The 144179-nt window shown below is 38.1% G+C and overlaps 2 protein-coding genes and 3 pseudogenes across 2 annotated transcripts; 4 read left to right on the forward strand and 1 right to left on the reverse strand.

Annotated features, from left to right (window-relative positions):
- Positions 1-11275: 11275 nt before the first annotated feature.
- Positions 11276-82958, reverse strand: LOC111749881 (olfactory receptor 1J21-like). Its single transcript, XM_023545339.2, has 2 exons — positions 82332-82958; positions 11276-12215 (listed from the first exon to the last, which is right to left on the reverse strand). Exons 1-2 carry the CDS (start codon positions 82826-82828, stop codon positions 11276-11278), a joined length of 1437 nt encoding a protein of 478 aa, XP_023401107.2. The 5' UTR covers positions 82829-82958.
- Positions 57173-58305, forward strand: LOC111749826 (olfactory receptor 1J21-like; annotated as a pseudogene).
- Positions 65823-66773, forward strand: LOC111749882 (olfactory receptor 1J4-like). Its single transcript, XM_023545340.2, has one exon. The coding sequence runs from the start codon at positions 65823-65825 to the stop codon at positions 66771-66773; it is 951 nt and encodes a 316-aa protein (XP_023401108.2).
- Positions 82959-126140: 43182 nt separating the features above from the next.
- Positions 126141-126970, forward strand: LOC111749829 (olfactory receptor 1J21-like; annotated as a pseudogene).
- Positions 126971-134952: 7982 nt separating this feature from the next.
- Positions 134953-135832, forward strand: LOC111749827 (olfactory receptor 1J21-like; annotated as a pseudogene).
- The last annotated feature ends 8347 nt before the right edge of the window (positions 135833-144179 follow it).

Consider the following 144179-nt stretch of genomic DNA (forward strand, 5'->3'; position numbering starts at 1 on the left):
ATTTCCACATTCAAATGGATCATCTTTCTTTGGAATGGGCACAAATATGGATCTCTTCCAGTTGGTTGACCAGGTCTTTCAAATATCTTGGCATAGATGAGTGAGCACCTCCAGTGCTGCACCTGTTTGTTGAAATATCTCAACTGATGTTCTGTCAGTTCCTGGAGTCTTGTTTTTCATCAATGCCTTCAGTTCAGCTTGGCTCTCTTCCTTTAGTACCATTGGTTCTTGATCATATGCTACCTCTGGAATGACTGAATGTCGACCAATTATTTTTGGTACAGTGACTCTGTATAGTCCTTCCATCTTCTTTTAGTGCTTCCAGCATCATTTAATGTTTACCCCGTAGAATCCTTCAATATTACAGCTCCAGGCTTGAATTTTTTCTTCAGTTCTTTCAGCTTGAGAAATCCCAAAGGTGTTCTTCCATTTTGGTTTTCTCTCTCCAGGTCTTTGCACATTTCATTATAATACTTTGTCTTCTCGAGCTGCCCTTTGAAATCATCTATTCAGCTCTTTTACTTCATCATTTATTCTTTTCACTTTAGCTGCTCTACCTTCAAGAGCAGCTTTCAAAGTCTCTTCAGACATCCATTTTGGTCTTTTCTTTCTTCCCTGTCTTTTTAATGACCTCTTGCTTTCTTTGTGTATGATGTCCTTGATGTCATTCCACAACTCGTCTGGTCTTTGGTCATTAGTGTTCAATGCATCAAATCTGTTCTTGAGATGGTGTTTAAATTAAGGCTAGCGTTAATCCAAAAAAAAGCAAAATAATAAATGTTCAAAAGGTTGTGGAGAGACTGGAACACTTATACACTGCAGGTGGGAATGTAAAATGGTACAACCACTCTGGAAAATGATTTGTCGCTTCCTTAAAAAGCTAGAAATACAAGTACCATATGATCCAGGAATCCCACTACTTGGAATATGTCCTAGAGAAATAAGAGCCTTCACATCAATAGATATATGAACACCCATGTTCATTGCAGCACTGTTCACAATAGCAAAAAGATGGGAACAACCTAGGTGCCCATCAACAGATAAATGGATATACACAATTTGATGTATTCACACAAAGGAGTACTATAAAACGGTAAAGAATAATGATGAATCAGCAAAATGTCTCACAACATGGATGAATCTGAAAGGCATTATGCTGAGTGAAATTAGACAGTGGCAAAAGGACAAATATTATATGAGATCACTATTATAAGAACTCAATAAAAGGTTTAAACACAGAAGAAAACATTCTTTGATGGTTATGAGAGTGCCAGGGGAGGGAGAGGGGAATTCACTAACTAAACAAGAATTATCTTAGGTAAAGGAAAGGACAACACACAATACAGTAGAAGTCAGCACAACAGGACTAAACCAAAAGCTAAGAAGTTTCCTGAACATAACGAAACACTTTGCGGGACAGAGTAGCAGGGGCAGGGGTCTAGGGACCATGGTTTCAGGGCACATGTAGGTCAAATGGCATAACAAAGTTTATTAAGGAAATGTTCTGCATCCCACCTTGGTGAGTGGTGTCTGGGTCTTAAAAGCTTGTAAGCAGCCATCTAAGATGCATCCATAGGCCCCAACCCACCTGGAACGAAGGAGAATGAAGAACACCAAAGACACAAGGAAAATATTAGCCGAAGAGAAAAAGGGGCCACGTAAACCAGAGACTCCATCAGAAGAACTAGGCGGTGCCCAGCTACCACCAATGACCTCCTTTCAGGGAACACAACAGAGGGTCCCTGATGGAGCAGGAGAAAAGTGGTGTACAGATCTCACATTCACTTAAAAAGACTAGACTTAATGGTCTGATTGAGAGTAGAGGAATCTCAGAAGACGTGGCCCCCAGACTCTCTGCTAACCCAGAACTAAAACCATTCCTGAAGCCAACTCTTCAAACAAAGATTAGACTGGACTATAAAACATAAAATAATACTTGTGAAGAGTGTGGTTTTTTATTCAAGTAGGTATACAAGACTAAATGGGCAGCTCTGGAGGTGGGTCGAGAAGACAGAAAGGGATAGGAGCTTGTTTAATGGATACAGGAAACCAGGGGTGGAAAGAAGGAGTGTGTTGTCACATTATAGGGATTGCAACTACGGCCACATAACAATATGTGTATGAATCTTTGTATGAGAAACTAACTTGAGCTGTAAACTTTTACCTAAAGTATGATAAAAAAAAAAAAAGAAGACATTCAGAAGGCTAACAGACACATGAGAAAATGCTCCCTATCATTAGCCATTGTTGTTGTCATTAGGTGCCGTCAAGTCGGTTCCAACTCATAGCGACCCCATGCACAACAGAAGGATACACTGCTCAGTCCTGCCACATCCTCATAATAGTTGCTATGCTTGAGCCCATTGTTGCAGCCGCTGTGTCAATCCATCTCGTTGAGGGTCTTCCTCTTTCCTGCTTTACCAAGCATCATGTCCTCTCCAGGGATTGATCCCTCCTGATAACATGTCCAAAGTATGTGTGACAAAGTCTCACCATTCCTGCTTCTAAGGGGCACTCTGGTTGCACTTCTTCCAAGACAGATTTGTTCATTCTTCTGGCAGTCCACGGTATATTCGATATGCTTCTCGAACACATAATTTAAAGGCATCAATTGTTTTTTGGTTTTCCTTATTCTTGCCCAACTTTCACATGCATATGAGGCGATTGAAAACACCATGGGTTGGGTCAGGCACGCTTCAGTCCTCAAGGTGACATCTGTGCTTTTTAACACTTTAAAGAGATCTCTTGCACCTGATTTGCCCAATGAAATGTGTCTTTTGATTTCTTGACAGCTGCTTCCATGGGTGTTGACTGTGGATCCAAATTAAATGAAATACTTGACACCGTCAATCTTTTCTCTGTTTATCATGATGTGGCTTATTGGTTCAGTTGTGAGGATTTTTGTTTTCTTTATGTTGAAGTGTAATCCATACTGGTCTTTGATCTTCATTAGTAAGTGCTTCAAGTCCTCTTCACTTTCAGCAAGCAAGATTGTGTCATCTGCATAACACAGGTTGTTAATGAGTCTTCTTTCAATCCTGATGCCCAGTTCTTCTTCATATAGTCCAGCTTCTCAGATTATTTGCATGCAGGTTGAATAGGTATGGTGAAAAGATACAACTCTGATGCACGTCTTTCCTGATTTTAAATCATGCAGCACCCCCTTTTTCTGTCCGAACGACTGCCTTTTGATCCATGTACCAATTCCTCATGAGCACAATTGTTTCAGAATTTCCATTCTCTGCAATGTTATCCATAATTCGTTATGATCCACACAGCAAATGCCTTTGCATAGTCAATAAAACACAGGTAAACATCCTTCTGTTATTCTCTGCTTTCTGGCAGGATCCATCTGACAACAGCAATAATATACCTAGTTCCACATCCTCTTCTAAATCAGGCTTGAATTTCTGGCAGCTCCCCGTCAATATACTGCTGCAGCCTCTTTTGAATGATCTTCAGCAAAATTTTGGTTGCATGTGATATTAATGATATTGTTCAACAATTTCTGCATTCAGTTGCATCACCTATCTTGGGAATAGGCATAAACATGAATCCCTTCCAGTAGGTTGGACAGATAGCTGTCTTCCAAATTTCTTGGCATAGATGAGTGTGCACTTCCAGTGCTGCATTCATTTGTTGAAACTTCTCAATTGATATACTGTCAAACCTCGGAGTCTTGATTTTCGCCATTGCTTTTCAACGCAGCATGAACTTCTTCCTTCAGTTCCATAGGTTCCTGATCATATGTTACTTCCTGAAATGGTTGAACATAGACCAATGCTTTTTGGTATAGTAACTTTTGATGTTTCCTGCATCATTTCATATTTTCCCCATAGAATCTTTCAGTATTGCAACTCCAGACTTGAATTTTTTCTTCATTTCTTTCAGCTTGAGAAATTCTGAGTGCGTTCTTCTCTTTTGGTTTTCTCTCTGCAGGTCTTTGTACACGTCATCATAATACTTTACTTTGTCTCCCCGAGCTGTCCTTTGAAATTTGTTCAGCTGTTTTACTTCATCATTTTTTCCTTTTCCTTTAGCTACTCGATGTTTAAAAGCAAGTTTCAGAGTTTCTTATGACATCCCTTTAGGTCCTTTGTTTCTTTCCTGTCGTTTTAATGACCTCTTGCTTTCTTCATATATGATGTCCTTGATGTCATTCCACATCTTGTCTGGTCTTCAACGATTAACGTTCAATGCATCAAATCTATTTTTGAGATGGTCTATAAATTCAGGTGAGATACACTCAAGGTCATACTTTGGCTCTCTTTGGTTCTAATTTTCTTCAGTTTCAATTTGAGCTTGCATATGAGTAATTGATGATCTGATCTGCAGTCAGCCCCTGGCCTTGTTCTGACTGATGATATTGAGTTTTCCATCATCTCTTTCCACAGATGTAGTCGACTTGATTCCTGTGTATTCCATCTGGTGAGGCCCACGTGTATGGCTGCCATTTATGTCGGTGAAAAAAGGCATGTGCAATGAAGAAGTCATTGGTCTTGCAAAATTCTATCATTCAATCTCCGGCATCATTTCTATCACAAGGCCATATTTTCCAACTACCATCCTTCTTCTTTGTTTCCGACTTCGGCATTTCAATCACCAGTAATTATCAGTGCATTCTAATTGCATGTTTGATCAATTTCAGACTGCAGAAGTTGGTAAAAACCTTCAATTTCTTCATGTTTGCCCTTAGTGTTGGTGGATAAATTTGAATACTAGTATTAACTAGTATTCCTTGTATATGTATGGATATCATCCTATCACTGACAGCACTGTACTTCAGGATAGATCTTGAAAGGTTCTTTTTGACAATGAATGGAACGTTGTCCTTCTTCAAGTTGCCATTCCCGGCATAACAGACCATATGATTGTCCAGTTCAAACTGACCAATAGCAGTCCATTTCAGCTCACTAATGCCTAAGATATTGATCTTTATGTGTTCTATTTCATTTTTGATGATTTCCAATTTTCCTAGACTCATACTTTGTACATTCCATGTTCCTATTATTAACGGATGTTTGCAGCTGTTTCTTCTCATTTTGAGTCATGCCACATCAGCAAATGAAGGTTCCGAAAGCTTGACTCCATCCACATCATTACGGTTGACTCTACTTTGAGGATGCAGCTCTTCCCCAGTCATCTTTTTAGTGACTTCCAACCTGAGGGGCTCATCTTCTGGCACTATATCAGAGAATGTTCCACTGCTACTCATTAGGTTTTTACTGGCTAATTCTTTTTAGAAGTAGACTGCAGGGTCCTCTTCCTAGTATGTCTTAGTCTGGAAGATCAGCTGAAACCTGTCTGCCATGGGTGACCCGGCTGGTATTTGAATACTGGTGGCATTGCTTCCAGCATCACAGCAACACACAAGCCCCCACAGTACGACAAACTGACAGACATGTGGAGAATCACTAGCCATTAGAAAAATGCAAATCAAAACCACAATGAGATACCATCTCACCCGGACATAACATAAAATAATGAGTGTTGATGAGGCTGCAGGGAGATTGGAACCTTATGCACTCCAGTGGGAATGCAAAATGGTACAAGCATTTTGGAAAATGATAGAAAGAGAAATACCATACAATCCAATAATCCCACTGCTAAGAATATATCCTAGAGAAATAAGAGCCACCACACGAATAGACATATGTACACCCATGTTCACTGCAGCAGTAATTGCAGTAGCAAAAAGATGGAAACAAACTAAGTGCCCATTAAAAGATGAATGCTTAAACAAACTACGGTACATACATACATACAATGGAAATACTACTGAACAATAAAGAACAATGGTGGGCCTTCAAAACATCTCACAACATGACTGTATTTGAAGGACATTATGCTGAGTGAAATAAATCAATCACAAAATGACAAATACTGTATGAGACAACAATTTGAAAAACTCATGAAGAGGTTTGCACAGAGAAAAAAAATTTTTGTTGGTTACAAGGGAGGTAATGGATGGGGAGGGGAAAAACCCTAACTAGACAATAGAGAAGTGGTAACTTTTTGAAGCATAAGACAATACACAATATTGGGGAAGTCAGCGCAACTTGACCAAGGCAAAGTCATAGAAGCTTCATAGACACATCCAAATTCTCTGAGGGACCGAGTTCCTAAGCAAAGGACTAGGGACCGTGATCTCGTGGGGGTCTAGCTCTATTGGCATAACATAGTTTATAAAGAAAATGTTCTACATGGTCTGAATGAGACTAGAGGGACCCCGGAGGTTATGGTCCCCAGACTTTCTGTTGGTCCAAGACTGCAACCATTCCCAAAGCCAACTCTTCAGACAGGAATTGGACTGGACTATGGGATAGAAAATGATACAGGTGAGCTTCTTAGGTCAAGTGGACCATGAGACTATGTGGACAGCTTCTGTCTGGAGGGGAGGTGAGAAGTCAGAGGGGGACAGAAGCTGGCTGAGTGCACATAGGTAATACATGGTGGAGAGAAGGAGTGTGCTGTCTTATTGGGGTGAGAGCAACTAGGAGTACATAGCAAGGTGTGTACAAATTTTTGTATGAGAGACTGACTTGATTTGTAAACTTTCACTTAAAGCACAATAAAAAAATTAGAAGATTCTAGGATGCAGCATAGGGAAATGGGGGGTAAGGCAGAGAAGGGAGAGCAGACATTGAAGAGTATGCTATTGAGTAGGTTACTGCTGTGGGTAAAAACCCCCAAACATTTCTAGAAGTCAGGACAAAGCACTCCTTAAATTCTTTTACCAAAGGAAGAGGAAACTGAGGTATATATTCATAAACTCCTAACCACAATTTACTGAGGGATTTTTCCATGGGGAATTAACTTTCCACACTTCCAACCTGTTCCATGTGTTAAACCAAACACATGTCTCTAGAAAGAAATACCTCAGAAAGTTGTTGGTACTTAGAGTAAGAAGTCACTGGCATATTCAAAAACAGTGAGTACTCAGGGGTCTTGACAGGACTTGCCAGATTCTTCATGGTTCATCCCCTTGTCACTCACATTCTTTTTTCCCCCAAATAAGCTCAATCTGTTATGTAATTGACAGGATATTTGCCATCATTGTATGATCAAATCTTGTGTCTTCTTTTCTGCACAGTCTGATTTCCAAAAAAGAAAATGATGGTCTATTTCAATGTCACCTGAGCTTTCTGACTTCCATACACTGTCCTGAATTGTCAGGTGATTGACCTGAGATTATTATTTTTCTCTACTTCAGTATCTACTATCATTAGCAAATACCAACCAGCTCCGTGGCTCTTATAATTGCCAAGTGCCTGTATCTTTCAAAGTGGTGTATCAGTTTAACAAGGCTGTACTTCCCTTCACACTGATACATCAGCCCAATTTACATCAGGTGAGAATTTTAGTAATTATGATACTTCTGTATTCTACAGTTATCATCATTCTGTGTAACAGCAGCAACGTGTTCTTTGATCATCAAATTATCCTAAGCCAGAATCCTATAAGTGTCTTCATAAGACCACTTCTGTACTTGCTGTATGAGATAGAGGTCTTCCAGAGCAAGGACCTGAGAAAAATATTTGAATACAAGTAGTTTTTTAGGAAGGTAATATCATGAAGATTCAACAGGGGAGTGGGGATCTGAGTCATGGAAAGATATATAGTCAATACAGTGCATGGTAATAGTAAGTTACCACTGAGGGGAATTGGGGTTCAGACCTCTGAGAAATGGTCCTCTTAGAACATGCTTCAGAGTTGTCCCACCCAATGTGTAAGATAACTGGGGTTTGTTTCCACCAGCTCCCAACTATCTTTGACTAAGAGAGTCTTCTGAAACTATTAAATCGCTATCCCATCTGGTCTGACAGTGGAGTGAGTTTACCCCTGTTCTTAGAAGGAGTGAAATAGTTCTCAGGCAGAGAGTCATAGGTGTTCTCAGTAAAAAGTCAGCATGGACAAGGATTGTGAACGTCACAGGAAAAGGAGAAATGAAACCAACCCAAAACACGGTGGCTTAAAACAACAATCAGTTTATTTGGTCACAATTCTATGTGTCAGTCAAGCAGCAGTAGCTGGTCTGGATTGTCTGAGGCTGGATGTCTAGAAAGTCTTCCTAACAACTGCAGGACTCACTTGGTATGGCCAGGATGGTGGAAACACGTGGAGCCTCTCTGCCTGTGATCTTCTTTCTCTATTAGACTAGCATGTGTTTCCTCACAGGGCAATCTCTGGGTTCCCAAAGAGCAAGCCACCATGCACAGTTCTTTTCAAGACTCTTAACATGTTTGCAAACACCTCATGAACAAAACAAGTCTCAAAACGTACCTTAATTCAGTGCACGCTATGGTGAAAATGTTCTTCTATTGAGTATATTTCCCAGAGTTCCTTTCATGTCCTGATTCCTCAGACTATAGATGAAAGGATTTAGAATGGAAGTAACCAGAGTGTATAGTACACTCACTATGAGTCTTTGTCATTGAAGTTACTGGATAAGGGGAAAAACTACAATCCATTAATTGCCCCATAGTATAGAGACACCACGTAGAGTTGGAAGGCATACGTGGACAAGGCTTTGAAGATTCTCTTATTTGAGGGGACTCTCACTGCAGCCATAAGAGACTAGGATGCATATGAATGCAAGGGTAAATAGCTCATTGGTTGAGGTATCTGAGCTGGACAGCTTAAGTAAGACAGAGAGGTCACAGTAGAAGTGGGGGAAAGTGCCCTTCCAGAGACAGCTACTGTTCTGATCACTTTCACCATAGATTAGTTTTGCCCATTCTGGAATTTTATATAAATGTTAGCATCCAATTTCACACCAAATTTATAATTATTTGTTTTTTAGACATAGCTTTTACTGTTTATTTTCATTCCTTTTATGATACCTCAACTTCCCCCTATTTGGGTTTTTTAATTTTGATTCATCTCTGAACTGTCAGCACGTGTCTTCCACTTTTTCAAAAAAGAATGCATGGGTGGTCTGTTTTCTGAACACGTGTGTATGACTGAGTGATATTCTGTTGCCTCTCCACATGGACAATGACTTCGCATAGGATCCAGGACCTGGTTCCACTGTCTGCTATTCCTTAATGTATCAGAATCTGAGGTCACTTTGACTTTTGTTCCTCTAAAGGCAACCTCCTTCTTCTGCCTGGATGCTTTTGGATTGTTTGGCCTTCATTTTTGAAATTCAAATTTTGGCATTCTCCAAGACAAAGTGTAGATGTGTCTTAATAAGAAAATTTGGCAGCTCATTGTTCCCTGTAAGGTGTTATTGGGTAATAAGATGGAAATTTAAATTGTGTTGTACATCCAAGTGCTTGCTGCAACCTGAAATAGTCACCTTGGGAAATAGGACGCAGACACTTCTGGGACATTGCTTCTAGCAAATTTCTTTGGGAGCTCTTCATTGCTTTGAGAACTTGGCCTCAGTGATGGAAAACTTTTATCCCCTGAGACTGCATTTCTGTTTTTTAATTTTTGTTTTTTGGAAGCAGCCAAAGGAAATTTGGTGCTAAATTCTGGTGAAAGAGGCAAGGAGAGTAATGTACATTTTGGCTAGAAAAAATTGGGTCTATAATGTAATAACTCTAAAATTGCCCCAGAGAAAATTCTTAGAGAGAAATTTATAAAAACTTGTTGTATCTTCCATGCCTCTGTACATTTTTTTCTTTTCTTTCTTTTTTTAAATTATTTTACTTTAGATGAAGGTTTACAGAACAAACTAGCTTCTCATTAAACAATTAGTACACATATTGTTTTGTGACATCAGTTACCAACTTAACATGTCAACACTCTCCCTTCTAGACCTTGGGTTCCCTATTACCAACTCTCCCATCCTCCCTCTCCCCCACCTTTTAGTCCTTGCTCCCAGGCTGGTATGCTCCTTTACTCTTGTTTTATTTTATGGGCCTGTCTAGTCTTTGGCTGAAGGGTGAACCTCAGGAGAGACTTCATTACTGAGCTAATATGGTGTCCAGGGGCCATGCTCTTGGGGTTTCTCCAGTCTCTGTTAGGCCAGTAAGTCTGGTCTTTTTTGTGAGTTAGAATTTTGTTTTACATTTTCTTCAGCTCTGTCCAGAACCCTCTATTGTGATCTCTGTCAGAGCAGTCAGTGGTGTTAGCTGGGCACCATGTAGTTATGCTGGATTCAGTCTGGTGGAGGCTGTGGTAGTTGTGGTGCATTAGTCCTTTGGACTAATCTTTCCCTTGTGCGAAAGGCCTCTTTAAGGTGTTAAAAAGCAACGATGTCACTTTAAGGACTAAGATGTGCTTGAACCAAACCACGGTGTTTTCAATTGCCTCATATGTATGTGAAAACTGGACAATGAATAAAAGAGGGACTAATCCCTGGAGAAGGAAATCATGCTTGGTAAAGTAGAGGATCAGCAAAAAAGAGGAAGACCCTCAACGAGATGGATTAACACAGTGGCTGCAACAATGGCCTTAAGCATGACAACAATTGTGAGGATGGTGCACAACCTGGGAGTGTTTTTTTCTCCTGTACATAGGGTCATTAAGAGTTGGAACCAACTCAACTGCACCTAACAACAATAGTTTATTAGGAAGGTGATTCTAGGAAGAACCAATAAGAGATGCAAATCTGAGACATGGAAAAGTATGTAGTCAATACAGTGTATGATAATAGTATGGTAACACTGGGGGGAAATGTGGTTCAGGCCACTGAGAAAATGTCCTCCTAGAACATGCCTCAGAGAAGCCCCACCCAATAGTTCAGATAACTGGGATTTGTGCCCAGCAGCTCCCACCTGTATTTTGACTAAAAAATTCTTCTGAAGTCATTAAAATCTTATTACATCTGACCTTCCGGAGAAAAGACAAAGTTTGTCACTGTTCTCGAAAGAAGTGAGATAGTTCTGAGGCAGAGAGTCGTAAGGGTTCCCAGTAAAAATAATCACAATGGGCAAGGATTGTAGATGCCACAGGAATATGAGAAATGTATCAGTTAATTTTGTGGAAGAAAAAAAAAACATATTGGCTTAAAACAGCAATCACTTTATTTGCTCACAATTCTATGGGTCAGCTGAGCATCACTAGGCTGGGCTGACTTGTCTGTGGCTGGATGTTCTAGAAAGTCTACATATGGCCAGAAGTGTTGGAACAGCTTACTCTTCTCTTCCTGTAGTCTTTCATTCTCCATTAGACTAATGTGTGCTTCTTCACAGGAAGGTCTCAGGGTCTCAATAGCGAGAAACCGTAAGCCACCATGCATAGCATTTTCAAGTCTCTATTTTTATTTTTGCCAATAACTTATTGAACGAAACAAGTCATAACACCAGTCTAGATTCGGAGTACATTATGGTGAAAACTTTCCTTTACTGAGTATATTTCCCAGAGCTCTTTTCATGTCCTGATTTCTCAGACTGTAGATAAAGGGATTTAGCATGGGAGTGCCCAGGGTGTAAAATACACCCACAATGACATCCTTGCTATTAGAGTCACTGGATGAGGGGGAAACACACAATCCAATAATTGCTCCATAGTACAGAGACACTACAGAGAGGTGAGAGCCACAAGTGGACAAGGCTTTGCAGATCCCCTTGGTAGAGGTGACTCTCAGGATGGTGGCACCAATGTGACCATAAGAGACCAGGATGCATATGAACGGAAGGGTAATGACCACCACCCCTACAGTAAGAATAAATAGCTCATTGGTTGAGGTATCTGAGCTGGATAGCTTAAGTAAGGTAGGGAGGTCACAGAAGAAGTGAGGAAGAGTGTTGTCTCCACAGAAGGACAGATGGGCCAGGAGCAGGGTGTGCAATAGGGCATTGCCAAAGGACAACACCCAGGACACAATAACTAGCCAGAAACACAGGCTCTGACTCATGATGGTGGTATAGTGGAGGGGGTGACAAACAGCCATGTACCTATCATAGGCCATTGAGGTGAGAAGGAAACTATCAATATCAGCAAAGAATATGTAAAAGTACACCTGAGAAATGCACCCAGCATATGAAATGGATTGATTCTGCGTTTGCATGTTCATCAGCATCTTTGGTGCTATCACTGATGAGAAAGAGATGTCAGTGAGGGCCAAGTGGCTGAGGAAGAAGTACATGGGGGTGTGGAGGCGAGAGTCCAGCCTGATGAGCAGGATGATGAGTAGGTTCCCCAGCACTGTGGTGAGGTACATGCCCAGGAACAGGGCAAAGAACATGTCCTGCTGTTCCGGCCTGATGGGAAGCCCTAGAAGGAGGAATTCCGACAGGCTGCTCTGATTATCCCTCCTCATCCTGTTCTTCTCTTTTTCTGTCAATCAAAAAAGAGATGGCAATGTGAAAGAATATTACTATGATGGTCACATAATGAGAATGTATATTTGAACCACTCAGTGTAGGAATCTTGAATATCTCATGCTTTTTGCTCCACAAATGACAGTCAGTAAGTCTAACCACAGGCTATCATGAGTCCACCTAGAAATCAACAAAAGCTATTTTGGAGGAACCATGAAATATGAGAATGATTTATCAGGTCAGATCAGGTTCAAACTTGAGAATAAGAATCTAGGGAACAAGGTTAGGCAAGTAACCGGTTGTTAGAAATACTATTAAAAATAAAAAAATTAAAAAAGTTGCTGTTGAACTGATTCCCACTCATGGTGGCCCCATGTGTTGCAAAGTAGAACAACACTCCATAGGGTTTTCAAGGCTGTGGTCTTTCAGAAACACATCACCGCTCCTTTCTTCTGAGGCAGCGCAGGGTGGGTTCATACTACCAAACTTTCAATTAGTAACTGAACAAAGAGTACAAGAGAGAGACAATCTAATTAGTCTATCATCCTCTTTTAACCCCTATCTCCCTATTCTTCTCTCACACTCTTTGGTTAATGTTTTATTTCCATGGATGGTGTGGAATGAGACAATCCAGTGGGCTGCTCTGCATCTCCCAGAAATCCAGATTTGCACACATGGTGAGAAACATCATAAGGAACTACCCAAGACAAGGACCTTAAGGACAGGAATCTATGTCAATAACATAAAGGATCCAGCAACATATCTTATAGTGTAGTCATCAGTCCTCACTTATCAAAATTCTTTCTCACTCCTCAACATTTTCAGTCTACCATCACCCTTTCTATGGAAATTTTCATGGAACAGGGGAGAAAAAATACCTAAATTCTCTTCAAAGTTCCTACCTTATTTGCTCCCTCAATTCAAACCAGAGTTCTCTTGTTGAAGCCTTCAGAACACCAAGAAAGTCATTGGCTTTTCCAGTCCCATCCTAGAGTTGTCAAAGAAGAAGCCCTTTATGAGTGTTTGTCTAACCTACTTTACCAAATAACAACCTATCAATTTCCTATGATTGTACAGTAGCTATTCTACCAGTAACTCATATCCGATATTTTTCTTATAATATTTACAACACTTCCACTCTGCTAGTATGATCTATCATTCCTTTCTCTATCTGCTTCAGGTCCATTAGTCTTAGACCTGTACATATGAATGTTTACAAAATAATAAGAAATAAGAACATGTGTCCTAGAACTAAAAAAACAGAGCTCATGTATTATATAAAAACTACTAATTAATCTCAAAGTCATTCTATGGTAGCTGAGAGGTGCCTCACTGTACGAATCCTCAATCGTCTAAGAGGTTAAGTACAGATTCCATTATCTACAAATTCTGTTAACTTGACTGACATGATCTCTTGAATCCCTAGTTCTTCAGTCCTCTGTGTTAAAAATACCATTTGTAATTGGTTTCATTGAATTGTACAAGTGAAAAACATTGAATTGGCAAATTTTATGTTATCTAAATTTCTCAAGGAAAAAAATTATTAACTTGACGTTTTTACCTGAGAAAAATTACACATTCAGTTTTGGTAGTGAATAGCATGTTAATATCCAGTTTATACAAATAGATATGCAAATTAAATGTCTGATGGGCATTTATATTTTTTCCAATTTCCAAACATATTATGAATAATACCATTGTTCAGTATGAATTTACAATGGGAAAACAGAATAAAATCTGAGAAATGGAACTGCAAGGTATGTGCGTTTTCCACTTTAATATATATTTTCAGTAACAGGAAGCTAGGGTGCAGAAAACGCCTCTTCTAATGGGTTCTTTGAAATGAGTCATAAATAATAAGAAAGAGATTGCCATGTGAAGATTCTAGTTAGAATAAATATCAAGTGTAAGACTCTGACAGAAGAAAGAGCTTAGGGTATTTAAGGAACAGAAAAAATACAGGAACTTGGTTAGCTAAAGAAGGATATGAGGATGGAGAATTAAGTAGAAGTCAGGTTATTAAGGCCTTTTATGGCATGATGAAATTTTGAATTTACTGTCAGAGCAGTAAAACACCCATGAGAATCTTTAGTAAAGAAGTGATTAAAAAAAATGTAAATACTTTGTTCACTACTGGCTGAACATATTATAGTAAGGCAAGAAGGTCAGGAGGAATCTTAATAGGATACTATTGCTATAGTTCAGATACCAAATACTGGGTACTTACACCTGGATTGTGGCAGCAAAAAAGAAGACAATTGAAGAAATTTAGGATAAAATTTGGAGGAAAAACCAGCATGACTCCATGAAGGATGAAAGATAAATGAGAGAAAATATGTGTTTGCCCTATCCTCTAAATTTTGGATAGATTATCAGATCCAGATAAATTACTCTACATGAACTTAGTTTGAGGAAGCATAATTTATGCTAGGAATCAGTAGACACACTTGACACACCTACATACAATCATACCACTGATACAGTAAGAGGAACGTAAAGTCTACTGCAGCTCTGACATGGCTACTTATGTGAAAAGCACAGATTCCTTCAGCTACAAAGTATGGGATCGTTCTTCCTTTTCTCTTTAGAAGACCCAGACTTCTGTGAAGCAGGTACGGTCTCTAAGTCAAAGATGCACTGAAAGAGGAAGAAAGTTATCAGTTCACAACCAGACTCTTGTTCACACCTCCTGAGCATTGGCTGGGGTTCTACCTTACAAAACACAGAGAGGACCCAGTAGGGTAGGTCTCCCAACCTCAAGCTCCAAATTAGAGAGTAACAGCAAATAATTGCTTCATTTGCCCTTGGCTTCCTTTGGGGGAAGAACTGCTTGTTCAGGAAATAGGAGAGTTCACCCTGGAGGAATAATGGTAATAATCACAAAGCATCTACTAGAAATGTGGTGATTCATGGAACTCTTTGCCTTTTCAGTTTACATTGGAAACAACCCAACTGGAGGTTAAGTGTGTGAACAATAGATCTCTTGTTTCTGAACCTCACACTATTTCAAGAACACCAGTAACACTCTCTAACACCTTTGTTATCTAAACAAAAGAGCGAGCAAACTGATATTCCATCATCACAGTTGGACCCTGGAGAGTAGGACGGTTTCCAGGAATTTTTATCTCCTGCCCCTAGGCTGTAGAGTCGTCATTTTATTGCTGCAAGTTTGCCACAATACCATAGAGAACCCTTTGAAGAGAAGTTTTTTACTAAACCCTTCACAAAATTGATTCCAAGTTGATTCCATACATCTCTGGTTGCACTTCTTCAATGCCAGCTAGAAGATTAATATTATGGCTCATTATTCAATTGTTAATAAAGAAATTATTTTCTGAGGCAGGGCCAAGACGGTGGAGTAGTCAGATGTTTCTGGTGGTCCCTCTTACAACAAAGATCCGGAAAAAAAAAACAGTGAATAGATTATATATATGACAAGCTAGGAGCTATGAACATCAAAGACAAAGTTAAGAAATTGGACTGAGCAGCAGGGGGGAGGGAGACATGGTTCAGAAACAGCAAGGAGTTGCCAGACATGACTCAGTGGGAACCAGAACCCAGTAGGCCTAATACCCTGGTGCAACTGCGGCACGGCTGGCAGTAGCATTCAGGATGTGGTTTCCTCAGTGAGAGAGTATGAGGGGCACAGAGTCTACTCATGCCTCCGGAATCAGCAAAGAAAGCACTCTAGGCAAAAGATAAGTACTTGTGTCTAATTTACCTCATGGGAAAAAAGTACATTTTCGAAAGAACTCTCTCCCATTTATCTGGTCCCTCCTCCCTCTGCTGAAGCCCCTGAGCTGGCTTCAGTGGTGGCTGTTTCCCTGGGCCTGAGATAAGTCATGCTGTGTGCCCTGAGCCATTCTCCCGGCCTTCGAGAGAGAACAAAGTAAAAATGGGGAAAAAATAAGCTGCTGGCTCTCCTAAGCTGGGAACTCAGGGCAGAAGTGAATCTTTTGCCTGGGCACAAGCGCAACTGGTCCACGGACTTTGAACGTCTTTCTCTGTATGGATGTGTGTGGTTCCATTTCAGTAGCTTAGACCCTCATTGGCATAGTTTAACGGTGTATGTGCCTTAGATCTAACTTCAACAGTTTCAGCTGTGTTGTAGAGAGGCATATTTTTGATGTTTGACACCATCCTACCTGTTAAGCAGGGTTCTCACCTACCCACATCAGGGGCCTGAGGACTGGTGGCTCCACCCACAACACATGGCCACCCATGATGAGCATCAAAAAATAAATGATGCCTTCCAGTCCTTACGACCAAAAGCATTGGGTGCCCATGGACCACCTGAGCACTCTAGGGAACAGGGACACACTTCCCTCACAGACAGGGGACAGTTGTCAGCAACCATGCCTTGTTCAGGGCATGACCCCCTGCTGCAACAAGATACCTGTGCCTACACCAACTACCCCTGCTCCTCTAAGACTGTAGGTGATAGCCTGCATCACACACTGTGTGATAGACTACCTGGACACCTGAGCTGAATCCATACAGGAAAAGTGAATGGACTGCTACACTCGTATACCAGGTAACAGCTTTAGCCATCTGGTGACAGGAAGGTAGAGCTTCAAAGGTGCCAGTAATCAAAGTAGCTCACTTGAGTAGTCTATTTGGGCATATCAAAACAAAACAAAGCAAGACACTAGGATACAGTAGAAAAACATAAAATAAATTAATACAATAACTTATAGACGCCTAAGAGAAAACAGTCAATATCAAATCACATAAAGAAGCAGTCCATAATCACTTCAGCAAGCTCTCAAAACAAAGAATCAAGGAATCTTCCAGACAGAGAGACCTTCCTGGAATTACCAGAAGAAGAATACAAAAGATTAATATACAGAACTCTTCAAGGGATCAGGAAGGAGTTCAGGCATAATGCAGAACAAGCCAAGGAACACACAGATAAAGCAGTGGAGGAAATTAAGAAGGTTATTCAAAAGCATAATGACAAATTTAATAGGCTGCAAGAATCCATAGAGAGACAGCAAACAAAAATTCAGAAGATAAACAAAATTTCCAAATTAAACAACTCAATAGAAAGTCAGAGGAGCAGAATTGAGGAAATGGAAGTGAGAATTAGTGAGATTGAAGACAAAACACTCTGTACCAATATATTCTAAGAAAAACCAGATAAAAGAATTCTCAAAAAATGAAGAAACCCTAAGAATCATGTGGGACTCTACCAAGAAAAATAACCTATGAGTGATGGGAGAACAAGAACAGGGAGGCATAACAGAAAACACAGAGAGAATTGTTGATAATTTGTTGACAGACATCTTCCCTGATATCATGAAAGACAAAAAGATGTCTACCCAAAATGCTCATTGAACACCACAAAAGGGAGATACGAAAAGACACTCAGCAAGACATACTATAATCAAACTTGCCAAAACCAAAGATAAAGAGACAATTGTAAATGTGGCTAAGGATGAATGAAATGTGACCTGTAAAGGAGAGTCAATAAGAATAAGTCAGACTACTCAGCAGAAACTATGCAGACAAAAAGGCAATGGGATTACATATACAAAGCATTGAAGGAAAAAAAATTGCTGGCCGAGAGTCATATATTCAGCAAAACTGTCCTCAAATATGAAGGCAAAATTAGGACATTTCCAGACAAACAGAAACTTAGAGAATTTGCAAAAACCAAACTAAAACCACAAGAAATACTAAAGGGAGTCCTCAGGTTAGAAAATCAACTACATCAGATAAAAACTCAAGACTAGAACACAGGACAGATATCAATCCAGATAGGGAAATCACTAAAATAAATCAGATAAAAAATGCTCAAAACAGGGGGACAGCAATGTTGTTATGTAAAAGATGACAACATTAAATCAACAAAGAGGAACTAAAAAGTGTAGTCATGGATCTTTCATATGGAGAGGAAGTCAAGGCGATACAAAGAGATAAAAGTTTGGTTTGAACTTAGAAAAATAGGGGTAAATATTAAGGTAACCACAAAGGAGAATAACAATCCTACACATCAAAATTAAATACAAGAAAAACATAAAGAGTCACCAAAAACAAAATCAAAAACAATGAAAAAGAGGAAAAGGCAACATATAAGGAAAACCTACTCAGCACAAAAAATTAAAGGGAAAAAAGAAACTGTCAACAACACACAAAAAAAAGACATCAAAATGACTGCACTAAGCTCATATCTATCCATGATTATGCTGAATATAGAATGCACCGATAAAAAGACAGAGTGGCAGAATGGATAAGAAACATAATCCATCCATATGCTGCCTACATGAGACATGCCTTAGAATTAAAGACACAAACAAACTAAAACTCAAAGGATGGAAAAAATATATATCAAGGAAACAACAATCAAAAAAGAACAGGAGTGGCAGTATTAATTTCTGATAAAATAGACTTTAAAGTTAAAACCACCACAAAAGATAAGGAAGGACACTACATAATGATTAAAGGGACAACATACCAGGAGGATATAATAATAATAAATGTTAACACACTCAACAACAGGGCTTCAAGATACATAAAACAAACTCTAACAACATTGAAAAGTGAGAAACACAGCTCCACAATAATAGTAGGAGACTTCAACACACCGTTTTCAGTGAAGGAGAGAACATCCAGAAAGAAGCTCAATAAAGACACAGAAGATCTAAAGGCCACAATCAACCAACTTGACCTCATAAGACATATACATAACACTCCACCAACAGCAGCCAAGTATACTTTCTTTTCTAGTCCCCGTGGAACATTCTCCAGAATACAGCACATATTAGATCATAAAGCAAGCCTTAACAGAATCAAAAACAACAAAATATTACAAACATCTTCTCTGACCATAAAGCCATAAAAGTAGAAACCAATAACAGAAAAAACAGGCAAAAGAAATCAAACAGAAGAAACTGAACAACAAGCTTGTTCAAAAACCACAGGGTTATAGAAGAAATTAAGGATGGAATAAAGAAATTCATAGAATTCCATGAGAATGAAAACATTTTCTATCAGAACCTTTGGGACACAGCTAACGAAGTGCTCAGAGGTCAATTTATAGCAATAAATGCACACATCAAAAAAGAGAAAGGGCCCAAACTAAAGAAATATCCCTACAACTTCAACAAATAGAAAGAGAGCAACAAAAGGAACCCTCAGGCACCAGAAGAAAGCAAATAGTAAAAATTAGAGCAGAATTAAATGAAATAGAGGACAGAAAAACAACTGAAAGAGTTAAGACCAAATGCTGGTTCTTTGAAAAGGTCAAGAAAATCAATATAAAGGTTGGCCAAACTGACAAAAGAAAAACAGGAGATGAAGCAAATAACCCCAATAAGAAATGAGATGGGTGATATCACAACAGACCCAAATGAAATTAAAAGAATCATAACAGAATACTGTGAAAAACTGTACTTCAACAAATTTGAAAATTCAAAGGAAATGGACAAATTTCTAGAAATACATTAGCTACCTAAACAAACACAAACTGACGTAGAAAAACTAAATAAACCTATAACAAAAGAAGAGATTGAAGAGGTAATTAAAAAACACCCAACAAAAACAACAAAAACGCCCTGTCCTGATGGCTTCACCGGAGAACTCTACCAAAGTTCCAGAGAAGAGTCAACACCAGTACTACTAAAGATATTTCAGAGCATAGAAATGGATGGATTACTCCCGAACTCATTCCATTAAGCCAGCATATCCCTGATACCAAAACCATGTAGACACCAAAAAAAAAGAAAATTACTGACCACTATCCCTCATGAACATAGACACAAAAATCCTCAACAAAATTCTAGCCAATAGAATTCAACAACATGTTAAAAAAATAATTCAACATGCCCAAGTGGGATTCATAACAGGTATGCAGGGATGGCTCAACATTAGAAAAATAATCAATGTAATCCATCACATATATAAAACAAAAGAAGCACATGATCTTGTCAATTGATGCAGAATATGCATTTGACAAAGTCCAACACCCATTCACGATAAAGACTCTCAGTAAAATAGGAATAGAAGGGAAATTCCTCATTATAACAAAGGGCATTTATACAAAGCCAACAGCCAACATCATCCTAAATGGAGAGAGTCTGAAAGCATTCCTTTCGAGAACAGGAACCAGACAAGGATGTTAATACAAAAAAAAAAAAAATTTTTTTTTTTTTTTTATTCAACATTGTGCTGGAGGTCCTAGCCAGAGCAATTAGGCTAGAAAAAGAAATAAACAGCTTCCAAATTGGTAAGGAAGAAGTAAAAGTATCTATATTTGCAGATGATATGATCTTATACACAGAAAATCCCAAAGAATCCACAAGAAAACTACTGAAACTGATAGAGGGTTTCAGCAAAGTATGAGGATACAAGATAAACATAAAAAAAACTCAGTTGGATTCCTCTACACCAACAAAGAGAATGTTGAAGAGGAAATGACCAAATCTACACTGTTTACAATAGCGCCCCCAAGAAGATAAAATATTTTGGAATAAGTCTAACCAGAGACATAAAAACCTGTACAAAGAAAACTACAAGATGCTAGTGCAAGAAAACTAAAGAGAACTACATAAGTGGAAAAGCATACCTTGTTCATAGATAGGAAGACTCAATATTGTGAAAATGTCACCTCTACCCAAAGTGATCTACACATACAATGCAATCCCCATCCAAATTCCAACGACATTTTTTAACGAGGTGGAGAAACAAATCACCAACTTCATATGGAAAGGGAAGAGGCCCAAATAAGTAAAACATTGCTGAAGAAGAACAAAGTGGGATGCCTCACACTACCTGATTTTAGAGCCTATTATACCACCACGGTAGTCAAAACAGCCTGGTACTGGTACAACAATACATATGTAGACCAATGGAACAGAATTGAAAATTCATCCACCTGTGAGCAGCTGATATTTGACAAAGGCCCAAAGTCTGTTAAATGGGGGAAAAGACAGTCTCTTCAACAAATGGGGCTGGCATAATTGGATATCCATCTGAAAAAAAATGAAACAGGACCCATACCTCACACCATGCACAAAAACTAACTCAAAATGGATCAAAGACCTAAATATAAAATCTAAGCTGACAAAGATCAGGGAATAAAAATTAAAGACAATGCTAGGAGCCCTAATACATGGCATAAACAGAATACAAAACAAAACTGACAATGCACAGACACCGGAAGAGAAACTACATAACTGGGAGCTCCTAAAAATCAAGCACTTATGCTCATCGAAAGACTTCACCAAAAGAGTAAAAAGACAATCTACAGAGTAGGAAACAATTTTTGGCGATGACATACTTGATCAAGGTCTACTGTCTAAAATCTACAACAACAACAAAAAAAATCTACAGGATACTGCAAAACCTCAACAACAAAAAGAAAAATAACCCAATTAAAAAATGGGCAAAGCATATGAACAGGCACTTCACCAAAAAGACATTCCAGAGGCTACCAGATACATGAGGACATGCTCACGATCATTAGTCATTAGAGAAATGCAAATTAAAACTACAATGAGATACCATCTCACCTCAATAAAGCTAGCATTAATCCAGAAAACACAAAATAATGAAAGTTGCAGAGGTTGTGGAGAAACTGGAACACTTTTACACAGCTGGAGGAAATGTAAAATGGTACAACCAATTTGGAAATTGATTTGGTGCTTCCTTAAAAAGCTAGAAATAGAAGTACCGTACTATCCAGTAATCCCATTCCTTGGAATATATCCTAGAGATATAAAAGCCGTCACATGAATAGATAAATGTACACCCATGTTCATTGCAGCACTGTTCACAATAGCAAAAAGATGGAAACAACCTAGGTGCCCACCAACAGATGAATGTATAAACAAATTACGGCATGTTCACACAATGGAATACTACGCAACGATAAAGAACAACAATGAATTCTCAAAACATCTCACGACATGGCTGAATATGGAAGGCATTATGCTGAGTGAAATTAGTTGCAAAAGGACAAATATTGAGTGAGGCCACTATTATAAAAACTCAAGAAAAGGTTTAAATGCAGAAGAAATTCTTTGATGGTTATGAAGGTGGGGAGGGAGGGAGAGGGAGAGTCAATAACTGCATAGCAGACAAGAATTAGGTGAAGGGAAGGACAACACACAATACAGGGAAGTCAGCACAACTGGCAAGTGTTGTATTATCTATATTTTTACGACAATTAAAAAAAAAAACACAAAATCTATGGAACCTGACCTGATTTAGTGCCAAGCTGAGAATATTCACAAGGATAGTGATAGAGACTATTAACAGGCTCTTCAGCTAAAAACTACCTACCTTTAGGTGCTTGTTGCGGAGCTCAGGGACCTTCTGGCCTTCTAGTTTTCTGGCCTGGGAGCTGGTATGGCCTGAAGGAGAGGGTGTGAGGCTGCCCAGTCAGGATCACAGTGGTGGCCTGGCCTGGAATGGCCTGCCCTGGGCTGCCCTGTCTTAACTTGGGTTCCTCCTGGAAAATGGCCAGAAGCTTCTGGGTTGAGGACTGAACGAGCTACTGCACCACCTGAAAAGGCTATCACTCTATCACATGGGGTTTCCTGAGGCTAGAGCCTGAAGAAGTCTGGGTGCAGAAGGGGAACATCCTGCCACCTCAAGCATCTCCAGCTAAGTCAGTTGCTGGTGATTGCTCTCCCACCTCCCCCATTCCGTCTCCAAAACTGGACACATAAAACCTGCTGTAATCATTTCAAATCCTACTCATAGAGACCCTATAGGACAGTGTAGAATTGCCCCATAAGGTTTCCTAGGCTGTTCTTTTTATGGATGCAGATTGCCACATCTTTCTCCCATGGAGTGATTGGTGGGTTCAAACCTCCCACCTTTCAGTTAGCAGGTGAGTGCTTAACCACTGAGCCATCAGGGCTCCTTAGACTTCACCATAGCCTCCAGGAAAGGCCTAGGTGTAGCTAGGGTCCCAGCTTTGAGGAGACAGAGCTGGGTTCAGACCAGCTTCTCCCTCTTTCCAGTTATGTAACCTTGAACTAGTCTTTGTGCTTCTCAGTGCCTCCCCGTCTCTCAACCTGCACAATGGGGATCATTTTAGTATCTGCTTCCTAAGGACATCATCAGGTGTATGTGAGGTAATACCTATAAAACCCTGGGCTGGTGTCTAGTGTAGCTAATGCACAAATGTAGAGATGGAAGAATTACAAGAAGGGGTGGGAAGCAGCATGGAGTACATCTGAAAGCAGAGCTGGGACCTGGCAGGGTGATCTTGAGAAAGCCACTTTCCCTTTTGACTTAGTTTTTCAGTCTGCACCATGAAAAAAAAAAAAAAAGGGCGTTGAAATTAAACGAAAATCAGACACCATCACTCTTTGGCATAAATCCCTCCAATAACTTTATTTTCTCTATAGATCTTGCTCTTGTCTTTCATTTGTATTTGTTTTCATACTTTTGTTCATCTCCGCATTCAGCTTGTAAGATCCTGAGGGACAGGGGCCCATGCCGGTCATTTTAGTGCCTCACCAGGGGCCTAACACAACTCCTGGCACAGATGAGTGCTTGGAGCATAGCTGCTGAATGAATAAATAAGATGATCTTGGAGGCCCCTTCCCTTCCCTAGCTATCTCACAATGTGGCTATAAACAAAACACACACTTGTGTTTTGGGATCAAGTCAACAGATATCAGGGGCCATAGGTGAGCAAAGGATCAGTATTTACAAGCTCTTAAGTGATGCATATTAAGTGATGCATGAAGCCTCTTTTGCTCCCCTATTTCCCTCCTCAGGCCCTGTGCTGTCCAGTTCACTTACAACGCATCCTGTTGTGTGAGCTTTGGTAGTTTGCGTGTTTCAAGGAATTGAACCATTTCATCTAAGATACTGAATTTATTGGCATAAAGTTCTTAATAATATTTCTGTATTAGCCCATTCATGTGTGTGTCATATGTAATGGTGACACGTCTCTTATTCCGGATAGTTGCAATTTGTGTATTATCTTTTTACATTTAATCAGTCAGGAAGTATATCAATCATATTGATCTTCTCAAAGAAGCTTTTTACTTTAATTTGTTTTTCTTTCTTGTTATTCTGTTTTCTATTTCTTTGATTTCTCTTCTGGTCTCTATTTTTCCTGTTCTTCTGTTTACTGTGGATTTAATTTGCTCTACTTTGTCTTTTTTCCTAAGGTAGAATACGAAGTCATTGATTTGAGATCTTTCCACTTTAATAATACAGGCATTAAGTGCTGTAAAATTTCCCCCGAAATACTGTTTTAGTGCTGTCTCACAAATTTTAATGTTATGTTTTTTTCATTTTCACTCGTTCAAAATAATTTCTAATCTCCCTTTTAATTTCTTCTTTGATCCATGATCTATTTCAAGTTTTTTTTTTTTTTTTAACATTTTTTTTTCCAATTATTTAGGGGATTTTCCAGAGATCTTTCTGTTATGGTTACTAATTTAGTTCTAATGTGGTGAGAACAAGTTTGAATCGACTCGACAGCAACAGGTTTTTTTTGGTGGTAAGAATACATAATTTTATGACTGCAAGCTTTTTGCATCTTTTGAGACTTGATTTATGGTCCAGAAAATGGTCCTGAAGGGCAGGGCCCTCAATTTTTAAATATTAAAAAACTGTATTTAGTTTTTGTTAGTTGGAGTGTTCTATAAATAAATATTAATTAAATAGGCCGATAGTGTTGTTCAAGTCTTCTGTATATTTATTAATTTTCTGCCCACTTGTTATATCAATTGTTGAAAGAGGCTTCTGGAAAGCTTTACCTACTGTTGTGGAGTCCTGATAGTGCAGTAGTTAAGAGCTATAGCCGCTAACCAAAATGTTGGCAGTTTGAATCCAGAGCCACTCCATGGAAACCCTATGGGGCAGTTCTACTCTGCTCTATAGGGTCACTATAAGCTGGAATCGACTCCACAGCACTGGGTTTTTGGTTTGGGTAAATACTGAAAAACTGTATATTTAGTTTTTGTGAGGCAAAGTGTTCTATAAATGTCAATCAAGTAGGCTTATAGTGTTGTTCAAGTCTTCCACATCTTTACTGGTTTTCTGCCCACTTGTTTTATCAGTTGTTGAGAGAGGCTAACAGAAATCTTCACCTATTGTTGTAGATTCAGATGGCTAAAATTAAACCAACTGACCTTACCTAACAGCTAGAATGTGGAGCAATTAAGTATTTATGACATAAATATAAAAGTGTACAGCCCCTTTGAAAAAAAAATATTTTGATGGTTTATTTTAAACATATAGTTACCATAATCCAGTCAGCAGTTTCATGCTTAGATATTTATCAAAGAGAATTAAAAAAAATCTATCTACACAAATATTTTACATAAATATAGAACCTTTTAAATGCTACGGCTGCTAACCAAAGGGTCGGCAGTTCGAATCCACCAGGTGCTCCTTGGAAACTCTATGGGGCAGGTCTACTCTGTCCTATAGGGTCACTATGAGTCAGAATCGACTCGATGGCACTGTGTTTTGCTTTTATTTATAATAACCCCAAACTGGAAACCACCTAAATGTCCATCAGTAAGTGATCAAACAAGCAAATTGTGCTATAGTCATACAGTTGAACACTCTTGTTAGTTGTTGTCAAATTGGCTCCACCTTATGGTGGCCTTATGTATAACAGAACAAAACTTTGCCCACTCCTGTGCCATCTTTATGATTGTTCGTATGTTTGAGTCTATTTTTGTGGCTGTGTGTCAATCTGCCTTGCCTAGGTTTTTCCTCATTTTTTAGACCATCTCCTTTTCCAAACATGATATCTTTTCTAGTGGTTGGAAATGAACAATAGTCAGCAATAACAAGAACATATCTGCTTATATACATAACAAATGGATGAATTATAAAAATATTGGGCTAAGTAAAAGAAGTCAGTTACAAAAGAAAACATCTCATATGATTCCACTGATTTGACATTTCAGAACAGACTAAACTAATACCTATTGAGAGAAAGGAGATCAGTGGTTGTCTGGTGGCCATGGATTCATAGATGATTGATTGTTGAGGACTATGGAACTTTTTGTGATGATAGAAATATTTCAATTTTTTATTGTGGTTATGGTTTTACAGGTGCAAACTTTTGTCAAAATTCACCAAATTCTACACTTAAAATGGGTATCATGGTATGTATATTATACCTCAATAAAGTTGTTTTTTAAAAAATGTACACATATCTAAGCAATATATTTTTTAGTGTTCCAAGTATTATGATTAAAGCTATAAAAAGTTAATGTAATAATAAACCCTATTTCAGGATACTGGTTACCTTTGTGAGGGTGGCCCCAGAATAAGATAATGATGAGAATACATGTAGATGCAACTGATGATAATCTAATTTTTAAGTTGGTATTGCGTTCATAGGAATTAATTTTACCATGCTTCATAATTTTATGTATATACATTACATACTCATAATACAAAAAAAAGTGAAAAATTAATGTCCTTCCTAATGCAATAGAATTTATAGATGGGTCTTTCATGGAGATGTGAAGGAATTCTGCAATCCTTAGTGGCCAAATGATATTTTATGAGAGGTTTTCTCACCTGCCCTATGCAGAGTTGTGTGAGACATTCACATGAATCAATGACATTGGTAGAAGGAAATGGACTCTGGTCTCAAAGGAGTTTCCCCCAAGCAACCAATTTATTTCTGATGATGGTGGCAGACATAAATGGGGACACTGGCTCCAACTTTAGGGAAGATTCTCAGTTCTAGTGCCATTAGCAGAAACAACAGGTACATTTGTTCTCCATGGACTGCAGCAGCATGAGACAGACAGATGATTAGGAACAATAGTATCCAGGCAACATAAACCTCCTTTATTAATGAAACCTAGGCTTAGATTTATCTTCTCAAGGCCTGAACTGACCTGGGATGGTGCAAACCCCACAGCTTCCTGGATTCATCAAGGGAAGAGGGGAATGAAAAGAAGAAGAAAAAAGACCTCAAGAGTGAGAGGGGAGCAAGACTAATTTAGCATAAATTTGACTTTATTTTACCCTCAAACTGGCAAAGCAATGCACATTAATTATGTCTTTAATTACATTATTGATATTCCTGCATGCTTTATGATATATTTTCCAATATTATCTCATATGGACCATTTGCAATTCTAATTTCCATAAGTAAAAAAAATATTTTTTTTTTTTGGATTTTTTTCAAAAACCACTGTTGTCCCTTAAAGCCACAGATTAGGCATTATTCATCACAGAATTCAGAGTCTTTCAATAGTTTAATTAATAGATAATAAGTTGCCTGTAAAAGTTTCTTAAGTGAATGAATTATATCATTTGATGGCAGCTTATTGGAAGGAGATTTATATATTTTTTAAAAGATATAAATTAAAGAAAATATTTCGGTTTCATCCTGGTCTTAATGGGGAACCCATTCAAGTCTATCACTATTAAATGCTATGTTAGCTTTAGATTTTTCATAGGTGCCCTTTATCAACTTAAGTAAATTCCCTCTGTTCATAGTTTTCTGAAAATGTTTTATCAAGAATGGATGTTTGCAATAAAGAACAATGATTAATCCACAAAATATCTCACAACGTGGATGAATCTGGAGGGCATTATGTTGAGTGATATAAGTCAATCACAAAAAGACAAATAAGATCACTATTACAAAAAACCAAGAAAAGGTTTACACACAGAAAAAAAAATCTTTCATGATTATGAGGTAGGGGAGGGGTAGGGAGAGGAAATCACTAACTAGATATTAGTCAAGTGTTACCTTTGGTCAAGGGAAAGAAAACACACATTATAGGGGAAGTCAGCACATCTTGACCAAAGCAAAGCCACAGAAGCTTCATGGACACATCCAGACACATGAAGGACAGAGTTACTGGGGCTGAGGGCTGGAGACCATGGTCTCTGGGAACATCTAGGTAAATTGGCATAACATAGTTCATAAAGAAAATGTTCTACACCCTGCTTTGGTGAGTAGTGCCTGGGGTCTTAAAAGCTTGCAAGCAGCCAACTAAGTTATATCTATGGGTCCCATCCTGACAGAAGCAAAGAAAAATGAAGAAAACCAGACACGAGGAAAAACACCAGTACAAAGGAGTAACAGACCACCTGAACACAGCCTATACCAGCTGAGCCTAGAAGGACTAGTTGGTCCCTGGCTACCACCTCTAACCACTATGACAGGGATCACAATAAAGGGTCTCTGACACAGCAAGAGAAAAATGTAGAACAAAATTCAAATTCACAAAAAATAAAATAAAAGACCAGATTTACTGGTCTGACATAGACTGGAGGAATCCCCGAAGGTTTGGCTAATTCAGAACTGAAGCCGCTTCAGAAGTCCACCTTTCAGCCAAAGATTAGACAGGCCCCTCGACGGCACTGGGTTATATAAAACAAAAAATAACACTTGTGAGGAATGTGCTTTCTTAGTTCAGTCAGGTATAGGAGACCAAATAAGCAACACTTACCCAAAAGCCAAGAAGTGAAGGAAGGAAGGGACTGGAAAACTAGACGAATGGACATGGAGAATCTGAGGTGGAAAGGGAAAGTGGGAGTGTACTGACACATTGTGGGGCACAAAACACCTTGTCTACAAATTTTTGAATGAGAAACTAATTTGCAGTATAAACTTCCACTTAAGCATTTTTTTAAAGCATAATAAAATTAATTAAAAAAAGAATGCATGTTGGATTTTGTCAAAATTTTATTGCATATGCTGAGATGGTAATATGGATTTTATTCATTTGTCTATTAAAAGGGTGAATTACAACGATTGCTTTTCAACTGCCAAACCAACCTTGCATTGCTGAAATGAACCCTACTTTGGTCATGATGTGTTATTCTTTTTTGTTTGTTTGTTTTAGCAATATTTTGTTGTATTTTTCGTGAAAATGTACACAGCAATAAACGTTCCCATTCAACAATTTCTACACATATTGTTCAGAGACATTGGTTACATTCTCCGCATTGTGTCAACATTCTCATTATTTCCATTCTCATTGTTCTGTTCCCATTAACCTAGTCTCACTGTCCCCCAACCTTCTCACCTATGCTTTAGAGTAATCGTTGACCATTTGGTGTCATATAGATGAATTTTTAGCTGTGTTATCCATTTTATAGATAAACTTTTGTTAATATTTTTGCATCAATGTTTATAGGAGATATTAGATTCTGCTTTTATTTTCTTGTATTAACTTCTTATGGATTTGGTATTAGGGTAATGCTGGACGTTAGAATGGGTTGTGAAGTTCCCTTCTCTTCAATATTCTAGAAGAGTTTGTGGAGAATTGGTACTATTTCTCTCTTAAATGTGGTAGAATTCACAAGAGATCATCTGTATCTATAGTTTTCTTTATAAGGATAATTTAAACTACAAATTCAATTTATTTAACTGATATAGGGCTGTTAAGATTATCTATTTCTTCTTAAATGGACTTAGGTATTTTTTGTCATTCAATTAATTTGTTTCATTAAAGTTGTCAAACGTATTGATATTAGTTGTTCATAACATTCTCTGTTTTCCTTTGAATATCTGTAGAATCCATAATGATGTTATCTCCCATTCTTAATCTTTATAATATGTGTCCTCCCTTTTACTGTTTCCCAGTTTTCCTAGATAAAGTCTTATTGATTTTATTGTTCTTCTAAAAGAACCCGTTTTTGGTTTAATTAAAATTTTCTGTCACTTATGTTTTCTATTAATTTTGTCATTATCTTCACTGTTTCTTTCATGTGCTTACTCTGCATTAAATTTGCTCTTCTTTATCTGGTTTCTTATGGTGGATCCCAGGCCATTCTTCTTTCCTAACATAGATGTTTAGTGCTATATATTTCCCCTTTTGCACTCACTGCTAAAGCTACATTCTGCAAGTTTGATATGTTTTCCATTCATTTTCATTCCTAAAAAATGTTGTAATCTCATTTTTTATTTCTTCTTCAATCCATGGATTATTTCAAAATGTGCTATTTATTTTCCAAATATCTGGAGATTTTCCAGATATCTTTTTGTAATTGGTTTCTAATTTAATTACATCATGGTCAGAGAACACACTTTGTATGATTTAAAATCTTTTAAATGTATCAAGACTTGTTATATTACCCAAAATTCATTAATTTATCAGGGCTTTTAATGATCCCATGCTAACATGAGATACGAAAATTTGTTATCTATAAAATAAAAAAATTTACAAAATCAGTCTCATAATTGGTCTCCCTGCTTTCACACTTGCTTTCCTTCAACAAAAGATCCAGGATAAGTAAAATTATCTTCATTTGCAGATGACATGATTTTATACACAGAAAACCCTAAGGAATCCTCCAGAAAACTACTGAAACTAATAGAAGAGTTTGGCAGGGTCTCAGGTTATAAGATAAACATACAAAAATCACTTGGATTCCTCTACATCAACAAAAAGAACACCTAAGAGGAAATCACCAAATCAATACCATTCACAGCAGCCCCCAAGAAGATAAAATACTTAGGAATAAATCTTACCAAAGATGTGAAAGACCTATACAAAGAAAACTACAAAATATTACTACAAGAAACTAAAAAGGACCTACATAAGTGGAAAAACATACCTTGCTCATGGATGGGAAGACTCAACATAGTAAAAATGTCTATTCTACCAAAAGCCATCTATACATACAATACACTTGCGATCCAAATTCCAATGACATTTTTTAATGTGATGGAGAAACAAATCACCAACTTCATATGGAAGGGAAAGAAGTCCCGGAGTAGTAAAGCATTACCGAAAAAGAAGAAAGTGGGAGGCCTCACTCTACCTGATTTCAGAACATATTATACAGCCACAGTAGTCAAAGCAGCCTGGTACTGGTACAACAACAGGCACATAGACCAATGGAACACAATTGAGAACCCAGATATAAATCCATCCACATATGAGCAGCTGATATTTGACAAAGGCCCAGTGTCAGTTAACTGGGGAAAAGATAGTCTTTTAAACAAATGGTGCTGGCATAACTGGGTATCCATTTGCAAAAAAATGAAACAGGACCCATACCTCACACCATGCACAAAAACTAACTCCAAGTGGATCAAACACCTAAACATAAAGACTAAAACGATAAAGATCATGGAAGAAAAAATAGGGATAATGTTAGGAGCCCTAATACAAGGCATAAACAGAATAAAAAACATTACCAAAAATGATGAAGAGAAACCAGATAACTGGGAGCTCCTAAAAATCAAACACCTATGCTCATCTAAAGACTTCACCAAAAGAGTAAAAAGACCACCTACAGATTGGGAAAAAATTTTCAGCTATGACATCTCCGACCAGCGCCTGATCTCTAAAATCTATATGATTCCTTTAAAACTCAACCACAACAAGACAAACAACCCAATCAAAAAGTGGGCAAAGGATATGAACACACACTTCACTAAAGAAGATATTCAGGCATCTAACAGATACATGAGAAAATGCTCTCGATCATTAGCCATTAGAGAAATACAAATTAAAACTACGATGAGATTCCATCTCACTCCAACAAGGCTGGCATTAATCCAAAAAACACAAAATAATAAATGTTGGAGAGGCTATGGAGAGATTGGAACTCTTATACACTGCTGGTGGGAATGTAAAATGGTACAACCACTTTGGAAATCTATCTGGCGTTTTCTTAAAAAGTTAGAAGTTGAACTACCATACAACCCAGAAATCCCACTCCTCGGAATATACCCTAGAGAAATACGAGCCTTCACACAAACAGATATATGCACACCCATGTTTATTGCAGCACTGTTTACAATAGCAAAAAGATGGAAGCAACCAAGGTGTCCATCAATGGATGAATGGTTAAATAAATTATGGTATATTCACACAATGGAATACTACACATCGATAAAGAACAGTGAGGAATCTCTGAAACATTTCATAACATGGAGGAACCTGGAAGGCATTATGCTGAGTGAAATTAGTCACAGGCTAAAGGACAAATATTGTATAAGACCACTAGTATAAGATCTTGAGAAGTAGTATAAACAGAGAAGAACACATACTTTTGTGGTTACGAGGGGGGGAGGGAGGGAGGGTGGGAGAGGGTTATTTACTGATTAGTTAGTAGATAAGAACTACTTCAGGCGAAGGGAAAGACAATACTCAATACACAGAAGGTCAGCTCAACTGGACTGGACCAAAAGCAAAGAAGTTTCCGGGATAAACTGAATGCTTCAAAGGTCAGCGGAGCAAGGGCGGGGGTTTGGGGACTATGGCTTAAGGGGACTTCTAAGTCAATTGGCAAAATAATTCTATTATGAAAACATTCTGCATCCCACTTTGAAATGTGGCATCTGGGGTCTTAAATGCTAACGAGCGGCCATCTAAGATGCATCAATTGGTCTCAACCCACCTGGATCAAAGGAGAATGAAGAACACCAAGGTCATACGATAACTATGAGCCCAAGAGACAGAAAGGGCCACATGAACCAGAGACTTACATCATCCTGAGACCAGAAGAACTAGATGGTGCCCAGCCACATCCGATGACTGCCCTGACAGGGAGCACAACAGAGAACCCCTGAGGAAGCAGGAGATCAGTGGGATGCAGACTCCCAAATTCTCATTAAAAAAAACAGACTTAATGGTCTGACTGAGACTAGAAGAATCCCGGTAATCATGGTCCTCAAACCTTCTGTTGGCCCAGGACAGGAACCACTCCCGAAGACAACTCATCAGACATGGAAGGGACTGGACAGTGGGTAGGTGAGAGATGCTGATGAAGAGTGAGCTACTTGTGTCAGGTGGACACTTGAGACTGTTATGACATCTCCTGTCTGGAGGGGAGATAAGAGGGTAGAGAGGGTAAGAAACTGGCAAAACCATCACGAAAGGAGAGACTGGAAGGAGGGAGCAGGCTGACTCAGGGTGAGAGTAAGTGGGAGTATGGAGTAAGGTGTATATAAGCTTATATGTCACAGACTGACCTGATTTGTAAACTTTCACTTAAAGCACAATAAAAATTATTTAAAAAAAAAAAAGATCCAGGATAATACTTTTAGAATTTAGGTAATGTAACTCTTCTGCTGACAACTTTCTATTGTTTCCCAAATCACTCAGGGTTAACCAAAGACCTTATAATTGCCTATGACACCTTACACAAGCAGATCCCTTGCTACCTCTAAATTTTGTTGTTGCTGTTAGGTGCTGTGGAGTCAGTTCCAACTCATAGCGACCCTATGCACAACAGAACGAAATATTGCCCAGTCCTCTGCCATCCTTACGATCTTTCTTATGCTTGAGCTCATTGCTGCAGCCATTGTGTCGATCCACCTCGTTGAGGGTCTTCCTCTTTTCCGCTGACCCTGTACTCTGCCAGCATGATGTCCTTCTCCAGGCACTTATCCCTCCTGAAAACATGTCCAAAGTATGTAAGACGCAGTCTCGCCATCCTTGCTTCTAAGGAGCATTCTGATTGTACTTCTTCTAAGACAGATTTGTTCATTCTTTTGACAGTCCATGGTATATTCTTCACCAACACCACAATTCAAAGACGTCAACTCTTCTTCGGTCTTCCTTATTCATTGTCCAGCTTTCACATGCATATGATGCAATTGAAAATACCATGGCTTGGGTCAGGCACACCTTAGTCTTCAGGGTGACGTCTTTGCTCTTCAACACTTTGAAGAGGTCCTTTGCAGCAGATTTACCCAATGCAATGTGTCTTTTGATTTCTTGACTGCTGCTTCCATGGCTGTTGATTGTGGATCCAAGTAAAATGAAATCCTTGACAACTTCAATCTTTTCTCCATTTATCATGATGTTGCTCATTGGGCCAGTTGTGAGGATTTTTGTTTTCTTTCTGTTGAGGTGTAATCCATACTGCAGGCCTTGGTCTTTGATCTTCATTAGTAAGTGCTTCAAGTCCTCTTCACTTTCAGCAAGCAAGGTTGTGTCATCTGCATAACGCACGTTGTTAATGAGTCTTCCTCCAATCCTGATGCCCCATTCTTCTTCATATAGTCCAGCTTCTCAGATTATTTGTTCAGCATACAGATTAAATAGGTATGGTGAAAGAATACAACCCTGACACACACCTTTCCTGACTTGAAACCAATCAGTGTCCCCTTGTTCTGTCCAAACAACTGCCTCTTGATCTATTTAAAGGTTCCTCATGAGCACAATTAAATGTTCTGGAATTCCCATTCTTTGCAGTGTTATCCATACTTTGTTATGATCCACACAGTCAAATGCCTTTGCATAATCAATAACACACAGGTAAACATCCTTCTGGTATACTCTGCTTTCAGCCAGGATCCATCTGAAATCAGCAATGATATCCTTGGTTCCACGGCTTCTTCTGAAACCGGCCTGAATTTCTGGCAGTTCCCTGTTGATATACTTCTGCAGCCATTTTTGAATGATCTTCAGCAAAATTTTGCTTGCGTGTGATATTAACGATATTGTTCTATAATTTCCACATTCTCTTGGATCTCCTTTCTTGGGAATAGGCATAAATATGGATCTCTTCCAATCAGTTGGACAGGAAGGTGTCTTCCATCTTTCTTGGCATAGGCGAGTGAGCACCTCCAGCGCTGCATCTATTTGTTGAAACATCTCAATTGATATTCCATCAATTCCTGGAGCCTTGTTTTTCGCCAATGCCTTCAGAGCAGCTTGGACTTCTTGCTTCAGTACCATCGGTTCCTGATCATATGCCACCTCTTGAAATGGTTGAATATCAACATATTCTTTTTGGTATAATGACTCTGTGTATTCCTTCCATCTTCTTTTGATGCTTCCTGCATCATTTATTATTTTCCCCATAGAATCCTTCACTGTTGCAACTCGAGGCTTGAATTTTTTCTTCAGTTCTTTCAGCTTGAGAAACACTGAGGGTGTTCTTCCCTTTTGGTTTTCCATCTCCAGTGCTTTCCACATGGCATTATAATACTTTATTTTGTCTTCTCGAGCCGTCCTTTGAAATCTTCTGTTCAGTTCTTTTACTTCATCAACTCTTCCTTTTGCTTTAGCTGCTTGACGCTCAAAAGCAAGTTTCAGAGTCTTCTCTGACATCCACCTTGGTCTTTTCTTTCTTTCCTGTCTTTTCAGTGACCTCTTGCTTTCTTCATGGATGATGTCCTTGATGTCATTCCACAACTCGCCTGGTCTTTGGTCACTACTGTTCAATGCATCAAATCTATTCTTGAGATGGTCTCTAAATTCAGGTGGGATACACTCAGGTCATATTTTGGCTCTCGTGGACTTACTCTGATTTTCTTCAGTTTCAGCCTGAGCTTGCATATGAGCAATTGATGGTCTGTTCCACAGTCGGCCCCGGGCCTTGTTCTGACTGATGATATTGAGCTTTTCCATCTTCTCTTTCCACAGATGTAGTCAATTTGATTTCTGTGTGTTCCATCTGGTGAGGTCCATGTGTACAGTCGCCATTTATGTTGGTGAAAGAAGGTATTTGCAATGAACAAGTCGTTGGTCTTTGCAAAATTCTATCATTTGATCTCCGGCATTGTTTCTACCACCAAGGCCGTATTTTCCAACTACCAATCCTTTTTCTTTGTTTCCAACTTTCGCATTCCAATCACCAGTAATTATCAATGCATCTTGATTGCATGTTCAATCAATTTCAGACTGTAGCAGCTGATAAAAATCTTCTTTTTCTTCATCTTTGGCCCTAGTGGTTGGTACGTAAATTTGAATAATAGTCATATTAACTGGTCTTCCTTGTAGGCGTATGGATATTATCCTATCACTGACAGCATTAGGCAGACAAGCATTTGAACTGGGAACCACACACATTTTTACAATTTTGGGGAAAAAATAGAGAAACTAAAATATAGTCATTAATGTTCATTCGATCATTTTTATGACACTTTATTTTCTTAAAAAAAAAAAAAAAAAAACACTTTATGGGGTGAAGCCAACATGGCAAAACAGACAGAAGAACCATGCCATCCCCCCACAGCAAAGACCTGTAAAACTAGGTAAAACAGAGACAAACATCAATCCCAGGACCCTAAGTGTCAAATGAAGAGATAAATGAACCTAGCACTGAATGGAATAAGAAACTGATAAAAGAACAGAGAGTGAGGAGAACTACAGAGTGAATGTCCCCTATCAGCTAAAGTGGCACAGATTCACCATCTTGGACCCCTCAGCCACCAAGAAGGGCAGACAGGGAGTACTACTGGAACGCAGCTTCATGGAACTCCCACCTGGAGACAGAACACCTGGTAACCAGTAATACATGTTTTCCCACTCCACACCACTATCCCTCTGCTCAGCCCCCACTGCTTTTTAGTGGGTCATGGTCACTTGGCTGGGGAGATGCTGGCTCCTTGCCACTTGGATTCACTTCATTCACACCAGCTGGCTCCTTCAGTGCCATTTTTTTGAGGTTGCTGTTGATTTTTTGACTTCTTTTGGTTTCTTCTCTCTCTCTCTCAACTCCTTCCTTTCCTTTCTCTTGAACACCTGGCTCCATGTGCCATCTCTGTTCCTCCTTGACAGGCTATGCAGTACTGTTCAGCTGGGGAGCTACTTCCCTGGTCCACACTACCATGCCAGAGGGCTCCCTAGGGCATTTTTCTTCTCTTCTTTTTTTTGTTTTCCTTTCTTTCTCAGTTTCTTTCTCTCTACCTTACTTCCTTTCCTTTCTTCTGAATACTTGGCACTGTGTGCCATCTGCACTCCTTCTAGAAAGGCTGTGCAGTGCCACTTGGCTAGCAAGGCCCTTCCCCAGTCTGCACCACCATGCCACTGGGCTCCCTCACAGCACTTTTTCCCTCAGTTTCTTGGCTCTTTCTATTTTTCTTCCTTTCCTTCCAACCACCTGGCATCTTCCCCCTCCCCCTTGGTTTCTTGTCTCTCTACCTTCCTTCCTTTCCTTTCTCCTAGCTTCTCTTGTCTCTCTCGCCCTAGCTTCCTTTCCTTTCTCCTGCCCACCTAGCTGTGTGTGCTGTATATGTCCCTTCTAGATGGGCTGTGCCACACTGCCCAGCTAGAAAGCCACAAACACATGGCTTACCTGGGTCTGCACCAGTACAACTGCAGACTCACTCAGCACTTGTTTTTTTTTTTGGCTTCTGTTTCTCTCTTTCCCTTCTCTTCTTTCCCACACACACTTAGCTCCACACATCACATCCTCCACAATCCCACCTCCCTATCTGCATTGTGTGCTGAGCATCACACTCTAAAGTAGCATAGGCACAGTCTTCTAGAACCTGCCCTGCCAGCCCCAGCCCCAGTGTGTTCCACAAAAGACCCATCCCAGCCCCCCCCCATCCACTGGTCCTGCCCTGCTGCACCATACTGTAGTGACTCTCCTTGCCCTTTGGATAAGGTGGTGAGAAGTATCCTGCCCATAGACAAGCAAATAACTGAGACTACATGGCCTGCCAGCTCAGACCTAAAATAAAACAGAAAGGCAGAATGAAACAGGCAAGTCTACAATCAGTAAACAAAGAAAAAATTACTGAAAGTCCCAAAGACAACAGACAAAATCAAATTTTTTTTTTTAAAAAAAGGACAGGGTGGTTCCAGTAGGCATCCAAATAAAACACCGGATGACCTTCCAGTAGAAGAAAATGCACTGGAACTACCTGATAGGAAATTCATATCTCTAATATTCAGGGCTATCAAAGAGATGAAGGAAAAAGCAGGCAAAATAGAAAAAATCATGGAAAATAAAGACAAAACAATGGAAGAACAGGAAAATAATACAGGAATAAAAAGTCAAAGTAAACTCAAAACTAGAAATCATACAAAAACAGTAACTACAGATCCAAAAGATAGACAAGATTTCAGACGTGGACAGCATCATAGAAGGTTTGAGGAGCATGTTTAAACAATGAAAGACACAATTAATGGAATTGAAAACAAATCCTTGGATACCACTTTGCTTGAGGAAAAATCAGAGAATAGAAAGAGGGAAAAATTTAAAAAAACTCTGAGAATGATATGAAATACAATCAAAAGCAAAAATTTATAACTGATTGGAGTTCCTGAACAGGGAGAGAAAACGGAAAACACAGAGAGGATCATTGAAGAATTGCTGACAGAAAACTTCCCTAATACCATGAAAGATGAAAAGTTAACCATCCAGGAATCTCAATGAACCCCATATAGGATAGACTCCAAAAGAAAATCACCAAAGCATATCATAATCACACTTACTAAAACCAAAGACAAAGAATGAATCCTGAGAGGAGCTCAAGAATACCAAACATCACATACACAGGAGAAACAATAAGACTAAGATCTCATGCAGCAGAAACCATGCAGGCAAGAAGGCAATGGGATGACATAAATAAAACCTTGAAAGAAAAAAATTGCCAACCAAGAATAATATGTTGTGCAAAACTCTCATTCACATATGATGGTGAAATTAAGATATTGCCAGATAAACAGAAATTAAAGGAATGTGTAAAAACCAAACCAAACTTACAAGAATTATTAAAGGAAGTCCTTCAGTTAGAGAACCAGCAACATCACACAACATCCCGAATCTCAGATGCAAGACCACATCAGCCAAATATCAACCTGGCTAATGAACTCTCAAGGTTAAAACAAAACTAAAAGATTTACAACAGAGAACCAGAGAGGTCAATCTGTAAATGACAACAACGTCAGAACAATAAAAGAGGGAATAAATGGTGTAGGTATAAAACTTTCAAGCAAAGAAGAAGTCAAGGTGATACCCAGTCATAAAAGACTTGTTCAAAGTTAGGAAGATAAAGGTAAATTTTCAGGTACCACAAAGAAAGTTAACAAACCTAGACATCAAAATAAAGAAGAAAAACATAAAGTCTCAGTAAACACAAAATCTACAAAATGAAAGAAATGAAAAATAAAACCACAATCAAAAGGAATTCAGCACAAGACAGTAAGAGGAACAAAGAAAACGTCAGCAGCACAAAGAAAGCACTAAAAATGACAGAAATAAACTCACACATATCACTATTTACACGGAACATAAATAGCCTGAATGCACCCATAAAGAGACAGAGAGTGACAAAATGGATAAAAAAGCAGGACCCATCACTACGCTGTCTACAAGAGACACATCTAAGAAACAAAGACACAAATTTATTAAAAATCAAAAGATGGAAAAAATATACCAAGCAAACAGCTACCCAAAAAGAGCAGGACTGGCAATACTAATTTCAGATAAAATAGACTTTAAGACAAAATCCACCATAAACACAAAGAAGGGCATTATATAATAATTAAAAGGACAATCCATCATGAAGACATAACTATAACAAATATCTATGCACCCAATGACAGGGCTCCAAAATAAATAAACTCTAATAGCACTGAAAAGAGAAATTGACAATTCCACAATAACAGTAGAACATTTCAACACACCACTCTCAGTAAAGGACAGAGCATCTAGAAAGAAAACCAAGAAAGATATGGAAGAGCTAAAGGCCACAATCAGCCAACATGACCTCAAAGACATATATAGAACAATCCAACGAAGAGCTGAAAAGTACACATTCTTTTTCAACGCACGTGGAATTTTCTGCAGAATAGACCACATCATAGGCCACAAAGAAACCATCAACAGAATCCAAAACATTGAGATAATATAAAGTATCTTCTCTGATCAAAACACCATCAAAGTAGAAATTAACAGGAAGAGCAAGGGAAAAAAAATCAAATACATGGAAACTGAAAAACACTCTTTAAAAACTACCGTGTAATAGAAGAAATAAGAGATGGAATCAAAAAATTCCAAGAATCAAATGAGAATGAAAACACATCATAGCAAAACCTTTGGGACACAGCAAAGGCAGTCCTCAGAGGTGAATTTATAGCAATAGATGAACACCTCAAAAAAGAAGAAAGGGACAGAATAAAAAACTTAGCTTCACAACTTGAGAAAACAGAAAGACAACAGCAAAAGAGGCCCACAGCCACCAAAGGAAAGGAAACAATAAAGATCAGAGCAGAAATAAATGAAGTAGAGACTAGAAAAGCAATCGAAAGAATCAAAAAAAATTGGTTCTTTGAAAAGATCAACAAAATCAACAAGCCAATGGCCAAACAGAAAAAAAAAAAAGAACAGAAGAGAATGCAAATAACCCAAATAAGAAATGAAATGAGGGACATTACAACAGACCTGACTGAAATAAAAAGTATCATAACAGAGTACTATGAAAAACTATACTCCAACAAATTTGCAAATCAAGAAGTGGACAAATTTCTGGAAACACTCTGCCTACACTAACACAAACTAAAGTTGAAAATGTGAACAGAACCATAACAAGAGATTGAAAATGTAATTAAAAAAAAAAAAAAAAACTCCCAATGACAAAAAAAAAACCCTGGCCCAGATGGCTTCACTGGACAATTCTACCAAACATTCAGAGAAGAACTTATACTACTACTACTCAAACTATTTCAGAACACAGAAAAGGAAGAGATACTTCCAAATTCATTCTGTGAAGCCAGCATAACCCTGATACCAAAACCAGGCAGAGACACCTCAAAAAAAGAAAATTACAGACCCAAATCTCTCATGAATACAGAAGCAAAAGTTCTCAACAAAATTCTAGTCAATAGAATCCAGCATCACATTAAAAAATGAATATACCACAGCGAAGCAGGATTCATACCAGGTATGCAAGAATGGTTCAACATTAGGAAATCAATCCATGTAATTCATCACAAAAAAAAAAAAACCCAGTGCCATCGAGTCATACAATAATCACATGATCATCTCAATCGATGCAGAAAAGGCATTTGACAAAGTCCAACAACTGTTCGTGATAAAAACTCTCAATAAAATAGGTAAAAAAAAAAAAAAAAGTCCAACAACCGTTCATGATAAAAACTCTCAATAAAATAGGTATAGAAGGCAAATTCCTCAGTGTAATAAAGGGCATCTATACAAAACCAACAGCCAGTATTATTCTGAAAACATCCCCCTTGAGAACAGGAACAAGTCAAGGATGTCCTTTATCACCACTCCTTTTCAACATTGTGCTGAAGTATTAGCTAGAGCAATAAGGAGAGATAAAGAAATAAAGGACATCCAAACTGGTAATGAAGAAGTTAAACTGTCCCTGTTTGTGGGTGATATGATACTATACCTAGAAAACCCAAAAGACTCCACAAGAAAACTACTGAAACTAATAGAAGGATTCAACAGAGCAATATATAAGGTAAACATACCAAAATGAGTAGGATTCCTATACACCAATAAACAGAATGATGAAAAGGAAATCAGGAAAATAATACCATTTGTAATAACCCCTAAACAAATAAAATACTTAGGAATAAACCAATCAGGGATGTAAAAGACATATACACGGAAGACTACAAAACACTACTGCAAGAAACCACAAGAGAACTACATAACTGAAAAAAACGTACCATGCTCATGTATAGGTAGACTCATCATTGTAAAAATGTCAGTTCTACCCAAAACGATCTACAAATATAATGCGATCCTGACCCAAATACCAAAAGCATTCTTTAAAGAGATGGAAAAACTAATCATTAAATTTGTATGGAGGGGAAAGAGGCCCTGGATAAGTAAACCACTATTGAATAAAGTATGAGGATTTCACACTACCTGACCTCAGAACCTGCTATACAACTGCTGTAGGCAAAACAGACTGGTACTGGTATATCTACAGATACACTGACCAATGAAACAGAATTGAGGACTCATATGTAAATAAATGGTGCTGGCAAAACTGGATGTCCACTTACAAAAAAAAGAAACAGGACACGTACCTCATGCCATACACAAAAACTAATTCAAAATAGATCAAAGAACTAAATAGAAAACCAAAAACTATAAAGGTCATAGAAGAAAAAACAGAAGCAATGCTAGAGCCCCTAATACACAGCTTTAACAGTATACAAACCATAGCTAACAATATACAAACACCAGAAGATAGGCTAGATAATAGGGATCCTCTAAAAATTAAACACTTATGCTCATTAAAAGACTTCACCAAAAGAGTAAAAACACAACCTACAGACTGGGAAAAATTTTTGGCTGTGTCTAATCCAACAAAGGCCTAATCTCTAAAATCTACAGGAAAATCCAACACCTTTGCAACAAAAAGACAAATAATCCAATTAAAAAATGAGCAAAGGATATGAACAGACACTTGGCCAAAGAAGACATTGAAGTGGCTAACAGATAAAGTGAGGAAATGCTCGCGATCACTAGCCATTAGAGAAATGCAAATCAAAACCACAATGAGGAGGCAGGGCCAAGGTGAAGGAATAGCCAGATGCATCCAGCGAGCCCTCTTACGACAAAAACCAGAAAAGCAAGGGAAACGATTATGACAAGCTAGGAGCTCAGAGCATCAAAGGCAAAATTAGAAAACGGACTGAGCAGCAGGGAGAGGGAGAGACATTTCAGAAGTGGAGAGGAGTTGGTGGACCTGAATCACCAAGAACTCTCAGGCACCATTTCGGGGAGTGGCTGCTGGTGGGCTGGTAGTAGCATTCAGCCATGGTTCCCTCAGGAAGAACCAGCCAGCAGCACAGCTGACTCACACCTCCAGAACCAGAGAAAAATGGCACTCTTGGCAAAAGCTAAGTACTTGTGCATATTTATCACTCCCCCCACCCCCAAGCCGGCTTCAGAGGCTGTTGATTTCGCTGAGCCTGAGATACGCCCTGTTGAATGCCAGAGCCATTCTCCCGGCCTTGGAGAAGAATAAATACCCAATTGGGGGAAAAGATAATTTGCCAGTTCCACAACCTGGGAAGCTCAGGACAGAAGTGGCTCCTGTCCAGGCATAAATGGTCGATGGACCTTTAATACCTTTCCCCCGTTCATGGACCTGTGAGTGCCTATTTTAGGAGAATAGGCCCCTGTGTGGTGGAGAGGTGGGTGTTTGATGTTTGACACCATTTTGCTTGTTAAACAGGGTCCTTGCATACCCACATCAGAAGCCTAAGGACTGGTGGCTCCACTCAGGTTACCCAGGACAAGGGTCCAAGGATAACTGGTACCTCCCATTTTGTACAACTGAATGCACTGAGTACCTATGGTCCATCTGAAGAACCCACCCACCAGTATGCTCTAGGAAAGAGGAACACACTTTCCTCAGGACACTCGGGGGATGAATCTCAGCCCCGTGCCTTGTTCAGAGCTTGACCCCCTGCAACCAGATACCAGTACCTACACCAATCACTCCTGCCACTGTAAGATTGTAGGACAGAGCCTATACCACACACTTGATGACCAGCTACCTGGACACTTAAGCTGAATCCATACAAGAAAAGTGAATGGACTCTTAGACTGATATACACAATAACAGCTCTAGCCATCTGGGGACAGGACATCAGAGCTTCAAAGGCAAAAATAATCAAGCTAGCTCACTCAAGCAACCCATCTGGGCATATCAAAAAAAAACAAAGCAAGAAGCTAGAATGCAGTAAGCAAACAAAATAAACTGATACAATAACTTATAGATGGCATGGAAACAACAGTCAATAGCAAATCACATAAAGAAAGAGACCATGATCACTTCAAAAAGCTCTTGAAACAAAGAATCAAGGGATCTTCTAGATGAAAGTGCCTTCCTGGAATTACCAGATGCAAAATAAAAAAGATTAATATACAGAACTCTTCAAGACATCAGAAAGGAGATCAGACAATAAGCAGAACAAGCCAAAGAACACACAGATAAAGCAGTTGAAGAAATTAAAAAGGTTCTTCAAGAACATAATGGAAAATTTAATAAGCTGCAAGAATCCATAGAGACAACCAGAAATTCAGACGATTAACAATAAAATTACAGAATTAGACAACTCAGTAGAAAGTCAGAGGAGCAGAACTGAGCAAGTGGAAGGCAGAATTGGTGAGCATGCAGATAAAGCACTTGGCGCTAATATACTTGAAGAAAAATCAGATAAAAGAATTTTAAAAAATGAAGAAACCTTAAGAATCAAGTAGGACTCTATCAAGAGAAACAACCTATGAGTGATTGGAGTACCAGAACAGGGAGGGATAACAGAAAATACAGAGAGAATTGTTGAAAATTTGTTGACAGAAAACTTCCCTGATACTGTAAAAAATGAGAAGATATCTATCCAAGATGCTCATCGAGCTCCACATAAGGTAGATTTTAAAAGAAGGTCACCAAGACATATTATAATCAAACTTGCCAAAACCAAATATAAGAAGAGAATTTAAGAGTGGCTAGGGACAAAAAAAAAAAAAATTTTTTTTTTTTTTTTTAGGGACTAATGAAAAGTCAACTACAAAGGACAGCCAATAAGAATAAGCTTGGACTACTCAGCAGAAATCATGCTGGCAAGAAGGCAATGGGATGACTTATATAGAGCATTAAAGGAAAAAAACTGCCAACCAAGAATCATATATCCAACAAAACCGTCTCTCAAATATGAAGGTGAAATTAGAACACTTCCAGATGAACAGAAGTTTAGGGAATTCATAAAAACCAAATCAAAACTACAAGAAATACTAAAAGCAGTTCTTTGGTTAGAACATCAATAATATCAGGTATCTACCCAAGACTAAAACACTGGACAGAGCAATCAGATGTCAACCCAGAGAGGGAAATCACAAAAATAAATCAAGATTAAAAAAAACACACACACAAAAAAGGGAAACAGCGATGTTATTATGTAAAAGACAACATTAAAACAATTAAGAGGGACTAAGAAATGTAGTCATAGATCGTTCACATGGAGAGAAAGACAAGGCGATACAAAGAAATAAAAGTTAGGTTTCAACACAGAAAAATAGAGGTAAATATTAAGTAACCACAAAGGAGACTAACTATCCTACTCATCCAAAAATAAAATAAAATAAAACTCAGCAGAAACAAAATCAACGACAACGAAGAAGAGGAAAAGACAATATGTAAAGATAAACTAGTTGGCACAAAAAATTAAGTGGGAAAAAGAAACTGTCAACAAACACACAAAATAAGATATCAAAACGATAGCACTAAATTTATACCTATCCATAATTATACTGAATGTAAATGGACTAAGTGCACCAATAAAGAGACAGAGAGTGACAGAATGGATTAAAAAAAAAAGACCTGTCTATATGCTGCCTACAAGAGACATACCTTAGACTTAGAGACACAAACAGACTAAAACTCAGAGAATGGAAAAATATATATCAAGCAAACAACAATCAAAAGAGAGCAGGAGTGACCATATTAATTTCCCACAAAATAGACTTTAAAGTTAAATCCATCAGAAAGGATAAGGAAGGACACTATATAATAATTAAAGGGACAACATACCAGGAGGATATGACCATATTAAATATTTATGCACCCAATGACAGGGCTGCAAGATACATAAAACAAACTCTATCAGCATTGAAAAGTGATATAGACAGTTGCACAATTACAGTAGGAGACTTCAAAACACGGCTTTTGGTGAGGGACGGGACATCCAGAAAGAAGCTCAATAAAGACACAGAAGATCTAAATACCACAATCAACAAACTTGACCTTGTAGACATATACAGAACACTCCACCCCACAGCAGCCAAGTATATTTTCTTTTCTAGTGCACATGGAACATTCTCTAGAATAGACCACACATTAGGTCATAAAGCAAGCTTTGGCAGAATCTAAAACATTGGAATATTACAAAGCAGCTTCTCCGACCATAAGGCCATAAAAGCAGAAATCAATAACAGAACAAGCAGGGAAAAGAAATCGAATGCTTGGAAACTGAACAATACCCTGCTAAAAAAAAAAAGACTGGATTATACAAGACATTAAGAAGGGAATAAAGAAATTCCTAGGCTCCAATGAGAATGGAAACACTTCCTACCAGAACCTTTGGGACACAGCAAAAGCAGTGCTCAGAGGTCAACTGACATCAATAAATGCACACACACAAAAAGAAGAAAGGGCCAAAATCAAAGAATTACCTCTACCACTTGAGGAACCAGAAAGAGAGCAACAAAAGAAAAACTCAGGCACCTGAAGAAAGCAAATAATAAAAATTAGAGCAGAACTAAAAGAAACAGAAAACAGAAAAACAATTGAAAGAATTAACAAGACCAAAAGCTGGTTCTTTAAAAAAATTAACCAAATTGATAAACCGTTGACCAAACTGACAAAAGAAAAACGGGAGAGGAAGCAAATAACTTGAATAAGAAATGAGATGGTTGATATTACAACAGACCCAACGGAAATCAAAAGAACCATATCAGATTACTATGTAAAATTGTAGTCTAACAAATTTGAAAACTAGAAGAAATGGATGAATCACCAGAAACACACTACCTACCTGAACTAACACAAACAGAGGTAGAACAACTAAATAGACCCATAACAAAAAAAGAGATTGAAAATGTAATCAAAAAGGTCCCAACAAAAAAAAAAGCTGTGGCCCGGATGGCTTCACTGCAGAGTTCTACCCATCTTTCAGAAAAGAGTTAACACCACTACTACTAAAGGTATTTCAGAGCATGGAAAAGGACAGAATACTCTCAAACTTATTCTATGAAGCCAACATATCCCCGATACCAAACCCAGGTAAAGATGCCACAAAAAAAGAAAATTACACACCTATATCCCTCTTATCCCTCATGAACACAGATGTGAAAATCCTCAACAAAATTCTAGCCAATAGAATTCAACAACATATCAAAAAAATAACTCACCATGACCAAGTGGGATTCATACCAGGTATGCAGGGATGGTTCAACATTAGAAAACAATTAATGTAATCCATCATCTAAATAAAACAAAAGACAAGAATCACACGAACGGAAGCAGCAGTCAAGAAAGCAAAAGATGAATTACATTGGCAAATCTTAAAGTATTAAAAAGCAAAGACATCACCTTGAAGACTAAGGTGAACCTGACCCAAGCCATGGTGTTTTCAATTGTCCCATATGCGTGGGAAAGCTGGATAATGAATAAAGAAGACCAAAGAAGAATTGATGCCTTTGAATTATGGTGTTGGCAAAGAATATTGAATATACCATGGATTGCCAAAAGAACGAACAAACCTGTCTTGGCAGAAGTACAGCCAGAAGGCTCCTTAGAAGCAAGGATGGCGAGACTGTGTCTCACATTCTTTGGACATGTTATCAGGAAAGATCAGTCCCTGGAATGGACGTCATGTTTGGTAAAGTAGAGGCTCAGCTAAAAAGAGGAAGACACTCAATGAGATGGATTGGCACAGTGGCTACAACAATGGGCTCAAGCAAAACAACAATTGTGAAGATGGTGCAGGACCAGGCAGTGTTTCATTCTGTTGTACACAGGGGTCGCTATGAGTCGGAACCAACTCGATGGCACCTAAAAACAACAACAACGTTTAAGTATTTATGTTGGAATTTTTCAGCTCTATACTGATATTTTCCAAATCCTTCTTTAAGGTGTCCTCTCCTTTACCAATACGTGGAGGTTTAGGGAGCCAGTTTTCAAGCAGCGTATTGACATTAGCATGCTGTGCCTATTAATATGTAGCCAAAATTCAGAATGGAGTACATTTACTTCCATTGTTTCAATTCTTTTTTTTTTTTTTTACTTTACCCATGTTTCAGCAATATAAAGATTGATTATTGGATAAACTAATCAATTACTAATGTAATAAATTTTCCATTGATCTTTTGGTTTTCTTGAATAAATTGTTTGGGAAATAATAAATGGCAGCTAATTTTTTTTATTATTGTTTATGATTATTAAATCAGATAATCCAAGTCCAGGTTTCATCTATAGAGGAGGTCCATGTTGCCTGGGTGCTATTGTTCCTGATCTTCTGGCTGTCTGATGCTGGCCCAGTCCACGGAGACCAAACATACCTGCTCCTCCAGCTAGATGCACCAGAGCTGAGGATCTTCCCTAAAGTTGGAGGCAGTATCCCCATTAGTATCACTGCTGCCAAATCTTCCTCCATCAGTTGCCTAGGGAAACTCCTTTGAGACTGGAGCCCATTTCCTTCTACAAAAGTGATTCTCGTGCAGAATTCTGCATAGAGCAGGTGAGAAAGGATCTCAAAAAATGTCATTTGGTCACTAAGGATTGTAAAATTCCTTTACATCTCCATGAAAGACCCATCCATAAATCCTATTTCATTAGGAAAGATATTAGTTATTCAGATTTTTTGTGTGTTATGAATATGTAATATATATACATAAAATTATGAAGCATGGTAATAATTAATTTCTATGGACACAATACCAACTTAAAAATTAGAATATCAACAATTGCATCTACATATATTTTTGTCTTTATCCTAATCTGCTGTCACCAACACAGAGGTAACCACTATCCTGATTTTGTGTTTATAATTACTTTATTTTTTTATACTTTTAATTACATCTCTTAGAGGACCAATAAATATATTACTTAGATACATGTATATTTTCTAAAAATCAACTTTATTGAGATAAAATTTATCTGCAATAAAAGCTACACACTTTAAGTGTAGAACTTAGTGGATTTTGACAAATGTTTGCAGCTGTAAAACCACCACCACTGTTTAAAAAAAATTAGAATATTTCTATCATTCATCTCTTAATCCATGGCTAATAGACAACCACTGATCTCCTTTCTCTCATTATATATTAGTCTGTTTTGAAATTTCAAATAAATAGAATCGTACAAAATTTTTTCTTCAGTATCCAACTTTTTTACTCAGCCCAATATTTTTATGATTCATCTATTTGCTTGTGTATATAATGCAGATGTGTTCTTGTTATTACTGACTGTCATTCATTTCCAAATCAAGAGAAAACACATCATGTTTGGAAAAGAAGAGGTCAGCAAAAATGAGGAAAACCTTCAGTGAGATAGATTGACACATGGCCACAACAATGGTTTCAAACATACCAACAATCTTGAAGATGGCACAGGAATGGACAGTCTTCTGTTCTGTTACACAAAAGGTCACCATGATTTGGACCCGACTTAACAACAACTAAAAATGAGAAGTATTCGATTGCATGACTATATCACAATTTGCTTATTTGCTCACTTATTGATAGACATTTGGCTTTTTCTAGTTTGGGGCTATTACAAAGAAAATTCTCCATGTAGGCAAAATTTTTGTGTAGATAGATTTAATTAAAATTTTCTCTTAATAAATATGAAGGCATGGAATTATTAGATTATGGTAACTATATGTTTAACTTTAAAATAAACTGTCAAAATATTTTTTCCAAAGCAGTTTTACAATTTTATATTTATGTCACAAATATATGAGAGACCTAATTGCTCCACATTCTTGCCATTTGGTAATGTCAGTTGTTTTAATTTTAGCCATTTGAATCTACAATAACAGGTGACGCTTTCCTTAAACTTCTCTCATCAACTGGTGTAACAAGTGAGCAGAAAATCAATAAAGATATGGAAGACTTTAACAACACTATCAGCCTATTTAGTTGATATTTATAGAACGCTTCACCTAAAAAAAAAAAAAAATTTTTTTTTCACCTAACAAAAGCTACACACAATATATAATTTTTCAATATTTACCAAGATATGCCATTTTCTGGGCCATAAAACAAGTCTCAAAAGATTTAAAAAGCTTGCAGTGATGAAATGTATGTATTCGCACATCAGTGGAATATAATTAGTAACTAATAACAGAAAGATCTCTGGAAAATCTTTCAAATAATTGAAAATAACATTAAAAAAAAAACTTTAAAAAGACCATTGATCAAAGAAGGAATTAAAAGGGAATTCGAAATTATTTTGAACTGAGTGAAAACATAACACATCAAAATTTGTGGAATACCAGTAAAGCAGTATTTTGGGGGAAGTTTATAACACTTACTGCCTGCATTAGTAAAGAGGAAAGATCTTAAATCAGTGACTTCATATTCCACCTTAGGAAATAAGACAAAGTAGAACAAATTAAATCCAAAGTAAGCAGCAAAAATAAAGATTAGAGGAGAAATCAAAGAACTAGAAAACAGAAAAACAGAAAAGAAAAATAAAGAAAACCAAAAAGCTTCTTTGAGAAGATCAGTATAATTGATATTGGTTAGAAGTACAAAGAAAGAATATACAAATTACAAATATCAGGAATAAGAGACATACATATTAATGGACTAATAAAGAAATATAATTAATAACTGTATGCCAATAAATTCAACATCTTAGATGAAATGGAGCAATTCCTTGAAAGACACAAACTACAAAAAGCTCACACAAGAGAATGACTTGTAAGTGAACTGGACACCATCTCAATCCAAAACCAAAATACCCATTTCTATCTAGTCAATCCAACTCACCGAGACCCTATAAGACACAGTAAAACTGCTCCACAGGATTTCCAAGGAGGAGCTATAATTTGACAATATGTATGTATTTTTTCCTTTTTTTTTTTATTGTGCTTCACATGAAAGTTTACAGCTCAAGTTAATTTCTCATACAAAAATGTATACACATATAGTTATGTGATCCTAGTTGGAATCCCTATAACGCGACAGCACACTGCCTTTCCACCCTGGTTTCCCAGGTCCATCCAACCAGCTTCTACCCATTTCTGCCTTCTTATCCTGCCTCCAGTCAGGAGCTGCCCATTTAGTCTCCTGTGTCTACTTGAACTAAAAAGCACGCTCTTCACGAGTTTTATTTTACGCTTTGTAGTCCAGTCTAATCCATCTGAAGAGTTGGCTTCAGGAATGATTTTAGTCCTGAGTTAACAGGGAGTCTGAAACCCATGTCTTTGGGGATTCCTCTAGTCTCAGTTAGACCATTAAGTCTGGTCTTTTTACTTGAATTTGAGTTCTGCACCCCAGTTTTCTTCTGCTCCATCAAGGACTCTCTGTTGTGCTCCCTGAAAGGAGGTTATTGGCGGTAGCCAGGCACCATCTAGTTCTTCCAGTCTCAGGCTAATGAAGTCTCTGGTTTATGTGGCCCTTTTGTCTCTTGGGGTCATATTTTCCTTCTGTCTTTGGTGTTCTTCATTCCCCTTTGCTCCAGGTGGATTGGGACTAATTGACGCATCTTAGTTGGTTGCTTGCAACATTTTAAGACCCAGACGCCATTCACCAAAATGGAATGCAGAGCATTTTCTTAATAAACTTTGTTATGCCAATTGACCTAGATGTCCCCAGAAACCATTTGGTCCCCAGACCCCCGCCCCTGCTACTCTGTCCCTCGAAGTGTTGCGTTGTGTTCAGGAAACTTCTTACCTTTTGGTTTAGTCCAGTTGTGCTGACTTCCCCGATATCATGTGTTGTCCTTTCCTTCACCTAAGATAATTCTTACCCACTAGTGAATTTCCCTCCCCTCCCCTCCGCACTCTCATAAACATCAAAGAATGTTTTCTTCTGTGTTTAAACCTTTTCTTGAGTTCTTATAACAGTGGCCTCATGCAATATTTGTCCTTTCGCGACTAATTTCACTCAGCATAATGCCTTCCAGATTCATCCATGTTATGAGATGTTTCGCAGACTCGTCATTGTTCTTTGTCATTGCGTAGTATTCCATTGTGTGGATATACCATGATTTGTTCATCCATTCATCCACTGATGGGCACCTAGGTTGTTTCCATCTTTTTGCTACTGTGAACAGTACTGCAATGAACATGGGTGTGCATATATCTATTCATGTGACAGCTCTTATTTCTCTAGGATATACTCCAAGGATTGGGATTACTGGGTGGTATGGTACTTCTATTTCTTGCTTTTTAAGGAAGTGACAAATCTATTTCCAAAGTGGTTGTACCATTTTACATCCCCATTAGCAGTGTGTAAGTGTTTCAGTCTCTCCACAACCTCTCCAACATTTATTATTTTGTGTTTTTCAGATTAATGCTAGCCTTGTTGGGGTGAGATGGTATTTCATTGTAGTTTTGATTTGCATTTCTCTAATGACTAATGATCATGAGCATTACGACGGGTAATTGTTAGCTGCCCGAATGTCTTCTTTGGTGAAGTGACTGTTCGTATGCTTTGCCCGTTTTTCAGTCGGGTTATTTGTCTTTTTGTTGTTAAGGTTTTCCAGTATTTTGTAAATTTTAGAGATTAGACCTTGATCAGCCAAACATTTTTTCCCAGTCTGTAGGATCTCTTTTTACTCTTTTGGTAAAATCTGGATGAGTATAACTGTTTGATTTTTTAGGAGCTCCCAGCTATCTAGTTTCTCTTCCAGTGTTTGTGCATTGTTAGTTATGTTTTGTATTCTGTTTATGCAATGTATTAGGGCTCCTAGCATTGGCCCTATTTTTTCTTCCACGACCTTTACCATTTTAGATTTTACATTTAGGTCTTTAATCCATTTTGAGTTAGTTTTGTACATGGTGTGGGGTATGGGTCTTGTTTCATTTTTTTGAGGATGGATATCCAGTTATGCCAGCACCATTTGTTAAAGAGACTGTCCTTTCCCCCATTTAATGGACTTGGGGCCTTTGTCAAATATCAGCTGCTCATCCCCAGACCCACTGCTGTCGAGTCAATTCCGACTCATAGGTGGATGAATTTACATCTGGGTTCTCAATTCTGTTCCATTGGTCTGTGTATCTGTTGATGTACCAGTACCAGGCAACTTTGACTACCATGGCAGTGTAATAGTTCTAAACTCAGGTAGTGTGAGGCCTCCCACTTTGTTCTTCTTCTTCACTAATGCTTTACTTATCCAGGGCCTTTTCTGTTTCCAGATGAAGTTCGTAATTTGTTTCTCCATCTCGTTAAAAAATGCCATTGGAATTTGGATCGGGGTTACATTGTATCTGTAGGTCTCTTTGGGTACAATTGACATTTTCACAATGTTAAGTCTTCCTATCCATGAGCAAGGTATGTTTTTCCACTTATGTAGGTTTCTTTTGGTCTCGTACAGTAGTGTCTTGTACTTTTCCTTGTATAGGTCCTTTATATCTCTGACTAGATTTATTCCTAAGTATTTTATCTCCTTGTGGGCTATTGTAAATGGTATTGATTTGGTGATTTCCTCTTCCAAGTTCTCTTTGTTGGTGTAGAGGAATCCAACTGCTTTTTGTTTTATCCCATATCCAGATAATTTGCTGAACCCTTCTATTAGTCCCAATGTTTTTCTTGTGAATTCTTTAGGGTTTTCTGTATATAAGATCATATCATCTGCAAATAGGGATACTTTTACTTCTTCCTTACCAATTTGGATGCCTTTTTTTCTTTTTCTTGCCTTGTTGCTCTGGCTAAGGCATCCAGCCCAGTGTTGAATAAGAGTGGTGATAAAGAGCATCCTTGTCTAGTTCCTGTTCTCAAGGGGAATGCTTTCAAAAGTCTCTCGATTTAGCATAATATTGGCTGTTGGCTTTGTATAAATGCCCATTATTATGCTGAGAAATTTCCCATCTATTCCAATTTTGCTGAGAGTTTTTATCATGAATGTTGTAGGACTTTGTCAAATGCCTTTTCTGCAACAATTGATAAGATCATGTGTTTCTTATCTTCTGTTTTATTTATTGTAATGGATTACACTGATTGTTTTTCTAATGTTGGACCACCCCTGCACATTGGTATGAATCCCACTTGGTCATGGTGAATTATTTTTTTGATGTGTTGTTGAATTCTATTGGCTAAAATTTTGTTGAGGATTTTTGTGTCTATGTTCATGAGGGATATTAGTAATTTTCTTTTTTGTGGTGTCTTTACCTGTTTTTGGTAACAGGGTTATGCTGGTTTCACAGAATGAGTTTGGGAGTATTTCATCGTTTTCTATGATCTGGAATACCTTTACTAGTACTGGAGTTGACTTTTCCCTGCAAGTTTGGTAGAATTCCCTAGTGAAGCCGTCAGGGCCAGGGCTTTTTTTGTTGGGGTTGTTTTAATTACCTCTTCAATCTCTTATTTTGTTATAGGTTTATTTAGTTTTTCTACCTCAGTTTGTGTTTGTTTAGGTAGGTAGTGTGTTTCTAGAAATTTATCCATTTCCTCTAGGTTTTCGATTTTGTTGGAGTACAGCTTTTCATAGTATTCTCTTATGATTCTTTTAATTTCAGTTGGGTCTTTTGTGATATTACCCACCTAGTTTCTTATTCGGATTATTTACTTCCTTTCCTGTTTTTCTTTTGTTGGTTTGGCCAACAGTTTATCAATTCTGTTGATATTTTTCAAAGAACCAGCTGCTGGTTTTGTTAATTCCTTCAGTTGTTTTTCTATTCTCTATTTCATTTAATTTTGCTTTAATTTTTATTATTTCCTTTCTTTTGGTGCCCATGGGCTCCTTTTATTGCTCTTTTTCTATTTGTTCAAGCTGCACGGTCAATGTTTTGATTTTGGTCACTTCTTTTTTCTGGATGTGTGCATTTATTGCTATAAATTGACCCCTGAGCACTGCTTTAGCTGTGTCCCAAAGGTTCTGGTAGGATGTATTTTCACTCTCATTTGATTCTGTGAATTTCTTTATTCCATCCTTGATTTCTTCTATAACCCAGTAGTTTTAGAGCAAGGTGTTCAGTTTCCATGTGTTTTTTTTTTTTTCCTTGCTTTTTCTCTTAATGATACGTACCTTTATAGCTTTATTTTCGGAAAAGATGCTTTGTAATATTACAGTGCTTTGAATTCTTTTAAGGCTTGTTTTCTGGACTAATGTGTGGTCTATTCTGGAGAATGTTTCTTGTGCATTGGAAAAGAAAGCATACTTGGCTGCTGTTGGGTGGAGTGTTCTCTTTGTCTATGAAATCAGGTTGGTTGGTTGTGGCATTTAGATCTTCCCTGTCTTTATTGAGCTTTCTTCCAGATGTTCTGTCCTTCACTGAAAGTAGTGTGTTAAAGTCTCCTACTATTATTGTGGAGCTGTCTGTTTCTCTTTTCAGTGTTGTTAGAGTTTGTTTTACATATTTTGCAGCCCAGTCTGTGGGTATGTAAATATTTATTATGATTATGTCCTCATGGGGTATTGACCCTTTAATCATTATATAGTGTCCTTCCTTACCCCTCGTGATAGATTTTGCTTTAAAGTCTTTTTTGTCAGAAATTAATATTCCCACTCCTGCTCTTTTTTGATTGTTGTTTGATTTTTTTTTCTATCCTTTCAGTTTTAGTTTGTTTGTTTGTGTCTTTGAGTCTAAGGTGTGTCTCTTGTAGGCAGCATATAGACAGACCATTTTTGTAATCCATTCTGCCACTCTCTGTCTCTTTATTGGTGAGTTGTCTGTCCCTCCCTCTACTGCTCAGTCACACTCCTCAACTTTGTCTTTGATGTCCAGGGCTCCTAGGTTGTCATATATAATCAATCCACTTTTTTGGGGGGAGGGGTCTTTGTTGTAAGACGGACCACAGGAAGTGTGTGACTACTCTGCTGTCTTGGCCCCACCTCCTTGACAATATATATTAAAGCAGAAAATGCACATACCTTCCCATTCCATTTCTAGCAATTTATCCTACATTGTCCCATTGCAAATTAACATTGAACAATGCCATTATTTGCAATATGTTAGGAAATAGGAAAAAAATAGAAACAATATAAATGTCCATCAGACAACTAATTTGTGTATTTATTCCAATAAATGGGATATTAACATATTATTAATTATCAAAACTGAATGTGTAATTCTTCTAAGGTAAAAATATCAAGTTAATAATATTTTTTCTTTTTTTTCCCCACAATTCAGTGAAACCAATTACAGACAGGATTTTTAATGTAGAGGGCTGAAGGACTAGGGATTTTAGAGTTCATGTCAGTCAAGTTGAGAGAATTTATAGATAACAGAATCTTTACTTAACCCCATAAATGACTGATGACTCCTACGGTGAGGTACTTCTCAGCTATCAGAGAAAGACCTAGAGATTAATTGTAATTATATATTACATGGGTTCTGTTTTTCAATAGCTAGAGCCATCATGTTCTTATTTCTTATTATTTTGAAAAGGTTCATATATGCAGGTCTAAGACTAATGAACCCAAACCAGAAAGAGAAATGAATGATAGGTGGTACTAGCAGAAAGTGTTATAAATATTATAAGAAAAATATAAGGAATGAGTCATCAGTAAAAAGCTAGGGTAAGAACATGGGAAAATGGTAATCGTTATTTGGTAAAATAGATTAGACAAACACATATAAAGGGTTTTTTCTTTGACAATTCCAGAATGGGACTGGAAAAAGCTAATGACTTTCCTGATGTTCTGAAGACTTGAACAAGAGAAACTCTGGTTTGAATTATGGAGGAAATAAGGCAGGAATTTGGAAGAAAAAGTTGATTTTTTTCTTCGCCCTTCATTGAAAATTTTCGTAGAAGGTATGATGGTAGACTGAAAATATCGAGGAGTGAGAAAGAATTTTCTTTAAGTACTGATATCTATACTATAAGGTATACCACTGTATTCTTTATATTATTGACATAGATTACTATCCTTAAAGTCCATGCCTTAGCTAGTTACTTAGGATGTTTCTCACCATGTGTGCACATCTGGATTTCTGGGAGATGCAGAGCAGGCCACTGATTTGTCTAGCCCTATGTAATTCATAAGAATGAAACATTTAACCAAAAAGTGTGAGAGACGAATAGGAAGAGAGGAGTTAAAGAGAGAGTTTAAAGTAGTCTATATCCCATTACTAACTAAAAGGTTGGCACAGTGAACCCACCAAACAGTGTCTCAGAAGAAAGGACTGGCGGTCTGCTTCCAAGAGACACAGCCTTGAAAACTCTATGGAGTGTTGCTCTACACTGTAACACATGGGGTTACCTTGAGTTGGAATCAACTCAATGACAACTTTTTTCTTCTTTTTTTAATAGTCTAACAACTGGTTAGTTACCTACCCTTGCACCCTAGTTTCTTAATCTCAAGCTTGAAACTTGTGTCATCTGATAAATCATTCTGATGTTTCATGGTTCTTCCAAAAGAGCTTTTTTTAATTTCTACGGGGACCCATAATAGCCTATGGTCAGACTGTTGGCTGACTGTAATCAGTAGAAAAAAAGCATGAGACATTCAAGATTCGTATACTGAGTAGTTCAAATACATGTTTTTATTTTGTAATGATTTCTTATTCTTTCATATTGCAATCTCATTTTTCAATCTACGGCAAAAGAGAAGAAAAGGATGAAGAGGTACAATCAGAGCAGCTTCTGAGTTCTTTCTCCTGGGGATCTCCATCAGGCTGGAGGGGCTGGGCATGCATCTCACCACAGTGCTGGGGAACCTGTTCATCATCCTGCTCATAAGGCTGGATTCTTGCCTCCACACCCCCATGTACTTCTTCCTCACCACGGGACCTTCTCTGACATCTCTTTCTCAGCACCAAAGATGCTAATGAACTCACAAACACAGAGTGAATCCATCTCATATACTGGGTGCATTTTTCAGGTGTACTTTTCTTGGTGATATTGATAGTTTCCTTCTTACCTCAATGGCCTATGACAGGTACATGGCAGTTTGTCACCCCTTCCACTATACCACCATCATGAGTCAGAGCCTGTGTTGCCTACTAGTAATTGTGTCCTGAATCTTATCCTTTACAACTGTGCTATTGCACACCTTGCTTCTTGCTCATCTCTCTTTCTGTAGAGACAACACCGTTCCCCACTTCTGTGACCTCTCTGCCTTACTTAAGCTGTCCAGCTCAGACACCTCAACCAATGAGCCAATTATCCTCACTGAGAGGGTGGTGATTCTTACGCTTCCATTCATATGCATCCTGCTCTCTTATGCCACATTGCCACCACCAACCTGAAAGTCCCATCAACGAAGGGAATCTTCAAAGCCTTGTCCACCTGTGGCTCCCACCTCTAGGTAGCGTCTGTATACTAAGGGAGAATTATTGGATTGTACTTTTTGCCCTCATCCAGTAACTCCAATGACAAGGATGCCATTGTGGCTGTATTATACACTCTGGTTACTCCCATGCTAAATCCCTTCTTCTATAGTCTGAGGAATCAGGACATGAAAGGAGCTCTGGGAAATATACTCAATAGAAGGACATTTTCACCATAGAGTGCACTGAATTTAGGCAGGTGTTTTGATTGGATTTGTTCATAAAAATAAGATGTTAGAACACATGTAAAGAGTCTTGAAAAGAGCTGTGCATGGTGGCTTGTTCTTTGGGAGCCCAGAGAATACCATGTGAAGAAACAAATACTAGTCTAATACAGAATGAAAGATCACAGAAAGAGAGACTCTAACTGTCCCAACCATACTGGCCATACCAAGTGAGACCTACAGTTGTTAGGGAAAATTTCTGAAACATCCAGCCATAGACAATTCAGCCCAGGCTAGTACTGCTCAGCTGACTCATGGAATTGTGAGCAAATAAAGTGATTGGTGTTTTAAGCCTCTATGTTTTTGGTGTTTTTTTTTTTTTTTCCACAAAGTTAACTGATATATTTCTCATATTCCTGTGGCATTCACAACCCTTGTCCATGCTGATGACTTCTTACTGAGAACATTATGACTCTGCCTGAGAACTATTTCACTTCCTCTGAGAATAAGAGGATCCCTACCCCATCTGACCTGCTCACAGACAGGTCAGATGGGGTAGGAATTTAATGGCTCCAGAGAATCTCTTAGTCAAGTACAGGTAGGAGATGGTGGAAACAACTCCTGCCTATCTTACACATTGGGTGGGACAACTCTGAGGAATGCTTAAAGTGGGCCATTTCTCAGAGGCCTGACCCCACATCTTTCAGTGGTAATTAACTATTACCATACACCGTATTGACAACCTACCTTTCCATGTCTTAGATCACCACTCTTCTACTCGCTCTTTCTGGAACTACCTTCTTAATAAAGTACTTGTATTCAAATACTTTCCTCAGGGTCTTGCTCTGGTCTACCTCAACCTAAGACAGTAAGTACAGAAGTGGTCTTATGAAGACACTCAGGATACGGTCCTGGCTTAAGATCACTTGATGGTCAAAGGGCAACAGAGCACATCATTGGTGTTAGGTGGGTTGGTGGTAACTCTGGAGTACAGAAGTATCATAACCACTAAGATTCTCACCTGATGTAAATTGGGTTGAGTATTGTTGGGAACGGAAGCACTGCCTTATAAAATAGAGTTCTTTGAAAGATATGGGCATTTGGTAATTTTAAAATCCATGGGACTGGTTGGCCTTTGTTAATGACAATAGATACCAAAGTGGGGGAAAATAACAATCTCAGGTCAGTGACATAACAATTTAGGACAGTGTGTGAATGTCATAGAGCTCATGGGACATTTAAATAAACCCTCACTTTCTTTTATGGAGTTCAGACTGTGCAGAAAAGAAGACACAAGATTTGATCATATGAGGTTGGCAAATATCCTGTCCATGTCATAACAGATTAAGCTTAATTTGGGGGAAAAAAATGTGAGTGGCTAGGGGATGAACCACAGCAGAATATACCAATGACTTCTCACTATAAATACTAACAGCCTTCTGACTGAGGAATTTCCCTGTCTAGAGATATGTGTTTGGCTTAAGCATGGGGCTGGCTAGAAGTGCTGGGGAGTTAATACCCCTGGAAAAAGCCCTCAGTAAATGGTGAATGAGAGTTCAGGGATGTATCTCAGTTTCCCTTCCCTCTGGTAAAACAATTTAAGGAGTATTTTTTACTGATCCCCAGAGATGTTTGAGGAATTGGTCCCCAGATACCCACAACAGTAACCTACTCAATAGCATAGCCTTTAATGGCTGCACTCCCTTCTCTGTCTTACTCCCCAGTCTCCTAAGTTGCATCCTAGGATCCTCCAAAGGAAATTACTTGTGCTCACATCCTTTATCTCAGGATTTCAATCATGTGTGTGGATACCCTAGCTATTTGTGGGAAGGACTGGGAAATTCTTTGGATTCTGAACCACTGTTATGTGTCAAGACATGAGCTGCTTGCTAAGTCCTGTTGTCACAGAGACATTTGTTTAAATGGAAAGTGACCACTTAATGGGTATAAGATTTCCTTTTCAGGTGAGATCTGCAAATAGAGCAGTGATGGTTGCACAGCATTTTGAATGGACTAAAAGCCACTGGGAAAACCTGGTGCATAGTGGTTAAGTGCTATGGCTGCTAACCCAAATGTCGGCAGTACAAATTCACCAGGCCCTACTTGGAAACTCTATAGGCAGTTCTGCTCTGTCCTGTAAGGTCGCTATGAATTGAACTTGACTTGACGGCAGTGGGTTTAAATGCCACTGAGTTGTACACTTTAAAATATTTAATTTTATGTCATGTGAATATTACCACATTAAAAAAAGAAACCTGCTGAAGCAGATGACTATACCTTTCTGAATGACTAAGGAGAGATCATTTTATGTCTGCTGCTCCAGAGCTCCCCATTTTACTTCCAATTATCAGCTCCCTATTTTACTTCCAATAATATCCCACTTTAGCCAATAAACTATAAGATCACTTTATCTCAGAGACATAGGCTTCTCACTAATATACGAATTCCAAGGGGAGTGAATTCATCTGTCATTTATTTCCATATCCCAGTGGTGTTTCAGCTCTGTCCCATAGTTGAAAAAGTGGCTTTCCCAGAATAAGATCTTTTTGGTGCTTGCAGTCATGTCTGTTTGTTGCTAGACTGAGATAGTCTGAAGAATCAAGCAGAAAAATATCTGAGCAATGGACTGATGTTTTTCTGTAAATTCACTCATTCTCTAACACAAAGGTCACAATGAATTCCTTTTAATGTTAATCCGCATTTCTCCGAGCCTTGTATTTCCAATCATCTTCAACCACAGCAGAAAAAAAAAAAAAAAAAAGGAAAATTCAGAATGTTGTGTCCAAATTTCTCACCCTAGTTGGAGCAGCAGAGGCTGTACTTTGCCCATTATGCTGTTTAGATACTGCCTGGCTAGCTTGATCAGTTTTGCCAAGATTAAAAGACTTAAATCATATTGTCTTTTACTATAATCTTCTTACTCTCTAAAAGCCTATTACATGAGGGGAGGAAGATGTGAACTCACCAAAATGCTTTAGTGATTGTCTTTATCTGATATGAAGTATATATTTAAACCAATAGTGTGAGCTGGTTTAAGTATTAAGAAACATTTTCAAAGATAATATCACAAATTCATAAAAAATGGTAAATATGAAAAATTATGATGAATTATGAAATGAATACTTCTGAGGGCTCATGTGTGGCCAGCAATAGTGCTTTTTCCCAACAGTGAAAGTGGAAAACCTTAGAATTTGGGAGGCATGAGCTGAGCATTAAGAAATACTTCTCCTCAATAGTGGGGAGAAATTGACCCTAGACTAAGTGCAGCTCTGGTCCCACCTAACAGAGCTTAAAAGCAAGACCTGAAATGATTAATCTTTTTCCAAGTAACGTTACTGCATCTCAGAACAAAGCTAACACTATTTGTAGGAATAAAAAATATCCAGCAATCAGCATGTGAAAATCCACAATGTCTACCACCCAGTCAAATATTACCGGGGGTGGAAAAAGGCAAGAAAATAAAGCCCAGAATGAGGGCAAAAATCAGTCAATAGAGACTGATGCAGAAATGATGCAGATGATAATTTGAGCAGATAAGAGCATTAAAACAACTATTACGACTAATGAGTTAAAAGTAAAAGGTTGGAAAAAATATACTATCCTAAAACTAATTAAAAGCAAGCTCGAGAGGCTATATTAATATAAAAAAATAGATTCCAGAGCAAATAATATCCAGAATAAAGAGAGTCATTCTTAGTGATAAAGAGTTCAAGGCATTCAGAGGAGCTACTAATTCTAAACTTTTGTGTTCCTGATAACAATAGCTTCAAAATATGTAAAATAAAAACTGATATGGAGAAAAAGACAAATCTATAATTATAGCCTAATCATTCCACAAACCTCTTTCCATAATTTATATAATAGTGGACAGAAAATTAAAAAAAAAAAAGGGCAGAAGATTTGAACAACCTTATTTTTTGTATGGACCAACCAGAGAATATTTTGTTATATTATACATAAGGTTGCCATGAGCCGGAACTGATTGGATGGCAACTAACAACAATGACAACAAATGAACCAACTTAACCAATATTTGTAGAATATTCCTAATCGCCCCCCCAGAAAAAAAAAAAACGAGTATACAGTTTTTAATATTTCCCAAGACAGAATATATTTTGGGCCACAAAACAAGTCTCAGGAAATTTAAAAGTACTCCAGTCATACATACCATGTGTTCTGATCACAATGAAATTAAGTTAGAATCAATGACAGAAGGATTTCTGGAATATAAACAAATTAATTGAAAACTATATAAAAGAATTCAACCAGCTTATAGGTTAAAGAAGAAATTAGAAATTATTTTCAGTGATGTTGATGAATATCACTAACCTTTTATTGAGCAAAAGCAGCCAGATAAGGAAAGCAAAGATTGGTCAAAATGTAAGAGCCAAAACAACAAAACTACTTGAAGGAAATAAAAAAGAACATTTTTGTGATGTCGGAGAAGCAAAGATTTCTCAGTGAGAACACAGAAAATATGAGCTGTAAAAGAAAAATGACCAATTAGAATTCATCAAAATTAAAAACTATGTCTATCAAAGGACACTTTCAAGAAAATAAGTAGGCAAGCCACAGAAAACATTTCATGTATATAGATCTAACAAACAACTTATATCAAGAATATATGAAGACCTCTTATAACTCAATAATTAGAAGGTGAACGACTCAGTAACAAAAAAGTTGAACATTTTGCAAGAGAAGATAGAGTCAATAAGTACATGAATAAGTGCCCAGTACCTTTAATGAACATAGAAATAAAAATACAGCAAAACCAAAATGAGATACTATTGCAAACCTACCATAAAGGCAAAAATGAAAAAAAAAAAAAAAATTGACAACACCAAATATTGGTACAAAGGTGGAGTTCTTGAAATACATTGGGGTGCAGAGGTAAAAGACCTGGGTTACAACCTCCAGCTTGGTTTATTATACACTCTTTAATCTCATTTTCCCCAGTGTAAACTAAGAGGGCAAAAAGCTTTGCGAATCACTAAGCTCCTAGTAGATGCTTTGTAGCTATTATCATTATTCCCCAAGGGTGAACTCTGCTATTACCTGCTATAAACAAACAATTCTTCTCCAAATGGAAGTCAAGGAAAAATTTAATGGTTATTTGTCTCTAATTTGGAGTTTCAGAATATTTCCCACTGGGATCCTCTCCGTGGTTCATAAAGTTGGAACCCATGCCCATTGCTCTGGAGCTGTGAACAAGAGTGTCTGAATAGATCTACCTTGTTTGGTTAGGAACGGATCACTCTTCTCAATGTGTCTTTGAGACTGTTAGAGGCTCCATCTGTTTTACCTGATTCTGGGTCTTCTTGAGAAAAATGGAAGAACCATCCCATGTCTTATAGCTGAAGGTATCTGTGCTCATCACCTTAGAGTCCATGTTAGAGCAGGAGTAGAATTTAGATTCAGTCATTTGATTATCTGTGTTTGTGTGTGTTTACATGTGCAGGCATTCAGTGTGCTCATGATTGCTAACATGATTCTACTCTTCAAACAAGAATAAGACAGCTCTGTGCAGAATAATTTTTCTGGAACTGATCATTTTTCCAGATTTTTAGAGGATAGGGTAAACACATATCTCCTCTCATTTGCTCTTAATCCATCATTGAGTTCTGTTGGTTTTCTCTCCAAATTTTATCCCAATTCTCCTTAATTATCTCCATCCTACCTGCAATAATCCAGGTATACACAGTCATTAATTTGTATCTGGACTACTGCAGTAGCCTCCTATTAAGATCCCTGCTGACACTCAAGCATTACTATACTCTGTTCCCCACCTGGTAGCCAGTAAGATATTTAAAAATTTTAAATCACTAATTGATTAACCTTTTCATGGGTGTTGTGTTGCTCTGAGAATAGAATTGAAATTTTCTATTACGGCAGAACAGGCATTACATAATCTGCGTCCAAGATAATTCTTCTGCCTCATATCATTCCCTTGCTCACTATACTCCTGCATTTTCTCTGTTCTTTCCTCTTTCATGTTCTTACACTTACCTAGATTGCCCATTTCTAGAATCTTCACATGACATGCTCTTTCTTATTACCCCAGATTTCTTTTATGGAACCCATCACAATGGGCTTCCTCACCACCCTAGCTTCTTTTAATTTAACAATAACTGTTAAAATCATAAATACACATACCCTGCAATTACATTTCTAGAAATTATTGATATATTTGCCCACGTGCAAGATGATATAGGAGCCACGTTATTTACTGTGCTATTGCGAGAAATAACAAAACATTACAAACAACCTAAATGTCTATCAGGTAGCCAATTAACACTCTTATAATGATTACGGTTATGATTAACATAGTAATGTTCAGAAAAAGAATGTATAATTCTTCTCAGGTAACAATGTTTTCTTAACAGCATTTTATACTTAGCAGGCAGAACATAGGGGTTTTCCATACCATGTAGTAAAGTTGGAGAGCCAGTGGTTGACACAAATGGTTAAGAGCTTGGCTATTAACCAAAAGGTTGGAAGTTTGAATTCACCCACATGTGCCTCAAAAAAAAAGGCTTGGCACTCTGCTTCCAAAAGATCACAAGTCATTGAAACCTTTATGGAATGCAGTTCTACTCTGAAACACATGGGGTCACAATGAATCAGAATTAACTTGATGGCAACTGGTTTGGTTTTCTTGGTTTAGCCTAGTTGGGAGAATTTGTAGATACTGGAATCTTTGGTTAATACTGAATGTGAATGATGGGTCCTTTAATGAGGTACCTCTCAGCCCTCAAAGTGAAAGACCTTGAGAAAATTGAGTCCTTATATATTACATGTGTTCTATTTTGTAGTAGGCACAGGCATCGTATTTCTTTTTCTTATTCTTTTTTCAGTGTTCCTATGGATTGGACTAAGGCTAACTGATCTGAAGACTCGAGAGGAATGATATAGTATTCAGAGTATAAGCAGTATTCCAAATTAGAAAAATATCAGGTCTGTGTCACTGGCATAAAACTAGGTTAGGATCAGTTTAAAAGGAGAAGGTTCTATTTGGTAAACTAGCCTAGACAAACAATTACAAAGAGCTGCTTCTTGGACAGTTTCAGGGTGTGACTGGAAAAGCCAGTGTCTTTCATGGTGTTGTAAAAACTAGAACAAAAGTGATCTGGTTTGAATTGAGGAAATTTATCAAGCAGAGTTTGGAAGACAAACTAGCCTTCATTCTTCCCTTCCAAAAAACATTCCTTTAGAAAGAGTAATGGTACACCGAAAATGTTGAGAAGTGGGAAGGAATTTTGTTGAAGAAACTACTGATGGCTATGTTACAAGGTGTGTTAAGGTCTTTTGTTATTGACCTAGATTCTTTTCCTTAATGACATTGCTTTGGCTAGTTACTTACGATGTCTCTCACCAAATGTCCAAATCCTAATTTCTGTGAGATTCAGAGCAGCCCATTAGGTGTCTTATCTTGATCCAACTCACTGAAGTCAAACATTAGCCAAATACTGTGTGAGAGAAATAGGGAGGGTCAAGAGTGGCACCAAATCAATTGGAGAGCCTGTAATAGTCTTTCTATCAAGTGTTCACTGACCTATTTTTGCATCCTAAATTCTTAATCTCAGATTTCTGTTATAAACTGATGAACTTATCAAGTTTAAACATGGTCTGATCTGATAAATAATTCTGATGTTTCGTGGTCCCCACAAAAGAGTTGTGTTGTTTTCTAGATGGACACATTACCTGGGGAAAAGTGCATGACATAGTCAGATTAAGTTTGACATACTGATTAGTTCAAAAACATTTTCTCACTATGTGACATCAGAATGATTTCTTATCCTTTCACATTTCCGTGTGTCTTTTCACCTACAGAAAAAAGGAAGAACAGGATGAGGAGGGATAATCAGAGCAGTATGTCTGAATTTCTCCTCCTAGGACTTCCCATCTGGATGGAGCAGCACGACATGTTCTTCCCCCTGTTCCTGGGCATGTACCTCACCACAGTGCTGGGGAACCTGCTCATCATCCTGCTTATCAAGCTGGACTCTAGCCTCCACACCCCCATGTACTTCTTCCTCAGCCACTTGGCCTTCACTGACATCTCTTTCTCATCAGTCACAGCCCCAAAGATGCTGATGAACATGCAAACACAGAATCAATCCATCTCTTATGCTGGGTGCATTTCTCAGGTGTATTTTTTCATATTCTTTGCTGATATTGATAGTTTCCTTCTCACCTCAATGGCCTACGATAGGTACATGGCCATTTGTCACCCCCTTCACTATTCCATCATCATGAGGCAAAGCCTGTGTTTCCTGCTAGTAATTGTATCCTGGGTCTTATCCTTCGCCAATGCCCTAGTGCACACCCTACTCCTGGCCTATCTGTCCTTCTGTGGAGACAACACTCTTCCTCACTTCTTCTGTGACCTATCTACCTTGCTGAAGCTGTCCAGCTCAGACACCTCAACCAATGAGTTGGTTATTCTGACTGTAGGGGGAGTAGTCATTACCCTTCCGTTCATATGCATCCTGGTCTCTTATGGTCACATTGGTGCCACCATCTTGAGGGTCCCCTCGACCAAGGGGATTTGCAAAGCCTTGTCCACTTGTGGCTCTCACCTCTCTGTAGTGTCTCTGTACTATGGGGCAATTATTGGATTGTATGTTTCCCCCTCATCCAGTGACTCCAATAGCAAGGATGTCATTGTGGCTGTATTTTACACTCTGGTCACTCCCATGCTAAACCCTTTTATCTACAGTCTGAGAAACCGGGACATGAAAGGGGCTCTGGGAAATATACTCAGTAAAGTTTTCACCATAATGTACTCTGTAGACTAGTGTTGTGACTTGTTTTGTTCAATAAGATACTGGCAAAAATAGAGGCTTGAAAAGCCCTGTGCATGGTGGCTTGCTCTTTCTTCTACTGAGACCCAGAAACCGTCATGTGAAGAAATGTTTTAGTCTAATGGAGAAAGAAAAAACCCTGGAGGAGAGGAGTCTGCTGTCCCAACCATTCCAGACATATCTAGACTTTTCTAGCCACAGACAATTCAACCCAGTCTAGTGCTGTTCAGCTGACCCACAGAACTGTAAGCAAATAAAGTGATTGCTGTTTAAAGCCACTATGTTTTTTTCCCACAAAGTTAACTTACATATTCCTTATATTCCTGTGGCATCCACAATCCTTGTCCATTGTGATTACTTCTTACTGAGAACACTTATGACTCTCTGCCTGAGAACTACTTGCTTCTTCTGAGAACAGGGACAAACTTTGTCGGCTCTCAGGAAGGCCAGGTTGGATAAGATTTTAATGGCTCAAGAAGAGGCTCTTAGTCAGAGACAGGTGGGAGCTGGTGGACACAAATCCCAGTTATCTTACACATTGGCTGGGACAACTCTGAGGCATGTTCTAAGAGGACAATTTCTCACTGGTTTGAACCTCAATTTCCCTCAGTGGTAACTTACTATTACCATACACAGTGTTGACTACATACCTTTCCATGTCTCACAGCCCCACTCTCCTACTGGTTCGTCCTGGAATCACTTTCCTAATAAACTGTTGTTGTTGTTTTAGGTGCCGTTAAGTTCGTTCCAACTCTTAGTGACCCTATGTACAGCAGAAGAAAACACTGCCCATTTCTATGCCATCCACACAATTGTGGTTATGCTTGAGCCCATTGTTGCAGCCACTGTGTCAATCCATCTCTTTGAGGGTCTTCCTCTCTTTTGCTTTCTCTTTTACCAACCATGATGTCCTTCCCCAGGTTTGGTCCCTCCTGAAAACATGCCCAAAGTATGTGAGACAAAGTCTTGCCATCCTTACTTCTAAGGAACATTCTGGCTGTACTTCTTCCAAGACAGATTTGTTCCTTCTTCTGTCAGTTCATGGTATATTCAATATTCTCCACCAACACCATAATTCAAAGGCATCAGTTCTTCTTTGTTCTTCTTTATTCATTGCCCAGCTTTCACACACAGATTGTTGCCATTAATGTTGGTGAAAAAAGGTATTTGCAATGAAGAAGTCGTTGGTCTTGCAAAATTCGATCATGTGATCTCCAGCATCATTTCTATCACCAAGGCCATATTTTCCAATATCCCATCCTTCTTGTTTCTTTACAGCCTTTGCATTCTAATCACCAGTAGTTATCAGTGCATCTCGATTGCATGTTCTATCAATTTCAGACTGCAGTGGTTTGTAAAAATTTGCAATTTCTTCATCTTTGGCCTTAGTGGTTGGTGCATAAATTTGAATACTTGTATTAACTGGTGGTCCTTGTAGGCATATCTATATTATCCTGTCATTGGCAGCATTGTCCTTCAGCATAGATCTTGAAATGTTCTTTTTGATGATGAATGCAATGCCATTCCTCTTCAAGTTGTCATTCCTGGCATAGTAGACTATATGATTGATTCAAAATGACCAATACCAGTCCATTTCAGCTCATTAATTCCTAAGATATCAATCTTTATGTGTCCCATTTCATTTTTGACGATTTCCAATTTTCCTGAATTCATATTTTGTACATTTCAGGTTTGATTATTAATGGATGTTTGCAGCTGTTTTTTCTCATTTTGAGTCGTCAGCAAATGAAGGTCCTGAAAGCTTGATTTCATCCAAGTCATTACAGTCAGCTCCACTTTGAGGAGGCAGCCCTTCGCCAGTCATCTTTTGAGTGCCTTCCAACCTGAGGGGCTCATCTTCTGGCACTATATCAGGCAATGTTCCACTGCTATTCCTAAGATTCTTTTCAGAAGTAGACTCTTGGGTCCTTCTTCCTAATCTGTCTTAGTCTGGAAGCTCAGCTGAAACCTGTCTGCCATGGGTGACCCTGCTGGTATTTGAATACTGGTGGCATAGTTTCCAGCATCACAGAAATACACAATCCCCACAGGGCAACAAGCTGACAGAGGCATGGGTGTTAAAGACCATATATTCCCAAATGGGGGGGAAAAAATTAACAATCTCAGGTCCGTCACCTGGCAATTTAGGGTACATTGCGAAAGCTAGCAAGCCAGTGTGATATTTAAACCGACCCTCATTTTCTATTTTGGAGGGCAGATTGCAGAAAAGTAGGCACAAGATTTCATCATATGAAGTTGGCAAATATCCTGCCAATGTCATAACAAATCGAGCTTAGTTTCAGGAAAAAAAAGTATGTGAGTGACCAGGGGACGAACTTTAACAGAATCTTCAGGTCCTGCCAAGATTTCTGGATACTAACTGTTTCTGAGCTCTGAGTATGTCATTTACTTTAAGCACCAACAACCTTCTGACTGAAGAATTTCTCTGTCTAGGGAAAAGTATTTGGCTTGTGCATGGTGCTGCTTGGAAGTGCTAAGGATATAATATTCCTGAGAAAAACCATCAGTCAAGGAAGGACTGGATTTGATCGATATATACCACAGTTTCCTCTCCCTTTGGTAAAACAATTTAAGAAGCATTTTGTACTGACGCCCAGGTGTGTTTTGAGGATTCGTCCCCAGTTACACTGTGCTTGCTTCTAAGGAGCATTCTGGCTGTACTTCTTCCAAGAAAGATTTTTTTCCTTCTTCTGGCAGCCCACAGTATATTCAATATTCTTCAACAACACCATAATTCAAAAGCATCAATTCTTCTTTAGTCTTCCTTATTCCTCGTCCAGCCTTCACATGCATATGAGACGATTGAAAACACCATGGCTTGGTTCAGATGTACCTTAGTCCTTAAAGTGGACATTTTTGCTTTAATACTTTAAAGAAGTCTTTTGCAGCAGATTTGCCCAAGTCAACGAGGCTTTTGCTTTCTTGACTGCTGCTTTCCAGATATTGGTTGTGAATCCAAGTAAAATGAAATCCTTGGCAATTTCAGTCTTTTCTCTGATTATCATGATGTTGCTTATTAGCCCAATTGTGAGGATTTTTGTTTTCTTTATGTTGAGATGTAATCCATACTGAAGGATATGGTCTTTGATCTTCATCAGTAAGTGCTTCAAGTTCTCTTCACTTTCAGCAAGTAAGGTTGTGTTGTATGTATATCGCAGGCTGTTAATGAACCTTCTTTAAATCCTGACGCTGGCTTCTTCTTCATATAGTCCAGCTTCTTAGATATTTGCTCGGCATACAGATCGAATAATTATGGTAAAAGAACAACACAGCCCTGATGCACGTCTTTCTTGACTTTAGAACATGAAGTATCTTCTTGCTCTGCTTGAACAACTACCTCTTGCTCTAAGTACGGGTTCTTCATGAGCAAAATTAAGTGTTCTGAAATTCCACTTTTCACAATGTTATCCATAATTTGCTATGATCCACACAGACAAATGCCTTTGCACAGTCAATAAAACACAGATAAATTTCTTTCTGGTATTCTCTGCATTTAGCCAAGCTCCATCTGACATCAGCAGTTACATCCCTTGTTCCAAGCGCTATTCTACATCCAGCTTCAACTTCAAACAGCTCTCTGTCGATGTACTGCTGTAACCACTTTCGAATAATCTTCAGCAAAATTTTATTTGCATTTGATATTAATGATATCATTTGATAATTTCCGCATTCAAATGGATCATCTTTCTTTGGAATGGGCCCAAATATGGATCTCTTCCAGTTGGTTGACCAGGTACACGTCTTTCAAATATCTTGGCATAGATGAGTGAGCACCTCCAGTGCTGCACCTGTTTGTTGAAATATCTCAACTGATGTTCTGTCAATTCCCGGAGTCTTGTTTTTCATCAGTGCCTTCAGTTCAGCTTGGATCTCTTCCTTCAGTACCATTGGTTATTGATCATGTGCTACCTCTGGAATGACTGAATATCGACCAATTATTTTTAGTACAGTGACTCTGTATGTTCCTTCCATCTTCTTTTAGTGCTTCCAGCATCATTTAATGTTTGCCCCATAAAATCCTTCAATATTACAACTTCAGGCTTGAATTTTTTCTTCAGTTCTTTCAGCTTGAGAAATGCCAAAGGTGTTCTTCCATTTTGGTTTTCAATCTCCAGGTCTTTGCACATTTCATTGTAATACTTTACTGTCTTCTCGAGCTGCCCTTTGAAATCGTCTATTCTGCTCTTTTACTACATCATTTATTCTTTTCACTTTAGCTGCTCTACCTTCAAAAGAAGCTTTCAAAGTCTCATCAGACATCCATTTTGGTCTTTTCTTTCTTCCCTGTCTTTTTAATGACCTTTTGCTTTCTTTGTGTATGATGTCCTTGATGTCATTCCACAACTCGTCTGGTCTTTGGTCATTAGTGTTCAATGCATCAAATCTGTTCTTGAGACAGTCTTTAAATTAAGGCTAGCATCAATCCAAAAAACACAAAATAATAAATGTTCAAAAGGTTGTGGAGAGACTGGAACACTTATACACTGCAGGTGGGAATGTAAAATGGTACAACCACTCTGGAAAATGATTTGTCGCTTCCTTAAAAAGCTAGAAATACAAGTACCATATGATCCAGGAATCCCACTACTTGGAATATATCCTAGAGAAATAAGAACCTTCACATGAATAGATACATGAACACCCATGTTCATTGCAGCACTGTTCACAATAGCAAAAAAATGGAAACAACCTAGGTGCCCATCAACAGATGAATGGATATACACAATATGATGTATTCACACAAAGGAGTACTATAAAACGGTAAAGAATAATGATGGATCAGCAAAATGTCTCACAACATGGATGAATCTGCAAGGTATTATGCTGAGTGAAATTAGACAGTTGCAAAAAGGACAAATATTGTATGAGATCACTATTATAAGAACTCAATAAAAGGTTTAAACACAGAAGAAAACATTCTTTGATGGTTATGACAGTGCCGGGGGAAGGAAAGGGGAATTCACTAACTAGATACTAGACAAGAATTATCTTAGGTAAAGGGAAGGATTACACACAATACAGTGGAAGTCAGCACAACTGGACTAATCCAAAAGCTAAGAAGATTCCTGAACATAATGAAACACTCTGAGGGACAGAGAAGCAGGGACGGGGGTCTGGGTACCAAGGTTTCAGGGCACATGTAGGTCAACTGGCATAACAAAGTTTATTAAGGAAATGTTCTGCATCCCACTTTGGTGAGTGGCGTCTGGGGTCTTAAAAGGTTGTGAACAGCCATCTAAGGCATCATTAGGCCCCAACCCACCTGGAACAAAGAAGAATGAAGAACACCAAAGACACAAGGAAAATATTAGCCCAAGAGACAAAAGGGCCACATAATCCAGAGACTCCATCAGTCTGAGACCAGAAAACTAGATGGTGCCCAGCTACCACCAATGACCTCCTTTCAGGGAACACAACAGAGGGTCCCTGACGGAGCAGGAGAAAAGTGGGGTACAGATCTCACATTCACTTAAAAAAACTAGACTTAATGCTCTGAATGAGAGTAGAGGAACCTCAGAAGACATGGCCCCCAGACTCTCTCTTAACCCAGAACTAAAATCATTCCTAGAGCCAAGTCATCAGACAAAAATTAGACTGGACTAAAAACATAAAATAATACTTGTGAAGAGTGTGCTTATTTGTTCAAGTAGGTATACAAGACTAAATGGGCAGCTCCGTCCAGAGGTGGGATGAGAAGACAGAAAGGGATAGGAGCTGGTTTAATGGACACAGGAAACCAGAGGTGGAAAGAAGGAGTTTGCCATCACATTATAGGGATTGCAACTATGGCCACATAACAATATGTGTATAAATTTTTGTCTGAGAAACTAACTTCAGCTGTAAACTTTCACCTAAAGTACAATAAAAAAAGAAGACATTCAGAAGGCTAACAGACACATGAGAAAATGCTCCCTATCACTAACCATTGTTGTTTTCATTAGGTGCCGTCAAGTCGGTTCCAACTCATAGCGACCCCATGCACAACAGAAGGATACACTGCTCAGTCCTGCCTCATCCTCATAATCTTTGCTACTCTTGAGCCCATTGTTGCAGCCGCTGTGTCAATCCATCTCTTTGAGGGTCTTCCTCTTTTTTGCAGTCCCTCTACTTTACCAAGCATCATGTCGTCTCCGGGATTGATCCCTCCTGATGACATGTCCAAAGCACGTGCGACAAACTGTCGCCATTCTTGCTTCTAAGGGGCACCCTGGTTGCACTTCTTCCAAGATAGATTTGTTCCTTCTTCTGGCAGTCCACAGTATATTCAATATGCTCCTCCAACATATAATTTAAAGGCATCAATTGTTTTTTAGTTATCCTTATTCTTGCCCAGCTTTTGTATGCATATGAGGTGATTGAAAACACCATGGGTTGGGTCAGGCACACTTCAGTCCTCAAGGTGACATCTGTGCTTTTTAACACTTTAAAGAGATCTCTTGCACCTGATTTGCCCAATGAAATGTGTCTTTTCATTTCTTGACAGCTGCTTCCAAGAGTGTTGACTGCGGATCCAAATTAAATGAAATCCTTGACAACTTCAATCTTTTCTCTGTTTATCATGATGTGGCTTATTGGTTCAGTTGTGAGGATTTTCTTTTTCTTTATGTTGAGGTGTAATCCATACTGGTCTTTGATCTTCATTAGTAAGTGCTTCAAGTCCTCTTCACTTTCAGCAAGCAAGATTGTGTCATCTGCATAACACAGGTTGTTAATGAGTCTTCTTTCAATCCTGATGCCCAGTTCTTCTTCATATAGTCCAGCTTCTCAGATTATTTGCATGCAGGTTGAATAGGTATGGTGAAAAGATACAACCCTGATGCACGCCTTTCCTGATTTTCAATCATGCAGTATCCCCTTTTTCTGTTCCAACGACTGCCTCTTTATCCATGTACAGATTCCTCATGAGCACAATTTTTTCAGAATTTCCATTCTCTGTAATGTTATCCATGATTTGTTATGATCCACACAGCAAATGCCTTTGCATAGTCAATAAAACACAGGTAAACATCCCATTTTTTTTTTTTTAAACATCCTATAGGGTCACTATGAGTCGGAATCGACTCGACAGCAGTGGGTTGGTTGTTGGTTGAAACATCCTTCTGGTATTCTCTGCTTTCTGGCAGGATCCATCTGACAACAGCAATAATATACTTAGTTTCATGTCCTCTTCTAAATTGGGGTTGAATTTCTGGCAGCTCCCTGTCAATATACTGCTGCAGCCACTTTTGAAGGATCTTCAGCAAAATTTTGGTTGAGTGTGATATTAGTGATGTTGTTCGATAATTTCTACATTCAGTACAGGCATAAACATGGATCCCTTACAGTAGGTTGGGCAGGTAGCTATCTTCCAAATTTCTTGGCATAGATGAGTGTGCACTTCCAGTGCTGCAGTCATTTGTTGAAACTCCTCAATTGATATTTCGTCAAATCTCGGAGTCTTGATTTTTGCCATTGCTTTTCAATGCAGCTTGAACTTCTTCCTTCAGTACCATAGGTTCCTAATTATATGTTACTTCCTGATATGGTTGAACATAGACCAATGTTTTTTGGTATAGTAACTTTGTGTATTCCTTCCATTTTCTTTTGATGTTTCCTGCATCATTTAATACTTTCCCCATAGAATCTTTCAGTATTGCAACCCCAGACTTGAACTTTTCATTTCTTTCAGCTTGAGAAATTCTGTGTGTGTTCTTCCCTTTTGGTTTTCTACCTGCAGGTCTTTGTACCTGCCATCATAATACTTTGTCTCCCTGAGCTGTCCTTTGAAATCTGTTCAGCTCTTTTACTTCATCATTTTTTTGTTTTGCTTTAGCTACTCGATGTTCAAGAGCAAGTTTCAGAGTCTCTTACAACATCCATTTAGGTTCTTTCTTTCCTTCCTGTCTTTTTAATGTCCTCTTGCTTTCTTTATATATGATGCCCTTGATGTCATTCCACATCTTGTCTGGTCTTCAGCCATTAGCATTCAATGCATCAAATCTATTTTTGAGATGGTCTCTAAATTCAGGTGAGATACACTCAAGGTCATACTTTGGCTCTCTTTGATTCTAATTTTCTTCAGTTTCAATTTGAGCTTGCATATGAGTAATCGATGATCCAGTCTGCAGTCAGCCCCTGGCCTTGTTCTGACTGATGATACTGAGTTTTCCATCATCTCTTTCCACAGATGTAGTCGACTGGATTCCTGTGTATTCCATCTGGTGAGGCCCACGTGTATGGCTGCCATTTATGTCGGTGAAAAAAGGCATGTGCAATGAAGAAGTCATTGGTCTTGCAAAATTCTATCATTAGATCTTCGGCATCATTTCTATCACGAGGCCATATTTTCCAACTACCGATTCTTCTTCTTTGTTTCCAACTTCGGCATTTCAATCACGAGTAATTATCAGTGCATCCTGATTGCACGTTTGATCAATTTCAGACTGCAGAAGTTGGTAAAAATCTTCAGTTTCTTCATCTTTGGCCTTAGTGGTTGGTGCATAAATTTGAATACTAGTATTAACTGGTCTCCCTTGTATATATATGGATATTATCCTTTCACTGGCAGCACTGTACTTCAGGATAGACCTTGAAGTGTTCTTTTTGAAGATGAATGTAACGTTGTCCTTCTTCAAGTTGTCATTCCCAGCACAGCAGACCATATGATTGTCCAATTCAAATTGACCAATAGCAGTCCATTTCAGTTCACTAATGCCTAAGATATCGATCTTTATGTGTTCTATTTCATTTTTGATGATTTCCAATTTTTCTAGACTCATACTTTGTACATTCCATGTTTCTATTATTAACAGTTGTTTGAAGCTGTTTCTTCTCATTTTGAGTCATGCCACATCAGCAAATGAAGGTCCTGAAAGCTTAACTCCATCCACGTCATTAAGGTCGACTCTACTTTTTTAATTTTTTTCTACTTTGAGGAGGCAGCTCTTCCCCGGTCATCTTTTGAGTGACTTCCAACCTGAGGGGCTCATCTTCTGTCACTAGAGCAGAGAATGTTCCACTGCTACTCATAAGGTTTTCACTGGCTAGTTCTTTTTAGAAGTAGACTGCTGGGTCCTCTTCCTGGTCTGTCTTAGGCTGGAAGATCAGCTGAAACCTGTCTGCCATGGGTGACCCGGCTGGTATTTGAATACTGGTGGCATTGCTTCCACCATCACAGCAACACACAAGCCCCCACAGTAAAACAAACTGACAGACACGTGCAGGATTACTAGACATTAGAAAAATATAAATCAAAGCCACAATGAGATACCATCTCACCCGGACATAACATAAAATAATGAGTGTTGATGAGGCTGCAGGGAGATTGGAACCTTATGCACTCCAGTGGGAATGCAAAATGGTACAAGCATTTTGGAAAATGATAGAAAGAGAAATACCATACAATCCAATAATCCCACTGCTAAGAATATATCCTAGAGAAATAAGAGCCATCACACAAATAGACATATGCACGCCTATGTTCATTACAGCAGTAATTGCAGTAGCAAAAAGATGGAAACAAACTAAGTGCCCATTAAAAGATGAATTCTTAAACAAACTATGGTGCATATATACATGCTATGGACTATTACAGAACAATAAAGAACAATGGTGGGCCTTTAAAAACATCTCACAACATGACTGTATTTGGAGGACATTATGCTGAGTGAAATAAATCAATCACAAAATGACAAATACTGTATGAGACAACAATTATAAAAACTCATGAAGAGGTTTGCTCAGAGAAAAAACATTCTTTGATGGTTACAAGGGAGGTGATGGGTGGGGAGGGAAAAAAACCCTAACTACACAATAGAGAAGCAGTAACTTTTTGAAGCATAAGACAATACACAATATTGGGGAAGTCAGCACAACTTGACCAAGGGAAAGTCATAGAAGCTTCATAGACACACCAAATTCTCTGAAGGACCGAGTTACTAAGCAGAGGACTAGGGACCATGATCTCGTGGGGGTCTAGCTCAATTGGCATAACATAGTTTATAAAGAAAATTTTCTACACGGTCTGAATGAGACTAGAGGGACCCCAGAGGTTATGGTCCCCAGACCTTCTGTTGGTCCAAGACTGCAACCATTCCCAAAGCCAACTCTTCAGACAGGAATTGGACTGGACTATGGGATAGAAAATGATACAGGTGAGGTTCTTAGCTCAAGTGGACACATGAGACTATGTGGGCAGCTTCTGTATGGAGGGGAGGTGAGAAGGCAGAGGGGGACAGGAGCTGGCTGAATGGACACAGGGAATACAGGGTGGAGAGGAGTGTGCTGTCTTATTAGGGTGAGAGCAAGTATGAGTACATAGCAAGGTGTGTACAAATTTTTGTATAAGAGATTGACTTGATTTGTAAACTTTCACTTAGAGCACAATAAAAAAAATTAGTCTGGAAGATTCTAGGATGCAGCATAGGGAAATGGGGAGTAAGGCAAAGAAGGGAGAGCAGACACTGAAGGGTATGCTATTGAGTAGGTTACTGCTGTGAGTAACTGGGGACAACCCCCCCAAACGTCTCTAGAAGTCAGGACTATGCACTCCTTAAATTCTTTTACCAAAGGAAGAGGAAACTGAGGTATATATTCATAAATGCCTAACCACTATTTACTGAGGGATTTTTCCATGGGGAATTAACTCTCTACACTTCCAACCTGTTCCATGTGTTAAACCAAACACATGTCTCTAGAAAGAAATACCTCAGAAAGTTGTTGGTACTTAGAGTAAGAAGTCACTGGCATATTCAAAAACAGTGAGTACTCAGGGGTCTTGACAGGACTTGCCAGATTCTTCATGGTTCATCCCCTTGTCACTCACATTCTTTTTTCCCCCAAATAAGCTCAATCTGTTATGTAATTGACAGGATATTTGCCATCATTCTATGATCAAATCTTGTGTCTTCTTTTCTGCACAGTCTGATTTCCAAAAAAGAAAATGATAGTCTATTTCAATGTCACCTGAGCTTGCTGACTTTCATACACTGTCCTGAATTGTCAGGTGATTGACCTGAGATTGTTATTTGTCTCTACTTTGGTATCTACTATCATTAACAAATACCAACCAGCTCCGTGGCTCTTATAATTGCCAAGTGCCTGTATCTTTCAAAGTGGTGTATCAGTTTAACAAGGCTATACTTCCCTTCACACTGATACATCAGCCCAATACACATCAGGTGAGAATTTTAGTAATTATGCTACTTCTGTACTCTACAGTTATCATCATTCTGCCTAACACCAGCAACTTGCTCTTCGATCATCAAATTATCCTAAACCAGAATCCTATAAGTGTCTTCATAAGACCACTTCTGTACTTGCTGTATGAGATAGAGGTCTTCCAGAGCAAGGACCTGAGAAAAATATTTGAATACAAGTAGTTTTTTAGGAAGGTAATATCATGAAGATTCAACAGGGGAGTGGGGATCTGAGTCATGGAAAGATATATAGTCAATACAGTGCATGGTAATAGTAAGTTACCACTGAGGGGAATTGGGGTTCAGACCTCTGAGAAATGGTCCTCTTAGAACATGCTTCAGAGTTGTCCCACCCAAGGTGTAAGAAGATAACTGGGGTTTGCTTCCACCAGCTCCCAACTATCTTTGACTAAGAGAGTCTTCTGAAACTATTAAAGAGCTATCCCCTCTAGCCTGACAGTGGAGAGAGTTTACCCCTGTTCTTAGAAGAAGTGAAATAGTTCTCAGGCAGAGAATCACAAGTGTTCTCAGTAAAAAGTCAGCATGGACAAGGATTGTGAATGCCACAGGAATATGAGAAATGAAACCAACCCAAAACACAGTGGCTTAAAACAACAATCAGTTTATTTGGTCACAATTCTATGGGTCAGCTGAGCAGCACTAGCTGGTCTGGATTGTCTGAGGCTGGATGTCTAGAAAGTCTTCCTAACAACTGTAGGCATCACTTGGGATGGCCAGGATGGTGGGAACACCTGGAGCCTCTCTGCCTGTGATCTTCTTTCTGTATTAGACTAGCATGTGTTTCTTCACAGGACAGTCTCTGGGTTCCCAAAGAGCAAGCCACCATGCACAGTTCTTTTCAAGACTCTTAACATGTTTGCAAACACCTTATGAACAAAACAAGTCTCAAAACGTACCTAAATTCAGTGCACACTATGGTGAAAATATTCTTCTATTGAGTATATTTCCCAGAGTTCCTTTCATGTCCTGATTCCTCAGACTATAGATAAAAGGATTTAGAATGGAAGTAACCAGAGTGTATAGTACACTCACTATGACATCTTTGTCATTGAAGTTACTGGATAAAGGGAAAAACTACAATCCATTAATTGCCCCAAGGTATAGAGACACCACATAGAGTTGGAAGCCGTAGGTGGATAAGGCTTTGAAGATTCCCTTATTTGAGGGGACTCTCAGGATAGTGGACACACTGCAGCCATAAGAGACTAGGATGCATATGAATGCAAGGGTAAATAGCTCATTGGTTGAGGTATCCGAGCTGGACAGCTTAAGTAAGACAGAGAGGTCATGGAAGAAGTGGGAGAAAGTGCCCTACCAGAGATAGCTACTGTTCTGATCACTTTCACCATAGATTAGTTTTGTCCATTCTGGAATTTTATATAAATGTTAGCATCCAATTTCACACCAAATTTATAATTATTTGTTTTTTAGACATAGCATTTACTGTTTATTTTCATTCCTTTTATGATACCTCAACTTCCCCCTATTTGGGTTTTTTAATTTTGATTCATCTCTGAACTGTCAGCATGTGTCTTTCACTTTTTCAGAAAAAGATATATGGGTGGTCTGTTTTCTGAACACATGTGTATGAATGAGTGATATTCTCTTGCCTCTACACATGGACAATGACTTCGCATAGGATCCAGGACCTGGTTCCACTGTCTGCTACTCCTTAATGTATCAGAATCTGAGGTCACTTTGACTTTTGGTCCTCTAAAGGTAACCTCCTTTTTCTGCCTGGATGCTTTTGGATTATTTAGCCTTCATTTTTGAAATTCAAATTTTGTCATTATCCAAGGCAGAGTGTAGACGTGTCTTAATAAGAAAATTTCACAGCTCATTGTTCCCTGTAAGGTGTTATTGGGTAATAAGATGGAAATTTAAATGGTGTTGTACACCGAAGTGCTTGCTGCAACCTGAAATAGTCACCTTGGGACATAGGACGCAGACACTTTCAGGATGTTGCCTCCAGAAAATGTCTTTGGGAGCTCTTCTTTGCTTTGAGAACTTGGCCTCAGTGATGGGAAATTTTTATCCCCTGAGACTGAATTTCTGTTTTTTATTTTTTGGAAGCAGCCAAAGGAAATTTGGTGCTAAATTCTGGTGAAAGAGGCAAGGAGAGTAATGTACATTTTGGCTAGAAAAAATTGGGTCTATAATGTAATAACTCTAAAATTGCCCCAGAGAAAATTCTTAGAGAGAAATTTATAAAAACTTGTTGTATCTTCCATGCCTTCATACCTTTTTTTTCTTTTCTTAAATTATTTTACCTTAGATGAAGGTTTACAGAACAAACTAGCTTCTCATTAAACAATTAGTACACATATTGTTTTGTGACATCGGTTACCAACTCGACATGTCAACACTCTCCCTTCTAGACCCTGGGTTCCCTATTACCAGCTCTTCCATCCTCTCTCTCCCCTACCTTTTAGTCCTTGCTCCCAGGCTGGTATGCTCCTTTAGTTTTGTTTTATTTTATGGGCCTGTCTAGTCTTTGGCTGAAGGGCGAACCTCAGGAGTGACTTCATTACTGAGCTAAAAGGGTGTCCAGGGGCCATACTCTTGGGGTTTCTCCAGTCTCTTTTAGGCCAGTAAGTCTGGTCTTTTTCTGTGGGTTAGAATTTTGTTTTACACTTTTCTTCAGCTCTGTCCAGGACCCTCTACTGTGATTCCTGTCAGAGCAGTCAGTGATGTTAGCTGGGCATCATCTAGTTGTGCTGGACTCAGTCTGTTGGAGGCTGTGGTAGTTGTGGTCCATTAGTCCTTTGGACTAATCTTTCCCTTGTACAAAGGACCTCTTCAAGGTGTTAAAAAGCAATGATGTCATTTTAAGGACTAAGATGTGTTTGAACCAAACCATGGTGTTTTCAATAGCTTCATATGTATGTGAAAGCTGGACAATGAATAAAAGAGGGACCAAGCCCTGGAGAAGGAAATCGTGCTTGGTAAAGTAGAGGGTCAGCAAAAAAGAGGAAGACCCTGAAGGAGATGGATTGACGCAGTGGCTGCAACAATGGCACTAAGTATGATAACAATTGTGAGGATGGTGCACAACCAGGCAGTGTTTTGTTCTGTTGTACCTAGGGTCATTAAGAACTGGAACCGACTTGACTGCACCTAACAACAATAGTTTATTAGGAAGGTGATTCTAGGAAGAACAATAAGAGATGCGGATCTGAGACATGAAAAAGTATGTAGTCAATACAGTGTATGATAATAGTATGGTAACACTGGGGGGAATTGTGGTTCAGGCCACTGAGAAAATGTCCTCCTAGAACATGCCTCAGAGCAGCCCCACCCAGTGTGTAAGATAACTGGGATTTGTGCCCAGCAGCTCCCACCTGTGTTTTGACTAAGAGATTCTTCCGGAACCATTAAAATCTTATTACATCTGGCCTTCCTGAGAGAAGACAAAGTTTGTCGCTGTTCTCAAAAGAAGTGAGATAGTTCTGAGGCAGAGAGTCGTAAGTGTTCCCAGTAAGAATAATCACAATGGGCAAGGATTGTAGATGCCACAGGAATATGAGAAATGTTTCAGTTAATTTTGTGGAAGAAAAAAAAAAAACATATTGGCTTAAAACAGCAATCACTTTATTTGCTCACAATTCTATGGGTCAGCTGAGCATCACTAGGCTGGGCTGGATAGTCTGCGGCTGGATGTTCTAGAAAGTCTACACATGGCCAGAAGCATTGGGACTGCTTGCTCTTCTCTTCCTGTCGTCTTTCATTCTCCACTAGACTAATGTGTGTTTCTTCATAGGAAGATCTCAGGGTCTCAATAGCAAGAAAGAGCAAGCCACCATGCACAGCATTTTCAAGTCTTTATTTTTATTTTTGCCAATAACTTATTGAACAAAACAAGTCATAACGCCAGTCTAGATTCAGAGTACATTATGGTGAAAACCTTCCTTTACTGAGTATATTTCCCAGAGCTCTTTTCATGTCCTGATTTCTCAGACTGTAGATAAAGGGGTTTAGCATGGGAGTGCCCAGAGTGTAAAATACAGCCACAATGACATCCTTGCTATTGGAGTCACTGGATGAGGGGGAAACATACAATCCAATAATTGCCCCATAGTACAGAGACACTACAGAGAGGTGAGAGCCACAAGTGGACAAGGCTTTGCAGATCCCCTTGGTCGAGGCGACTCTCAGGATGGTGGCACCAATGTGACCATAAGAGACCAGGATGCATATGAACGGAAGGGTAATGACTACTCCCCCTACAGTAAGAATAAACAGCTCATTGGTTGAGGTGTCTGAGCTGGATAGCTTAAGTACAGTAGGGAGGTCACAGAAGAAGTGAGGAAGAGTGTTGTCTCCACAGAAGGACAGATGGGCCAGGAGCAGAGTGTGCAATAGGGCATTGGCAAAGGATAAGACACAGGACACAATAACTAGCAAGAAACACAGGCTCTGACTCATGATGGTGGTATAGTGGAGGGGGTGACAAATAGCCATGTACCTATCATAGGCCATTGAGGTGAGAAGGAAGCTATCAGTATCAGCAAAGAATATGTAAAAGTACACCTGAGAAATGCACCCAGCATATGAGATGGATTGATTCTGTGTTCGCATGTTCATCAGCATCTTTGGCGCTATCACTGATGAGAAAGAGATGTCAGTGAAGGCCAAGTGGCTGAGGAAGAAGTACATGGGGGTGTGGAGGTGAGAGTCCAGCCTGATGAGCATGATGATGAGCAGGTTCCCCAGCACTGTGGTGAGGTACATGCCCAGGAACAGCGCAAAGAACATGTCCTGCTGTTCTGGCCTGATGGGGAGACCTAGAAGGAGGAATTCTGACAGGCTGCTCTGATTATCCCTCCTCATCCTGTTCTTCTCTTTTTCTGTCAATCAAAAAAGAGATGGCAATGTGAAAGAACATTATTATGACGGTCGCATAATGAAAATGTATATTTGAACCACTCAATGCAGGAACCTTGAATACCTCGTGCTTTTTGCTCCACTAATGACAGTCAGTAAGTCTAACCACGGGCTATTATGGGTCCACCTAGAAATCAACAAAAGCTATTTTGGAGGAACCATAAAATATGAGAATGATTTATCAGATCAGATCAGGTTCAAACTTGAGAATAAGAATCTAGGGAACAAGGCTAGGCAACTAACCGGTTGTTAGAAATACTATTAAAAATAAAAAATTTTAAAAAGTTGCTGTTGAACTGATTCCAACTCATGGTGACCCTATGTGTTGCAAAGCAAAACAGCACTCCATAGAGTTTTCAAGGCTGTGATCTTTCAGAAACACATCACCACTCCTTTCTTCTGAGACAGTGCAGGGTGGGTTCACACTGCCAAACTTTCATTTAGTAATTGAACAAAGAATAGAAGAGAGAGAAAATCTAATTAGTCTATCATCCTCTTTTAACCTCTATCTCCCTATTCGTCTTTCACACTCTTTGGTTAATGTTTTATTTCCATGGGTTGTGTAGAATGAGACAATCCAGTGGGGTGCTCTGCATCTCCCAGAAATCCAGATTTGCACACATGGTGAGAAACATCATAAGGAACTACCCAAGGCAAGGACTTTAAGGACAGGAATCTATGTCAACAACATAAAGGATCCAGCATCATACCTTACAGTGTAGTCATCAGTCCTCACTTATCAAAATTCTTTCTCACTCCTCAACATTTTCAGTCTACCATCACCCTTTCTATGGAAATTTTCATGGAACAGGGGAGAAAAAAATTCTCAATTCTCTTCAAAGTTCCTACCTTATTTGCTCCCTCAATTCAAACCAGAGTTCTCTTGTTGAAGCCTTCAGAACACCAAGAAAGTCATTGGCTTTTCCAGTCCCATCCTAGAGTTGTCAAAGAAGAAGCCCTTTATGAGTGTTTGTCTAACCTACTTTACCAAATAACAACCTATCAATTTCCTATGATTGTACCCTAGCTTTTCTACCAGTAACTCATATCTGATATTTTTCTTATAATATTTACAACACTTCCACTCTGCTAGTATGATCTATCATTCTTTTCTCTATCTGCTTCAGGTCCATTAGACTTGCATATGTGAATCTTTACAAAATAATAAGAAATAAGAACATGATTGTCCTAGATACTAAAAAACAGAGCTCGTGTATTATATAAAAACTACTAATTAATCTCAATGTCATTCTATGGTAGCTGAGAGGTGCCTCACTATGAATCTTCAATCATCTAAGAGGTTGAGTAAAGGTTCCATTATCTACAAATTCTGTCAACTTGACTGACATCATCTCTCAAATCCCTAGTTCTTCAGTCCTCTACGTTAAAAATCCTGTCTGTAATTGGTTTCATTGAATTGTACAAGTGAAAAACATTGAATTGGCAAATTTTATGTTACCTAAATTTCTCAAGGAAAAAAAATATTAACTTGATATTTTTACCTGAGAAAAATTACACATTCAGTTTTGATAGTGAATACCATGTTAATATCCAGTTTATACCAATAGGTATGCAAATTAATTCTCTGATAGGCATTTACAGTTTTCCAATTTCCAAACATATTATGAATAATACCATTGCTCGATATTAATTTGCAATGGGAAAACAGGGTAAATTCTGAGAAATGGAACTGCAAGTTATGTGCATTCTCCATCTTAATATATATTTTCAGTAACAGGAAGCTAAGGTACAGAAGACACCTCTTCTAATGGGTTCTTTGAAATGAGTCATAAATAATAAGAAAGAGTTTGCCATGTGAAGATCCTAGTTAGAATAAATATCAAGTGTAAGACTCTGAGAGAAGAAAGAACTTAGGGTATTTAAGGAACAGAAAAAATACAGGAACTTGGTTAGCTAAAGAAGGATATGAGGATGGAGAATTACATAGAAGTCAAGTTATTAAGGCCTTTTATGGCATAATAAAAATTTGAATTTACTGTCAGAGCAATAAAACACCCATGAGAATCTTTAGTAAAGGAATGATTAAAAATTGTAAATATTTTGTTCACTGCTGGGTGAACATATTATAGTAAGGGAAGAGGTTCAGGAGGAATCGTAATAGGATACTATTGCTATAGTTCAGATACCAAGTACTAGCTACTTACACCTGGATTGTGGCAGCAAAAAAAAAGACAATTGAAGAAATTTAGGATAAAATTTGGAGGAAAAATCAACATGACTCCATGAAGGATGAAAGATAAATGAGAGAAAATATGTGTTTGCCCCATCCTCTAAATTTTGGATAGATTATCAGATCCAGATAAATTACTCTACATGAACTTAGTTTGAGGAAGCGTAGTTCATGCTAGGAATCAGTAGACACACTTGACACACCTACATACAATCATACCACTGATACAGTACAAAGAATGTAAAGTCTACTGCTGCCCTGACATGGCTACTTATGTGAGAAGCACAGATTCCTTCAGCTACAAAGTATGGGATGGCTCTTCCTTTTCTCTTTAGAAGACCCAGAGTCCTGTGAAGCAGGTACGGTCTCTAAGTGAAAGATGCATTGAAAGAAGAAGCAAAGTTATCAATCAGTTGACAACCAGACTCTTGTTCACAGCTCCTGTGCATTGGTTGGAGTCCTACCTTACAAAACACAGAAAGGACCCAGGAGGGTAAGTCTCTCAACACCAAACTCCAAACTAGAGAGTAACAGCAAATAATTGCTCCATTTGCCCTTGGCTTCCCTTGGGGGAAGAACTGCTTGTTCAGGAAATAGGAGAGTTCACCCTTAGAGGAATAATGGTAATAATCACAAAGCATCTACTAGGAATGTGGTGATTCATGGAACTTTTTGCCTTTTCTGTTTACATTGGAAACAACCCAACTGAAGGTTAAGTGTGTGAACAACAGATCTCTTGTTTCTGAACCTCACACTATTTCAAGAACACTAGTAACACTAACACCTTTGCTACCTAAACAAAAGAGTGAGCAAACTGATATTCCATCATCACAGTTGGACCCTGAAGAGTAGGATGGTTTCCAGGAATTTTTGTTCTTGCCCCTAGGCTGTACAGTCACCATTTTATTGCTGCAAGTTTGCCACAATACCATAGAGAACACTTTGAAGAGATGCTTTTTACTAAACCCTTCACAAAATTGATTCCAAGTTGATTCCATACATCTCTGGTTGCACTTCTTCAACGCCAGCTATAAGATTAATATTATGGCTCATTATTCAATTGTTAATAAAGAAATTATTTTCTGAGGCAGGGCCAAGATAGTGGAGTAGTCAGATGCTTCTGGTGGTCCCTCTTACAACAAAGACCTGAAAAAAAAAAAAAAAACAGTCAATCGATTATATACATGACAAGCTAGGAGCCGTGAACATCAAAGGCAAAGTTAAGAAATTGGACTGAGCAGCAGGGGGAGGGAGACATGGTTCAGAAACAGCAAGGAGTTGCCAGACATGACTCAGTGGGAACTGGAACCCAGCAGGCCTAAACCCCTGGTGCAACTGCGGCACGGCTGGCAGTAGCACTCAGGATGCAGTTTCCTCAATGAGACAGTATGAGGGGCACAGAGTCTACTCATGCCTCCAGAATCGGCAAAGAAAGCACTCTTGGCAAAAGATAAGTACTTGTGTCTAATTTACCACATGGGAAAAAAAAGTACCTTTTTGAAAGAACTCTCTCCCATTAATCTGATCCCTCCTCCCTCTGCTGAAGCCTCTGAGCTGGCTTCAGTGGCGGTTGTTTCCCTGGGCCTGAGATAAGTCCTGCTGTGTGTCCTGAGCCATTCTCCCGGCCTTCGAGAAAGAACAAAGTAAAAATGGGGAAAAAATAAGCTGCTGGCTCTCCTAAGCTGGGGACTCAGGGCAGAAGTGACTCCTTTGCCTGGACTTTGAGTGTCTTTCACCCCTGTATGGATGTGTGTGGTTCCATTTCAGTAGTTTAGACCCTCATTGGCATAGTTTAACAGTATATGTGCCTTAGGTTTAACTTCAACAGTTTCAGCTATGTTGTAGAGAGGCATAGTTTTGATGTTTGACACCATTCACCTGCTAAGCAGGGTCCTCACATGCCCACATCAGGGGCCTGAGGACTGGTGGCTCCACCCACACCACATAGCCACCCATGACGAGCATCAAAAGATAAATGGTGCCTTCCAGTTCTTACAACCAAAAGCATTGGGTGCCCATGGTCCACCTGAGCACTCTAGGGAACAGGGACACACTTTCCTCACAGGCACTTAGGGGATAGTTGTCAGCAGCCATGTCTTGTTCAGGGCATGACACCCTGCTGCAACAAGATACCTGTGCCTACACCAACTACCCCTGCTCCTCTAAGACTGTAGGTGAGAGCCTGCATCACACACTGTGTGATAGACTACCTGGACACCTGAGCTGAATCCATACAGGAAAAGTGAGTGGACTCCTAGGCTCATATACCAGGTAACAGCTTTAGCCATCTGGTGACAGGAAGTTAGAGCTTCAAAGGTGCCAGTAATCAAAGTAGCTCACTTGAATAGCCTATTTGGGCATATCAAAACAAAACAAAGCAAGACACTAGGATACAGTAAGAAAATATAAAATAAATTAATACTATAACTTATAGATGCCTAAGAGAAAACAGTCAATATCAAATCACATAAAGAAGCAGACCATGACCACTTCAGCAAGCTCTCAAAACAAAGAATCAAGGAATCTTCCAGGCAAAGAGACCTTCCTGGAATTAACAGAGGAAGAATACAAAAGATTAATATACAGAACTCTTCAAGGGATCAGGAAGTAGATCAGGCACAATGAGAACAAGCCAAGGAACACACAGATAAAGCAGTGGAGGAAATTAAGAAGGTTATTCAAAAGCATAATGACAACTTTAATAGGCTGCAAGAATCCATAGAGAGACAGCAAACAAAAATTCAGAAGATAAACAAAACTTCCAAATTAAACAACTCAATAGAAAGTCAGAGGAGCAGAATTGAGGAAATGGAAGTGAGAATTAGTGAGATTGACGATAAAACACTCTGTACCAATATATCCGAAGAAAAATCAGATAAAAGAATTCTCAAAAAATGAAGAAACCCTAAGAATCATGTGGGACTCTATCAAGAAAAATAACCTATGAGTGATTGGAGTACAAGAACAGGGAGGCATAACAGAAAATACAGGGAGAATTGTTGAAGATTTGTTGACAGAAAACTTCCCTGATATCGTGAAAGATGAAAAGATGTCTACCCAAAATGCTCATTGAACACCACAAAAGGTAGATACGAAAAGAAAGTCAGCAAGACATATTATAATCAAACTTGCCAAAACCAAAGATAAAGGGAGAATTTTAAGAGTGGCTAGGGATGAGCGAAAAGTGACTTGCAAAGCAGAGTCAATAAGAATAAGTCAGACTACTCAGCAGAAACTATGCAGACAAAAAGGCAATGGGATGATGTATACAAAGCCTTGAAGGAAAAAATATTGCTGGCCAAGAGTCATATATTCAGCAAAACTGTCCTCAAATATGAAGGCAAAATTAGGACATTTCCAGACAAACAGAAATTTAGAGAATTTGCAAAAACCAAACCAAAACCACAAGAAATACTAAAGGGAGTCCTCAGGTTAGAAAATCAATTACATCAGATAACAACTCAAGACTAGAACACAGGACAGAGCAACCAGATATCAACCCAGATAGGGAAATCACAAAAATAGATCAGATAAAAAATGCTCAAAACAGGGGGACAGCAATGTTGTTATGTAAAACACGACAACATTAAATCAACAAAGGGGAACTAAAAAGTGTGGTCATGGATCTTTCATATGGAGAGGAAGTCAAGGCAATACAAAGAGATAAAAGTTTGGTTTAAACTTAGAAAAATAGGGGTAAATATTAAGGTAACCACAAAGAAGAATAACAATCCTACACATCAAAATACAAGAAAAGAAAAACATAAAGAGTCACCAAAAACAAAATCAAAAACAATGAGAAAGAGGAAAAGGCAACATATAAATAAAACCTACTCAGCACAAAAAATTAAAGGGAAAAAAGAAACTCAACAACACACACAAAAAGACATCAAAATGACTGCACTAAACTCATATCTATCCATGATTATGCTGAATATAAATGGACTAAATACACTGATAAAAAGACAGAGAGTGGCAGCATGGATAAGAAACATAATCCATCCATATGCTGCCTACATGAGACATGCCTTAGAATTAAAGACACAAACAAACTAAAACTCAAAAGATGGAAAAAAATATATCAAGGAAACAACAATCAAAAAAGAGCTGGAGTGGCAATATTAATTTCTGAAAAAATAGACTTTAAATTTAAAACCAACACAAAGGATAAGGAAGGACACTATATAATGATTAAAGGGACAACATACCAGGAGGATATAACAATAATAAATATTTACACACTCAACAATAGGGCATTAAGGTACATAAAACAAACTCTAACAACACTGAAAAGTGAGAAACACAGCCCCACAATAATAGTAGGAGACTTCAACACACCATTTTCAGTGAAGGAGAGAACATCCAGAAAGAAGCTCAATAAAGACACAGAAGATCTAAAGGCCACAATCAACCAACTCGACCTCATAGGACATATACATAACACTCCACCCAACAGCAGCCAAGTATACTTTCTTTTCTAGTTCCCATGGAACATTCTCCAGAATACAGCACATATTAGATCATAAAGCAAGCCTTAACAGAATAAAAAACATCAAAATATTACAAAGCATTTTCTCTGACCATAAAGCCATAAAAGTAGAAACCAATAACAGAAAAAGCAAGGAAAATAAACATAACAAACTTGCTCAAAAACCACAGGGTTATAGAAGAAATAAAGGATGGAATAAAGAAATTCATAGAATTCAGTGAGAATGAAAACATTTTCTATCAGAACCTTTGGGACACAGCTAACGAAGTGCTCAGAGGTCAATTTATAGTGATAAATACACACATCAAAAAAGAAGAAAGGGCCAAAATCAAAGAAATACCCCTACAACTTCAACAAATAGAAAGAGAGCAACAAAAGGAACCCTCAGGCACCAGAAGAAAGCAAATAGTAAAAATTTAAAAAAAAAAAAATTAGGGCAGAATTAAATGAAATAGAGGACAGAAAAACAACTGAAAGAATTAACAAGACTGGTTCTTTGAAAAGATCAACAAAATCAGTATAAAGGTTGGCCAAGCTGACAAAAGAAAAACAGGAGAGGAAGCAAATAACCCAAATAAGAAATGAGATGGGTAATATCACAACAGATCCAAATGAAATTAAAAGAATCATAAGAGAATACTGTGAAAAATTGTATTCCAACAAATTTGAAAATTCAGAGGAAATGGACAAATTTCTAGAAATACATTACCTACCTAAACAAATACAAACTGAGGTAGAAAAGCTAAATAAACCTATAACAAAAGAAGACGTTGAAGAGGTAATTAAAAAACACCCAACAAAAACAACAAAAGAGCCCTGTCCTGATGGCTCCACTGGAGAACTCTACCAAAGTTCCAGAGAAGAGTCAACACCAGTACTACTAAAGGTATTTCAGAGCATAGAAATGGATGGATTACTCCCGAACTCATTCCATTAAGCCAGCATATCCCTGAAACCAAAACCATGTAGACACCAAAAAAAAAGAAAATTACTGACCACTATCCCTCATGAACATAGACACAAAAATCCTCAACAAAATTCTAGCCAATAGAATTCAACAATATGTTAACAAAATAATTCAACATGACCAAGTGGGATTCATACCAGGTATGCAGGGATGGTCCAACATTAGAAAAACAATCAATGTAATCCATCACATATATAAAACAAAACAAAAGAAGCACATGATCTTGTCAATTGATGCAGAATATGCATTTGACAAAGTCCAACACCCATTCATGATAAAGACTCTCAGTAAAGTAGGAATAGAAGGGAAATTCCTCATCATAATAATGGGCATTTATACAAAAAAAAAAAAAATTTTTTTTATACAAAGCCAACAGCCGACATCATCCTAAATGGTTAGAGTCTGAAAGCATTCCTTTTGAGAAGAGGAACCAGACAAGGATGTTATTTATCACCATCCTTATTCAACATTGTTCTGGAGGTCCTAGCCAGAGCAATTAGGCTGGAAAAAGAAATAAACAGCTTCCAAATTGGTAAGGAAGAAGTAAAAGTATCTATATTTGCAGATGATATGATCTTATACACAGAAAATCCCAAAGAATCCACAAGAAAACTACTGGAACTAATAGGGGATTTCGGCAAAGTACCAGGATACAAGAAAAACATAAAAAACTCGGTTGGATTCCTCTACACCAACAAAGAGAATGTTGACGAGGAAATGACCAAATCTACACCATTTACAATAGCCCCCAAGAAGATAAAATATTTAGGAATAAGTCTAACCAGAGACATAAAAACCTGTAAGAAGAAAACTTCAAGACGCTACTGCAAGAAAACTAAAGAGACCTACATGAGTAGAAAAGAGTACCTTGCTCATGGATAGGAAGACTCAACACTGTGAAAATGTCATCTCTACCCAAAGTGATCTACAAATACAATGCAATCCCCATCCAAATCCCGAAGACATTTTTTAATGATTTTAACAAATCACCAACTTCATATGAAAAGGGAAGAGGCCCAAATAAACAAAACATTGTTGAAGAAGAACAAAGTGGGATGCCTCACACTACCTGATTTTAGAGCCTATTATACCACCACGGTAGTCAAAACAGTCTGGTACTAGTACAACAATAGATACATAGACCAGTGGAACAGAATTGAAAATTCATCAACCTATGAGCAGCTGATATTTGAAAAAGGCCCAAAGTCTGTTAAACGGGGGAAAAGAGAGTCTCTTCAACAAATGGGGCTGGCAAAATTGGATATCCATCTGAAAAAAAATGAAACAGGACCCATACCTCACACCATGCACAAAAACTAACTCAAAATGGATCAAAGACCTAAATATAAAATCTAAGCTGACAAAGATCAGGGAAGAAAAATTAAAGACAATGCTAGGAGCCCTAATACATGACATAAACAGAATACAAAACATAACTGACAATGCACAGACACTGGAAGAGAAACTGGATAACTGAGAGCTCCTAAAAATCAAGCACTTATGCTCATCCAAAGACTTCACCAAAAGAGTAAAAAGACAGTAAAAAGACTCATTGATTTGAGATCTTTCCACTTTAATAATACAGGCATTAAGTGCTGTAAAATTTCCCCTGAAATACTGTTTTAGTGCTGTCTCACAAATTTTAATGTGTTACGTTTTTTTCATTTTCACGCAGTTCAAAATAATTTCTAATCTCCCTTTTAATTTCTTCTTTGATCCATGATCTATTTCAAGTTTGGTTTTTTTTTTTTAACTTAGCTTTCAATTATTTAGGGGATTTTCCAGAGATCTTTCTGTTATGGTTACTAATTTAATTCTACTGTGGTGAGAACGACTTGGAATAGACTTGAAAGCAGCAGGTTTTTTTTTTTTTTTTGGTGGTGAGAATACATAATTTTATGACTGCAAGCTTTTTCCATCTTTTGATACTTGATTTATGGTCCAGAAAATGGTCCTGAAGGGCAGGGCCCTCAACTTTTAAATATTGAAAAACTGTATTTAGTTTTTGTTAGCTGGAGTGTTCTATAAATAAATATTAATTAAATAGGCCGATAGTGTTGTTCAAGTCTTCTGTATATTTATTAATTTTCTGCCCACTTGTTATATCAGTTGTTGAAAGAGGCTTCTGGAAAACTTTAGCTACTATTGCAGAGTCCTGATAGTGCAGTAGTTAAGAGCTACAGCCACTAACCAAAATGTTGGCAGTTTGAATCCACCAGCCACTCCTTGGAAACCCTATGGGGCAGTTCTACTCTGCTCTGTAGGGTCACTACGAGCTGGAATCGACTCTACAACACTGGGTTTTTTGTTTTGGTAAATACTGAAAAGCTGTATGTTTAGTTTTTGTGAGGCAAAGTGTTCTATAAATGTCAATCAAGTAGGCTTATAGTGTTGTTCAAGTCTTCCACATCTTTACTGGTTTTCTGCCCACTTGTTTTATCAATTGTTGAGAGAGGCTAACAGAAATCTTCACCTATTGTTGTAGATTCAGATGGCTAAAATTAAACCAACTGACCTTACCTAACAGCTAGAATGTGGAGCAATTAAGTATTTATGACATAAATATAAAAGTGTACAGCCCCTTTGAAAAAAAAATATTTTGATGGTTTATTTTAAACATATAGTTACCATAATCCAGTCAGCAGTTTCATGCTTAGATATTTATCAAAGAGAATTAAAAAAAAATCTATCTACACAAATATTTTACATAAATATAGAACCTTTTAAATGCTACGGCTGCTAACCAAAGGGTCGGCAGTTCGAATCCACCAGGTGCTCCTTGGAAACTCTATGGGGCAGGTCTACTCTGTCCTATAGGGTCGCTATGAGTCAGAATTGACTCCATGGCACTGTGTTTCGTTTTTATTTATAATAACCCCAAACTGGAAACCACCTAAATGTCCATCAGTAAGTGATGAAACAAGCAAATTGTGCTATAGTCATACAGTTGAACATTCTTGTTAGTTGTTGTCAAGTTGGCTCCACCTTATGGTGGCCTTATGTATAACAGAACAAAACTTTGCCCACTCCTGTGCCATCTTTATGATTGTTGGTATGTTTTAGTCTATTTTTGTGGCTATGTGTCAATCTGCCTTGCCTAGGTTTTTCCTCATTATTTAGACCACCTCCTTTTCCAAACATGATGTCTTTTCTAGTGGTTGGAAATGAACAATAGTCAGCAATAACAAGAACATATCTGCTTATATACATAACAAATGGATGAATTATAAAAATATTGGGCTAAGTAAAAGAAGTCAGTTACAAAAGAAAACATCTCATATGATTCCACTGATTTGACATTTCAGAACAGACTAAACTAATACCTATTGAGAGAAAGGAGATCAGTGGTTGTCTGGTGGCCATGGATTCATAGATGATTGATTGTTGAGGACTATGGAACTTTTTGTGATGATAGAAATATTTCAATTTTTTATTGTGGTTATGGTTTTACAGGTGCAAACTTTTGTCAAAATTCATCAAATTCTACACTTAATATGGGTATCATTTATGGTACGTATATTATACCTCAATAAAGTTGTTTTTTAAAAAATGTACACATATCTAAGCAATATATTTTTTAGTGTTCCAAGTATTATGATTAAAGCTATAAAAAGTTAATGTAATAATAAACCCTATTTCAGGATACTGGTTACCTTTGTGAGGGTGGCCCCAGAATAGGATAATGATGAGAATACATGTAGATGCAATTGATGATATTCTAATTTTTAAGTTGGTATTGTGTTCATAGGAATTAATTTTACCATGCTTCATAATTTTATGTATATACATTACATACTCATAATACAAAAAAAAAGTGGAAAACTAATGTCCTTCCTAATGCAATAGAATTTATAGATGGGTCTTTCATGGAGATGTGAAGGAATTCTGCAATCCTTAGTGGCCAAATGATATTTTATGAGAGGTTTTCTCACCTGCCCTATGCAGAGTTGTGTGAGACATTCACATGAATCAATGACATTGGTAGAAGGAAATGGACTCTGGTCTCAAAGGAGTTTCCCCCAAGCAACCAATTTATTTCTGATGATGGTGGCAGATATAAATGGGGACACTGGCTCCAACTTTAGGGAAGATTCTCAGTTCTAGTGCCATTAGCAGAAACAACAGGTATATTTGATCCCCATGGACTGCAGCAGCATCAGACAGACAGATGATTAGGAACAATAGTATCCAGGCAACATAAACCTCCTTTATTAATGAAACCTGGACTTAGATTTATCTTCTCAAGGCCTGAACTGACCTGGGATGGTGCAAACCCCACAGCTTCCTGCATTCATCAAGGGAAGAGGGGAATGAAAAGAAGAAAAAAAAAGACCTCAAGAGTGAGATGGGAGCAAGACTAATTTAGCATAAATCTGACTTTATTTTACCCTCAAAATGGCAAAGCAATGCACATTAATTATGTCTTTAATTACATTATTGATATTCCTGCATGCTTTATGATATATTTTCCAATATTATCTCATATGGACTATTTGCAATTCTAATTTCCGTAAGTAAAAAAATATATATATATTTTTGGATTTTTTTCAAAAACCACTGTTGTCCCTTAAAGCCACAGATTAGGCATTATTCATCACAGAATTCAGAGTCTTTCAATAGCTTAATTAATAGATAATAAGTTGCCTGTAAAAGTTTCTTAAGTGAATGAATTATATCATTTGATGGCAGCTTATTGGAAGGAGATTTATATATTTTTTAAAAGATATAAGTTAAAGAAAATATTTCGGTTTCATCCTGGTCTTAATGGGGAACCCATTCAAGTCTATCACTATTAAATGCTATGTTAGCTTTAGATTTTTCATAGGTGCCCTTTATCAACTTAAGTAAATTCCCTCTGTTCATAGTTTTCTGAAAATGTTTTATCAAGAATGGATGTTTGCAATAAAGAACAATGATTAACCCACAAAATATCTCACAATGTGGATGAATCTGGAGGGCATTATGTTGAGTGATATAAGTCAATCACAAAAAGACAAATAAGACCACTATTACAAAAAACCAAGAAAAGGTTTACACACAGAAAAAAAAAAAATCTTTCATGATTATGAGGTAGGGGAGGGATAGGGAGAGGAAATCACTAACTAGATATTAGTCAAGTGTTACCTTTGGTCAAGGGAAAGACAACACACATTATAGGGGAAGTCAGCACAACTTGACCAAGGCAAAGCCACAGAAGCTTCATGGACACATCCAGACACATGAAGGACAGAGTTACTGGGGCTGAGGGCTGGGGACCATGGTCTTTGGGAACATCTAGGTCAATTGGCATAACATAGTTCATAAAGAAAATGTTCTACACCCTGCTTTGGTGAGTAGTGTCTGGAGTCTTAAAAGCTTGCAAGCAGCCAACTAAGTTATATCTATGGGTCCCATCCTGACAGAAGCAAAGAAAAATGAAGAAAACCAGACACGAGGAAAAACACCAGTACAAAGGAGTAACAGACAACCTGAACACAGCCTATACCAGCTGAGCCTAGAAGGACTAGTTGGTCCCTGGCTACCACCTCTAACCACTATGACAGGGATCACAATAAAGGGTCTCTGACACAGCAAGAGAAAAATGTAGAACAAAATTCAAATTCACAAAAAATAAAATAAAAGACCAGATTTACTGGTCTGACATAGACTGGAGGAATCCCCGAAAGTTTGGCAAATTCAGAACTGAAGCCGCTTCAGAAGTCCACCTTTCAGCCAAAGATTAGACAGGCCCCTCGACGGCACTGGGTTATATAAAACAAAAAATTACACTTGTGAGGAATGTGCTTTCTTAGTTCAGTCAGGTATAGGAGACCAAATAAGCAACACTTACCCAAAAGCCAAGAAAGTGAAGGAAGGAAGGGACTGGAAAACTAGACGAATGGACATGGAGAATCTGAGGTGGAAAGGGAAAGTGGGAGAGTGCTGACACATTGTGGGGGACAAAACACCTTGTCTACAAATTTTTGAATGAGAAACTAATTTGCAGTATAAACTTTCACCTAAAGCATAATAAAATTAAAAAGGAATGCATGTTGGATTTTGTCAAAATTTTATTGCATATGCTGAGATGGTAATATGGATTTTATTCATTTGTCTATTAAAAGGGTGAATTACAACGATTGCTTTTCAACTGCCAAACCAACCTTGCATTGCTGGAATGAACCCTACTTTGGTCATGATGTGTTATTCTTTTTTTTTTTTTTTTTTTTAGCAATATTTTATTGTATTTTTCGTGAAAATGTACACAGCAATAAGGGTTCCAATTCAATAATTTCTACACATATTGTTCAGAGACATTGGTTACATTCTCTGCATTGTGTCAACATTCTCATTATTTCCATTCTCCTTGTTCTGTTCCCGTTAACCTAGTCTCACTGTCCCCCAACCTTCTCACCTATGCTTTAGAGTAATGGTTGACCATTTGGTGTCATACAGATGATTTTTTAGATGTGTTATCCATTTTATAGATAAAATTTTGTTAATATTTTTGCATCAATGTTTATAGGAGATATTAGATTGTGCTTTTATTTTCTTGTATTAACTTCTTATGGATTTGGTATTAGGGTAATGCTGGACTTTAGAATGGGTTGTGAAGTTCCCTTCTCTTCAATACTCTAGAAGAGTTTGTGGAGAATTGGTACTATTTCTCTCTTAAACATGTGGTAGAATTCACAAGAGATCATCTGTATCTATAGTTTTCTTTATAAGGATAATTTAAACTACAAATTCAATTTATTTAACTGATATAGGGCTGTTAAGATTATCTATTTCTTCCTAAATGGACTTTGGTATTTTTTGTCATTCCATTAATTTGTTTCATTAAAATTGCCAAATGTATTGATATTAGTTGTTCATAATATTCTCTGTTTTCCTTTGAATATCTGTAGAATCCATAATGATGTTATCTTCCATTCTTAATCTTTATAATATGTGTCTTCCCTTTTACTGTTTCCCAATTTTCCTGGATAAAGTCTTATTGATTTTATTGTTCTTCTAAAAGAACCAGTTTTTGGTTTAATTAAAATTTTCTGTCACTTATATTTTCTATTAATTTTGTCATTATCTTCACTGTTTCTTTCATGTGCTTACTTTGCATTAAATTTGCTCTTCTTTATCTGGTTTCATAAGGTGGATCCCAGGCCATTCTTCTTGCCTGACATAGATGTTTAGTGCTATATATTTCCCCTTTTGCACTCACTGCTAGAGCTACATTCTGCAAGACTGATATCTTTTCCATTCATTTTCATTCCTAAAAAATGCTGTAATCTCATTTTCTATTTCTTCTTCAATCCATGGATTATTTCAAAATGTGCTATTTATTTTCCAAATATTTGGAGATTTTCCAGATATCTTTTGGTAATTGGTTTCTAATTTAATTACATCATAGTCAGAGAACACACTTGTATGATTTAAAATCTTTTAAATGTATCAAGACTTGTTATATTACCCAAAATTCATTAATTTATCAGGGCTTTTAATTTTTTTTTTTTAATGATCCCATGTTAACATGAGATTCCAAAATTTGTTATCTATAAAATAAAAAAATTTACAAAATCAGTCTCATAATTGGTCTCCATGCTTTCACACTTCCCTTCTGTCAACAAAAGATCCAGGATAAGTAAAATTATCTCTATTTGCAGATGACATGCTCTTATACACAGAAAACCCTAAGGAATCCTCCAGAAAACTACTGAAACTAATACAAGAATTTGGCAGGGGTTCGGGTTATAAGATAAACATACAAAAATCACTTGGATTCCTCTACATCAACAAAAAGAACATCAAAGAGGAAATCACTAAATCAATACCATTCACAGTAGCCCCAAAGAAGATAAAATACTTAGGAATAAATCTCACAAAAGATGTAAAAGACCTATACAAAGAAAACTACAAAATACTAGTAGAATAAACTAAAAAGGACCTACATAAGTGGAAAAACATACCTTGCTCATGGATAGGAAGACTCAACATAGTAAAAATGTCTATTCTACCAAAAGCCATCTATACATACAATGCACTTCCGATCCAAATTCCAATGACATTTTTTAATGTGATGGAGAAACAAATCACCAACTTCATATGGAAGGGAAAGAAGCCTCGGATAAGTAAAGCATTACTGAAAAAGAAGAAGAAAGTGGGAGGCCTCACTCTACCTAATTTTAGAACATATTATACAACCACAGTAGTCAAAACAGCCTGGTACGGGTACAACAACAAGCACATAGACCAATGGAACACAATTGAGAACCCAGATATAAATCCATCCACATATGAGCAGCTGATATTTGACAAAGGCCCAGTGTCAGTTAATTGGGGAAAAGATAGTCTTTTTAACAAATGGTGCTGGCATAACTGGATATCCATTTGCAAAAAAATGAAACGACCCATACCTCACGCCATGCACAAAAACTAACTCCAAGTGGATCAAAGACCTAAACATAAAGACTAAAACGATAAAGATCATGGAAGAAAAAACAGGGACAACGTTAGGAGCCCTAATACAAGGTATAAACAGAATACAAAACATTACCAAAAATGACGAAGAGAAACCAGATAACTGGGTTCACCAAAAGAGTAAAAAGACCACCTACAGACTGGGGAAGAATTTTCAGCTATGACATCTCCGAACAGCACCTGATCTCTAAAATCTATATGATTCTGTTAAAATTCAACCACAAAAAGACAAACAACCCAATCAAAAAGTGGGCAAAGGATATGAACACGCACCTCACTAAAGAAGATATTCAGGCAGCTAACAGATACATGAGAAAATGCTCTCGATCATTAGCCATTAGAGAAATGCAAATTAAAACTAGTATGAGATTCCATCTCACTCCAACAAGGCTGGCATTAATCCAAAAAACACAAAATAATAAATGTTGGAGAGGCTGCGGAGAGATTGGAACTCTTACACACTGCTGGTGGGAATGTAAAATGGTACGACCACTTTGGAAATCTATCTGGTGTTTTCTTAAAAAGTTAGAAATAGAACTACCATACAACCCAGAAATTCCACTCCTCGGAATATACCCTAGAGAAATAAGAGCCTTTACACCAACAGATATATGCACACCCATGTTTATTTTAGCTCTGTTTGCAATAGCAAAAAGCAGGAAGCAATCAAGGTGTCCATCAACGGATGAATGGTTAAATAAATTATGGTATATTCACACAATGGAATACTACACATCGATAAAGAACAGTGAGGAATCTGAGAAACATTTCATAACATGGAGGAACCTGGAAGGCATTATGCTGAGTGAAATTAATCAGAGGCTAAAGGACAAATATTGTATAAGACCACTATTGTAAGATCTTGAGAAATAGTATAAACTGAGAAGAACACATACTTTTGTGGTTATGGGGGGGGAGGGAGGGAGGGTGGGAGAGGGTTATTTACTGATTAGCTAGTAGATAAGAATTACTTTAGGTGAAGGGAAGAACAATACTCAATACACGGAAGGTCAGCTGAACTGGACTGGAAGAAAAGCAAAGAAGTTTCCAGGATAAACTGAATGCTTCGAAGGTCAGCGGAGCAAGGGTGGGGGTTTGGGGACTATGGCTTAAGGGGACTTCTAAGTCAATTGGCGAAATAATTGTATTATGAAAACATTCTGCATCCCACTTTGAAGTGTGGCGTCTGGGGTCTTAAATGCTAACAAGCGGCCATCTAAGATGCATCTATTGGTCTCAACCCACCTGGAGCAAAGGAGAATGAAGAACACCAAGGTCACACGGTAACTATGAGCCCAAGAGACAGAAAGGGCCACATGAACCAGAGACTTTCATCATCCTGAGACCAGAAGAACTAGATGGTGCTCGGCCACAACCGATGACTGCCCTGACAGGGAGAACAACAGAGAACCCCTGAGGGAACAGGAGAACAGTGGGATGCAGACCCCAAATTCTCATAAAAAGGCCATACTTAATGGTCTGACTGAGACTGGAAGAAGCCCGTTCGTCACGATCCTCAAACTGTCTGTTGGCCCAGGACAGGAACCATTCCCGAAGACAACTCATCAGACATGGAAGGGACTGGACAATGGGTTGGAGAGAGATGCTGATGAAGAGTGAGCTACTTGTATCAGGTGGACACTTGAGACTGTGATGACATCTCCTGTCTGGAGGCGAGATAGGAGGGTAGAGAGGGTTAGAAACTGGCAAAACCGTCACAAAAGGAGAGACTGGAAGGAGGGAGCGGGCTGACTCGGGGAGAGTAAGTGGGAGTATGGAATAAGGTGTATATAAGCTTATATGTGACAGACTGACTTGATTTGTAAACTTTCACTTAAAGCACAATAAAAATTATTAAAAAAAAAAAAGATCCAGCATAATACTTTTAAAACTTAGATAATGTAACTCGTCTGCTGACAACTTTCTATTGTTTCCTAAATCACTCAGAGTTAACCAAAGACCTTATAATCGCCTATAACACCTTACACAAACAGATCCCTTGCTACCTCTAAACTTTGTTGTTGTTGTTGTTGTTAGGTGCCGTCGAGTCAGTTCCGACTCATAGCGACCCTATGCACAACGGAACGAAATATTGCCCAGTGCTGCACCGTCCTTACAATCGTTCTTATGCTTGAACTCATTGTTGCAGCCACTGTGTCGATCCACCTCGTTGAGGGTCTTCCTCTTTTCCACTGACCCTGTACTCTGCCAGCATGATGTCCTTCTTCAGGGACTGATCCCTCCTGACAACATGTCCAAAGTATGTAAGACGCAGTCTCGCCATCCTTGCTGCTAAGGAGCATTCTGGTTGTACTTCTTTTAAGACAGATTTGTTCGTTCTTTTGACAGACCATGGTATATTCTTCACCAACACCACAATTCAAAGACGTCAACTCTTCTCCGGTCTTCCTTATTCATTGTCCAGCTTTCACATGCATATGATGCAATTGAAAATACCATGGCTTGGGTCAGGCACACCTTAGTCTTCAGGGTGACATCTTTGCTCTTCAACACTTTGAAGAGGTCCTTTGCAGCAGATTTACCCAATGCAATGTGTCTTTTGATTTCTTGACTCCTGTTTCCATGGTTGTTGATTGTGGATCCAAGTAAAATGAAATCCTTGACAACTTCAATCTTTTCTCCATTCATCATGATGTTGCTCATTGGTCCAGTTGTGAGGATTTTTGTTTTCTTTATGTTGAGGTGTAATCCATACTGAAGGCTGTGGTCTTTGATCTTCATTACCAAGTGATTCAAGTCCTCTTCACTTTCAGCAAGGAAGGTTGTGTCATCTGCATAACGCAGGTTGTTAATGAGTCTTCTTCCAGTCTCGATGCCCCATTCTTCTTCATATAGTCCAACTTCTCAGTTTATTTGCTCAGCATACAGATTAAATAGGTATCGTGAAAGACTACAACCCTGACACACACCTTCCCTGACTTTAAACAAATCGGTATCCCCTTTTTCTGTGCGAACAACTGCCTCTTGATCTATGTAAAGGTTCCTTATGAGCACTATTAAGTGTTCTGGAATTCCCATTCTTCGCAGTGTTATCCATACTTTGTTATGATCCACACAGTCAAATGCCTTTGCATAATCAATAACACACAAGTAAACATCCTTCTGGTATTCTCTGCTTTCAGCCAGGATCCATCTGAAATCAGCAATGATATCCCTGGTTCCATGTTCTCTTCTGAAACCGGCCTGAATTTCTGGCAGTTCCCTGTTGATATACTGCTGCAGCCGTTTTTGAATGATCTTCAGCAAAATTTTGCTTGCGTGTGGTATTAATGATATTGTTCTACAATTTCCACATTCGGTTGGATCACCTTTCTTGGGAATAGGCATAAATATGGATCTCTTCCAATCAGTTGGACAGGAAGCTGTCTTCCATATTTCTTGGCATAGGCGAGTGAGCACCTCCAGTGCTGCAACTGTTTGTTGAAACATCTCAATTGATATTCCATCAATTCCTGGAGCCTTGTTTTTCACCAATGCCTTCAGAGCAGCTTGGACTTCTTCCTTCAGTGCCATCGGTTCCTGATCATATGCCACCTCTTGAAATGGTTGAATATCAACATATTCTTTTTGGTGTAATGACTCTGTGTATTCCTTCCATCTTCTTTTAATGTTTCCTGCGTCATTTAATATTTTCCCCATAGAATCCTTCACTATTGCAACTCGAGGCTTGAATTTTTTCTTCAGTTCTTTCAGCTTGAGAAACACTGAGGGTGTTCTTCCCTTTTGGTTTTCCATCTCCAGCTCTTTGCACATGTCATTATAATACTTTATTTTGTCTTCTCGAGCCGCCCTTTGAAATCTTCTGTTCAGTTCTTTTACTTCATCAATTCTTCCTTTTGCTTTAGCTGCTTGACGCTCAACAGCAAGTTTCAGAGTCTTCTCTGACATCCACCTTGGCCTTTTCTTTCTTTCCTGTCTTTTCAGTGACCTTTTGCTTTCTTCATGGATGATGTCCTTGATGTCATTCCACAACTCGTCTGTTCTGCGGTCACTAGTGTTCAATGCATCAAATCTATTCTTGAGATGGTCTCTAAATTCAGGTGGGATATACTCAGGGCATATTTTGGCTCTCGTGGACTTACTCTGATTTTCTTCAGTTTCAGCTTGAGCTTGCGTATGAGCAATTGATGGTCTGTTCCACAGTTGGCCCCTGGCCTTGTTCTGACTGATGATATTGAGCTTTTCCATCTTCTCTTTCCACAGATGTAGTCAATTTGATTTCTGTGTGTTCCATCTGGTGAGGTCCATGTGTACAGTCGTCGTTTACGTTGGTGAAAGAAGGTATTTGCAATGAAGAAGTCGTTGGTCTTTGCAAAATTCTATCATTTGATCTCCGGCATTGTTTCTACCACCAAGGCCGTATTTTCCAACTACCAATCCTTTTTCTTTGTTTCCAACTTTCGCATTCCAATCACCAGTAATTATCAATGAATCTTGATTGCATGTTCAATCAATTTCAGACTGTAGCAGCTGATAAAAATCTTCTTTTTCTTCATCTTTGGCCCTAGTGGTTGGTGCATAAATTTGAATATTAGTCATATTAACTGGTCTTCCTTGTAGGCGTATGGATATTATCCTATCACTGACAGCATTGTACTTCTGGATAGATCTTGAAACATTCTTTTTGGCAATGAATGCAACACCATTCCTCTTTGAGTTGTCATTCCCAGCATAGTAAAAAAGACTATATGATTGTCCAATTCAAAATGGCCAATACTGGTCCATTTCAGCTCATTAATGCCTAGGGTATCAACGTTTATGCATTTCATTTCATTTTTGACGATTTCCATTTTTCCTAGATTCATATTTCTTAAGTTCCAGGTTCCGATTATTAATGGATGTTTGCAGCTGTTTCTTCTCATTTTGAGTCATGCCACGTTAGCAAATGAAGGTCCCGAAAGCTTAACTCCATCCACGTCATTAAGGTCGACTCTACTTTGAGGAGGCAGCTCTTCCCCAGTCATCTTTTGAGTGCCTTCCAACCTGGGGGGCTCATCTTCCAGCACTATATCAGACAATGTTCCGCTGCTATTCATAAGGTTTTCACTGGCTAATGCTTTTCAGAAGTAGACTGTCGGGTCCTTCTTCCTAGTCTGTCTTAGTCTGGAAGCTCAGCTGAAACCGGTCCTCCATGGGTGACCCTGCTGGTATCTGAATACCAGTGGCATAGCTTCCAGCATCACAGCAACACACAAGCCCCCACAGTATGACAAACTGACAGACACATGAGGGACCTCTAAACTTTATCTTCTACCAATCCCCCCTCACCACCACCACTACTACCCTTCTCATTCCCTGATAGCCACATTAGCCTCCTTTCTGTTTCTTTAGCATGCCAAGCACTCTCCCAGTTCAGGCCCTTTGCAGTTTCTACACCCACTGTGTGGGAGATGTTTCCTCTCATATAGGAACAACTTCTTTTCCAGCTCTCCTTAAGCTTTTTGCTCAAATCCATCCTTCTTCAGAAAGCCTACTGTGATGACTAGATTAGATAAAATTGAAGCCCCACCTCCTTATTTCTTTAGACTGGCTTGTCATTGTAACAAGCATAATCTAACACTTATAATCTTAAAAGACGCCATATAGCTTGTATTTTTACTATGTCTCCTTTCTCTAGAATGTAACCTCCTCACGGGGGGAAATTTTCATTCCTTTGTATAGAAAAGTGCCTGGCACATAATAGATACAGAATATAAATTTATTTAATGAATGATATCTCTTTCACATGTTTACCTTTGCTTCAACTAGACATGGGTTACCTCAGTTAGGGCAGAAAGAGACAATCCTCATTTTTCCAATCTAGAGTAAGCAGGAGAAAATAGTTTGTCCTATCAAGAAAAAATTCTCACAGGGGAAAAGACTTACTTACAACTAAGAAACTTGTTATAAATGACTGCTCTATGAACCTCTGTTGGGTTCTCCCTACCACACACAATAAAATTAATGAGCAAGATTAAAAGCTTTGCATTTTGTTTATATTTTAGAAAACTCTAAGAAAATACTTTATTAATCAGCCACTGCATTAGGCAGACAAGCATTTGAACTAGGAACCACACATTTTTACAATTTGGGGGAAAAAATAGAGAAACTAAAATATAGTCATTAACATTCATTCGATCATTTTTATGACACTTTATTTTCTTAAAAAAAAAAAAAACACTTTATGGAGTGACGCCAACATGGCAAAACAGACAGAAGAACCATGCCATCCCCCCACAGCAAAGACCTGTAAAACTAGGTAAAACAGACAAACTTCAATCCTAGGACCCTAAGTGTCAAATGTAGAGATAAATGAACCTAGCACTGAATGGAATAAGAAACTGATAAAAGAACAGAGAGTGAGGAGAACTACAGAGTGAATGTCCCCTATCAGCTAAAGTGGCACAGATTCACCATCTTGGACCCCTCAGCCACCAAGAAGGGCAGACAGGGAGTACTACTGGAACGCAGCTTCATGGAGCTCCCAGCTGGAGACAGAACACCTGGTAACCAGTAATACATGTTTTCCCACTCCACACCACTATCCCTCTGCTCAGCCCCCGCTGCTTTTCGGTGGGTCATGGTCACTTGGCTGGGAGATGCTGGGTCCTTGCCACTTGGATTCACTTCATTCACACCAGCTGGCTCCTTCAGTGCCATTTTTTTGAGGTTGCTGTTGATTTTTTGACTTCTTTTGGTTTCTTCTCTCTCTCTCTCAACTCCTTCCTTTCCTTTCTCTTGAACACCTGGCTCCATGCGCCATCTCTGTTCCTTCTTGACAGGCTACGCAGTACTGTTCAGCTGGGGAGCTACTTCCCTGGTCCACACTACCATGCCAGAGGGCTCCCTAGGGCATTTTTCTTCTCTTCTTTTTTTTTTTTGTTTTCCTTTCTTTCTCAGTTTCTTTCTCTCTACCTTACTTCCTTTCCTTTCTTCTGAATACTTGGCACCGTGTGCCATCTGCACTCCTTCTAGAAAGGCTGTGCAGTGCCACTCGGCTAGCAAGGCCCTTCCCCAGTCTGCACCACCATGCCACTGGGCTCCCTCACAGCACTTTTTCCCTCAGTTTCTTGGCTCTTTCTATTTTTCTTCCTTTCCTTCCAACCACCTGGCATCTCCCCACCCCACCACCGGTTTCTTGTCTCTCTACTTTCCTTCCTTTCCTTTCTCCTAGCTTCTCTTGTCTCTCTTTCCCTAGCTTCCTTTCCTTCCTCCTGCCCACCTAGCGGTGTGTGCTGTATATGTCCCTTCTAGATGGGCTGTGCCACACTGCCCAGCTAGAAAGCCACAAGCACATGGCTTACCTGGGTCTGCACCACTACAACAGCAGACTTGCTCAGCACTTTTTTTTTTTTTGGCTTCTGTTTCTCTCTTCTCCTTCTCTTCTTTCCCACATGCACTTAGCTCCACACATCACATCCTTCACAATCCCGCCTCCCTATCTGCATTGTGTGCTGAGCATCACACTCTAAAGCAGAATAGGCACGGTCTACTAGAACCTGCCCTGTCAGCCCCAGTGTGTTCCACAAAAGACCCATCCCAGCCCCTCCCCAACCACTGATCCTGCCCTGCTGCACCATACTGTAGTGACTCTCCTTGCCCTTTGGATAAGGTGGTGAGAAGTATCCTGCCCATAGACAAGCAAATAACTAAGAATACATGGCCTGCCTGCTCAGATCTAAAATAAAACAGAAAGGCAAGATGAAAGAGGCAAGTCTACAATCAGTAAACAAAGAAAAAAATACAGAATGTCCCAAAGACAGCAGACGAAATCAAAAAAAAATTTTTTTTTTTTTTAAAAAGGACAGGATGGTTCCAGTAGGCAACCAAATAAAACACCGGATGACCTTCCCGTAGAAGAAAATGCACTGGAACTACCTGATAGGAAATTCAAATCTCTAATATTCAGGGCTATCAAAGAGATGAAGGAAAAAGCAGACAAAAATGAGGAAAAAATAGACAAAATCATGGAAAATAAAGACAAAACAATGGAAGTACAGGAAAATAATACAGGAATAAAAAGTCAAAGTAAACTCGAAACTAGAAATCATACAAAAACAGTAATTAGAGATCCAAAAGATAGACAAGATTTTAGATGTGGACACTGTCGTAGAAGGTTTGAGGAGCATGTTTGAACAATGGGAGACACAATTAATGGAATTGAAAACAAATCCTTGAATACCACTTTGTTTGAGGAAAAATCAGAGAATAGAAAGAGGGAAAAAAAAACTCTGAGAATGATATGAAATACAATCAAAAGCAAAAATTTATAACTGATTGGAGTTCCTGAACAGGGAAAGAAAACAGAAAACACAAAAAGGATCATTGAAGAATTGCTGACAGAAAACTTCCCTAATACCATGAAAGATGAAAAGTTAACCATCCAGGAATCTCAATGAACCCCATATAGGATAGACCCCAAAAGAAAATCACCAAGGCATATCATAATCACACTTACTAAAACCAAAGACAAAGAATGAATCCTGAGAGGAGCTCAAGAATACCAAACATCACATACACAGGAGAAACAATAAGACTAAGATCTCATGCAGCAGAAACCATGCAGGCAAGAAGGCAATGGGATGACATAAATAAAACCATGAAAGAAAAAAATTGCCAACCAAGAATAATATGTTGTGCAAAACTCTCATTCACATATGATGGTGAAATTAAGATATTGCCAGATAAACAGAAATTAAGGGAATGTGTAAAAACCAAACCAGACTTACAAGAATTATTAAAGAGAGTCCTTCAGTTAGAGAACCAGCAACATCAGACAACATCCTGAATCTCGGACGCAAGACCACATCAGCCAAATATCAACCTGGCTAATGAACTCTCAAGGTTAAAACAAAACTAAAAGATTTACAACAGAGAACCAGAGAGGTCAATCTGTAAATGACAACAACGTCAGAACAATAAAAGAGGGAATAAATGGTGTAGGTATAAAACTTTCAAGCAAAGAAGAAGTCAAGGTGATACCCAGTCATAAAAGACTTGTTCAAAGTTAGGAAGATAAAGGTAAATTTTCAGGTACCACAAAGAAAGTTAACAACCTAGACATCAAAATAAAGAAGAAAAACATACCTACAAAATGAAAGAAATGAAAAATAAAAGCACAATCAAAAGGAATTCAGCACAAGACAGTAAGAGGAACAAAGAAAACGTCAGCAGCACAAAGAAAGCACTAAAAATGACAGAAATAAACTCACACATATCACTATTTACACGGAACATAAATAGCCTGAATGCACCCATAAAGAGACAGAGAGTGACAAAATGGATAAAAAAGCAGGACCCATCACTACGCTGTCTACAAGAGACACATCTAAGAAACAAAGACACAAATTTATTAAAAATCAAAAGATGGAAAAAATATACCAAGCAAACAGTTACCAAAAAATACCAGGACTGGCAATACTAATTTCAGATAAAATAGACTTTAAAACAAAATCCACCATAAACACAAAGAAGGGCATTATATAATAATTAAAGGGACAATCCATCATGAAGACATAACTATAATAAATATCTATGCACCCAATGACAGGGCTCCAAAATAAATAAACTCTAATAGTATTGAAAAGAGAAATTGACAATTCCACAATAACAGTAGAACATTTCAACACACCACTCTCAGTATAGGACAGAGCATCTAGAAAGAAATCCAACAAAGATATGGAAGAGCTAAAGGCCACAATCAGCCAACATGACCTCAAAGACATATATAGAACAATCCAATGAAGAGCTGAAAAGTACACATTCTTTTTCAATGAACGTGGAATTTTCTGCAGAATAGACCACATCATACGCCACTAAGAAACCATCAACAGAATCCAAAACATTGAGATAATACAAAGTATCTTCTCTGATCAAAACGCCATCAAAGTAGAAATTAACGGGAAGAGCAAGGAAAAAAAATCAAATACATGGAATCTGAAAAACACTCTAAAAACTACTGTGTAATAGAAGAAATAAGAGATGGAATCAAAAAATTCCAAGAATCAAATGAGAATGAAAACACATCATAGCAAAACCTTTGGGACACAGCAAAGGCAGTCCTCAGAGGTGAATTTATAGCAATAGATGAACACCTCAAAAAAGAAGAAAGGGACAGAATAAAAACCTTAGCTTCACAACTTGAGAAAACAGAAAGAGAACAGCAAAAGAAGCCCACAGCCACCAAAGGAAAGGAAACAATAAAGATCAGAGCAGAAATAAATGAAATAGAGAATAGAAAAGCAATCGAAAGAATAAAAAAAAAATTGGTTCTTTGAAAAGATCAAGAAAATCAACAAGCCAATGGCCAAACAGAAAAGAAAAAAAAAAAGAACAGAAGAGAATGCAAATAACCCAAATAAGAAATGAAATGAGGGACATTACAACAGACCTGACTGAAATAAAAAGGATCATAACAGAGTACTATGAAAAACTATACTATACCAACAAATTTGCAAATCAAGAGGAGGTGGACAAATTTCTGGAAACACTCTTCCTACACAAACTGAAGTTGAAAATGTGAACAGAACCATAACAAGAGATTGAAAATGCAATTAAAAAAAAAAAAAAACTCCCAACAACAAAAAAAAGCCCTGGCCCAGATGGCTTCACTGGACAATTCTACCAAACATTCAGAGAAGAACTTACACCACTACTACTCAAACTATTTCAGAACATAGAAAAGGAAGAGATACTTCCAAATTCATTCTGTGAAGCCAGCATAACCCTGATACCAAAACCAGGCAGAGACACCTCAAAAAAAGAAAATTACAGACCAAAATCTCTCGTGAATACAAATGTAAAAGTTCTCAACAAAATTCTAGTCAATAGAATCCAGCATCACATTAAAAAATGAATACACCTCAATGAAGCGGGATTCATACCAGGTATGCAAGGATGGTTCAACGTTAGGAAATCAATCGATGTAATTCATCACATAAATACAATAATCACATGATCATCTCAATTGATGCAGAAAAGGCATTTGACCAAGTCCAACAACCGTTCGTGATAAAAACTCTCAATAAAATAGGTTTAAAAAAAACAAAAAAAGTCCAACAACCATTCGTGATAAAAACTCTCAATAAAATAGGTATAGAAGGCAAATTCCTCAGTGTCATAAAGGACATCTATACAAAATCAACAGCCGGTATTATTCTGAAAACATCCCCCTTGAGAACAGGAACAAGTCAAGGATGTCCTTTATCACCACTCCTTTTCAACATTGTGCTGAAGTATTAGCTAGAGCAATAAGGAGAGATAAAGAAATAAAGGGCATCCATACTGGTAATGAAGAAGTTAAACTGTCCCTGTTTGTGGGTGATATGATACTATACCTAGAAAACCCAAAAGACTCCACAAGAAAACTACTGGAACTAATAGGAGGATTCAGCAGAGTAGGAAGATATAAGATAAACATACCAAAATGAGTAGGATTCCTATACACCAATAAACAGAATGATGAAAAGGAAATCAGGAAAATAATACCATTTATAACAGCCCCTAAAAAAATAAGATACTTAGGAATAAATTAACCAGGGATGTAAAAGACCTATACACAGAAAACTACAAAATACTACTGCAACAAACCACAAGAGAACTACATAACTGAAAAAAACATACCATGCTTGTGTATAGGTAGACTCATCATTGTAAAAATGTCAGTTCTACCCAAAACGATCTACAAATATAATGCGATCCTGACCCAAATACCAAAAGCATTCTTTAAAGAGTTGGAAAAACTAATCATTAAATTTGTATGGAGGGGAAAGAGGCCCTGGATAAGTAAACCACTATTGAAGAAGAAGAATAAAGTATAAGGATTTCACACTACCTGACCTCAGAACCTACTATACAACTGCTGTAGGCAAAACAGACTGGTACTGGTATATCTACAGATACACTGACCAATGAAACAGAATTGAGAACCCATATGTAAATAAATGGTGCTGGCGAAACTGGATGTCCATCTACAAAAAAAAGAAACAGGACACGTACCTCATGCCATACACAAAAACTAATTCAAAATAGATCAAAGAACTAAATAGAAAACCAAAAACTATAAAGGTCATAGAAGAAAAAACAGAAGCAATGCTAGAGCCCCTAATACACAGCTTTAACAGTATACAAACCATAGCTAACAATACACAAACACCAGAAGATAGGCTAGATAATAGGGATCTTCTAAAAATTAAACACTTATGCTCATTAAAAGACTTCACCAAAAGAGTAAAAACACAACCTACAGACTGGGAAAAATTTTTGGCTGTGTCTAATCCAACAAAGGCCTAATCTCTAAAATCTACAGGAAAATCCAACACCTTTGCAACAAAAAGACAAATAATCCAATTAAAAAATGAGCAAAGGATATGAACAGACACTTGGCCAAAGAAGACATTGAAGTGGCTAACAGATAAAGTGAGGAAATGCTTGCGATCACTAGCCATTAGAGAAATGCAAATCAAAACCACAGTGAGGAGGCAGGGCCAAGATGAAGGAATAGCCAGATGCATCCAGCGAGCCCTCTTACGACAAAAACCAGAAAAGCAAGGGAAACGATTATGACAAGCTAGGAGCTCAGAGCATCAAAGGCAAAATTAGAAAACGGACTGAGCAGCAGGGAGAGGGAGAGACATTTCAGAAGTGGAGAGGAGTTGGTGGACCTGAATCACCAAGAACTCTCAGGCACCATTTCTGGGAGTGGCTGCCGGTGGGCTGGTAGTAGCATTCAGCCATGGTTTCCTCAGGAAGAACCAGCCAGCAGCACAGCTGACTCACACCTCCAGAACCAGAGAAAAATGGCACTCTTGGCAAAAGCTAAGTACTTGTGCATATTTATCACTCCCCCCACCCCCAAGCCGGCTTCAGAGGCTGTTGATTTCGCTGAGCCTGAGATAGGCCCTGTTGAATGCCAGAGCCATTCTCCTGGCCTTGGAGAAGAATAAATACCCAATTGGGGGAAAAGATAATTTGCCAGTTCCACAACCTGGGAAGCTCAGGACAGAAGTGGCTCCTGTCCAGGCATAAATGGTCGATGGACTTTTAATACCTTCCCCCCTTCATGTACCTGTGAGTGCCTATTTTAGGAGAATAGACCCATGTTTAATCTGTGTGGTGGAGAGGTGGGTGTTTGATGTTTGACACCATTTTGCTTGTTAAACAGGGTCCTCACATACCCACGTCAGAGGCCTAAGGACTGGTGGCTCCACTCAAGTTACCCGGGACAGGGGTCTGAGGATAACTGGTACCTCCCGTTTCGTACAACTGAATGCATTGAGTACCCATGGTCCATCGGAAGAACCCACCCACCAGTATGCTCTAGGAAAGAGGGACACACTTTCCTCAGGACACTCAGGGGATGAATCTCAGCCCCGTGCCTTGTTCAGAGCTTGACCCCCTGCAACCAGATACCAGTACCTACACCAATCACTCCTGCCCCTGTAAGATTGTAGGACAGAGCCTATACCACACACTTGATGACCAGCTACCTGGACACTTAAGCTGAATCCATACAAGAAAAGTGAATGGACTCTTAGACTGATATACACAGGGGACAGGACATCAGAGCTTCAAAGGCAAAATAATCAAGCTAGCTCACTCAAGCAACCCATTTGGGCATATCAAAACAAAACAAAGCAAGAAGCTAGAATGCAGTAAGCAAACAAAATAAACTGATACAATAACTTATAGATGGCATGGAGACAACAGTCAATAGCAAATCACATAAAGAAAGAGACCATGATCACTTCAAAAAGCTCTCAAAACAAAGAATCGAGGGATCTTCTAGATGAAAGTGCCTTCCTGGAATTACCAGATGCAAAATAAAAAAGATTAATATACAGAACTCTTTGAGACATCAGAAAGGAGATCAGGCAATAAGCAGAACAAGCCAAAGAACACACAGATAAAGCAGTTGAAGAAATTAAAAAGGTTCTTCAAGAACATAATGAAAAAATTTAATAAGCTGCAAGAATCCATAGAGACAACCAGAAATTCAGATGATTAACAATAAAATTATAGAATTAGACAACTCAATAGAAAGTCAGAGGAGCAGAATTGAGCAAGTGGAAGGCAGAATTGGTGAGCATGCAGATAAAGCACTTGGTGCTAATATATTTGAAGAAAAATCAGATAAAAGAATTTTAAAAAATGAAGAAACCTTAAGAATCATGTGGGACTCTATAAAGAGAAATAACCTACGAGTGATTGGAGTACCAGAACAGGGAGGGATAACAGAAAATACAGAGAGAATTGTTGAAAATTTGTTGACAGAAAACTTCCCTGATACTGTAAAAAATGAGAAGATATCTATCCAAGATGCTCATCGAGCTCCACATAAGGTAGATTTTAAAAGGAAGTCACCAAGACATATTATAATCAAACTTGCCAAAACCAAATATACGAAGAGAATTTTAAGAGTGGCTAGGGACAAATGAAAAGTCAACTACAAAGGAGAGCCAATAAGAATAAGCTTGGACTACTCAGCAGAAATCATGCTGGCAAGAAGGCAATGGGATGACTTATATAGAGCATTAAAGGAAAAAAACTGCCAACCAAGAATCATATATCCAACAAAACCGTCTCTCAAATATGAAGGTGAAATTAGAACACTTCCAGATGAACAGAAGTTTAGGGAATTCATAAAAACCAAATCAAAACTACAAGAAATACTAAAAGCAGTTCTTTGGTTAGAACATCAATAATATCAGGTATCTACCCAAGACTAAAACACTGGACAGAGCAATCAGATGTCAACCCAGAGAGGGAAATCACAAAAATAAATCAAGATTAAAAAAAACACACACACAAAAAAGGGAAACAGCGATGTTATTATGTAAAAGACAACATTAAAACAATTAAGAGGGACTAAGAAATGTAGTCATAGATCGTTCACATGGAGAGAAAGACAAGGCGATACAAAGAAATAAAAGTTAGGTTTCAACACAGAAAAATAGAGGTAAATATTAAGTAACCACAAAGGAGACTAACTATCCTACTCATCCAAAAATAAAATAAAATAAAACTCAGCAGAAACAAAATCAACGACAACGAAGAAGAGGAAAAGACAATATGTAAAGATAAACTAGTTGGCACAAAAAATTAAGTGGGAAAAAGAAACTGTCAACAAACACACAAAATAAGATATCAAAACGATAGCACTAAATTTATACCTATCCATAATTATGCTGAATGTAAATGGACTAAGTGCACCAATAAAGAGACAGAGAGTGACAGAATGGATTAAAAAAAAAAGACCTGTCTATATGCTGCCTACAAGAGACATACCTTAGACTTAGAGACACAAACAGACTAAAACTCAGAGAATGGAAAAATATATATCAAGCAAACAACAATCAAAAGAGAGCAGGAGTGACCATATTAATTTCCCACAAAATAGACTTTAAAGTTAAATCCATCAGAAAGGATAAGGAAGGACACTATATAATAATTAAAGGGACAACATACCAGGAGGATATGACCATATTAAATATTTATGCACCCAATGACAGGGCTGCAAGATACATAAAACAAACTCTATCAGCATTGAAAAGTGATATAGACAGTTGCACAATTACAGTAGGAGACTTCAAAACACGGCTTTTGGTGAGGGACGGGACATCCAGAAAGAAGCTCAATAAAGACACAGAAGATCTAAATACCACAATCAACAAACTTGACCTTGTAGACATATACAGAACACTCCACCCCACAGCAGCCAAGTATATTTTCTTTTCTAGTGCACATGGAACATTCTCTAGAATAGACCACACATTAGGTCATAAAGCAAGCTTTGGCAGAATCTAAAACATTGGAATATTACAAAGCAGCTTCTCCGACCATAAGGCCATAAAAGCAGAAATCAATAACAGAACAAGCAGGGAAAAGAAATCGAATGCTTGGAAACTGAACAATACCCTGCTAAAAAAAAAAAAGACTGGATTATACAAGACATTAAGAAGGGAATAAAGAAATTCCTAGGCTCCAATGAGAATGGAAACACTTCCTACCAGAACCTTTGGGACACAGCAAAAGCAGTGCTCAGAGGTCAACTGACATCAATAAATGCACACACACAAAAAGAAGAAAGGGCCAAAATCAAAGAATTACCTCTACCACTTGAGGAACCAGAAAGAGAGCAACAAAAGAAAAACTCAGGCACCTGAAGAAAGCAAATAATAAAAATTAGAGCAGAACTAAAAGAAACAGAAAACAGAAAAACAATTGAAAGAATTAACAAGACCAAAAGCTGGTTCTTTAAAAAAATTAACCAAATTGATAAACCGTTGACCAAACTGACAAAAGAAAAACGGGAGAGGAAGCAAATAACTTGAATAAGAAATGAGATGGTTGATATTACAACAGACCCAACGGAAATCAAAAGAACCATATCAGATTACTATGTAAAATTGTAGTCTAACAAATTTGAAAACTAGAAGAAATGGATGAATCACCAGAAACACACTACCTACCTGAACTAACACAAACAGAGGTAGAACAACTAAATAGACCCATAACAAAAAAAGAGATTGAAAATGTAATCAAAAAGGTCCCAACAAAAAAAAAAGCTGTGGCCCGGATGGCTTCACTGCAGAGTTCTACCCATCTTTCAGAAAAGAGTTAACACCACTACTACTAAAGGTATTTCAGAGCATGGAAAAGGACAGAATACTCTCAAACTTATTCTATGAAGCCAACATATCCCCGATACCAAACCCAGGTAAAGATGCCACAAAAAAAGAAAATTACACACCTATATCCCTCTTATCCCTCATGAACACAGATGTGAAAATCCTCAACAAAATTCTAGCCAATAAAATTTAACAACATATCAAAAAAATAACTCACCATGACCAAGTGGGATTCATACCAGGTATGCAGGGATGGTTCAACAAAAGACAAGAATCACACCAACGGAAGCAGCAGTCAAGAAAGCAAAAGATGAATTACATTGGCAAATCTTAAAGTATTAAAAAGCAAAGACATCACCTTGAAGACTAAGGTGAACCTGACCCAAGCCATGGTGTTTTCAATTGTCCCATATGCGTGGGAAAGCTGGATAATGAATAAAGAAGACCAAAGAAGAATTGATGCCTTTGAATTATGGTGTTGGCAAAGAATATTGAATATACCATGGATTGCCAAAAGAATGAACAAACCTGTCTTGGCAGAAGTACAGCCAGAAGGCTCCTTAGAAGCAAGGACGGCGAGACTGTGTCTCACATTCTTTGGACATGTTATCAGGAAAGATCAGTCCCTGGAATGGACGTCATGTTTGGTAAAGTAGAGGCTCAGCTAAAAAGAGGAAGACACTCAATGAGATGGATTGGCACAGTGGCTACAACAATGGGCTCAAGCAAAACAACAATTGTGAAGATGGTGCAGGACCAGGCAGTGTTTCATTCTGTTGTACATAGGGGTCGCTATGAGTCGGAACCAACTCGATGGCACCTAAAAACAACAACAACGTTTAAGTATTTATGTTGGAATTTTTCAGCTCTATACTGATATTTTCCAAATCCTTCTTTAAGGTGTCCTCTCCTTTACCAATATGTGGAGGTTTAGGGAGCCAGTTTTCAAGCAGCATATTGACATTAGCATGCTATACCTATTAATATGTAGCCAAAATTCAGAATGGAGTACATTTGCTTCCATTGTTTCAATTCTTTTTTTTTTTTTTACTTTACCCATGTTTCAGCAATATAAAGATTGATTATTGGATAAACTAATCAATTACTAATGTAATTGATTTTCCATTGATCTTTTGGTTTTCTTTAATAAATTGTTTGGGAAATAATAAATGGCAGCTATTATTGTTTATGATTATTTAATCAGATAATCCAAGTCCAGGTTTCATCTATAGAGGAGGTCCATGTTGTCTGGGTGCTATTGTTCCTGATCTTCTGGCTGTCTGATGCTGGCCCAGTCCATGCACCAGAGCTGAGGATCTTCCCTAAAGTTGGAGGCAGTATCCCCATTAGTATCACTGCTGCCAAATTTTCCTCCAGCAGCAGTAGTAAATCAGTTGCCTGGGGGAAACTCCTTTGAGACTGGAGCCCATTTCCTTCTACAAAAGTGGTTGTCACGCAGAATTCTGCATAGGGCAGGTGAGAAAGGATCTCAAAAAATGTCATTTGGTCACTAAGGATTGTAAAATTCCTTTACATCCCCATGAAAGACCCATCCATAAATCCTATTTCATTAGGAAAGACATTAGTTATTCAGATTTTTTTGTTACGAATATGTAATATATATACATAAAATTATGAAGCATGGTAAAAATTCATTTCTATGAACACAATATCAACTTAAAAAATAGAACATCAACAATTGCATCTACATATATTTTTGTCTTTACCGTAATCTGCTGCCATCACCACAGAGGTAACCACTATCCTGATTTTGTGTTTATAATTACTTTAATTTTTTTTATACTTTTAATTACATCTCTTAGAGGACTAATAAATATATTACTTAGATACATGTATATTTTCTAAAAATCAACTTTATTGAGATAAAATTTATCTGCAATAAAAGCTACACACTTTAAGTGTAGAACTTAGTGGATTTTGACAAATGTTTGCAGCTGTAAAACCACCACCACTGTTTAAAAAAAATTAGAATATTTCTATCATTCATCTCTTAATCCATGGCTAATAGACAACCACTGATCTCCTTTCTCTCATTATGTATTAGTCTGTTTTAAAATTTCAAATAAATGGAATCGTACAAAATGTTTTCTTCAGTATACAACTTTTTTACTCAGCCCAATATTTTTATGATTCATCTATTTGCTTGTGTATATAATGCAGATGTGTTCTTGTTATTACTGACTGTCATTCATTTCCAAATCAAGAGAAAAGACATCATGTTTGGAAAAGAAGAGGGTCAGCAAAAATGAGGAAAACCTTCAGTGAGATAGATTGACACATGGCCACAACAATGGTTTCAAACATACCAACAATCTTGAAGATGGCACAGGAATGGACAGTCTTCTGTTCTGTTACACAAAAGGTCACCATGATTTGGACCCGACTTAACAACAACTAAAAATGAGAAGTATTCGATTGCATGGCTATATCACAATTTGCTTATTTGCTCACTTATTGATAGACATTTGGCTTTTTCTAGTTTGGGGCTATTACAAAAAAAGTTCTCCATGTAGGCAAAATTTTTGTGTAGACAGATTTAATTAAAATTTTCTCTTAATAAATATGAAGGCATGGAATTATTAGATTATGGTAACTATATGTTTAACATTAAAATAAACTGTCAAAAAATTTTTTCCAAAGCAGTTTTACAATTTTATATTTATGTCACAAATATATGAGAGACCTAATTGCTCCACATTCTTGCCATTTGGTAATGTCAGTTGTTTTAATTTTAGCCACTTGAATCCACAATAATAGGTGACGCTTTCCTTAAACTTCTCTCATCAACTGGTGTAACAAGTGAGCAGAAAATCAATAAAGATATGGAAGACTTTAACAACACTATCAGCCTATTTAGTTGATATTTATAGAACGCTTCACCTAAAAAAAAAAAAAAATTTTTTTTTCACCTAACAAAAGCTACACACAATATATAATTTTTCAATATTTACCAAGATATGCCATTTTCTGGGCCATAAAACAAGTCTCAAAAGATTTAAAAAGCTTGCAGTAATGAAATGTATGTATTCGCACATCAGTGGAATATAATTAGTAACTAATAACAGAAAGATCTCTGGAAAATCTTTCAAATAATTGAAAATAACATTAAAAAAAAACTAAAAAGACCATTGATCAAAGAAGAAATTAAAAGGGAATTCGAAATTATTTTGAACTGAATGAAAACATAACACATCAAAATTTGTGGAATACCAGTAAAGCAGTATTTTGGGGGAAGTTTATAACACTTACTGCCTGCATTAGTAAAGAGGAAAGATCTTAAATCAATGACTTCATATTCCACCTTAGGAAATAAGACAAAGTAGAACAAATTAAATCCAAAGTAAGCAGCAAAAATAAAGATTAGAGGAGAAATCAAACAACTAGAAAACAGAAAAGAAAAATAAAGAAAACCAAAAAGCTTCTTTGAGAAGATCAGTATAATTGATATTGGTTAGAAGTAAAAAGAAAGAATATACAAATTACAAATACCAGGAATAAGAGACATACATATTAATGGACTAATAAAGAAATATTATTAATAACTGTATGCCAATAAATTCAACATCTTAGATGAAATGGAGCAATTCCTTGAAAGACACAAACTACAAAAAGCTCACACAAGAGAATGACTTGTAAGTGAACTGGACACCATCTCAATCCAAAACCAAAATACCCATTTCTTTAACTCCAACTCACCGGACAGAGTTAAACTGCTCCACAGGATTTCCAAGAAGGAGCTATAATTTGACAATATGTATGTATTTTTTTCCTTTTTTTTTATTGTGCTTCACATGAAAGTTTACAGCTCAAGTTAATTTCTCATACAAAAATGTATACACATATAGTTATGTGATCCTAGTTGGAATCCCTATAACGCGACAGCACACTGCCTTTCCACCCTGGTTTCCCATGTCCATTCAACCAGCTTCTATCCATTTCTGCCTTCTTATCCCGCCTCCAGTCGGGAGCTGCCCATTTAGTCTCCTGTGTCTACTTGAACTAAAAAGCACGCTCTTCACGAGTTTTATTTTACGCTTTGTAGTCCAGTCTAATCTCCGTCTGAAGAGTTGGCTTCAGGAACGATTTTAGTCCTGGGTTAACAGGGAGTCTGGGACCCATGTCTTTGGGGATTCCTCTAGTCTCAGTTAGACCATTAAGTCTGGTCTTTTTACATGAATTTGAGTTCTGCACCCCAGTTTTCTTCTGCTCCATCAAGGACTCTCTGTTGTGCTCCCTGAAAGGAGGTTATTGGCGGTAGCCAGGCACCAGCTAGTTCTTCCAGTCTCAGGCTAATGAAGTCTCTGGTTTATGTGGCCCTTTTGTCTCTTGGGGTCATATTTTCCTTCTGTCTTTGGTGTTCTTCATTCCCCTTTGCTCCAGGTGGATTGGGACTAATTGACGCATCTTAGTTGGTTGCTTGCAACATTTTAAGACCCAGACGCCATTCACCAAAATGGAATGCAGAGCATTTTCTTAATAAACTTTGTTATGCCAATTGACCTAGATGTCCCCAGAAACCATTTGGTCCCCAGACCCCCGCCCCTGCTACTCTGTCCCTCGAAGTGTTGCGTTGTATTAAGGAAACTTCTTACCTTTTGGTTTAGTCCAGTTGTGCTGACTTCCCCAATATCATGTGTTGTCCTTTCCTTCACCTAAGATAATTCTTACCCACTAGTGAATTTCCCTCCCCTTTACCCTCCGCACTCTTGTAAACATCAAAGAATGTTTTCTTCTGTGTTTAAACCTTTTCTTGAGTTCTTATAACAGTGGCCTCATGCAATATTTGTCCTTTCGCGACTAATTTCACTCAGCATAATGCCTTCCAGATTCATCCATGTTATGAGATGTTTCGCAGACTCGTCATTGTTCTTTGTCATTGCGTAGTATTCCATTGTGTGGATATACCATGATTTGTTCATCCATTCATCCACTGATGGGCACCTAGGTTGTTTCCATCTTTTTGCTACTGTGAACAGTACTGCAATGAACATGGGTGTGCATATATCTATTCATGTGACAGCTCTTATTTCTCTAGGATATATTCCAAGGATTGGGATTACTGGGTGGTATGGTACTTCTATTTCTTGCTTTTTAAGGAAGTGACAAATCTATTTCCAAAGTGGTTGTACCATTTTACATCCCCATTAGCAGTGTGTAAGTGTTTCAGTCTCTCCACAACCTCTCCAACATTTATTATTTTGTGTTTTTCAGATTAATGCTAGCCTTGTTGGGGTGAGATGGTATCTCATTGTAGTTTTGATTTGCATTTCTCTAATGACTAATGATCATGAGCATTACGACGGGTAATTGTTAGCTGCCCGAATGTCTTCTTTGGTGAAGTGACTGTTCGTATGCTTTGCCCATTTTTCAATTGGGTTATTTGTCTTTTTGTTGTTAAGGTTTTCCAGTATTTTGTAGGTTTTAGAGATTAGACCTTGATCAGCCAAAAATTTTTTCCCAGTCTGTAGGATCTCTTTTTACTCTTTTGGTAAAATCTGGATGAGTATAACTGTTTGATTTTTTAGGAGCTCCCAGCTATCTAGTTTCTCTTCCAGTGTTTGTGCATTGTTAGTTATGTTTTGTATTCTGTTTATGCAATGTATTAGGGCTCCTAGCATTGGCCCTATTTTTTCTTCCACGACCTTTACCATTTTAGATTTTACATTTAGGTCTTTAATCCATTTTGAGTTAGTTTTGTACATGGTGTGGGGTATGGGTCTTGTTTCATTTTTTTGAGGATGGATATCCAGTTATGCCAGCACCATTTGTTAAAGAGACTGTCCTTTCCCCCATTTAATGGACTTGGGGCCTTTGTCAAATATCAGCTGCTCATCCCCAGACCCACTGCTGTCGAGTCAATTCCGACTCATAGGTGGATGAATTTACATCTGGGTTCTCAATTCTGTTCCATTGGTCTGTGTATCTGTTGATGTACCAGTACCAGGCAACTTTGACTACCATGGCAGTGTAATAGTTCTAAACTCAGGTAGTGTGAGGCCTCCCACTTTGTTCTTCTTCTTCACTAATGCTTTACTTATCCAGGGCCTTTTCTGTTTCCAGATGAAGTTCGTAATTTGTTTCTCCATCTCGTTAAAAAATGCCATTGGAATTTGGATCGGGGTTACATTGTATCTGTAGGTCTCTTTGGGTACAATTGACATTTTCACAATGTTAAGTCTTCCTATCCATGAGCAAGGTATGTTTTTCCACTTATGTAGGTTTCTTTTGGTCTCGTACAGTAGTGTCTTGTACTTTTCCTTGTATAGGTCCTTTATATCTCTGACTAGATTTATTCCTAAGTATTTTATCTCCTTGTGGGCTATTGTAAATGGTATTGATTTGGTGATTTCCTCTTCCAAGTTCTCTTTGTTGGTGTAGAGGAATCCAACTGCTTTTTGTTTTATCCCATATCCAGATAATTTGCTGAACCCTTCTATTAGTCCCAATGTTTTTCTTGTGAATTCTTTAGGGTTTTCTGTATATAAGATCATATCATCTGCAAATAGGGATACTTTTACTTCTTCCTTACCAATTTGGATGCCTTTTTTTCTTTTTCTTGCCTTGTTGCTCTGGCTAAGGCATCCAGCCCAGTGTTGAATAAGAGTGGTGATAAAGAGCATCCTTGTCTAGTTCCTGTTCTCAAGGGGAATGCTTTCAAAAGTCTCTCGATTTAGCATAATATTGGCTGTTGGCTTTGTATAAATGCCCATTATTATGCTGAGAAATTTCCCATCTATTCCAATTTTGCTGAGAGTTTTTATCATGAATGTTGTAGGACTTTGTCAAATGCCTTTTCTGCAACAATTGATAAGATCATGTGTTTCTTATCTTCCGTTTTATTTATTGTAATGGATTACATTGATTGTTTTTCTAATGTTGAACCACCCCTGCACATTGGTATGAATCCCACTTGGTCATGGTGAATTATTTTTTTGATGTGTTGTTGAATTCTGTTGGCTAAAATTTTGTTGAGGATTTTTGTGTCTATGTTCATGAGGGATATTGGTCACTAATTTTCTTTTTTGTGGTGTCTTTACCTGTTTTTGGTAACAGGGTTATGCTGGTTTCACAGAATGAGTTTGGGAGTATTTCATCGTTTTCTATGATCTGGAATACCTTTACTAGTACTGGAGTTGACTTTTCCCTGCAAGTTTGGTAGAATTCTCTAGTGAAGCCGTCAGGGCCAGGGCTTTTTTTGTTGGGGTTGTTTTAATTACCTCTTCAATCTCTTATTTTGTTATAGGTTTATTTAGTTTTTCTACCTCAGTTTGTGTTTGTTTAGGTAGGTAGTGTGTTTCTAGAAATTTATCCATTTCCTCTAGGTTTTCGATTTTGTTGGAGTACAGCTTTTCATAGTATTCTCTTATGATTCTTTTAATTTCAGTTGGGTCTTTTGTGGTATTACCCACCTAGTTTCTTATTCGGATTATTTACTTCCTTTCCTGTTTTTCTTTTGTTGGTTTGGCCAGCAGTTTATCAATTCTGTTGATATTTTTCAAAGAACCAGCTGCTGGTTTTGTTAATTCCTTCAGTTGTTTTTCTATTCTCTATTTCATTTAATTTTGCTTTAATTTCTATTATTTCCTTTCTTTTGGTGCCCATGGGCTCCTTTTATTGCTCTTTTTCTATTTGTTCAAGCTGCACGGTCAATGTTTTGATTTTGGTCACTTCTTTTTTCTGGATGTGTGCATTTATTGCTATAAATTGACCCCTGAGCACTGCTTTAGCTGTGTCCCAAAGGTTCTGGTAGGATGTATTTTCACTCTCATTTGATTCTGTGAATTTCTTTATTTCATCCTTGATTTCTTCTATAACCCAGTAGTTTTAGAGCAAGGTGTTCAGTTTCCATGTGTTTTTTTTTTTTTTTCTTGCTTTTTCTCTTAATGATATGTACTTTCATAGCTTTATTTTCAGAAAAGGTGCTTTGTAATATTACAGTGCTTTGAATTCTTTTAAGGCTTGTTTTCTGGACTAATGTGTGGTCTATTCTGGAGAATGTTTCTTGTGCTTTGGAAAAGAAAGCATACTTGGCTGCTGTTGGGTGGAGTGTTCTCTTTGTCTATGAAATCAGGTTGGTTGGTTGTGGCATTTAGATCTTCCCTGTCTTTATTGAGCTTTCTTCCAGATGTTCTGTCCTTCACTGAAAGTGGTGTGTTAAAGTCTCCTACTATTATTGTGGAGCTGTCTGTTTCTCTTTTCAGTGTTGTTAGAGTTTGTTTTACATATTTTGGAGCCCAGTCTGTAGGTATGTAAATATTTATTATGATTATGTTCTCATGGTGTATTGACCCTTTAATCATTATATAGTGTCCTTCCTTACCCTTCGTGATAGATTTTGCTTTAAAGTCTTTTTTATCAGAAATTAATATTCCCACTCCTGCTCTTTTTTTGATTGTTATTTGTCTGATTTTTTTTCCTATCCTTTCAGTTTTAGTTTGTTTGTTTGTGTCTTTGAGTCTAAGGTGTGTCTCTTGTAGGCAGCATATAGACAGACCATTTTTGTAATCCATTCTGCCACTCTCTGTCTCTTTATTGGTGAGTTGTCTGTCCCTCCCTCTACTGCTCAGTCACACTCCTCAACTTTGTCTTTGATGTTCAGGGCTCCTAGGTTGTCATATATAATCAATCCACTTTTTTGGGGGGGAGGGGTCTTTGTTGTAAGATGGACCACAGGAAGGTGTGTGTGGCTACTCTGCTGTCTTGGCCCCACCTCCTTGACAATATATATTAAAGCAGAAAATGCACATACCTTCCCATTCCATTTCTAGCAATTTATCCTACATTGTCCCATTGCAAATTAACATTGAACAATGCCATTATTTGCAATATGTTAGGAAATAGGAAAAAAACAGAAACAATGTAAATGTCTATCAGACAACTAATTTGTGTATTTATTCCAATAAATGGGATATTAACATATTATTAATTATCAAAACTGAATGTGTAATTCTTCTAAGGTAAAAATATCAAGTTAATAATATTTTTTCTTTTTTTTTCCCACAATTCAATGAAACCAATTACAGACAGGATTTTTAATGTAGAGGGCTGAAGGACTAGGGATTTTAGAGTTCATGTCAGTCAAGTTGAGAGAATTTATAGATAACAGAATCTTTACTTAACCCCATAGATGACTGATGACTCCTACAGTGAGGTACTTCTCAGCTATCAGAGAAAGACCTAGAGATTAATTGTAATTATATATTACATGGGTTCTGTTTTTCAATAGCTAGAACCATCATGTTCTTATATCTTATTATTTTGAAAAGGTTCGTATATGCAGTTCTAAGACTAATGAACCCAAACCAGAAAGAGAAATGAATGATAGGTGGTACTAGCAGAAAGTGTTATAAATATTATAAGAAAACTATAAGGAATGAGTCATCAGTAAAAAGCTAGGGTAAGAACATGGGAAAATGGTAATTGTTATTTGTTAAAATAGATTAGACAAACATATAAAGGGTTTTTTCTTTGACAATTCCAGAATGGGACTGGAAAAAGCCAATGACTTTCCTGATGTTCTGAAGACTTGAACAAGAGAAACTCTGGTTTGAATTATGGAGGAAATAAGGCAGGAATTTGGAAGAAAAAGTTGATTTTTTTCCTTGCCCTTCATTGAAAATTTTCGTAGAAGGTATGATGGTAGACTGAAAATATCGAGGAGTGAGAAAGAATTTTCTTTAAGCACTGATATCTATACTATAAGGTATACCACTGTATTCTTTATATTATTGACATAGATTACTATCCTTAAAGTCCATGCCTTAGCTAGTTACTTAGGATGTTTCTCACCATGTGTGCACATCTGGATTTCTGGGAGACTCAGAGCAGGCCACTGATTTGTAGCCCTATGTAATTCATAGGAATGAAACATTTAACCAAAAAGTGTGAGAGAAGAATAGGAAGAGAGGAGTTAAAGAGAGGGTTTAAAATAGTCTGTATCCCATTACTAACTGAAAGGTTGGCACAGTGAACCCACCAAACAGTGTCTCAGAAGAAAGGACTGGCGGTCTGCTTCCAAGAGACACAGCCTTGAAAACTCTATGGAGTGTTGCTCTACACTGTAACACATGGGGTTGCCTTGAGTTGGAATCAACTCAATGGCAACTTTTTTTCTTCTTTTTTTAATAGTCTAACAACTGGTTAGTTACCTACCCTTGCACCCTAGTTTCTTAATCTCAAGCTTGAACCTTGTGTCATCTGATAAATCATTCTGATGTTTCATGGTTCTTCCAAAAGAGCTTTTTTTAATTTCCACGGGGACCCATAATAGTCTATGGTCAGACTGTTGGCTGACTGTAATCAGTAGAAAAAAAGCATGAGACATTCAAGATTCGTATACTGAGTAGTTCAAATACATGTTTTTATTTTGTAATGATTTCTTATTCTTTCATATTGCAATCTCATTTTTCAATCTACGGCAAAAGAGAAGAAAAGGATGAAGAGGTACAATCAGAGCAGCTTCTGAGTTCTTTTTCCTGGGGATCCCCATCAGGCTGGAGGGGCTGGGCATGTGTCTCACCACAGCGCTGGGGAACCTGTTCATCGTCCTGCTTATCAGGCTGGATTCTTGCCTCCACACCCCCATGTACTTCTTCCTCACCACGGGACCTTCTCTGACATCTCTTTCTCAGCACCAAAGATGCTAACGAACACACAAACACAGAGTGAATCCATCTCATATGCTGGGTGCATTTTTCAGGTGTACCTTTTTTGGTGATATTGATAGTTTCCTTCTTACCTCAATGGCCTATGGCAGGTACATGGCAATTTGTCACACCTTCCACTTTTTTTTCCACTATACCACCATCATGAGTCAGAGCCTGTGTTGCCTACTAGTAATTGTGTCCTGAATCTTATCCTTTACAACTGTGCTATTGCACACCTTGCTTCTTGCTCATCTCTCTTTCTGTAGAGACAACACCGTCCCCCACTTCTGTGACCTCTCTGCCTTACTTAAGCTGTCCAGCTCAGACACCTCAACCAATGAGCCAATTATCCTCACTGAGAGGGTGGTGATTCTTATGCTTCCATTCATATGCATCCTGCTCTCTTATGCCACATTGCCACCACCAACCTGAAAGTCCCATCAACGAAGGGAATCTTCAAAGCCTTGTCCACCTGTGACTCCCACCTCTAGGTAGCGTCTGTATACTAAGGGAGAATTATTGGATTGTACTTTTTGCCCTCATCCAGTAACTCCAATGACAAGGATGCCATTGTGGCTGTATTATACACTCTGGTTACTCCCATGCTAAATCCCTTCTTCTATAGTCTGAGGAATCAGGACATGAAAGGAGCTCTGGGAAATATACTCAATAGAAGGACATTTTCACCATAGAGTGCACTGAATTTAGGCAGGTGTTTTGACTGGTTTTGTTCATAAGATGTTAGAAAACATGTAAAGAGTCTTGAAAAGAGCTGTGCATGGTGGCTTGTTCTTTGGGAGCCCAGAGAATGCCATGTGAAGAAACAAATACTATTCTAATACAGAATGAAAGATCACAGAAAGAGAGGCTCTAACTGTCCCAATCATACTGGCCATATCAAGTGAGACCTACAGTTGTTAGGGAAAATTTCTGAAACATCCAGCCATAGACAATTCAGCCCAGGCTAGTACTGCTCAGCTGACTCATATAGAATTGTGAGCAAATAAAGTGATAGGTGTTTTAAGCCTCTATGTTTTTGGTGTTTTTTTTTTTTCCACAAAGTTAACTGATATATTTCTCATATTCCTGTGGCATTCACAACCCTTGTCCACGCTGATGACTTCTTACTGAGAACATTATGACTCTGCCTGAGAACTATTTCACTTCCTCTGAGAATAAGAGGATCCCTACCCCATCTGACCTGCTCACAGACAGGTCAGATGGGGTAGGAATTTAATGGCTCCAGAGAATCTCTTAGTCAAGTACAGGTAGGAGATGGTGGAAACAAATCCCAGCTATCTTACACATTGGGTGGGACAATTCCGAGGAATGCTTTAAGAGGACAATTTCTCAGAGGTCTGACCCCACATCTTTCAGTGGTAATTAACTATTACCATACACTGTATTGACAACCTACCTTTCCATGTCTTAGATCACCACTCTTCTACTCACCCTTTCTGGAACTACCTTCTTAATAAAGTACTTGTATTCAAATACTTTCCTCAGGGTCTTCCTCTGGGCTACCTCAACCTAAGACAGTAAGTACAGAAGTGGTCTTATGAAGACACTCAGGATACGGTCCTGGCTTAAGATCACTTGATGGTCAAAGGGCAACAGAGCACATCATTGGTGTTAGGTGGGATGGTGGTAACTCTGGAGTACAGAAGTATCATAACCACTAAGATTCTCACCTGATGTAAATTGGGTTGAGTATTGTTGGGAACGGAAGCACTGCCTTATAAAATAGAGTTCTTTGAAAGATATGGGCATTTGGTAATTATAAAATCCATGGGGCTGGTTGGCCTTTGTTAATGACAATAGATACCAAAGTGGGGGAAAATAACAATCTCAGGTCAGTGACATAACAATTTAGGATAGTGTGTGAATGTCATAAAGCTCATGGGACATTTAAATAGACCCTCACTTTCTTTTTTGGAGTTCAGACTGTGCAGAAAAGAAGACACAAGATTTGATCATATGAGGTTGGCAAATATCCTGTCCATGTCATAACAGATTAAGCTTACTTTGGGGGAAAAAAATGTGAGTGGCCAGAGGCTGAACTATAGCATAATATACCAATGACTTCTCACTATAAATACCAACAGCCTCTGACTGAGGAATTTCCCTGTCTAGAGATATGTGTTTGGCTTAAGCATGGGGCTGGCTAGAAGTGCTGCGGAGTTAATAACCCTGGAAAAAGCCCTCAGTAAATGGTGAATGAGAGTTGATGGATATATCTCAGTTTCCCTTCTCTCTGGTAAAACAATGTAAGTTGTATTTTTTACTGATTCCCAGAGATGTTTGAGGAATTGGTCCCCAGATACCCACAACAGTAACCTACTCAATAGCATAGCCTTTAATGGCTGCACTCCCTTCTCTGTCTTACTCCCCAGTCTCCTAAGTTGCATCCTAGGATCCTCCAAAGGAAATTACTTGTGCTCACATCCTTTATCTCAGGATTTCAATCATGTGTGTGGATACCCTAGCTATTTGTGGGAAGGACTGGGAAATTCTTTGGATTCTGAACCACTGTTATGTGTCAAGACATGAGCTGCTTGCTAAGTCCTGTTGTCACAGAGACATTTGTTTAAATGGAAAGTGACCACTTAATGGGTATAAGATTTCCTTTTCAGGTGAGATCTGCAAATAGAGCAGTGATGGTTGCACAGCATTTTGAATGGACTAAACGCCACTGGGAAAACCTGGTGCATAGTGGTTAAGTGCTATGGCTGCTAACCCAAATGTCGGCAGTACAAATTCACCAGGCCCTACTTGGAAACTCTATAGGCAGTTCTGCTCTGTCCTGTAAGGTCGCTATGAATTGAACTTGACTTGACGGCAGTGGGTTTAAATGCCACTGAGTTGTACACTTTAAAATATTTAATTTTATGTCATGCGAATTTTATCACATTAAAAAAAGAGACCCTGCTTAAGCAGATGACTGTATATCTTTTTGAATGACTAAGGAGAGATCATTTTATGTCTGCTGCTCCAGAGCTCCCCATTTTACTTCCAATTATCAGCTCCCCATTTTACTTCCAATAATGCCCCACTTTGGCCAATAAACTATAAGATCACTTTATCTCTAAGGCATAGGCTTCTCACTAGTATATAAACTCCAAGGGGAGTGAATTCATCTGTCATTTACTTCTATATCCCAGTGGTAATTCAGCTCTGGCCTATAGTTGAATCAACAGCTTTCCCAGAATAAGATCTGTTTGGTGCTTGGAGTCATGTCTCTCTGTTGTTAGACTGAGACAGTCTGATGAATCAAGTAGAAAAATATCTGGGCAATGGACTGATGTTTTTCTGTAAATTCACTCATTCCCTAGAATAAAGGTTACAATGAATTCCTGTTAATGGTAATCTCCATTTCTCAGTGCCTTATATTTTCAATCATCTTCAATCACAGCAAAGAAAAGGAAGAATCAGAGTGGTGTGTCCAAATTTCTCCTCCTAGTTTTTAGTTGGACCAGCAGAGGATGTACTTTGCCTATCATGTTCTTTAGATATTGCCTGGCTAGGTTGATTAGTCATGCCAAGATTAAAAGGCTTCAATCATATTGCCTTTTGCTGTAATCTTCTTACTCTCTAAGAGCCTAGTACATGAGGTGAGGAAGATGTGAACCCACCAAAGTGCTTTAGTGATTGTCTTTATCTGATATGAAGTATATATTTAAATCACTAGTGTGTTTGTATAAGTATTAAGAAACATTTTCAAATATCACAAATTCATAAAACAATGATAAGTATGAAAAATATGATGAATTATAAAATGAATACTTCTGAGGGCTCACATGTGGCCTGCAATAGTGCTTTTTCCCAACAGTGAAAGTGGAAAACCTTAGAATTTGGGAGGCATGAGCTAGAGCTTTAACAAATACTTTGCCTCAGTAGTGGGGAGAAATTGACCCTAGCCTAAGTGCAGCTCTGGTCCCACCTAACAGAGCTTAAAAACAAGACCTGAAATGATTAAACTTTTTCCAAATAACATAACTGCATCTCAGAACAAAGCTAACACTATTTGTAGGAATAAAAAATATCCAGCAATCAACATGTGAAAATCCACAATGTCTACCACCCAGTCAAATCTTACCAGCGGTAGAAAAAAAAGCAAGAAAATAAAGGCCAGAATGAGGAGAAAAATCAGTCAATAGAGACTGACCCAGAAATGATGCAGATGATAATTTGAGCAGATAAGGGCATTAAAACAACTATGACAACTAATGAGTTAAAAGTAAAAGGTTGGAAAAAGTATACTATCCTAAAACTAATTAAAAGCAAGCTAGAGTGGTTATATTCATATAAAAAAATAGATTCCACAGCAAATAATATTATCCAGAATAAAGAAAGTCATTCTAAACAATAAAGAGTTCAAGGCATTCAGAGGAGCTACTAATTCTAAACTTCTGTGTACCTAATAACTACAGCTTCAAAATACATAAAATGAAAACTGATACTGGAGAAAAAGACAAATCCATAATTATAGTCTAATCACTCCACAAACCTCTTTCCATAACTTACATAATAGTGGATAGAAAATTAAAAAAAAAAAAAAAAGTAGAAGATTTGAACAGCCCCATGAACTGACCAGGCAATGCTTTCTTATACATAAGGTCGCCATGAGTCAGAACTGATTGGATGGCAACTAACAAAAATGACAAAAAATGAACCAACTTAACTGATATTTGTAGAATATTTCTAACTGCCCCCCCAGAAAAAAAAATACTGAGTATACAGTTTTTAATATTTCCCAAGACAGAGTATATTTTGGGCCACAAAACAAGTCTCAGTAATTTTAAACCTATTCCAGTCATACTTACTATGTGTTCTGATCACAATGAAATTAAGTTAGAATCAATGACAGAAGGATTTCTGGAAATTTAACTAATTGAAAAGCACGTAAAAGAGTTTTAACCAACTCATAGGTTAAAGAAAAAATTAGAAATTATTTTCAGCAATATTGATGAATATCACTAATCTCTTATTGAGCAAAAGCAGCCAGATAAAAAAAGCAAAGATTGATTGAAATGTAAGAGCAAAAACAACAAAACTACTTGAAGAAAACAAAAAAGAGCAACTTTGTGATGTTGGAGAAGCAATGATTTCTCAGTGAAAACACAGAAAACAAGAGCTGAAAAAGGAAAAAATGACCAGTTAGAATTCATCAAAAGTAAAAGTTTTGTCTATCAACTGACACTTTCAAGAAAATAAGTAGGCAAGCCACAGGAAATATTTCATGTATATAGATCTAACAAATGACTTGTATCAAGAATATGTAAAGATCTCCTACAACTCAATAATTAGAAGGTAAACAACTTAGTAACAAAAAACTTGAATGTTTTGCAGGAGAAGGTAGAGTCAATAAGTACATGAATAAGTGCCCAGTACCTTTAATGAACATAGAAATAAAAATACAGTAAAACCAAAATGAGATACTATTACAAACCTACCACAAAGGCAAAAAAAAAAAAAATTTGACAACACCAAACATTGGTACAAAGTTGGAGTTCTTGAAATAACATGGGGTTCAGAGGTAAGAGACCTGGGTTACAACCTCCAACTTGGTTTATTATGGGCTGTTTTATCTCATTTTCCCCAGTGTAAACTGAGAGGGCAAAAAGCTTTGTGAATCACTAAGCTCCTAGTAGATGCTTTGTAGCTATTATCATTATTCCTCAAGGGTTAACTCTCCTATTACCTGCTATAAACAAACAATTCTTCTCCAAAGGGAAGTCAAGGAAAAATTTAGTGGTTATTTGTTGTTTGTTTCTAATTTGGCGTTTGTGAATATTTCCCACTGGGGTCCTCTCCACGAGCCCATGCCCATTGCTCAGGAGCTGTGAACAAGTGTCTGAATAGATCTACCTTGTTTGGTTAGGAACGGATCACTCTTCTCAATGTGTCTTTGAGACTCTTAGAGGCTCCATCTGTTTTACCTGATTTGGGGTCTTCTTGAGAGAAATGGAAGAACCATCCCATGCCTTATAGCTGAAGGTATCTGTGCTCGTCACCTTAGAGTCCATGTTAGAGCAGGAGTAGAATTTAGATTCAGTCATTTGATTATCTGTGTTCGTGTGTGTTTACATGTGCAGGCATTCAGTGTGCTCATGATTGTTAACATGATTCTACTCTTCAAACAAGAGCAAGACAGACAGCTCTGTGCAGAATAATTTTTCTGGAACTGATCATTCATCCAGATTTTTAGAGGATAGGGTAAACACATATCTCCTCTCATTTGCTCTTATCCGTCATTGAGTTCTGTTGGTTTTTCCTCCAGATTTAATCCCAATTCTCCTTAATTATCTCCATCCTACCTGCAATAATCCAGGCAAAAATCCAGGTATACACAGTCATTAATTTGTATCTGGACTACTGCAGTAGCCTTCTAATAAGATCCTTGCTGACACTCAAGCATTACTATACTGTGGTCCCCACCTAGTAGCCAGTAAGATATTCAAAAATTTTAAATCACTCATTTGATTAACCTTTTCAAGGGTGTTGTGTTGCTCTGAGAATATAGAATAGAATAGAATAGAATAGAATAGAATAGAATAGAATAGAATAGAATAGAATAGAATAGAATAGAATAGAATAGAATAGAACAGAATAGAATAGAATAAAACAGAACAGAATAGAACAGACTAGACTAGAATAGAATGGAAAATTTCTATTACAGCAGAGCAGGCGTTACATAATCTGCCTCCTATATAATTCTCCTGCCTCATATCCTTCCCTAGCTCACTTTACTCCTGCATTTTCTCTGTTCTTTCCTCATTCATGTTCTTAACACTTACCTAGATTGCCCATTTCTAGAATTTTCACATGGAATGCTCTTTCTTATTATGCTGGATTTCTTTTCTAGAACCCATAACAATGGGCTTTCTCAACACCGTAACTTTTTTTAATTTAACAATATCTATTAAAATCATAAATATACACACCCTGCAAATACATTTCTAGAAATTATTGATATATTTGCCCATGTGCAAAATGATGTAGGAGACACGTTATTCACTGTGCTATTGCTAGAAATAACAAAACATTACAAGCAACCTAAATGTCTATCATGTAGCTAATTAGCATTCTTATAATGATATATTTACAGTTAGAATTAACATAGTAATGTTCAGCAAAACTGAATGTGTAATTCTTCTCAAGTAACAATGTTTTCTTAACAGCATTTTAAACTTAGCAGATAGAAGAACATAGGGGTTTTAGGTACCATGCAGTAAAGTTGGAGAGCCAGTGGTTGGCACAAATGGTTAAGACCTTGGCTATTAACCAAAAGGTCAGCAGTTTGAATTCACCCAGGTGTGCCTCAAAAAAAAGGCCTGTTACTCTGCTTCCAAAAGTTCACAAGTCATTGAAACCTTTATGGAATGAAGTTCTACTCTGAAACACATGGGGTCACAATGAGTCAGAATTGACTTGATGGCAACTGGTTTGGTTTTTTTTTTTTGTTTAGTCCAGTTGGGAGAATTTGTAGATACCAGAATCTTTGGTTAATGCCTAATGTGAATGATGGGTCCTTTAATGAGGCACCTCTCAGCCCTCAAAGTGAAAAACCTTGGGAACAATTGAGTCTTAATATATTACATGAGTTCTATTTTGTAGTAGGCACAGGCACCATATTTCTTTTTATTATTATTTTGTCAATGTTCCTATGGATTGGACTGAGGCTAACTGATCTGAAGACTCGAGAGGAATGATAGTATTCAGAGTATAAGCAGTATTCCAAATGAGAAAACTGTCAGGTCTGTGTCACTGGCATAAAACTAGGTTAGGATCAGCTTAAAAGGAGAAGGTTCTATTTGGTAAACTAGCCTAGACACACAATTACAAAGAGCTTCTTCTTGGACAGTTTCAGGGTGTGACTGGAAAAGCCAATGTCTTTCATGGTGTTGTGAAAACAAAAGTGGTCTGGTTTGAATTGAGGAGATTTATCAAACAGAACTTGGAAGATAAACTAATCTTCATTCTTCCCTTCCAAAAAACATTCCTGTAGAAAGAGTAATGGTACACCGAAAATGTTGAGAAGTGGGAAGGAATTTTGTTGAAGGAAGGACTGATAGGTATATTACAAGGTATGTTAAGGTCCTTTGTTATTGACCTAAATGACATTGCTTTGGCTAGTTACTTATGATGTTTCTCACCAAATGTCCAAATCCTAATTTCTGTGAGATTCAGAGCAGCCAATTGGGTGTCTTATCTTGGTCCAACTCATTGAAACATTGTGTGAGAGGAATAGGGAGGGTCAAGAGTGGCACCAAACCAATTGAGCCTGTAATGGTCTTTCTATCAAGTGATCACTGACCTATTTTTGCATCCTAAATTCTTAATTGCAGGTCTCTGTTATAAACTGAGGAACTTCTCACGTTTAAACATGGTCTGATCTGATAAATAATTCTGATGTTTCATGGTTCCCTCAAAAGACTTGTGTTGTTTTCTAGATGGACACATAATGAAGAGAGGTCAGACCGTTACTACACCATTACCCAGGGAAAAGTGCATGAGATAGTCAGATTAAGTTTCAAAAACATTTTCTCACTATGTGACATCAGAATGATTTCTTATCCTTTCACATTTCCATGTGTCTTATCACCTACAGCAAAAGAGAATAACAGGATGAGGAGGGATAATCAGAGTAGTGTCTCTGAATTCCTCCTCCTAGGACTTCCCATCTGGCTGGAGAAGCAGGACATTGTTCTTCCCCCTGTTCCTGGGCATGTACCTCACCACAGTGCTGGGGAACCTGCTCATCATCCTGCTCATCAAGCTGGGCTCTCACCTCCATACCTGCATGTACTTCTTCCTCAGCCACTTGGCCCTCACTGACATCTCTTTCTCATCAGTCACAGCCCCAAAGATGCTGATGAACATGCAAACACAGAGTCAATCCATCTCATATGCTGGGTGCATTTCTCAGGTGTATTTTTTCATATTCTTTGCTGATATTGATAATTTCCTTCTCACCTCAATGGCCTACGATAGGTACATGGCCATTTGTCACCTCCTTCACTAGACCATCATCATGAGTCAGAACCTGTTTCTTGCTAGTAAGTCTGTTCTGGGTCTTATCCTTTGCCAATGCCCTACTCCTGGCCCATCTGTCCTTCTGTGGACACAACACTCTTCCCCACTTCTTTTGTGACCTCTCTACCTTACTTAAGCTGTTCAGCTCAGACACCTCAACCAATGAGTTGGTTATTCTGACTATAGGGGGGGTGGTCATTATCATTCCATTCGTATGCATCCTGGTCTCTTAAAGCTACATTGGTGCCACCATCCTGAGGGTGCCCTTGACCAAGGGAATCTGCAAAGCCTTGTCCACTTGTGGCTTTCACCTCTCTGTAGTGTCTCTGTACTATGGGGCAATTGTTAGATTGTATGTTTCCCCCTCATCCAGTGACTCCAATAGCAAGGATGTCATTGTGGCTGTATTTTACACTCTGGTCACTCCCATGCTAAATCCCTTTATCTACAGTCTGAGAAACTGGGACATGAAAGGAGCTCTGGGAAATATATTCAGTAGAGGAAAGTTTTCACCATAATGTACTCTGTAGACTAGTGTTGTGACTTGTTTTGTTCAATAAGATATTGGCAAAAATAGAGGCTTGAAAAGCCCTGTGCGTGGTGGCTTGCTCATTCTTGCTATTGAGACCCAGAGACCTTCGTGTGAAAAAATGTGTTAGTCTAATGGAGAAAGAAAAACCCCTGGAGGAGTCTGCTGTCCCAACCATTCTAGCCATATCTAGACTTTCTAGAGCATCTAGCCACAGACAATTCAACCCAGTCAAGCGCTGTTCAGCTGACCCACAGAACTGTAAGCAAATAAAGTGATTGCTGTTTTAAGCCACTATGTTTTGGATTTTTTTTCCTCCACAAAGTTAACTGATATATTTCTCATATTCCTTTGGCATCCACAATCCTTGTCCATTGTGATTACTTCTTACAGAGAACAGTTATGACTCTCTCCCTGAGAACTACCTTGCTTCTTCTGAGAACAGGGACAAACTTTGTCGGCTCTCAGGAAGGCCATATGGGATAAGATTTTAATGCCTCAAGAGGAAGCTCTTAGTCAAAGACAGGTGGGAGCTGGTGGACACAAATCCCAGTTATCCTACACATTGGGTAGAACAACTCTGCATGTTCAAAGAGGGCAATTCCTCCATGGTCTGAACCTCAGTTTCCCTTAGTGGTAACTTACTATTACCGTACACGCTGTTGACTACATACCTTCCCATGTTTCAGATCCCCACTCTCTTATTGGTTCTTCCTGGAATCACTTTCCTAATAAATTGTTGTTGTTGTTTTAGGTGCCGTTAAGTTCGTTCCAACTCTTAGTGACCCTATGTACAGCAGAAGAAAACACTGCCCATTTCTATGCCATCCACACAATTGTGGTTATGCTTGAGCCCATTGTTGCAGCCACTGTGTCAATCCATCTCTTTGAGGGTCTTCCTCTCTTTTGCTTTCTCTTTTACCAACCATGATGTCCTTCCCCAGGTTTGGTCCCTCCTGAAAACATGCCCAAAGTATGTGAGACAAAGTCTTGTCATCCTTACTTCTAAGGAACATTCTGGCTGTACTTCTTCCAAGACAGATTTGTTCCTTCTTCTGTCAGTTCATGGTATATTCAATATTCTTCACCAACGCCATAATTCAAAGGCATTAATTCTTCCTCAGTCTTCTTTATTCTTTATCCAGCTTTCACATACACAAAGTTGCCATTAATGTTGGTGAAAAAAGGTATTTGCAATGAAGAAGTCGTCGGTCCTGCAAAATTCAATCATGTGATCTCTGGCATCGTTTCTATCACAAGGCCATATTCTCCAACTACCAATCCTTCTTCGTTTCCAACTTCAGCATTTCAATTACCAGTAATTATCAGTGCATCCTGATTGCATGTTTGATCAATTTCAGACTGCAGAAGTTGGTAAAAATCTTCAATTTCTTCATATTTGGCCTTAGCGGTTGGTGCATAAATTTGAATACTAGTATTAACTTGTCTTCCTTGTATAGATATGGATATTATCCTATCACTGACAGCCCTGTACTTCAGGATAGATCTTGAAATGTTCTTTTTGACCATGAATGCAATGCCATTCCTCTTCAAGTTGTCATTCCAGCATAGTAGACCATATGAGTGTCCAATTCAAATTGACCAGTAGCAGTCAATTTCAGCTCACTAATGCCTAAGATATTGATCTTTATATGTTCTATTTCATTTTTGGCAATTTCCAATTTTCCTAGACTCATACTTTGTACATTCCATGTTCCTATTATTAATGGATGTTTGCAGCTGTTTTTTCTCATTTTGAGTCATGCTGCATCAGCAAATGAAGGTCCTGAAAGCTTGACTCCATCCACATCATTAAGGTCAACTCTGAGGAAGCAGCTCCTCCCCAGTCATCTTTTGAGTGCCTTCCAGTCTGACAGGCTCATCTTCTGCCACTGTATCAGACAATGTTCCACTGCTACTCATAAGGTTTTCACTGCCTATTTCTTTTTAGAAGTAGACTGCTGGGTCCTCTTCCTAGTCTGTCTTAGTCTGGAAAATCAGCTGAAACCTGTCCGACGTGGGTGACCCAGTTGGTATTTGAATAATGGTGGCATAGCTTCCAGCATCACAGCAACACACAAGACCCCACGGTACGACAAACTGACAGACACATGGAAGATCACTAGCCATTAGAAAAATGCAAATCAAAACCACAATGAAGTACCACCTCACCCCGACATAACATAAAATAATGAAAGTTGAAGAGGCTGCGGCGAGGTTGGAGCTCATACGCACTGCTAGTAGGAATGCAAAATGGCACAACCATTTTGGAAAATGATAGAAAGAGAAATACCATACAATCCAACAATCCCACTGCTAGGAACATATCCTAGAGAAATAAGAGCCACCACGCGAATAGACATATGCACACCCATGTTCACTGCAGCAGTAATTGCAATAGCAAAAAGATGGGAACTAAGTGCCTATCAAAAGATGAATGGATAAACAAACTATGATTCATAAATACAATGAAATACTACAGAACAATAAAGAACAATGATGAGCCTTCAAAACATCTTACAACATGACTGATTCTGAAGGACATTATGCTGAGTGAAATAAATCAGTCACAAAAGGACAAATATTGTATGAGACAACAATTATAAAAACTCATGAAGAGGTTTGCATCAAAAAAAATCTTTGATGGTTACGAGGGAGGTGATGGTTGGGGAGGAGAAAAACTCTCACTACACAATAGAGAAGTGGCAACTTTTTGAAGTATAAGACAGTACACAATACTGAGGAAGTCACCACAACTTGACCAAGGCAAAGCCATAGAAGCTTCATAGGCACATCCAAATTCTCTGAGGCACCAAGTTACTAAGCAGAGGACTGGGGACCATGGTCTCGGGGGATCTGGCTCAATTGGCATAGCATAGTTTATAAAGAAAATATTCTATATCCTACTTTGGTGAGTAGTGTCTGGGGTCTTAAAAGCTTGTGAGTGGCCATCTAAGATACATCTTTTGGTCCCACCCCTTCTGAAGCAAGAGAGAATGAAGAAAATCAAAGACAGAAAGGAAAATTAGTCCAAAGGTCTGACGGACCACAACTACCACAGCCTCCACCAGAATAAGTCCAAAACAACCATGTGTTGCCTGGCTACCGTCACCAACTGCTGTGAAAAGGATCACAATAGAGGGCCCCAGACAGAGTGGGAGAAAAATGTAGAACAAAATTCAAACTCACAAGAAAAGACCAGACCTACTGGCCTGAGAGAGACTGGAGAAACCCAGAGAATATGACTCTTGGACACCCTTTTAACTAAGTACTGAAGTCACTCCTGAGGTTCAGTCTTCAGCCAAAGATTTGACAGGCCTATAAAACAAACAAGAATACACATTGTTCAACCATGTGTAGGAGGCTAACTGGGCACAACAGCACAGCGGCAAGGACGACAAGGCAGGAGGTGACAGAAAAGTTGGACATACAAAAATTAGGAACCCAAGTTCGAGAAAGGGAGAGTGTTAACACTTCACGGGGTTGGCAACCAATTTCACAAAACAATACTTGTATTAATTGTTTAATGAGAAACTAATTTGCTCTGTAAACCTTCATATAAAGCATTAAAATAAAGGAATGAAAAAAAAGACCAAAATGAATGTCTGAAGAGAATCTGGAACTTGCTTTTGAACGTAGAGTAGCTAAAGTGAATGGAAGAAATGAAGCAAAAGAGCTAAACAGAAGATTTCAAAGGGCAACTTGAGAAGACAAAGTAAAATATTATATTGAAATGTGCGAAGACCTGGAGTTAGAAAACCAAAAGGAAAGAACACACTCATCACTTCTCAAGCTCAAAGAACTGAAAAAAAAAAATTCAAGCCTCAAGTTGGAATTTTGAAGGATTCTTTGGGCAAAATATTGAATGACATAGGAAGCATCAAAAGCAGATGGAAGGAATACACAGCCACTCTACCAAAAAGAGTTGGTCATCGTTCAATCATTTCAGGAGGTAGCATATGATCAAGAGCTGATGGTATTAAAGGATGAATTCCAAGCAACACTGAAGTCATTGATGAAAAACAAGGCTCCAGGAATTGACGGAATACCAGTTGAGATATTTCAACAAATGGATGCAGAGCTGGGAGTGTCCATTTATCTATGCCAAGAAATTTGGAAGACGGATAACCTGGCCAATCGAAAGGAAGAGATCCATATTTGTGCCCATTCCAAAGAAAGGTGATCCAACAGAATGCAGAAATTATCGAACAATACTATTAACATCACACTCAAGTAAAATTTTGTGGAAGATAATTCAAAAGCATTTGCAGCAGTACATCAACAGGGAATTGTCAAAAATTCAAGCCAGATTCAGAAGATGACATAGAACAAGGGATATCATTGCTGATGTCAGATGGATCCTGCCTGAAAGCAGAGAAATACCTGAAAAATATTTACTTGTGTTTTATTAACTATGCAAAGGCATTCTACTATGTAGATCATAACAAATTATGGATAACATTGGGAAGAACGGGAATTCCAGAACACTTAATTGTGCTCAAGAGGAACCTGTATATGGACCAAGAGACAACAAAACAAAGGGATAACGTGAGCTCTAAAATCAAGAAAGGTGTGCAGCAGGGTTGATCCTTTCACTGTACTAATTCAATCTGTATGCTAAGCAAATAGTCCCATAAACTGGACTATATGAAAAAGAATGTGGCATCAAGATTGGTGGAAAACTCATTAACCATCTGCGATATGCAGATGACAAACCTTGCTTGCTGAAATTGAAAAGGACTTGAAGCACTTATTGATGAAGATCAAAGACTACAGCCTGCAGTATGGATTACACTTCAACATAAAGAATGCAAAATTTCTCACAAATGGATCAATAAGCAACATCATATTAACTGGATAAAGTATTGACTTTGTCAAGGATTTTATTTTACTTGGATCCACAATCAACACACATGAAAGCAGCACTGTGGAAATCAAACTACATATTGCATTGGGCAAATCTGCTGCAAAAGACCTCTTTATAGTGCTGAAAAGCAAAGATGTCATTTTGAGGACTAAGGCACACCAAACCCAAGCCGTGCTATTTTCCATTGCTTCATATGCATGCAAAAGCTGGACAATGAAAAAGAAAGAACAAGGAAGAATTGATGCCTTTGAATTACGGTGTTGGTCAAGAATATTAAATATACCATGGACTGCCAGTAGAATGAACAAGTATCTCTTGGAAGAAATACAGCCAAAGTGCTCCTTTAAGGCAAAGGTGGCAAGACTTTGTGTTACGTACTTTGGACTGGTTATCAGGAGGGATCAGCCCTGGAAAAGGACATCACGCTTGGTAAAGTAGAGGGTCAGCAAAAAAGAGGAAAACCTTCAATGAGATGGATTGACTCTGGGGGTTCAAGCATAACAACAATTGTGAAGATGGTGCAGGACCTGGCAGTGTTTCATTCCATTGTACATAGGGCCACTGTAAGTCAAAACTGACTTGATGGCACCTAACAACAACAACATAAATGGTATTGTTTTCCTGAGTTCCTTTTCGAAGTTCTCTTTGTTGGTGTAGAGGAATCCAATTGACTTTTGTATGTTAATCTTGTATCCTACTACTCTGCTCCACCTATTTGTTCCAGTAGTTTTCTTGAAGAATTTTTGGGGTTCCCCAAAAGGTAGGCAGTACGAATCCACCAGGTACTCCTTGGAAACTCTATGGTGCAGTTCTACTCTGTCCTATAGGGTCACTATTAGTCCGAATCAACTCGACTGCAGTGGTTGATTGGTTGGATGTATAGTAACACATCATCTGTGAATAGGGGTGGTTTTCCTTCTTCCTTTCTAATTTGGATGTCCTTTATTTCTTTTTCTTGCTTTATCCTGATGGCATAGTGGTTAAGTGCTACGGCTGCTAACCATAAGGGTCAGCAGTTCAAATCTGCCAGGCCCTCCTTGGAAACTCTATGGGGCAGTTCTACTCTGTCCTATAGGGTCGCTATAAGTCGGAATCGACTCGACGGCACTGGGTTTGGTTTTTTGCTATAGCTAGGACTTTCAGCACAATGTTAAATAGGAGTGGTGATAAAGGGCATCCTTGTCTTGTTCCAGTTCTCAGAGGGAATGCTTTCAGCCTCTCTCCATTGAGAATGATGTTAGCTGTTGGTTTTGTATGTTGAGAAATTTCTCTTCTATTCCTATTTTGCTGATAGTTCAGGAAAGTGTGTTGGACTAATCAAATGCCTTTTCTGCTTCGATTCAGATGATCACGTGGTTCTTTTCTTTTGTTCTATTTATGCAGTAGATTATGTTGATTGATTTTCTAATGTTGAACCATGCTTGTGTAACTAGTATGAATCCTACTTGGTCATGGTGTATTTTTTTTTTTGATATGATGCTGAATTCTATAGACTAGATTTTATTGAGAATTTTTATGTGTGTATTCATGAATAAAAAAATGAAAATAAAAATAATTTTTTTTTTTTTATTCATGAGAGATATTGGTCTATAATTTTCTTTTTTTCTCTTGTCTTTGCTAGGCTTTGGTATCAGGGTTATGGTGGCTTCATAGAATGTCTTTGAGAGTATTCCTTCCTTTTCTATACTCTAAAATAATTTGAGTAGTACTGGAGTGAGCTCCTCTCTGAATGTTTGGTAGAATTCTCCTGTGAAGCAAACCTGACCAGGGCTTTTTTGTTGTTGGGAGTTTTTCTTTTTACTTCTTCCATCTTTTCTCTTGTTATGGGTCTGTTCAGATGTTCTACTTCAGTTTGTGTTAGTTTCAGTACATATTGTGTTTCTAGAAATTTGTGCATTTCCTCTAGATTCTAAAATTTGTTGGAGTACAATTTTTCATAGTATTCTGTTATGATCCTTTTTATTTCAGCTGGATCTGTTGTCATGTCCCTTATCTCATCCTTAGTTGCTTCCTCTCCTGTTTTTCTTTTGTCAGTTTGGCCAATGGTTTGTTGATTTTGCTGATCTTTTCAAAGAGCCAATTTTTGATCTTCTCAATTCTTTCTACTGTTTTTCTGTTCTCTATTATTTTTCTGCTCTAATTTTTATTATTTTCATTCTTCTGGTGGCTTTGGGCTTCTGCTATTCTTTTTCTATTGGTTTGAATTGTATACTTAATATTTTGATTTTGTCCCTTTCTTCTTTTTTGATGTGTGCATCTATTGCTATAAATTGACCTCAGAGAACTGCCTTTGTTGCATCCCAAAGGTTTTGGTATGATGTGTTTTCATTCTTATTTAATTCTAGGAATTTTTTTAATTCCCTCTTTGATTTCTTCCATTACCCAGTTGTTTTTAAGCAAGGTGTTATTCAGTTTCCATGTATTCATTTTTGTTTTTTGGTTTTTTTTTTTCCTTAATCTCCCTGTTACTGATTTCTAGTTTTATGGTGTTGTGATCAGAGAGAATGCTTTGCATTATTTCAATATTTTGGACTTTATTGAGTGATGCTTTGTGACCTAAAATGTGCTCTATCCTGGGAATGTTCCAAGTGTGTTTTACAAGAATGTATACTTTGCTGCTGTTGGGTGGAATGTTCTACATATGTCTACGAGGTCAAGTTGGTTGATTGTGGCCTTTAGACCTTCTGTATCTTTGTTCAATTTCTTTATAGGTGTTCTGTCCTTTACTGAGAGTGGTGTGTTGAAGTCTCCTATTATTATTATAGAACTATTTCTCTTTTCAGTACTATTAGAGTTTGTTTTATGTATTTTGGAGCCTTGTCATTATGTGTGTAGACATTTATTAAGGTTATTTTTTCTTGGTGGATTGTCCCTTTAATCATTATATAATGTCCTTCCTTGTCTTTTATGGTTGATTTTGCCCTGAAGTCTATTTTATCTGTGATGAGTATTGCCACTTCTGCCTTTTTGGTTACTGTTCACTTGATATATTTTTTCCATCCCTTGATTTTTAATATATTTATGTCTTCAAGTCTAAGGTGTGCCTCTTGTAGACAGCATATTGATGGACTGTGCTTTTTTATCCATTCTGCCACTCTGTCTTTTTACAGGTTCATTTCAGCCATTTACGTTCAGTGTGATTGTTGTTAGGTATGAGTTTATTGCTGTCACAGTGGTGTACTTTTTTTTGTGCTGCTGATGTTTTCTTTGTTTCTCTTTTCTGTGCTCCTTTGTTTGTGGATTTTCTTTTATTTCATTAATATAGATTTAGTCTTTACTGAGACTTTATGTTCTTCTTCTTTTTTATTCTGACATATAGGTTTTTTAGCTTTCTTTGTGGTTACCTTGAAATGTACCCTTATCTTCCTAAGTTTGAACCAGTCTTTTATTACTTGATGTTGCCTTGTCTATCTCTCCATCTGAAAGTTCTATACCTACACTGTTTATTCCTCCTTTTGTATTTTTGATA

This window comes from Loxodonta africana, chromosome 9 (genome assembly GCF_030014295.1).
Source record: "Loxodonta africana isolate mLoxAfr1 chromosome 9, mLoxAfr1.hap2, whole genome shotgun sequence".
Taxonomy (NCBI): domain Eukaryota; kingdom Metazoa; phylum Chordata; class Mammalia; order Proboscidea; family Elephantidae; genus Loxodonta; species Loxodonta africana.

Excerpts from the sequence above, each read along its gene's own strand:
- LOC111749882 (XM_023545340.2), top strand. The coding sequence starts at position 65,823 with ATGAGGAGGGATAATCAGAGCAGTATGTCTGAATTTCTCCTCCTAGGA.
- LOC111749881 (XM_023545339.2), bottom strand. The coding sequence starts at position 82,828 with ATGAGGAGGGATAATCAGAGCAGCCTGTCAGAATTCCTCCTTCTAGGT. Across the intron at positions 12,216-82,331 it reads ACTCTGCTCCTGGCCCATCT|GATGAGGAGGGATAATCAGA; the intron begins GTCCTTCTGTGG and ends AGAGAAGAACAG.